At 49.9% G+C, this 141,789-nt stretch overlaps 3 protein-coding genes across 8 annotated transcripts in view; 2 read left to right on the top strand and 1 right to left on the bottom strand.

Annotated features, from left to right (window-relative positions):
- Nucleotides 1–7,153, top strand: part of CHMP7 (charged multivesicular body protein 7) — a 13,889-nt gene extending 6,736 nt beyond the window's left edge. For 3 of the 5 annotated variants that reach the window (XM_036889022.2, XM_036889020.2, XM_036889023.2), the window contains exons 3-10: nucleotides 2,625–2,810; nucleotides 2,924–3,057; nucleotides 3,855–3,903; nucleotides 4,152–4,271; nucleotides 4,537–4,635; nucleotides 4,797–4,857; nucleotides 5,351–5,518; nucleotides 6,658–7,153. In XM_036889022.2, the coding sequence (XP_036744917.1) occupies nucleotides 2,625–2,810; nucleotides 2,924–3,057; nucleotides 3,855–3,903; nucleotides 4,152–4,271; nucleotides 4,537–4,635; nucleotides 4,797–4,857; nucleotides 5,351–5,518; nucleotides 6,658–6,815 (975 nt within the window). In that variant the 3' untranslated portion in view covers nucleotides 6,816–7,153. Of the gene's footprint in view, nucleotides 1–2,624; nucleotides 2,811–2,923; nucleotides 3,058–3,854; nucleotides 3,904–4,151; nucleotides 4,272–4,536; nucleotides 4,636–4,796; nucleotides 4,858–5,350; nucleotides 5,519–5,749 lie in introns of all 5 variants that reach the window. The other 2 variants (XM_036889021.2, XM_036889024.2) reach the window with 2 other exon arrangements.
- A 31,992-nt stretch (nucleotides 7,154–39,145) lies between these two features.
- On the top strand, nucleotides 39,146–48,020 carry R3HCC1 (R3H domain and coiled-coil containing 1). The gene is made up of 8 exons (XM_036888860.2): nucleotides 39,146–39,268; nucleotides 40,826–40,953; nucleotides 41,349–41,486; nucleotides 42,195–42,795; nucleotides 43,736–43,908; nucleotides 45,104–45,174; nucleotides 46,574–46,669; nucleotides 47,706–48,020. The coding sequence occupies exons 1-8, from the start codon at nucleotides 39,176–39,178 to the stop codon at nucleotides 47,840–47,842; spliced, it is 1,437 nt and encodes a 478-aa protein (XP_036744755.2). The 5' UTR covers nucleotides 39,146–39,175; the 3' UTR covers nucleotides 47,843–48,020.
- A 957-nt stretch (nucleotides 48,021–48,977) lies between these two features.
- LOXL2 (lysyl oxidase like 2) lies at nucleotides 48,978–135,520 on the bottom strand. 2 transcript variants are annotated; one of them, XM_036888859.2, is made up of 15 exons: nucleotides 135,373–135,507; nucleotides 110,338–110,437; nucleotides 109,155–109,568; nucleotides 103,144–103,319; nucleotides 88,599–88,810; nucleotides 81,495–81,717; nucleotides 77,926–78,109; nucleotides 71,370–71,521; nucleotides 66,048–66,215; nucleotides 64,012–64,177; nucleotides 60,067–60,310; nucleotides 54,727–54,842; nucleotides 53,471–53,607; nucleotides 50,577–50,688; nucleotides 48,978–49,922 (listed from the first exon to the last, which is right to left on the bottom strand). In XM_036888859.2, the coding sequence occupies exons 3-15, from the start codon at nucleotides 109,507–109,509 to the stop codon at nucleotides 49,843–49,845; spliced, it is 2,325 nt and encodes a 774-aa protein (XP_036744754.1). In that variant the 5' UTR covers nucleotides 109,510–109,568; nucleotides 110,338–110,437; nucleotides 135,373–135,507; the 3' UTR covers nucleotides 48,978–49,842. The 2 variants fall into 2 exon arrangements, with proteins under 2 accessions (XP_036744754.1, XP_036744753.1); XM_036888858.2 differs by lacking the exon at nucleotides 110,338–110,437 and having other exon boundaries at nucleotides 135,373–135,520.
- Nucleotides 135,521–141,789: the final 6,269 nt, after the last annotated feature.

The following is a 141,789-nucleotide window of genomic DNA, read 5'->3' as shown; positions in this document are numbered from 1 at the left end:
CATAGTGAATAAGTTCTTACATGGTGAACAGTACAAGGGCAGTCATCACAGAAACCTTTGGTTTTGCTCATACATTATGAACTATAAACAGGCAGTTCAAATATGAATACTCATTTGATTTTTATACTTGATTTATATGTGAATACCACATTTCTCTCTTTATTATTATTATTTTTAATAAAATGCTGAAGTGGTAGGTAGATACAAGATAAAGGTAGAAAACATAATTTAGTGTTGTAAGAGAGCAAATGTAGATGATCAAGTGTGTGCCTGTAGACTATGTGTTAATCCAAGCTAGACAAGGCAATAAAACATCCACATCGTTGCCTTATTTTAAGAAACTGCCACAGCCACCCCAACCTTCAGCAGTCACCACCCTGATCAGTCAGCCACCGTCAGCATTGAGGGGAGACCTTTCACCAGCCAAAGGTTATGACTTGCCGGAAGCTCAGATGATGGTTAGCCTTTTTTAGTAATCAGGTATTTTTTAACTAAGGTTTGTACATTGATTTTGTAGACATAATGCTAGTGCACACTTACTTAATAGACTGCAGTATAATGTAAACATAACTTTTATATGGACTGGGAAACCAAAACACTCATTTGTCTTGCTTTATTGTGATATATTCTTTATTATGGTGATCTGGCCCCACAATATCTCTGAGGTCTGCCTATAAAGCATCTAGCTCTGCAGGAGCATAGTATTGTGACATTTATGTCCAGTTTGTGTCACTAAACAGAACACTGAACACTTAATCTCATTTGGTGACATCTGTTTTCAAATATGTGGTAATGTCACTGTTTTCTGCTGGGATGGAGACTTGTTTTTTTTTTTTTACAAAACAAAGCCTACTTCTGAGGTAAATTGATTTTCCCAAGTCTAGACACAGAAAACTTCCAGTAACTTTTTATTTGAAAAAAAAAACCCAGAAAGTAAAAATTGCCTGAAGATTTTGCTATTTAAAAAAAATATTATACAAAGAAAAAGAAAGTTTTCTTTGTGTTCATCCCATTTCTGTCTGTGGATATGTTCCCTTCCCAATTGTGTATGGTGTATGTGTTTACAAACATCTTTGCTTATTAACCTTGTCCTACACTATTACATTGCTTTCCATTAACCTTGTCCCACACTATTATATTGCTTTCCTTTTATTTTCTTATTAGCATTTAGTGCTTTTTATTATCTGTCTCTTCTACCAGAAGAGAGAAGTTCTGTGGGCCCTAGGGCCTTGGGAATTGTGCCTGGTACATAGTAGAGAATCAGTAAATATTTAATGAATAAAGAAATGAATATACACATACTTACATAGATATGTATAAACACACACTCCATTTTTTCCCTGAAATGGAGTCTTATTTTACCTGTTGTTCTGTAGCCTGCTTGTTTTTCTTTACATTTTAATATGTCATGAACATATCCTCTGTACCCTACATAATATAGGTCTATGTCATTCTTTTGGATGGCTGCATAATGCTCCATAGGTAAGCTACAATTCATGCAATCATTGCCACATAGACATTTGTCATTCCAATTTCTTTCTATTACAAAAAAAATACTTCTTTGTACATCTTGTATATATATCAGTGTACTTCAAATTTTATTTTTATGGAATTGATTTATAGAAATGCATATGTACATTCTAAATTTTTATAGATATTGCCAAATTACTTTTCAAAAGTTTGTACTTATTTAGACTTTCATCAAGACTACATTAAAATGTCCAGACTTCCCACATGCTTGCTGGCACTGCATAATGTCAGTCTTTTAAATTTTGACAATTTGATGAACAAAAACGATAACTTCCGATTTGTGACTTGAGCATCTTTTCGCCTGTATGCTGGCTATGCTGTCACCTTCTATGAATTGCCTGTTGATATTCTTTGCCTGTTTTTATATTGGATTGTTAACCTCTTGTATTAGTTTATAGGAGCTCTTTGTGTTTTAGAGAGAGAGATATGTATAATATGTTTAGTATTTAGGATGTAAGGATTGTTTCCCAGTCTCTTGTTTGCTTTTCATTTTATTTATGATGTCTTTTACCACAGAGAAGTTTTCATATTTCTATAGTCAGATCTCTCATTTTCCTTTATGGCTACCAAATTTCTCGTCTTGATTAGGGGTATCCTGTACTTCAAGGTTAATCAGATTTTTAAAAATATTTTCTTTGAGAAGGGAATCAGAGGTCATCTCATGTGCCTTCTTCAGTCTGTAAGAGGGACACCAAGGACCAGGGAGACTGACTAGCCCAGGGTCTCTCAGGCTGGGCTGAAAACCAGGCCACTGCTCTCGTCTATGGCCATTCCACCGCACTGCACCAACTCGTTCTTCCCTTGGGGAACCATGGGCCAGGACACGCAGAAACATGAAGTCCCAGGAGGGAGTGCAAGCAGAGCCAGCTCCCAGGATATCATGCACCTCCCTTCATCCTTACTCACCAAACTTCCTGCAGGGTGTGAAAACACACAAATCCCTTTCCCCTTCCCAAAGCCTCTGCTTTAGGGAAGACGTGCTCAGGGATCCGCTCCTGCCTTATGTGATTGTGGTTTGGAAGCACAGGACCTGGGCTCACTAGGTTCCATGGGCTGTGGTCAGTGCTTGTAAGCACATTTTGCCGTCCCCGCAGGAGAAGGCTGAGGAGGTGTATCGTCTGTACCAGAACTCCCCACTGTCCTCCCACCCTGTGGTGGCCCTGTCGGAGCTGAGCACCCTCTGCGGAGGCTCCTGTCCGGATGAGAGGACCTTCTACCTGGTGTTACTGCAGCTGCAGAAGGAGAAGAGAGTCACAGTCCTCGAGCAGAATGGGGAAAAGGTATGACTCACCAATGACTTACTGAGCATCACTGACAGGCTCCCAGCAGTCCTGCCTGGGGGGGTTCTCAGCATTTCTGGTAGGGGCAGCAGCAATTTGTCCCTGTCTCTCAGATTGTGAAGTTCGCCCGGGGCCCACATGCCAAAGTCTCTCCTGTCAACGACGTCGATGTTGGGGTGTACCAGCTGATGCAGAGTGAACAGCTGCTCTCGCGCAAGGTGGAGTCCTTATCCCAGGAAGCAGAGAGGTAACGACCCCTGACCAGCACCCCGCCCCCGCCCCCACTGGCCCTCAGCCAGCAAAGCTTTGGTGTGTGTAGGCTCTTTAAAAAAAAGGTTACTGTTTTACTAATTATAAAAGTACTAATTGCTCAGTGCAGCAATCGTGGAAGCACAGAATATCACAAAGGAGAAAAGAATCTAATTCCTCCCCAGAGATATGACTGTCACCATTTATTTATGCTCTTCCATACTGGTATCTATTTAACCAGTGTTCCTGAGCCCAGCCTTGTCTCAGGGACTTGGGGATACAGTAGAGAACAAGACAAGTCTGCTTTCCCGGGGTGCTTTTGGGGGGACTCCGCCTGTTCCCTTTGGATGACTATACAAGGCACATGAACACTTCTCCAAAAAGTAGGACATACAGACTTTGACTTAAAAATGGACTTGTTTGCTCCATCTTACAGTGGGAGAAACCCTCCATTGTCAGAAGGCCCGGGGACTTGTCCAAGGTCATTGTTGGTCTTAGGGATTGATTCCTGGCTCCTGGCTCCCCAGACAGGAGTCTGTCGTAAAGTGCCTGTGGGCAGGTCCTCTCTCCCTGTGGGTGGGAACAGCTTTTCCCGGTGAGTTTGCCGCAAGGCCCCGGCTTACATCTCAGCTCACTGCAGGAGTTCGGCTGTGGGCTCTCAGGCACCCTTCTCACCCTTGGATGCAATGGATTTGATCTTCAGTCTCAAAAGCACCTTAACCAAGTGCTACTGTTGGGGACTCTTCAGGACCCTGCTGTGGGGCAGTCACTGTGATCTGTCCCTCTGTTTGACAGGTGTAAAGAAGAGGCCCGCCGGGCATGCCGAGCAGGAAAGAAACAGCTGGTGAGTTTTCCCTTTTTCCCTTCCAGCTGTGTACCTGTGCCCAGGGCTGGCAGTGAGAAGTGCCCCAGCAGTTCAGAGAGGAGCTGGGAATCATGGGGACCAGCCTGCAGGTGGCCCTGGCACCACAGCTTCCTTTACAAACGAGAAGGAAAGAGGCCTGGCATGGTCCTACCATCTGGGAAGGGCTCTTGCCTCAGGCCCTTTGGCCTGCCCCATCTGAGCCTGACCACATCTCCCTCCCACCCCAGGCGCTGAGGTCCCTCAAGGCCAAGCAACGGACGGAGAAGCGCATTGAGGCCCTGCATGCCAAGCTGGACACTGTGCAAGGCATCCTGGACCGGATCTATGCCTCGCAGACGGACCAGATGGTAGCTGTCGCCCTCTGCTCCAGTGCTCGGCTGGTCCCTCCGGCACACACTTCTCTCCTGCACTGGGGCTTTGCTGTTCAGATGAGGCCTGGGTTCTTTCACAATACGGTTGGGATTGCATTTGCCTCTCCTGTTGGGAAGTTCTGCCCTCAGTGGACATGGGATGAATTAAAAAAACCCACATTTGCTCTTTGGAAATGAAACAATAGTGTGTGCATTTTGCCCGGTGTTCTTCACCTGTGCTGATAACTTGCTTTCTCTTCAGGTTTTCAATGCCTACCAGGCGGGCGTAGGAGCGCTCAGGCTCTCCATGAAGGATGTCACCGTGGAGAAGGCGGAGAGCCTTGTGGATCAGATCCAGGAGGTACGGGAGGGGCCATGGCGGGACACTCACGAAGGAGGCGCGGAGCACTGCGGGACTTGTCCTTCCTCTTTTCCCAAACTAGACTCTTTACCCGATGACTGTGAGGAAGCTTCCCCAGAGGCACCGTTCAGAGTTCGGGGCCTTGTGCTTTTGTCTTACAGCTGTGTGACACCCAGGACGAAGTTTCTCAGACTCTGGCTGGCGGGGTAGCCAATGGCTTAGGTGAGTTGACAGGTGTCGCTTCCTGCCTGCCTGCCTGCCTGTCCAGAGGAGACTTGGCCTCTTGGGCTCTGATGGCTGGATGAGGGGCGTGCTCTCCCCAGTGCCAGGCCTCTCTCTGGGCTGATCCATGGGCGTAGTTAGAAGGAACTGCCATTTCCTCCGTGACAGGCTGTATTAGTGACCCGTCTGTGCTCCAGCGTTCTCACTTGCTGGGCACTTGGCTAGAAGATCCTTCTTCAGGGGTCAGGAGATGCAGGCTTAGTCCCCTGATGTTAGCAAAATATACCTCCTTAATGGCTTAGCTCTCGTATAGAAAAGGAGTATTTGCTTGAAGAACCCCTCTGCCTCCCAACTCAAGATTTTTTTAACCCGCGAGGAGGCTGGGGGACTTCCGTGAACAGGAGCTGGCTTTGCTGTCTTCAGCCCTGGACTCATTGATGCATTTCCCCCTCGGTTTGATACGATATGTCCTCAGGCCGTCTCTTCCTTCCAGATTTTGACAGTGAGGAGCTGGAGAAGGAATTGGACATCCTTCTTCAGGACACCACCAAAGAACCCCTGGACCTGCCTGAGAGGCATCATACCGATGAAGTGTCTGGCCACAGGGTCTCAGATGCCGAACTTGAAGCTGAACTTGAAAAACTGTCTTTATCAGAGGGAGGTATGGAGCTGTATTCCCAGGGATGCTGGTGGGCATGGGGCCCCCCCGGCTGACAGTGGCCAGGCACAGGGCTGCTAAGTCCCAGCCCAGGTTTCCCATTTGCCAGGGCACCAAAGCGCAGAAGGGGAGTCATGGGCTCATTACTTATGTTAAGACTCAGTCCCTTAAATGGCAGGGTGCTTCCATCCAACAGATCTGCCCAGGGTAGTATTCAGTCATCTCTTCTTGCAGGTTTGGTCCCAAGCAGTAAATCTCCAAAAAGGCAGTTGGAACCGACACTCTAAAGCCATCATAGGACCCTCGAGGGAAGGACCCTCATGTGAAAGAGAGACTAAACTTGTGTGTGTACATAGTTATTTAAATGAGAAGCTCTCAGAATTTGTTGGGGATGAGGAGGAAGGAGAACTACTCTGATTTATCTGGATACAGCCACTTACTACAGGACAATAGGATTCCGGGAGGCGTGCTCCCAAGGCCTGCTCCCAGCCGGTGCCGTGGACCTGCCTTCTCACCTTTAGTGCCACCGTTTGTCCAGTTCTGTGTGTGACCTGTCGTCTCTCATAGCCTGCAGTTCTTGCCATTGGCTCAGTTAGGTTTGTCTTCACCCACCAGCTTTGTTCCAGCCAACAAAGGTGGAAAATTTGCCAAATCAAACAGTGTCCTCTCCCCCCATGTCCACTGTGTTGTAGAGGAACCGACTCTGAGGTCAGCTGAACGACTTGTTCCGGTTTTCCTCTGTCTCCAGTGGTACTGAGAAGAACGAGAACCACACAGCTGCCGCTTTATGGAGATACATACAGTGTAAACAATTTTTCTCGGGGGTCATTTGTCACATTCTCCAGGTGTTCCAAAAGAGATGTTATCCCCACAGGGCTCAGCGCCATGACAGTTGGAGGATGCGGTGTCTCTTCCATTTCATGCAGAGAAAGAGAATGCTGACTGGAGAAAGGGTTATTCTTGGTCTTTGAACTTGATGGGGAGAAGCCCAGGTGGCTGCGGGGCCCCAAGTGTCCAAACCCCATGTGCACATCTCCGCCTGGCCCCCTCCACGGAGTAATGTAAACGTGTCAGAACCAGCCACACAACAACACACCTCCCCTTGAGCCTGGCACCCAACAGGTTCTTTGTTTGAATTTCAGAAGCACTTACTTTGGAGCCCACTGCTCGGGGCGGGGCATCTGAGCCAGGATGTGCAATAGAAGCAGAAGATTGTGGCCTCCGTCATGCCTGCTGTGTGCTTCCCCGGCCCTGCTCTGCGCCTGCCCCCGCTTCCCAGAGTTCCCTCTTCCTCCTTTGAAGAGTTGGGGAGGATGGTGCAGGGGGCAGACGGGAGACGGTCTGAATGCTCTGGAAACGGAGAAGGGAGATGACAGCCGCACTGCCACTCTGCTGCCGCCGAACAGGTGTTCCTGCCTGGCGCCCTTCGCCCTGGCCCTCCTGCTTGAGGTGCTGTGGAGCAGACGGCAAGAATTTGCTCCAGGCCAGGAGCACGGATCACTGTTCAACAAATTTCTCTCCTACTTGACCTTGGTAAATTGACATGTTGGGGGTGAAGAGAAACAATCACTATTTTTTCTTTTTTATCTGGTAAATAATTAAAAGAAAAAAACACGAATGCTGGTTCTTGACTCTTAAGATTGTGTACAGTTTCTTGCCCCCCCGTGTTGCCCCACCCCCACCCCCACAACTTGCACGTGTGGGTTCTCTCACCGAAGGCCACTGGAGGCTGTGTAACTTCATAGTGTGAGTCCCCAGCCGCAGGAACGCTGCTCGGTGTGAGCGCTCGCGCACCAGCGCCGTTCTGGGGAGGGTGTTTTTCCAATGGCCGCCTTGGCTCTCAGAGCATATGTCGTCTTGTTCTTTTCCATTGCCTGTTCTCTATAAATAACCCACCTTCCTCTGCCTGTGGGATCCTTGCATGTTTCAGTCCGGCACCAGTATTTACCCAGTGCCGGCTACATGCCCGGTGCTTACCACACCGTGTGGAGCTGGGCCCGCGGCCAGCGCAGGCTGAGAACAGGCTGAGAACAGTCTGCCGCAGCGCTCGGCCTGCAGCCCCGGCTAAGCCAGCGAGAGGAGTTGGGAGCAAGCCCAGAGTGGAAACGGGTTCAGTAGGTCAGGTTCTCTGAGGGGTGTGTAGGGAACCCCAGCTGAATAAGTGCCCTGGACTTGGTGAGCCTCTTAGCTGGTGTCCTGTTACTCTTTCTCTTGCTGGCCTGGGCTGCTAAAGAGACCACCTTTAAATGTTTCGGCCCGGTTCCTTGCTGTGCTACAGGAAATTCAAAGGAGAGGCTGAGTCTGGCTTGGACAGAGTGAGAATCCGGAGGGCCGTCGGGTGGCACGTGTTCACTGTGCGGCCCCCATGGGGCTGTCTTGCGTCAGGAAGCCGTCCTGAAGGAATGGACTTGGTTTAAGGGAACTGGTGAGTTTTACACGTGGCAGCACATCAGACCCAGATGAACGGGCTCATATACTGTCCTGTTGAAAGTGGCGTACCCTCCAGGATAAGGCTAAAGAGTGAAGGGTATTTAGGGGATGAACTCCAAGTTGGCAGGCCCAGGGGGGCTTCACTGAAGTAATGTCAGCTAAGCTCTCATTTCCCTGGATTGTTTCCTTGGGGATTCAAATTTTGTAAAGCAATCTACAAGTTTTAAAGTAGCATCCATGATTCCACTGAGATCAAGTAGTGAGAAAATGCAGCATATCAGGTAGAGAGGCTGGTTCTGGTGGAATTAGGAAACCGGGTTCCTAATTGAAGCATTTTATGATTTCTCCACTAGTTGGATGGCTTTGGAAAGACCCCTCTCCTTTCTCAGCTACAAGGTAAGCAGCCAAGAATCCTGAAACTGATAGTCCTAGTGTCCTTCCATACGGTCAGCTTCTCCCTTCTCAAGTTCCTGCTGCCCCGTGACGGAAGCCACAACTCCAAGCCTGGACAAGTGGCTGCAGAGTCTCAGTCACTGCGGGCTGGAGACAGCGATGCAGCGTGAGGTGTGTGGGGGGCAGGGCTGGGGGGAGAGGAAGGGTGTGCGCTTGGGGAGAGGGGAGGAAGTGCGGAAAGCTCGGCCTCAGAATCTCCCGGGCCTCCCCGAAAGGGGCGCCTCCGCAGATCCCTGGGACCTGCATGGGCCCTGAGGTGGTCACTGAGGGTCGGGGGCGGGCTAGCTGCACTGCTTCATCACCGTCTGCCCGGGGGCTGAGTCCAGGGCTGGGCGGACCCCCGGAAGAGGTCTTGATACTCTGGTTCGGTCGGCTGGCAATGGAATCGAGGCAATCGGAAGGTGAGAGCTGCCGAAGCCGTTAGACAAGCGAGGCCGCTGAGAGAGCTGCCGACTCACAAGGAACCCAGTGACGTCTGTCGGGGCAGCATAGGATCCCTCTTCTCTTTTGAAGCATTTTATGATTTCTCCACCAATGTCTTACATTTATTCAAGTTGCAGCTACTCTTTGGCAAAAGTGTGGTTTCTTCTCTCGCCCTGCATACACACAAAACACAATCACTGGCGCCCCGAAGCTGAGAACTGGAGGAGCCTCAGCAAGCAGAGGCAAAGCCTCCGTTTTACAGATGAGAACACTGATTGCCCGAGGTCACGGTGCCGGCAGGGGAATTCCGGTTTGCTGGCTTCTGGCCCGGTATTCTCTGTTACAACGGGCTGCTCTTTAAAGCGGACTCTCAAAACCACACCACTCCGACAGTGTTTGCGGTGGTCGGTGGATGGTGTGCGTCAGTGATTTGGGTTGGCTGAGCAGCTCCCTCTGGTCCTCGGTGCTGCAATTACAGGCTTCTATGGGTCAAAAACTGCCTCTTGGGATACCAGCCGGCCAGTTTCCAGCTTTTAGGGAAAGTAAGCACAGTCTTCACACTGAACCTTTTTGGCTTGCATTTTGTAGCAAGTGCATCCGTTGTGCAGGAAAACATCCCAGCCATGGGCTGCATACCACTTCCTTAGGACCCTCAAAAGATAACCAGTGATGTGATTAGGGGACTCAGTACCCCCCAGAGCACATCATGAACTGCAGCACGGATCAGACTTCAGCGAGTGGATTTCTATCCCTCTGCATGGTACAATGGAGGCTGGCTTACTGGGTTGCCACATAATAGGCTAGCCTAGGATAATAGGAACTTTATTTTATACAAATATATATTTATATATTATAAATATTTTGTGTTGTATTCCAAATTATACATGTTGGAAGAGAATTTAACTATTCAAAACTAACATGGTGGAGTTCTCAACCCAGGAAAGTGAAAGATTAACAGATCCAAATGAGTGTGCCTATTGTGTAGGAGCTAATAAATCAGTGGAAGAAAGAAGTTTTAGACAGGGTCCCTGCCTTCCAGGTACTTCAAAGCCAGAGAAAGAGTGTCTTGGTTGATTTGGGCTACGATAACAAAATACCACATACTGGGTAGCTTATAAATAACAGACAATTATTTCTTGCAGTTCTGGAAGCTGGCAGTCTGAGATCGGAGTGCTAGCACGGTCTTATTCTGGTGAGAGTCCTCATCTGGGTTGCAGACGGCTGCTTAGAGGCTGTCTCGTGTCTCATGAGGGTGCTAATCCCATTCGTGAGGGCTCCACTCTTACTACCTGATTACCTCCCAAAGGCCCCGCCTCCTAATATCATTACACCGGGGCTTGGGATTTTGGCATATGAATTTTGGGGTCACAAACATTCAGAGCATAACAAGGGTAATTCCAGGATGTTAGCACAACGAAGGGTTAGAGCAGCACTAAGCATTTGCTGAGCCGTGGTGGGATGGGCCAGGGACAGAATGCCCCATCTTAGTCTCCAACTCCTATTTTAATGCATCAACAACAAACACGAACAACAGCTGACATTCATTGGGTACCTGCTGTCTGCCGGATGTGACATGCTGTGGGCTGGGTTCTCCAGAAGCAGGCCTGGACACTGACTTTGGAGTCCCCATCTGGGAAGAGAAAGGGAGGAAGCAGGTAGAGAGGGGAAGAAGTCAGTTTGCAACGCAGGCCCCAGAAAGTCTCGGCCACTCTGGTGGGGAATTTTAAAGCAAGGCAGAGATGACCAGGCTGTTGCCCATCCCCAAACTCCTCCCTCAGTTATCAGGGACCCCTGGAAGGGGGGTGACCTCAGTAGAGTGGCTCTGTGGCCAGGGCAGCCCCTGAAGGAACAGCTGACGGCTGGACGGCTGGTTGCCGGCCACATTCCCTGCAGATGGGCAGCAGGTCCTTGAGGGGAAGCCTGGGTGTGCATCTCCGTGACTGCCAGGCTGTGCCAAGCTCTTTGAATACATTTAATCCTTCCAATGACATGGGTACTGCTGTTTCACAAACAAGTTAACGGAGGCTTAGAAGTGGTAAATGATTTGTCCATGGCTACCAGTGGATGACTGTGATATTGTGACTTGTGATAAGACATTGGTCTTCATCCCTGCTTCTGGCACAGAGCTCCTAAAACCCTTGGAATTTATAACAAATTCCTTTCAACCACACCTGAATTTATGTTCATGCAGTGATTTTGGAAAGCACCTATGGAAGGGGGCTGATTGCCAGGAAACAACCATGTGATCAGAGGGTTAGAACTTCCACTCCACCCTTCCCTCCCCCTACCACCCACAGGCCCATGCACATGACCTCCAGAAGATCCCGAGAGGCTGGAGACTGAATGCAGTCACCCTTGGCCAGTGATGTAATCAATCATGCCTCTGCAATGACACCTCGGTAAAAACCCAGAAGGACAGGTTTCAGAGAGTTTCCAGGCTGGGGAAACAACGCTTCCACATGCCACCATGCCAGGCCCCAAGCTCCACAAGGACAGAAGCGCCTTTGTTCAGACCTTGCCCTGTATGTGTCTTCATCTGGCTATTGATTTGTGTCCTTTAATATCCTTGGTAATAAACCAGTAGCTAGTGAGTAGATGGGTTTCCTGAATTCTGTGAGCAGCAGAGCAAATGATTGGAATCCAAAGATGGGGTCATGGGAACCTCTGATTTATAGCAGTGGGTCAGAAGCCCAGGTATTTGACATTTGAGATTCACTGGACTTGAGACTGGCCTCTGAAACAGTGTCGGGTAGGGGGTCAGGCCTGTGGGACTGCATCTTTACCCTGTGGGGTCTGATGCCATCTGGGTAAACTGAGTTTAAGTACGGGACACCTGGCTGGTATCCCAGAATTGCTTGATGGCATGGGAGTCCCTCCTCAACATCCCCACACAGTGGAATGGGGTGTAGAACCCCTTCTAACACAAAGGGGTTTTAGCCAGGTGAATCTAACTTTGCATTTTTCCTTTACTTTTCCTCTTTTTCTATTCTTCCCAGTTGGGGCAAGGGTTGGCTGTCACTCTGATCACCTCAGCAGATTGATGAAGCTCATACACATACTTGCCTCTTGTCAACTGACTGCAGCTTTTCTGCAGTTTCATATGCATGATTCCCTTTGATTCTGAGAAGACTGGAAAGGAAACTTCCAAAACTGAATTTGTTTTTGTTTTTCTGTTTACCGTGTGCACTTACTAGAGCTCCTTGGGTACCAGGCCCTTAAAAGAAGGGATCCAAATCTCAGCTGTCTCTACCGGTTTCCAGGATTGGAAGGGAGCTGCTAGCATCATCTCGGTCACTAATGTGAAGACGCAGGGGAACCGGCGCCTCTCTTTACTGCCACCTGCTAATTCTCGGCCACTAACTCTGCAGACAGGCCTCTCTGGCCTCAGGCTCCCCCAAACTCCTCCTGGCCTCAAAAACACCACTGTAGCAGGAGCACATTTCTTCTGATCCTTCCGCCTCCAGAGAGAGGCCGTGTGTTGAGGGAAGAGGTGATCCTTCTAGAAGGGAAGGCTGCCAGGCTGGAGTCAGGTTCAGAGTTGGCTGCGGGCCCTAACTCTGCCCACCACACGGGAGGCTGGGGGACAGAGGGAGGGGACTCGGAGGGGGTGCGAGGTTCCCCAGGGGCTCTGACGAGCGGGAGGTCTCACCCTAGCGACAGCCCACTCAGGGTCCCGCGGGCGGCTTTCCAGGCGCCCTGAGGGAAGGAAGTGAAGGACTTGGGGAAGCAGAGGGGCGGGTGGTGGAAGCCGGGCCACAGGGCTTTCCACAGGGGCGAGCCCAGGGTGCCAGGCGTGGGAGCCGTCGGGGTAGAGTCTCTGGATGGCTCCTCGGTGACAGGCAGCAGGCAGGACAGAAGGTGCGCCCACCTTCAGATCCCCGCTCTCCCCACGCCTTCTCCAGCCTATGTGTGCCCGCCCAGGCTCTCCGTGTGCCCACACACGTCCAGGCGCAGACGCTGGGCCCTGAGCCACTGCTTGGGGCCCCTTCTGGCGCCTTCTTCTGACGCTGGGAGAGGCCGGGGAGGCACTGACGGAAGCCTCCTGCTCCTGGATAAAATCTGGGACACCATATTCCCTCTGCTGTGCGGGGACCTGCCGTCTCCTCCAGCAGTGGGATCCTGCCAGGGGCACCGCTGGCACAGGGAGGAGGACCCTGCAGGAAGGCAGAGGGCTTTTTAGGGAGCAGACTGGTGCCTCCATCCTAACTTCACCGCCTGGCCCTTGCCCCTGGCTCCTCTGCATGCATGTCACCTGTCACCTGCACCTGCTGAGAAGTGTCTTACTGTGTGCTTCCGTCCTGCGTTCCCAAGGCCCCAGGGGCCTCAGTTTCTTCCCGGTAGTCTTGGATCTCCTGGTGGCTCTGCTGGTGGTGCCTTGGAAAGTGACAGCCCATGAAGCAGGCTAGGGGCCCTTTGGGGTTCTTTGTGACACCTGGGTGGCCTTTGACATCATGTGGTCCTCTGTCTCCACCCTCCTGCTCCTGTGCCTCATCAGCCTGGAGCACCGTCTGGCTACCGCCAGCCCCTTCTACTCCCAGCAGCACCTGAGCCCCAGGGCTGCTCTGGGGGCCATTCCCATGGCCTGGTTGCTGCCAGTTCTCATTTCTTTCATCCCTGTCCCGCTGCTCTGGCATCAGGCACGGGGGACAGGTGGCACAGGGGGCAGGTGGCACAGGGCGAAGCCCAGCCCAACAGTACAGAGTCCCCTGTCTGGGTTCACAGATGCAGCCCTAGCCTCAGCCACGCCTGTGTGCTGGCCTCCTCATTGGCCAGCTTCTTATGCACATCACTGATAGTCGCATCCACCATCCCATCTGCAGTTCTGTGCTGGAGCTGCTGGGTGCCCCTGGCTGTAGGGCACCCATGGAGCCTTCATCAGCATCTGTCCTGACCCACCCCCAGCACTTTCTGCAAAGAGACCAAGGTGCTAAGACCTTATTTATCATCATGGGGGACTTTGTGTGCTGCGGGCCTCTACTCTTCATTCTCAACTGCTTGATGCCCTCCTGCCCTGCTGCCAGGCCTGGCCCCACCTGTGTCAGGGAGGCAGACACCTTCAGCATCTTTGGGTGGTGTGCCCGGGCTCACAGCCCTCAATCCTGTGGTGTATGCATTTAACAGGGAGTTCCACCAGGCTTTTGTCTCACTTCTGAACTGGGGCTGTTGCCCCAGGTCCTCTGCTGTGGGGGGGACAGTCATCTTCAGCAGTGAGCTGGTGTCCTGCTGCAGGGACGCGAGCTGCCTGAAGAAAAGGCTGCTGTGCCTCCTGTAGAGGTGTCCGTCCTGTACCCAGCTGCCCTGGTCTAGAGGGTGAGACGGCAGTGAGCCTGGAGGAGGGTCCCTGTTGAGAGGGCATTGTCCCTGGAGAAGGCTGCCTCCTAACCTCTTGCACACCCTTGCTGGAGCAGGAGGTTAGGAGGGGAGCCATGGACCTGGCGTGTGGAGCCCAGGAGGCTAGAAGCAGAGGAACTAAGAGATGCAGGTTGTGGTTGCCTCTGCTGTGTGGGGGATACCCTTGTGGGATCTGTGGGGCACTTTGGTGTCCTGTTTCTGGAGTCTGATAACCACAGGATGTCTCTGGGTTTTCCCTTTTGCAGCTGTAAACAATTCTTCCCATCCTGTGGCATCAGGGCAGCCCTTGTCCCAGAGCCCTGTTGGACAAGGCATCGAGCTCTGAAACAAAAATATCTTTTCTGATTCCTTACTCCTTGAATGGAGTCAAAGTCTTTTATGCCACAACCAAAGCCTATGCTTTTCATATTCTTGGAGAGGCAACACACTGCATTAAATTTCCACTGTGGGGTGAATGACTGAAGACAGAGAGAGCAGACAGGTGACTTGCAGGGGAGGGTCTGGGGTGTAAGGGGACAGGGTGGCACAGCCTGTGGATGGGGCGTTGACAGCAAACTTCATAACTTGGCCAGGAACTTGCTTTGCCCACCAGGCCTTTTCTTCCTCTGTTGCTGGGGGAACAATGGTCTGTGAGCTGAGTTTACCCCTGGGCATTGGTGGTGGCAATGGTGGCGGTGCTGATGGATATGTATATTGACAAAAATGGAGTGACTACTGACAATGAGAATGAACTAAAATAGAGTCAGGAGCCATAAGGAAATAGGGTCAATGCTCTCCTTTTTTCTGAGACAACTGTTCTCAGAATTATGTTAAACTTTGTATTCTGGACAAACATTTCCTGCCTCCAATAAAGTGGACTTTTTGCCTAGTGAACAGCCTTAGCAACCAGTTATGTAAAGCGACCTGCAGGTGACCCAACCATAGTTCTTTCAGAACAACTTACGGAAGCCCCCTCAGATTTCCCCTTTTTTCCTTTAAAAACCCTATGCTCTTTCCCCTCTTGGGAGCATCCTTCCTCCCAAATCTGTGTTCCTGGACTGCAATCTGTAGGACTCCAAAGAAATGCCACTGTTTCATAGCTTTGCCTTTTTTTTTTGGTGGACATGGAGTTGGCGGTCATGGGGGTGGTGGGGATGGTGATGACAGTATTGGCAGGGACCGGTGGTGATGGTAGTAATGATGGTTAGGGTGATAGCTGCAGTGGTGATGGTAGTGGTGGTAATGATGGTGGTTGTGGTGATGATGGTGGTGATGGTGGTGGTGGTGACGAGGGTGGCTGGTTGGCGGTCGCAGTGGGAGTGGCAGTGGAGACGATGGCAGTGGTGATGGGGAAGGAGGCTGGGGAGGCTGCACGGAGGGGTGGAGCCACCTCAGGAAGGCTTGATAGTCAGACCTTCAGGGCCAATTGGCCTCAGATGCCAGAGTTCCGAGATGAGGATCAGAAGGGCAGTCGGTTTCCCAAAGTCACCGTGTGAGTGAGGGACAGGTGACAGACAATTCAGGAACCTGGTGCTGTGATTCATGATGCTATTAGAGCCATCTGGACCAAAGGCATCCCAGCACCCCACAGTGTGTCCCTGCCCAGTGGGCATGGTTCCCAGACAGCTGCTGGCACCCTGCCCACATAGCATGGCACTGCAGAAGCTAGTCTTGAAGCTAACTTGGCTAAGCCATAATTCTTGGTTCCTCAACATACAGTTTAGTTGGCAGTTAGCCAACTAGTCCCCTGGGGGCCTTGAGGGAGTGAGTCAGCAAGCAGGTAGGTTTTGAGGAAGTGAGAGGAGAGGACTCCAGCACACGAGATGCTATGGCAAGAGGTTTTGCAGTGGGTGCTGGTGGACTTAGAGCACCAGAGAGGTGGGTGGAAATCACATTCAGAGACATCTGCATCTGGATTAACTTTCCCAGCATCCAGTGGGAGCAGGCTGAGAGCCTCCGGAGCCAGGCTGGACAGTTGGGGACCATGCTCAGCCAGGTCCCACAGACACCAAGTTAGCATCGTGACATCCTTCCCTTCCCTATGGGCTAGAGGTTGGGCAAGCAGGATGGAGGGGCCCTTGACACTTTTGACTACGCATTGTTTTGGATGGTGGAGAAAAGATGGTAAGACTTAGGGCTGACAGCTGGACCTGTGATTTTGTGGCCACAGACCCTGGGTCCAGGGCCAGAGGAGGTCAGGAGAGCCTTAAATCTGGCTCTTTCAGAGTCGGAGCTCCCAAAATGCCTCACCTGCACAGCAGAGACACCCAGGGGTCCACTCCATTAGCCTTTACATGCTGGGTGCTTTATGGATTAATCTCATTATGGATTAATTCATCATTGATTGACTCATTGGGGCCAGCACTATTATGATCTGCATTTCATAGATGAAAAAATCAAAATGGATATGGTTAAGCCATTTGCCCAAGCAAGTAGCCATGCCAGTATTCAAGCAGAGAGGTGGTCCGTAGTACTCGCCCTCATAACCGCTATGCTATGCTGGGATAATGGGAGAAGGGAGGGTTTGGGGGCCGAATGGCTACATTTTTTTGGCTCTTTTAAGACCTGCTTCCTTCTTACATGTTTATGAAGGTATTTCCTGTTCCTGTGCTAAATACAGATGTGTGTGTCTGCAGTATGACTTGTCTGTTTTTCCCTGGGCAGAGCTTGTGGTCACAGTGGTGGACCGGTGTTTGAGCTGCCCTCCTTCTCACTCAGGGACCACTGTGGGCTGGCTTTCTGTGTGCACAGGGATGGGCCAGTGAGACCCAGTGCAGCCAGGAAACAAGAGATCCGCATTCTGCTCCTTTGCCCCCTGGAGGTGTGATGTAAGGGAAGGTGGGTAGTTCTGAGGATCTTTTTCTTTGTGAAGATGAGATCTGAGAGAAGGACTATTTCACTTCAGCCTGCCTCAGAAGGGAGTCATTGATGACTGCAAAGAAATGGGAGCTGTGTAAATGCTTTTTGAAATTATCAAGTGCTACCCTGATGAAGGGTACCCTGAAGGTGAGGATCTCCAGGCTGCCCCCTCTGGAGTCGGGGTCACTGTCCACAGCGGCTGGGCCATTGCCTTACGAAACTCCAGTCTCCAACACACCAGGCCTGTTGGCCCTGTTGGCACCTGCCCGCTGTGGCCTGCCCCTGCCCTGCTGGGCTCTGTGAGCTGGGCTCTGGACACAGGCTGGGGGCACGTTGAGCTGGGGCCTAGTAGAGTTGCCAGCAGTGAGGAGGGGGCACAGGGCTCTCCTGTGCAGATGACTCAGGCCACTTGAGGGTCTGGGGCATCTTGAGCAATCAGCCTGGCTTGGTCATAGCAGCCATCAGCCCAGGCTGGCTGGCCCTGGGTAGGGGATAGTGTTGAGGGAGTCTGGGAGACAAACTCTTTTGTAGTGGAAGGAGATCACAAGGGGGCATCCTGGATGGCAGGAGACTTGGCTTTGGGGGCATCTGGAGGTGCCTATCTGCCTTCCCTGCATCCCAGTGCGCCTGCCGCTCCCTGCAGCACACGCTGTGTGACCCAGGGGGCTGGTGGTGAGGAAGAGCCCCAGTGGGACTGGGCTGGGGCCTGAGACAGAGAAGACAAAGCCCAGAGGGCTGCAGGAGGCTTGGAGTCCAAGCCTCCCACGCCTGGCTCTGGCTGCACCTCTGCGCACTGGCCCCAGGTGCCCAGTCCTCACCTAGCCTGTTCCCTGTGTCCCGTCTGCCTGCCTGGCTGGGCTCAGAACCTAGTTTGTTACCTGGCTGCAGAAACTGCTTAAGGCCCGGTCTCTTGCCTAGACAAAAAGCATCTTGGGGCAGGCAGTGTGCTTGACGCTTGTTACCTGAGAAAAGGAAGAGAAACCAAGAAAGAGCAAAGACTTTTTATTTGGGGTGTCAGAATTGCGGTTTGGGGAGCAGATCCCAGTCACCAGGAAAGTGTTCTGCTAGAAAGGTTGAAAGCAAAGGAATTTTATGAGGAAAAGGAAGTGGGGGACAATTACATGAGTGAAGAAAAGAAAAATAGTCATCTTTGGGTGTTGACAAGCTAAGCGACTCCAGGTTATGCATTGACTACCGAGTCTATCTTCAGAAAGTCCACAACCATCAGGCTTGTCATTAGGATGTCCATTCTCCTGCTGGTCACTCCCACAATTGCTTAAGACAATTGCCATTTTGCACGGTCCAAAGATTTTGGTCAGGTTCAAACTAAGGTAAGTCAAGCAGTTTCTTTACAGTGGCCTCTCTGGCTTTAAAAATGGCTCCAGCCATGCCAGTTTTTCACATTTCCCTCTTTTGATCTAGATCTTTCTCTGGAAGCATCGCTGATCAATCATTGGAAACTGTTGCTGATTGATTTATTGGAAGCACTGCTGATCAGCCATCGAGCATCCTTGATCCCTCCGGGCCATGAAGGCTCATTCCTGGTGTGCCACATCCTATGAAGGAGAAAGAGAGTGTTCCTTTGGGAGTCACAGCGGGGCAGCCAGAACGCCAAAGCAGTTACTGGCAAGTTCCTTAAGGCCAAAGGTCTTTCGCAGTTTCTGGAGCTTCCTCATGTGACGTGTCATAGCCTTAGAAATCACTTCAAAATGCTGAGTGACCACCCTTGGGCAGTGTCTTTATAACATCGAGATACACAGAGGAGACAAAGTTTTGCAATGACAAAATGCCAATAATACTAAACAAAGCGCGGAGTCCAAATCGAAGGCTTGTTCTGAGCCAGGAAGCAATTCCTGAGGGCAGCCAGCTAAGCAGATCCAAGGACCATGGGGTGTCCATGGGCACCGCTTTTAACCACCTGGTTTGTGCCCAGATTTTGTCATTTTGTTTTTACTTCACCAGAGGTGTTCACCCAAGTATGACAAGAGGCATCTGTCATAGAACAAACCCCACGGTTTTCAGTTAGGAGGCAATCAAGAGCAATTCTATTATCTAATACAACTCGTGCAAGGAGCCCAAAGATGTTTTATTGTTTTTGCTGCAATTTTTGTGACAGATTTAGCAATAACTCTCAGGGTTGTCCCAACAGCTTTGCTGGGTTGACACCACCAGGTATTGAACACCCTTGACTGTATGGGGCCAGTGTCACACTTCTGTGACACCGTGAAGTAAATGTAAAGGTGATGCCCCCCTGCTGAGTTTCTGAAATAGGAGTAAGCAATGATCCAATTGCACAATGACCTCTAATTTGATAAGGATTTAAACAGTGTGTTTCCTAAAGGTCTTCTTGCCGGATACAAGTGAAAATACACCCAAAGGGAGCACAAACTATGGAGTCCTAATACACCGTAGTTCAATCAATAACGTGAGTGTGTTTTAGTAGGCCAATTAACATCAGAAAGGAAATACAGAATAGCAGCATTTAAAAATATATTTAAAAATCTGGGGCATGTCAGAAATATTCAAGATCACAATCTTGCCAGTATTGTAAAACAGGCATAATATGAAAAGGAGTGAGAGCTGAGTCAAAATAATGTTTATGAGTATACAGGCCTGGTCTGCAGTCGGGAATTAAGATGTTGTAAGTAAGATGCCGTCTGCTTCATTTTCTTAGTTTGATTCATCAGTCTCTGGCATGTGTATAGAGCCAGATGTCAGGTGGAGCCTTCTTTAGCTGCGAGATGTGTACCCAAGGCCCGAGTCCCTGAAGTGTGGTTGCTCTCTGGGTAGTGAGGACTGGGTATAGCTTCTTGCAGGGAAATTCAAGGGCAGTCTTTGTTCTCACTAATTTCAAATCAGACGGGTGGGAGCCAACTGGAAGCATTAGGTTGGGGTCCTAGCCAGATGTATGAGGCCACTAGAAGATTTTAAGATCCAGCCTAGCTTACAGGTGTACACCAAAACTTCAGAGATGATTAGAGGGCTACTAGCTAAGATAGGCAATGGTGTAGACAGAACTTCTTTCTCTACAGTCATCCCCATTTTTAAAGCAAAGATAGTAACAGCAAAACTGATTTGCTTAAGTTTGGCCTAATTATTTATATAAAGGCCTAATCATTTATATAAAGAGTAATGATTCGCTATATAAACTATTTTTAAGATTGCTGTGTTGGAACCTTGAAAACAATGTATTATATTAGGCCAGTTTTTCCAAGCATTTCCTTCCTTAAATGTTGGCTGGTCATATATGAGTCCACATGTGTATCTTTCAAACATGATATTTTAGCCAAATCCTTTGCAAGTTAACTGATTTTTTTTTTAAATCATGTCCTGTGGTAAGGAGAACAGATTCTCACTGAATTTATGTAAATAACTAATGATGCTGTCCAAATTCTGGGGGGATCAAGCAGGGAGAAAAAGATAAACGTTTTACCTTTGTTTACAAAGGTGTAACTTACTAAATTGTTGGCAGCTTAAAAGAAAAGATTTTCTTAAATCTGGAGAAACAAAGATTAAAAAAAACAGTAATATTTCACAGAGTCATACAAAATTAGTCATATTCATCCTGTGTAATTAATAGTTGTTCTGCTTGAGTCCAGTGTTTCCACTAGTTTTGTTGGCCTTGCCTGGTCATTGACAGTGATCATTTTAAGAAGTATGAAGGTTCTCTTTAAGACGTATGTAACTTGCTCAGTGAAGTGGTTGCTGGAGATTGTGGAAGGTACCCCAAATGGGAAAACCATTTTAAAATAACAAGAACATTTTGATAACCCATGTAAGCTGGCAGTTGAACAAAACTGAGCTGCAGGTGTTTAAGAAGTCCAGAGGCAGGAGGTCTGAGGCCTCTGTGGACCAACTTAGTTCCCCTTAAAAGCACTAAGGCAGGTGAAGGAATGCAGAAACCAAGCAGCCATCTGGGGCTTCCCATAGCCCAGACTATTCATTTAATTTACGGCCATTGTTTACCCATCTTAATTTCTCTGATTCAGGAGCCAACTGTTGCCATGTTATAAGGACATCAGCATGGCAAAAGCCTGGTAATGAGAGGCTTTTTGTTTTTGGTAGAAGCAGAGTGGACTTTACCCACGTATGGCAAAGTCTTCATGGATTTATTATCTATTGTTAAAGATTGAATGAGAGTACACTGCAACGGAGGTGACAAGAAAACTTATTTTGGGGACAGGGTATTTTAAGACAATAACGAGAGAAGTATTAAAAGGTTTTAAAATACTACATATTAAATTACTGAAAGTATTAAAACTTGATTAAATAGGATCACAGGTGACTGTGGAACAATTCTTATTCATTTAGCCAAAGTGGCCATTAAAGAGCACAACAAACACAGAAAGGTAAGAAGCCCTACCTCTCTCAATATTGAAAAGACTCAGTTGTTGTTGAGTTTTTTTCCTGAGTAATCAAAGACCTGATAAAGACAAAACATAGAATATTTTGTTTTTAGACAGATTACATAAAAGAAAAATCTTTGTTTATAATTTCATATTAAAAGGAGACCAACAATCTAAGCAAACTTTGTCCTTTTAATGAAGAAAAGAAAAAACAAATCTGAATTTTACACCAATTTAACTTTTTAAAAATTTATTTATTATTATTTTATTTTTATTTTTTTTATTAAGGTATGATTGATATACACTCTTATGAAGGTTTCACATGAAAAAACAATGTGGTTACTACATTTACCCATATTTATCAAGTCCCCACCCATACCCCAGTGCAGTCACTGTCCATCAGTGCAGCAAGATGCCACAGATCCACTATGTGCCTTCTCTGGGATACACTGTTCTCCCCGTGATCCCCCACACCATGTGTACTAAACATGATACCCCTCAGTCCCCTTCTCCCTCCCTCCCCACCCGCCCTCCCCCACCCTTCCTCCCCTTTGGCAGCCACCTGTTCATTCTTGGAGTCTCTGAGGCTGCTGCCACTTTGTTCCTTCAGTTTTGCCTCATTGTTATACTCCACAAATGAGGGAAATCATTTGGCATTTGTCTTTCTCCGCCTGGCTTATTTCACTGAGCATAATGTCCTCCAACTCCATCCATGTTGTTGCAAATGGTAGGATTTGTTTCTTTCTTATGGCTGAATAGTATTCCATTGAGTATATGTACCACCTCTTCTTTATACATTCATCTACTGATGGACACTTAGGTTGCTTCCATATCTTGGCTACTGTAAAAAGTGCTGCAATGAACATAGGGGTGCATATGTCTTTTTGAATCTGAGAAGTTGTATTCTTTGGGTATATTCCAAGGAGTGGGATTCTGGAGTCAAATGGTATTTCTATTTTGAGTTTTTTGAGGAATCTCCATATTGCTTTCCACAATGGTTGAATTAGCTTACATTCCCACCAGCAGTGCAGGAGGGTTCCCCTTTCTCCACATCCTCGCCAACATTTGTTGCTGTTTGTCTTTTGGATGGTGTCTACCCTTACTGGTGTGAGGTGATATCTCATTGTGGTTTTAATTTGCATTTCCCTGATGATTAGTGATGTGGAGCATCTTTTCATGTGTCTGTTGTCCATCTGTATTTCCTCTTTGGAGAACCGTCTCTTCATATCCTCTGTCCATTTGTTAATCGGGTTATTTGCTCTTTGGGTGCTGAGGTGTGTAAGTTCTTTATATTTTGGATGTTAACCCCTTGTCAGATTTGTCATTTACAAATATATTCTCCCATACTGTAGGATGCCTTTTTGTTTTGTTGATGATGTCCTTTGCCATACAAAAACTTTTTAGTTTGATGTAGTCCCATGAGTTCATTCTTGCTTTTGTTTCCCTTGCTCGAGGAGATGCGTTCAGGAAGAAGTTGCTCATGCTTATATTCAAGAGATGTTTGCCTATGTTGTCTTCTAAGAGTTTTATGGTTTCATGACTTACATTCAAGTCTTTAATCCATTTCAAGTTTACTTTTGTGTATGGGGTTAAACAATAATCCAGTTTCATTTACACCAATTTAACTTTGATGTTAAAAATCATTTTTAAGTAGATTAATTTCAATCTTAGCCAGCTTGATCCCACATTAATATTCATTTGTAAAGATTTCTTTTCCATGAACCTTCTACAGCTTTCTTTGTATATTTAGATTTTTTCCTAAGTTTTCACTCTTTAAATAACCAACTTCATTTTAGGAAAAAGAAATTTTTTTTCCCTTAACAAAAATGTGTTTCCATTCCTCATACTTTCTTGTACTGAAAGCACATATCATTTTTTTTCTTGCATATGAGATGTTTCCCTTATTATTTCTAGAAGCTTCTAAAATTACATTATGAGAATTCTTAACTTCTAGAAACCTTAATTAAAAAATAAATAGTTGTGAAAACATGTTTACTAACAGACCCAAATTGATCTTTAGTTTGTCTGTAATACAGAAACCCAAAATAGATAAACCTATGTGCAGTAATTAATGTTTAATATTTTATCTTATTTGGAAATGATCTAGATATTCAGTGAATTTAACTTAACTCATCACTTGGCAGAACTTCAGTGTCAGGTTACCAAAATATTTTGGAAACTTTTTAAGTAAAAGTTTCATTATACCAAGTCATTGTTGACAGTTTTGTAACAAGAGATAACATAAGCTTATTTTTAGTAAACTAGGGAGAATAAAAGTTTTACCTTTAATACTGATACTTCAAAAGACACATCTCTAAGTTGAACAGACAAATTTAAATAAGTTTTAATACAAATTTTTTTTCAGGTCATGGGAACTTGAAAAACATTTGAGTTAGTTTTCATACTTCTGAGAGTTTTAGAATGCCCAATCCTTACTTGTCTTTAAACCAACTAACTGTACTCAATTAAATGTTGACAGTCTTGCATCTAAGACAAACATGACCATACAGACAGATGCAGACAGAGGCTTTGGAAAGTAGTTTCAGGCTTTTTCCCCCTAAATTTCAAAGGAATTTCCCCCCTTTTTGTGCTCTTTCTGATAAGAATTACTTCCCGGAAGTTTGTTCTTTAAAGGGATTGTCCAGACAGAAGTTAACATTTTTTGTCTCAAAGACACACGGACAAACCTCTAATGTAGCCATAGGGGAGGCTCTGAATGTCAGGTTTCAGTTTGGCCAATTAAAAAAAAAAATTACTATTGATACTTAAAAAAAATTATTTTAAGTATCTTGTCAGTTTCATCCAGGACAAACAGTGAATATCTTTGGCAGTATTGAGTAATCGCCCCTTGGGTGTAAGAGGTCCAGAGAGGGTGCCAAGGACAGTACCTTCCCGGGATCCAGAGGCATTCCCAAGGACAGACTGGGAAAGAATGGACAACCCGTGCATCCCAAACAGGCAGACAAAATGAGGCAAGCAGGGAGGGACTAGCTATTTCTCTGGAACCTGCAGGTCTGGATTGCCTCCAGCTCCAAATGGTCCACATGCCAAAGTGGGGAGACTTGCTCTGAGGCCCCTCAGTCATGCCTCAGAAACCTTAAAGAAGCTTCACAATTTTCTAAGTTGAAGTTAAGTTGAATTTTCTATGTGTTATCCCACTATTTCCCCAAAAGCACTTCCCCCACTTTGGGAGACAGAATCTCAAGAAAACAGCAGCCTAAGAGGTAAATAAGGACTGTAGGGACCAGAAAGAACCAGTGGAGGTCTTCTACAGGCCCCAGCTGCAAAGGAAGAGGTAAGGATTTAGAAACGGTCGTAGGAATTAGATATTCCCACCATTGGTAGCATTTCTGTCCTCTCGGGAAGGGGAAAGAGAGGCTGGTGGGGTAAAACCTGACAGTGTCAGTTGCTCCCAGGTCTGCAAGAGCTCATGTCAGCTCATTGCCAGTAAGAAGATCTATTTTCCCTAGGATGTCAGAAGTAATGGGACAACTCTTTTTTTGTCCCCGAAGTTGCTCTGCCTCATAAGCATTCATTCCCCAGTTGCTGGTGTCCTTACAGGGGAAGCGTTAATAGGCTGCTTGGACTGATTTGGTCCTTTAAGTTTATGGCCATCCCTCTTCCATTGTCCAGGTCTGTTGCAGTAATGACAAACACCTTTAACAGGAGAATTTCTGGGCATTTCTAACTGTTGTAGTTGGAGGTTCATGATTGGGGCAATTTGGCCTCACAGGGCCATAGCTTGGGCTGCTTGCTTTTTTGCTTCTCGCTCTATAAGTCGAGATAACTGATCAGCCCAATTAAGTAGACTATGAGGCTCCAGAGTGGCCCAGTTAAAATGCTGTCTTTAACGGAAGTATTGAGCTCATCCTCTAACCCATTCACAAAGGTGGACGTCAGTAGAAGCGAGGTTTCATTTTCAGGTTCGTCAATATCAGAGTGTTGTTTAAAAGTTCTTTTCAATCTGTCCTAATAATCAAAGAGATTCATTTGGCTGTTAAGTACATTGTTGAATGTTACTCGAATCTATAATCTTTGGAAAAGTCTCAGGGATGTTTTTATGGAAATATTTAGCTGGCATATAAGCTTCTGTTTTATCTGTAGCTTTCTGCTTAGAAAAAATCATCAAAAGCCTTTGTCCAGTCTGCTTTTCCCATCCATTCCCTTGCATGACCCTCATTTACAGGCATGTGGATAAGACGATAAAGGTCAGAATATCCCAGGTTAAGGGCTCCATCCTACAAGACTGCCCTCCACCCCCAACTCCAGACGCCAGTCACAAGCCCCAAGCAGTTCTCTGTGCTTCTGACCCACTGGCTACAGATTGGAGGCTCCCACGACCTTCCCCTTAGGTTTGATTAATTTGCTAGAGTGGCTCACAGAGCTCAGGAGAACACTTACGTTTGCCAGTTTAACAAAGGATACCGTAAAGGTTACAAGTTAACAGCCAGATGAAGAGAGACACAGGGCAAGGCCCCAAAGAAAGGAGCTTCTATTCTCGTGGAGCTGGGGGCCTGGCTTGGTGGCCCGTGGAGGTGTTCTGGTTCCCCAAGCATAGAAGCTCTCTCCGACCAAGAAGCAGGGCCCAACAGAGCAGAGCAGGTAGAGCAGAGCGAGAACAGGGACAGCGAGCTCTTCTCCTGGGTTTTGTGAGGGTTTCATTGCACGGTCATGACTGAGTGAATTATTGGCCATTGGCTGATTCAGGCTCCAGGCCCTGCCCTTGGGTGGGGGTCCAAAAGTCTGTCATTAACATGACAAGACACCCATTTCACCTTTAAGACACTGTACTGTTTTCAGGAACTGTGGATGAAGACCAAATACACCTGGGTAATATATATTTGGTCATCTGAATGACAAAATATGTATATCTTACAACTCATTATATCACAGACATCGTACCTTTGCCCCTCAACTAACAAGTGAGTGATGCCGGCTCCAGGATTCAGTGTTATTCAGACCCTTGGGGAGTCTCCGCATTGCCAGCAAGACAGCAGGCAGCAATACCCTAAATGTCTGTCTACAAAAATGCCTAGAAATGCTCAGTAATATTTAACAAATATATGCATTTAAATGCTTATCTAGTTATAGTATTGGACAAATGAAAAAATATATTGATACTGTTAGAAAACAGTTTTCTTAGTATAAAAGTATATATATATATATAAAATATATACATATATGTGTAACATATAAATAAAGAATGGGAGGGAAAGGGGGAGAGTTTGTTGGTTTGCTGGTATTGGGCTGAAATTAAGGAATCAGTATGGACTTATATTTGACAGAAACAAAAAACTCTTAGTTCTGTCTATTGAAAAAGGCTTGTAATGGTCAGAGTTCTCCAAAGACACGGAACTGGTAGGAGATATATTTATTTCAGTCTGTCTATCTATCTGTCTGTCTAAAGAGATGTATTATGAGGAATTGGCATACACAATTATGGAAAATGAGATGTCTCATGATCTGCCCTCTGAAGCTGGAGACTCAGACCTGAGAACTGGAAAGCCAATGATGAGATCAGCATGATTTAGATATAAAAACCTGACAAGTATATTACTAAAAATGAGGTTAGGAGCGGTTTATTCCAAAGATACAAGAGATGTTTGAGACTTGCACATGGATCAGTTCAATTCACCACATGGAACAGAGAAACCAGGAGAAAAAAACATGTAATTAATCTTGACAGATTAGGAAAAGCATTTAATAAAACTCAACACTCATTCTTGATTAAGGAAAAGAACTTCCTTAGCAAGCCAAGAATAAAGGATAGTTTTCAAAGCTCTGATAAAGTTATCAGCTATAAAACATTACCAGGGGCATCCTATGTGGTGGTGAAATATTGTAAGCTTTCCTGTTGGTATGATGTTTATTTGACTTAGCACTGGAAGTTCTGGCTGGTTCATCAGGGCAAGCAAGGAAAACAAAACGTGTGAGGATCAGGAAGAGAGAAAGCTGTCTTTATCCATAGGTGGTACAGTTGTATACAGTAAATATGAAGAGTCTATAGACAAAGTACTTGAGAGAAAAAGTGTTTTTAGCTTAGCAAGGACACTGGACAGAAGCTCAATATTCAAAAAGTTAACTAGATTTCTAAATATTAGCAACAAATACAAAATAAAATAAACTTTAAAGATATTATCTACAACAGCCCCAAAATATCAAATGCCTGGAAAAAGCCTGACAAAAGATGTTGACTACCTCTTCACCAGAGTTTCTCAACCTTTGCAGTATTGACACTTCGGAATGGATAATGAGTTGTTGTGGAGGTACATTAGTCAGCCTGGGCTGCTGTTAAAAAAAAAAAAAAAAAAAGCCACACAGACTGAGTCACTTAAACAACATAAATTTATTTCTCACAGTTCTGGAGGCTGGGATGTCCAAGACCAGTTTCTGGAAAAGGCTCTACTCCTGGCGTACAGATGGCCACGTTTCCCTGTATCCTCACATGAAGGAGTGAGCAAGATCTGGTGTCTCTTCTTATAAGGGCACCGGCCCTCTCTGGTCGGGTGCCCACCCTTATGACATCATTTAACTTTTATCAACTGTTCAGACTCCAACTGCAGTCACACTGAGGTTTATGGCTTCAACATATGAATTTTGGGAGACACAAATATTGAATCCATAGCAAGGGGGTTTGGATTCCGATGTTTACGATGTTTAGAAGTATCCCTGGCCTCTGTGCCCTAGATTGCAATAGAATTCTCCAACCCCCAGTGTGACCAAAAATTTCCCCAACTTTGCCTCCTAGGCAGTGGGGGAGGGTGGGAGATTGGAGAAAGGATGCAAAATCATCCCTAATTAAGAGCCACTGGTCTGCACTGAAAACTAGAACATATTAAAGAGAAAAAATTTAAAACCCTTACATAAATGAGAAAAATATGCTATGTTCCTAGACTGGAAGATTTACAACTGTGAAAATGTCTGTTCAGTCTTCTAAATTCAGTGAAAACCCAGTCAAAATCCCAGCAGGGTTCGTGAGTGGGTGTGTATGTGTTTGCGTGCTTGCATGTGTGCATGTGAATTAAAAAACAAACTCTAAAGCTTATACAGAAATACAAAGGGTCAAGAGTAGCAAAGCCGCTGTGAAGAAGGTGAGTAAAGCTAGAGGACACACTTTGCTACATGGATGCTATCCTATCCTTCAATTTTTAAAAAAGTGATAACTACTGAAAGAATAGGTAATGAACGAGCAACTTTTAAACCATTAGCATTTAAGCCACCAAGGAGAACTTATTCTACTAGAAGACAGGAAAACATTAAAATGGAAACACAAAAAAATCTTGGTCAATAAAAGTACAAAATACAGATGGTAAAAATCAGTGAAAAGATATCAGTAATCACAAAAAGTGTAAATGAATTGAACCTGCCAGAAAAAAGATATTGCCAGATTTTTTCAAAATAACAAAAGTCTCTTCTCAACTGTTTGCAAAGGATCAACTTAAAAATAAGGACACACACATTTTAAAAGATGTTGGTGCATCCCTTTTAATAACAAAATAGACTTTATGGTAAAAACATACTATTAGAGTTGAAGATAGTCATTACTCAATAATAACAGGAAACATTTACCAGGAAGATATGTCTTCTCTACATTTATATTCACCTAATAATAGAGTTTCACAGCATGTAAGTTAGAAATGAAATTACAAAGAAAAATCAGAAAATCACAATTACAGTGATAAATTTTCACACATTGCATTCTAATAGTGTGAGATCAGCTCACATCAAGCAAAACAACAGTTAGAAGGATGTGGAAGATCTGAACACAAGAATTAGCATGCTTGATGTATTGGAAATATCTTAAATTTTGTACCTAATGATTAGAGACTATTCACTTTTTTAAGTATACATAGAATATTTGAAAAAGTTGGTCATATACTAGGATACAAAGCAGGTCTCAAAAAATACTAAAAGATGGGTATCATATTGTCCATATTCTCTGATCATGATGCAATTAAGCCAGATAGCAATGGGATACCTTAAACAAAACATACATTTTCACATTGCAAAACACTTTTAAATAACTCATGAGGCAGCATCTTGCTTGAGGGTTTCAGCCCCGGGCAAATTCACTATGGATTCAGTGAGACTGAGAAATGACAATGGAACTTCTTGGGGTAAAAGGGTTCATACCTGGCCTTATTCTCCTGGTGGTAGGCTGAGCACTAGAATCACTCTGCGTCCAACAGTCTGCAGGTCTGCAATCCTCCTTTGTCTCTGCCTCTGCTCAGAGCACTGGGCAGAGCTCTTTATACAGTGACCCAGTCAATAATAGCTCATTGCCTACAGGTGTGGAAGCAGTCGCCTAGCAGCAGGCCAGTTACATCATCAAGTAGTTTAGGATCAGGTGAGGATCCTGGCTGTAGGAACTTCCATTTTCCCCACAGTCGGAGAGTAAATTATATTGGCAGTTAGAAAATATGTAGTCATATGGGTCTCCTGGCTGACCCTGAACCCCCAAGAAATGCCCCAGCACCAGTATCTTTGTTCACGCTGTTTTCTCTTCATAGTAAAATTCATGTGAAGCAGCTGAAGAGATACTTAGGGGGAAACTTATATCTGTACATACTATTATTGAAAAATGAAGAGAAAAAAGACTGAAAATCAATGAGCCATAAAGATCTTAGCAAACCTATCAGTACAGTATCTTTAAAAAATAATTGATAATATGGTTGAATGTTGCAACCATAATGTTCCTCATGTGAAACCTTCATAAGGTTGTATATCAATGATACCATAATACAAACAAACTCCTGCTTGCCAAGCTTGCTTTCTTTTCATTTTTAAAGGGTGATTTACTATTAGAAAGTCTCCTGACATCATTTACCACCAAGCTACCAAATATATTATGTAGGTTATCACAGAGCTGAACAGCCAGGTGTCCAGGTGTCAATTAAGAGCCAAACCAGCAGAAAAAGTCAGGCCTTCATTTACTTACTGAAATAATACACGTGAGAGGCTATACAAGAAAGGATGCTGGCTCCCCGAAGTTCTATTTTCCTTTTCCTGAATGAAATGGCTCTGAGCAAAGGTTACATGAATCAGTGACATGGGGAGGTGATAGTCTGGCTGCCCAGGGAGCCCTGAACAAAAGCTCTTGCTGTTTTATGGACCTGGGGCCAGGGGGAAGGAGGAAGCAAGGGCTAAAGGCAGAGGCATCCAAGCAGTGTCTCAGCTGATGCTTCCTTCCCTGTGGAGGCTGCCAGCCTAGGAGCAGATTCTGCAGATATAGGTAAAAGTTGGCCAGTGGAGGGGGCAGGGGGCTGACCTTGACTACAGCACCTTCCAGACTGTAACGCATGGGTTATGCTCCAAGTCTCGTGTGGGGAGGGCAGCTTCCCGCCGTGAGGGTGTCAGGCAAAGCCTTTATAATTGCTTATGGTCAGGCCTGAAAGATCACACGTCGGATTTCAGCCAGACTCCTCCCAGGGTGTAACCATGTGGGCATCTGGCTGAAGGGCTGAAATTCGGTTCAAGCTTTGCTGCCAAACTCCCTGGCATGGAGCTGTGTCCACCCGGTGAAAGAAGCATTTTTCCCTCATTCACAAAAAAGCCCACCATATGGGCTATTGATGGCCCTGCTGTCAAGTATAGTGTCTTACAAAGTCTTCAGTAGATGCAGAAGACTCGTGGGATAACATTCAACACTAATTTATGATTTAATAAAGTGAATACACTAGAGCTAGAGGGAAATTACCTTGACCTAATTCAGTGTGTGCCTGTGTCTAAATTTCCTCTTCTTGTAAAGACACCAGCCATGTTGGATCTGGTCCTACCCTACTGACCTCATTTTAACTTAATCACCTTTTTTAAACGCCCTGTCTCCCATCTAGGCATATTCTGAGGCCCTGGGGGTTAGTACTTCAACAATGAATCTGGAGGGACACAACTCAGCCCATGACAGAGAGTTTGACTCTGTGTAGTGACAGGATGTGATGTCAGAGAGGCCAGGTTCCAGTTGCACATGGAGATGGGTTCCGAAAGGCTTAGGTTCCCAAAGGGTTAGGAAGGGGAGAGATCAAGGATGACTGATGCACGGTGGCCTTGAACAGGTGGGTGGACAGTGCTGCCATTAACTGGATGCTGAAAGCTGGGGAGGACTAACCCGGAAGCTGGACCCAGGAGAGATCCCTGAGGCATTCCAGCCTTTACAAAGTGAGTGGGAGAAATGGAGCCTAAAATGAAGCTGAAATTAAGCTAGTGAGGAAGGAGGATGCCAGAAACCGGTAGTATCTTGGAAACTGGAAGAGAAGAGCCACCATCAGGTTCTGTTGACCCTATTATTTCATCTCTCTGAGACTCCTGATTCCCACCCTGAAGTTGGGTCCACCCTGACCCCACTCCAGTGAGAACCGGCGGAGGATGCCCCCCTCTTCGGGGGGCTGTCTGCAGATAAAGATGATAATAAAAACCCAGCCTGCTTTGTATTATCACCACATGCTGACGATTCCAAACAACATGGGTGATAAATACTTCTCTCTGAAAACATAATTTATTGGTCTATATTCTAAGTAATTGCTGTGGTGATGTAAGCTTCAAATGGCACATTGTTTTTTCCTTATCCTTGAACTCATGGTTGCACCGTGGTCTGCCACACATTCGTTTTGAAAGTTCTTAATGGTTCAGAATCATTAAAGCTCATTTTAGGTGCGGTTCATGCCTTCAACCCTTATGATAATACCTATTCCTGCGTTTAAACAGGAGATTCCAAATCAGCCAGGATAGCTTAGTAATTGTAAATACAGAAGAAACAGAGCATGAGTTACAGTAATTATGTTATTTTAATGATGACCTCCTGGAGTTTTACGTGTGTTTAAAATTTAAGTATTGAAACGGTGAAAATTAAAAATCTTAAAATCTTAAAATGGTCAAAGAGTATAAATTGTATGGTACAATACTTTTGTTTGGAAAATGCATATTTTTGTTCATGAATGAAATATTTTGCTGTATTTGAATATCTTTACATTGAAATGCATTCTTTTAAAAAAGTGTTCATTGTTGTTAAGCTAAATAACAAATCAAGACAATAATGATTATTACTGATTACTTTGTGATTGTTAACAAAAATAAATTTTTAGTGTAGAGGAGGAAGATGTTTAAAAAAAAATAACCCATTCCCCAGGTGTCAAATATGCTAGTCATCAAGCTAAAATATTTAGTATTTAACCTTTGAATATAAACATGTAAGAGATTTCTAGCTCCTAGAGTGGTTTCTAACCTTTCAGCTTGAGAACTTGGTGAGGAAAAAAGAAAATCAGTTTCTTTTGGCCAATGATGCCACGCTGAGGAAAATTCCAGATGGAACATGGCATTCTTCATGTTAAATCAACTAATGGCTCTGTATTTTCACAGAAATGGCTCATTTGTGGTGTTTTTATTTTATTTATTTATTTTATTATTATTTAAAAATCTTTTTAAATTAAGGTATTATTGATATACACTCTTACGAAGGTTTCACATGAAAACACAATATGGTTCTACATTCACCCATATTATCAAGTCCCCACCCCTACCCCAATGCAGTCACTGTCCATCCGTGGTGTTTTTATTTTACTGGATTTCCTTGAATGTTTTTCAAAGCCACAAAAAGTAGCAATTTCCTAATACTTCTCTCTGGAGCCCATAAAGGGGCTTTAGGAAGTGCAAGGGAGAGCTGGGCTCCCGGCTTGAACAGAACAGGTCACATTTACACATGAGTCCAGATGTTAGGGGCTGAATGGTGTCTGCTCAAATTCCTATGTTGCAGGCCTAAGCAATACCTCAGAATGTGACAGTATTTAGATACAGGGCCTTTAATGTGGCGATTAAGTTAAAATGAGGTCATTAGGGTGGGCTCTGTTCCAGTATGGCTGGTGTCCTTATAAGAAGAGGAAATCTGGACACTCAGATTTCTGGACACCCAGGGAGAGGGACAACCACGTGAAGAGGAAGGAGGAGGCTGGCCATCCATCTGCAAGCCAAGGAGAGAGGCCTCAGAGGAAACAAGCCCTGCCGGCCCCCTGATCTTAGACTTCCAGCCTCCAGAACTACGAGAAAGTGAAGTTCTCTGGTTGAAGCCTCCCAGGCTGAAGTACCTTGTTCTGGCAGCCCTAGCAGACTAACACATCAGGGTGCCACTGGTTTGAGCCGAGGGTCCCACAGCTAAAAACTGTTGGGAAGTTCCTGGAATAGAGGACGGAACACAAGCTTTGGGACCACTCAACAGGACTTGATTCCCAGCATTGCTGTTTAGTAGCAAATCAGTCGTGGGCCATTGCTGAAAGACGGGAGCCCAATTTTATGTCTGTAAAATGGGGGCGATGACTGCTACTCCACAGGTTTGCAATGGAGATGACCAGGGTAATACACGGAAAGAGCCAGGCCCACGGTAAGAGCCCAGTAAATGAGGATGCTGAGCGAAGCATTCCCCAGCACCACAGTCAAGATATAGAACACAAGGATTCTTCTCATAATTCTTTTCAGCTGTACGCACCTCCTCTCCCCTCCATATATCTCCCTCATACCTCCTGTTCCTAAGCCCTTTAACTACTAATCTAATTTATTCTTCTAAAATTTTGTCTCAAAAAAGGTTATATAAATGGATTAGACTAAGTAACTTTTTAGGACTGGATTTTTTTTTTTTTTTTAGATAATTATTTTTTATTGAACGGTAGTTGACACACAGTATTACATTAGTTTCAGGTGTACAACACAGTGATTCAACATTTATATACATGATAATTCTAGGTACCAGCTATCACCATACCAAGTTGTTACAATATCTTGACTATATTCCTTATGCTATACATTACATCCTGGTTACTTATTTATTTTACAGTTGGAAGTGTGTACTTTTTTTTTTTTTGTGAGGGCATCTCTCATATTTATTGATCAAATGGTTGTTAACAACAATAAAATTCTCTATAGGGGAGTCAATGCTCAATGCACAATCATTAATCTACCCCAAGCCTAATTTTTGTCAGTCTCCAATCTTCTGAAGCATAACGAACAAGTTCTTACATGGAGAACAAATTCTTACATAATGAATAAGTTACATGGTGAACAGTACAAGGGCAGTCATCACAGAAACCTTCGGTTTTGCTCATGCATTATGAACTCTAAACAGTCAGTTCAAATATGAATACTCATTTGGTTTTTATACTTGATTTATATGTGGATACCACATTTCTCTCTTTATTTTATTATTTTTAATAAAATGCTGAAGTGGTAGGTAGATACAAGATAAAGGTAGAAAACATAGTTTAGTGTTGTAAGAGAGCAAATGTAGATGATCAGGTGTGTGCCTGTAGACTATGTGTTAATCCAAGCTAGACCAGGGCAATAAAACATCCACGTATGCAGAAGATTTCTCTCAGAACAGGGGGGGTGAGGTTCTAAGCCTCACCTCTGTTGATCCCCAATTTCTCACCTGATGGCCCCCCTGCGACTGTGCCTGTCTTAGGTTGTTCCTCCCTTGAGGAATCTTACCCGTCTCTGGCTAACCAGTCATCTTCCGGGGCCATACAGGGAAATGTGAAGTTGGTAAGTGAGAGAGAAGCCTTATTGTTTGAAAAAGTTAGCTTTTTACTTCTTTGCATATTTATGCCCTGTGGCTTCTATGCCCAGCATTTGTCTTGAGGTATCTTTACCACTTGGAAGAATTATGATACTCGGTAAATTTGATATGAGGCACGAATTCTATTTAAGGGTTGTAATTAGGAAGGAAGAAGAAAAGCTATAGAAGTAGCAGACGGAAGAAAACATGGGAAGATTGGTTATTTCTTTGACATATCTTCTTGTAGAGTAACTTCAGCATGTATAGGTTTTAAACTACTAATTAAATTGCGCACACACATTAACATAATAGGAGTAGAGTTACATAACCAAAGCATACCTGTAATTACCAGCCATCTCCAGTGAAACCAAGAAAACCAGTTAGGCACCTTAGGCATTTGTGAAAACTTATCTATGATATGGTGGATATTGTAGGACTGGATTTTTTTCATGAAATTGTCAAATGTAAGTGTGTAAAGTTGTTCAGTGGATTTTCTTATACTTTCAATGTCTCTAATGATAGCCCCTGTTTCATTCCTGATAGGTAATTTGTATTTTCTCTTGTTTTCATGTCAGGTTTATCATTTTATTGATCTTTTCAAAGAATCAGCTATTTGTGGTATTGATTTTCTCTACTGTTTCTCTGTTTTCAATTTCATTGATGTCTATTCTTGTTCTATATTTTCTTCCTCTCTACTTTCTTTAGGTTTATTTCACTTTTCTTTCCTTTTTGATTTGGGACTTTCCATTTTTTCCTAATGTACACATCTAGTGCTATCAATTTCCCTCTCAACACTGCTTACATCTGCTCCACAAATTTTGATATGTCCTATTCATTTTCACCCTGCTTAATGTATTTTTTTATTTCCCTCAGGATTTCCTGGATAACCCATGGATTACTTAGAAATACGTTGTTTAGTTTCCAAATGGTTGGAGATCTTCCTGCTATCTTTCTATTACTTAACTCTAGTTTGATTCCATTGTGGTCAGAGAACCTACTCTGTATGACTTCAGTTCCTTTAAATTTGCTGAGGTTCGTTCTGCAGTCTAGGGTATCGTATGTTTTGTGGGTACTTGAGAAGACAGTGTGCTCTGCTCTTGTTGGGTAGAGTGTTCTATGTGTGTCCATTAGATCCTGTTGATCTAAAAGGGGCTGTTGAGTTCTCCTATATCCTCACTGATTTTCTGTCTAGTTGTTCCATTGTTGAGACAGAGAGATGTCAAAGTCTCTAACTATAACTGGATTTAGTTATTTCTCCTTTCAGTTAAATGAGTGTTTGCTCTAAATATTTTGCAGTTGTTCTGTTTTGTGCTTACACATTTAGAACTGACCCTTTTATCATTATATAATGTCTCTGTCTCAAGTAATTTTCTTTGCTCTGAAATCTACCCTATCTGAAATGAATTTAGCCACACCTACTTTCCTTTGATTAATGTTGGCATGATAATCTTTTTCCATCATTTTATTTTCAACCTGCCTATATTTTTGTATTTGAAGTAAGTGCCTTTCAGACAGCATATAGCTGAATCATGTTTTTGCACTGACTTTGACAATCTCTTTTAATTCATATACTTAGATCATGTACATTTACATAACTATTGATATATTAGGGTCTGTTATTTTATTCTTTTGTTTTCTGCTTGTTCTCTCTGTTTTACATTTGTTATTTTTTTCCTGTATTCCTGTGGGTTGCTTGAATATTTTTTAGAATTCCATTTTGATTTATCTGTAGCATTTAAAAAATATCTCTCTTTATATAGCTTAAAAAAGCTGCTCTAAAAAGTGATTGCTCTAGGTATTACATATCATAGTACTCTGGTGGTGTCCTTTTACCAATTTGAGTAAATATAGAAACCTTACCTCCCTTTACGTCCTTGTACCTCCTCCATTTATGATATAATCATCTTAAATATTTCCTCTACATACATTTAGAACCACATCAAGTAGTGCTATATTTTTTTAACCATCAAACAAAATTTTGAAGATTTAAGAGGAAAATAATTTTGCTTACTGTATACTTTTTTTCCTTCCTAATGTTCTAAAATTCTTTATTGTTTTTTTTCTGTTTAGAGAACTTATTTTAGCCATTCTTTTAGGCTAGGTGTCCTGGCAACAAATTCTCTTCATATCCCTTCATCTGAGATTGAGTTCTTCATCTGTGACATATATTTTCACTGGAGTTAGCATTCTGGGTTGACGGTCCTTTTCTTTGAGCACTAGGAAAATGTGCCACTTCTTTCTGTCCTTCTGGTGTCTGATAAGAAATCTACTGTCATTCAAATAATCTTTCTCCTATAAGTAAGGTAGGTTTTTTTTTTAACTTGTTGCTTTAAAATTATTTTCTTTGTCTTTAGTTCTCAGAAGTTTAATAATAATGTGTCTTGGCATGGATATTTTTGGTTTTATTCTGTTTTTTACTTTTTGAATCCATTTGTTTATGTTTCTTTCTAAAGTTTGGGAAGTTTTCAGCCATTATTTTATTGAAAACTTTTTCCACCTCATCCTTTCTCTTTCTGGGACACTGATAAAATGAATATTAAATCTTTTTGTTATGGTCCCACAGATCCCTTAATTTTCTTTATTTTTGTTTTCACTCTATTTTCTTTCTGTTGTTCAGATTGGGTAATTTTTATTGTTCCATCTTCTGATTCATGGATTCTTTCCTTTTACCCCTCCATTCTGCTACTGAGTTTTTTATATTGGTTGTTGTACTTTTCAATTCTCAAATTTCCTTTTGGTCCTTCTTTATATCTCCTATGCCCTTGCTGAGGCTTTTTTTTTCTTTTTTTTTCATTTAGTTCAAGTGTGTTCATAATTGTTTGTTGAAGCATTTCTATCATGGCTACTTTAAAGTCTTTGTCAGGTGATTTAGCATTACTGACATCTGGGTGCTTGTATCAATTGACTGTCTCTTTTTCATTGAGTCTGAGATCTTCCTAGTTCTTGGTATCACAAGTTATTTTTTATTGAATCCTGGATGTCTTGAGTGTGTTATAAGATTCTGGATCTTATTTATATCTGTTTTAGCTCTCTCTCTCTGAAATCATTCCAGCAAGAATGGGCCATTCCAGCAGGGATGTGGGGAGGCATTGCATATTACTGTCTGGTGGGGGTTAAAATCCAGGTTCCCCACTTGTCCTCCATTGATACCCCAGGTGTGGACTTCTCATTACAACTGGGTAGGGGTAGGAATTGTGGCTTCCCATTAGGCCTCTGTGGATACTTTCCTGCCTTGGAGGGGTAAAAGAGCCTTGCTGTTCCCCATGTGGCCTCCACTGACACCATGGGGGCACAGGGGCTTCTTGATGTCTGGGTGGTGATGAAAATCCTCCTGTCTGTGAGACTGCCTCTGACATCACTCCAGTGGGGAGGGAGAGGGGGAAGGTGCCTTTTTACTGCTGGGTAGGGTGGAAATCACTTTCTCCAGTGGTCTCTACTGACACTGCTAGCAGGGGCCAGGGTTCACTAATGCCTGGAGGGCATGAAAGTCCCAGCTCCCTGCTGGGCCTCCTCTGACCTGGTCTTGGTGGGAAGGTTGTGGCACTTTATTACAACCTCATGAGGGTGACAGTCTAGGCTCATGTTTAGCCTTTGCTGATGTGGGCGGGGCTAGTGTTTGGCAGAGGTACAGCAGTTATTGCCTCAGAGTATTCTGTCATGCTAGCCTGCCCTTTGGCTTTTGTCAACTTTGTTTTTGTCTTTTTGCCTGTGTTTGTTGGGGTTTCTGGGTTGTTGGCTTCTTCAAGCTCCAAATCTGGGAATTTGAGTCATAAAGAAAACCTGGAAATTTACCACTGTGTTGTTCCTTGGATCCCAAGTCCCTAGCTGGTCTGCCTTCTTCTCTCTACCTTTCAGAGACTCCTTATGCTTGTTTTCTATATAATGTCAAGGGGTTTTAGTTATATTGGCAGAAAGACTAAGGAAAGTGTGTTTACTCCATATTCCCAGGAAGTCCTGATTTCCTTATTATGCACATGAAGTGGGTGCCCCAGCAGGGGATGATGCAGGCTCTTCCTCTCTGCTGTTACACAATTCTTGTTGAACTTAAAATATTGTAAATCCTGTTCTGTTTAATATTATAATTCTGTTTACAAACTTAGTCAAATACACTTACATCTGCCCATTTTAAATTATAAGTCAGAGATCCATTTCACCTTTTAAATTGGAACCACTTAATGTGTTAGATTCTCTAATATGCCAGAACTATGTAAACATTACAAGGACCTTCAATAACAAACCTAACTGGATATTCTTACACTTAACCTTAAACACGAAGAGAACACTATGGCAACAGGAGACTCAGATGGGACTGTGTGCAGCCCCGTGTCTCCTGCGTTCAGTCCTTTCAGAATCTTCCAATCATACCTCCTGTTTGGGGTAAGATTCTACAGCACATACCTAACATGCTTCTCCAACTGTTTGGATTCATCTAGTTTATTTAATTCCTGATTTCTGTATCTGGCTACCAGCTGAGGCATCAAAACAATTCTCATGACTTTCTAAAGATGGAAAATCTTAATCTTGTAGTGTTTAGGAGCATGGGTGTGACAGTCAGGCTAGATCTGGATTTAAGTGAGTTCTAACTCTGCCCTTAGTAGCAGGGTGCCCTTGGCTAAACCTCAGTTTACCCCCTATGCGCAGGATAACAATCTCCATCCCAAAGGGCTGCTGTAAAGATTTAATGAGTGCAGTTTACATGGCAAGCTTTATGTAAATTGCAGTGATTTTCATTTTTGTAAGCCTTTACTTGGAGTTACTGGTGTGCTTTCAGCACCACTGACTCTAGATTTTACTGCTTCTGTGATGAACATGATCGTCTCTTTTCTTCTTCCTGTGGTTCTGACAGTCTTCTTTCATCTCAGTCTGTTGGCTTGTCCATTGTGACGGGGAAATCAGGCTTTCTTTGATTTCTTTGGGAATATAAAACAATTAACTGAAATTGTCTTCTCTTTTCTCAAGAGAATCTTCCAGTATACTCTTATCCTTCACCTTTTCTCTGCTATGCTCCTTTTCTTATTTTTTGCCATAGAAATTCTGCATATCCTCTGTGCTGCTTTTTGTTCTGAATGGGGCCTCTTCTGTTTGTCCCAAAGCCATTTGTCATTTGTCCCAAAGCAGCGTGGATTGATGTGCTCACAGCGGACCTGTCAGGACTTCAGAAGCTCCTTTCACCACCTGGCCAGAAAGGAGATTTGTGACTGGGCTCCCTGAGTTCCCTCTGCTCTTGGTTTTGCCTTTATTCTATGTGCTTTCTAGTCTTCAAAAACTATCTGCAGTTTTTGTAAATGTGATAGAATACCACCATCTCTTTTAAATACTCTGGGGAAAATGGCAAGAGAACAAAATACGTCTTGATTTTTCTCCATTTTTCTGTTCCCAGGCCTCTTCTCCAGCCCACCTTTCAGGTAGACTCTCCCCTGACTTTGCCCATATCCTGGAGCGCCCCTTCAGGCTGTCCCCCCCTCCACACACCACAGCGCCCCACTCTTTCTGCGATGCCTCCTCCGGGCAGCGCGGTGGCGCTGTGGCCCTGCGGAGGCCGGCAGTTCTGGGGCGCCCAAGGGCGCGCTGGTTTCGGGGTCCCTCCGAGAGGTGGCGGCGGGCTAACGCGGTGAGTGCGGCGTGCGGGCCCGAGGTCGGGTCGCCCGCTGCCGCCCGGCCCCGAACCCTCCGGCCTCTGGCTCCCGGGCCGCCGGCGCCACCCGCGCCCGTTGAGCGGCCCACGTAGAGCGCCGCAGCGCGTTCCCTGCAGCACCCGGCCCAGCAGACCCTCCTCGGCCACTCCGCTGGCTGCGCGGGGACCCTGACCGCCCCTCCCCGTCTCGGGGCCTGGCGCCTCACTTGTCAGGGGGGGAGACCGTGGCCGCAACGACCTGCGGGGTGCGGGTGGGCCGGGGTCTGTGCCCTGACCCCCGCCGTGTCCTCTGCCCGCAGGCTCTCCCACCTGTCACCCTGGCCCTTCTCTGCTTGGACGGCGTCTTCCTCTCCTCAGCCGAGAATGACTTCGTTCTCCGGGTCCAGGAGGAGCTGGACCGCTTCCTGCTGCAGAAGCAGCCATCAAAGTAAGCGGGAGGGAGGCGGCGGCGGCCGCTGCCCTGCTGCGGGGTCAGGGCGGGGCTCGCCCGGGGCCGCCCGTGCCGCCTCCCCAGTGGTGCACCCGAGGGCACTGGTTTGCAGCTGGCTCTGACCTTGGCCGTCCGTTTAAAATTCTGCTCTCTGGCCTCTCCCAGCTGCATCTTTCCCGGGTAATTTTGAGCATCACCCCAACACTGAAGGGGCCTAGCCCAGGAATGGGGATGAGACCAGTCGCGCTCTGTGATAACCTCTGTGCCCCTGCCTGTCACAGTTGGCTTGGGACCCGAGGGGTCAGAAGGAGCCGAGTGTACTGCTACCTTTAGACTGGGCGTGGTCCGGTGGGCGTGGCTCCCGCCCAGCACTCCTTTTGGTCTCTCCCCAGGGTACTTCTTTTCCCCCCACTTTCCAGTCGCCTTCGGTACCTGATCCATAGGACGGCCGAGAATTTTGATCTTCTGAGCAGCTTCTCTGTTGGGGAGGGCTGGAGGAGGAGGACCGTCATCTGCCACCTGGACATCAGGTGTGTATTCTACAGCCCTCGCGGCCCCGAGGTGTTCCTTGCAGGTGGTGGGTGAGCTGGCCCACCCCAGGAGGGTAGAGCTTGTCAGGAACCAGGGCTGGGAGCCCCCAGGCCGCTGCGTCTATCTCCAGGCTAACCTGCTTACAGTCAGTGATGCATTCTGCTTCCCTAGTGGAGCAGATGTGTATTTTTTGGAATTCAGTTAGCAAATTCAGCTATACACGTGGGGCCAAAAGAGAGGAGGGGAGCCATAGCAGTTTAAGCAGTGAGGGTGTCTGCCCAACATTCCTTTCACTGAGCTTGTTCCCTGAAGAGGCCGTGGAATATGGGAACCACAGCTGAGCCTTCGCTTGTCTGTGTTTCCAGGTACATCTCACAGGATCTTATCACAATGTCCATGATCCTAGTGTTTAAAGTGGTATATTTTTCTAGTAACATGGTTCCTAAATGCAAGTACTTACCTGCCCTGATGTGTAACCAGAGCTTCAGCGATCCTTCCGTTGGTTTATAACATTGGCAGGCGAGCTGGCAGCTTGGGGCTCGCTCAGGGATGGCATTCAGCCCCCACTGTGGTGCTTTCCTGAGGGTCGTCTGGCTTTGCTTTTTGGCTAAGGCCAATGTGAGAGTGTAATGCCGACCGGCAGGTAGCTCCAGTAACCCGTTCCTCAGGGCCCACACTGTTCCGATCGCCTCCTGCTCCTGCTCCAGGTCACCCAGTACAGACGGACTCTCGGCCACCTGCCGCCCTCCCGCCTCCCACTCTAGCAAGTACCGAGGTCCTCGGCCCACCTCAAACCAGGGAGCAGCTGCTGGCGTCCCAGGGGCGCGGGCCGGCCGGTGGCATCGTGGACGCAAACCGGACCAGGTGTTGTATGTTCCCCGGGTGCTGCGCAGGCAAGAAGAACGGGCGCCACCCCCTGCCCCAGGGCTCCAGGGAGACGCTCCAGCTGATAAGGTCCTGGAAGAAACTGGAGATGTTGGTGCCGGGGACCCCGACTCTGATCAGGAACTCCCTGTGTTAGTGACTCAGGCAACGGAGGACCTAATGGGCCCGGGCCAAGGTTGTGAAAATGAGCAGCTGCCGGACCCAGTTGACCCTGAGCCCCCAAGGCCTGAGAGCCACTCAGGGACAGGAGACAGGCTGGAGAAGGCCGCACAGCCTGGGGCCGGTCTGCAGCCGGGCCTGGAAGGAGGGGATGGGAGTGCGCTGGAGCAGAGCCTGGCAGCCGAGGAGGAGGAGGAGGGAGAGGTGGAAGAGGAGGGGCCTGGCAGCTGCTCCGAGGACGAGTACAGCGAGCTGCTGCAGGAGGTGATGAGGCTCTTAAGCCCGGAAAAGGGAGGGCGGAAATGAGGTGGGTGTAGTTGTGGGTGGCTGGGGACCAAGGGTCATGGTGCAAGGGGCGGGGGATGTGCTGGCCGAGCAGCGCTGGAGGTTGGGGGATAAGGGTCCCTTAGCAGAGGTTGGGGAGGAGCACAGGACCGACACAGCTGAGCTGTGGGAGGCCCAGGGTATGGCATCAGTGTGTGACTTTGCGACCCAGCTCAACCTAGGAGCTGTTTGACTGTGGGTCGGTCACTTTGCCTTTCTAAGTCTCAGTTTTCTCATCTGAAAGGAGATAATGATACATACTAGCCAAGGTCACACAGAGCGTGTATGTGGAATGCCTTCGCAAAGGACTGTGGATGTTGGTCATGATAGTTGTTCTGCCTGAAGCGCTGACAAGTCTCAGTTCCTTGGAACTGTGTCTGCCCCTGAGACTGGCTGTGATGTTCAGCTGGGAGGGTGGGCATCTTTTATTGCTGTTCTATAGATGAGGGATGACGTCCAGAAACATTTGCTTAATATCACATCATTGATAAGGGAAGGACAGATCCTAGACTTGCCCAGCTCTGCCTCTTACTCTGCAGCTTTAGGCAGAATTACTTCTTTGATTTGCAGGGTCCCCATCTGTAAACTGCGTATCTATATAGCTTTCAGGAGTCCGTGAAATATAATGTGGTCAGTCACCCACTGGGGACTCCTTGAAAGTCAGCTCCTTCCCCTAAAATGCACGCTTCTCCATCTTATAGCTCAGTCTCTGCCATCGTGCCGCCTTTTGCAGGCCCCTGCCAGGTGGGCCCCTGTCAGCAGCTCCCTGGTGCCCTCCTCCCTTCTGACCTAGAAGCCTCTCTGCATGTCCTTTTGAAAGCAGCTGTTTGGAGCCCTGGGAGTCAGAGCTCCCCTTGCTGAAGGGTCTGATCTCTCCCAGATCACAGACAACCTGACTGAGAAGGAGATTCAGGTAGAGAAGGTCCACGTGGACACAGCCTCCTTCACCGACTTGCTGCCTGGAGAGAAGGATTTTGCCCACGTGGTGGAGATCTATGACTTTGAGTCAGCACTCAAGACTGAGGACCTGCTGGCAGCATTTTCCGAGTTCCAGTGAGTGCTGGCAGGCTTCAGGGAGGCAGGGGGAGAGGGTGCTTCCCCCTGGGGAGGAGCTGGGACATCCCTTTGTTGTTGGGGACACTTGCCTGCCGCTCCCTGGTGCCCAGTGATCTAGAAGAAAGGCAGCAAGTGGCTGCAGTTGCTCTCCTGGGCATTGCAGCCTGCCGGTCGTGAGTGTGTGCAAGAGGACTTGCTGGTTATAGGCACATTCCAGAGACCCTAGACCTGGTCCTGCCCCCTGCACGCCCACAGGCCTGCCAGGACTGGTGGGGCCCTCCATCTAGATGCAGGGCACAGGCAGCCCACTGCCTCGCGTGCTCCACATCCCAGCCTCCCTGTCAGCCAACAGACAGGGCCGTCTCCATGTGGGAACTGTTTCTGGGTGAGGCGGGCCTGTGCTCGCAGTGGTGGGGTGGCGATGGGACCCAAAGGGATATATTGAGAGGGAAGACTTCTCCTGTTTTCCCAGGTTCCTTAGCTGCAACTCTGTCTTTTCTCCTTTTCTCTCTTTTTATGCTCATTTTCCTCTCTCATTCGCCTTCTCTTTTCCTATTTAGGCTTTTAAAAACCCCTTTCTTCGTGGCCCCTTTCTGACTGCTTCCCAGAGAGCCCTCTGTCCTTGTGACCTCAGTGGAGGAAGGCTCAAGGGGCAGCTTGGTGGGGCACAAGGGGCTCCTCTGCTCTGACCTCTGGGTGTGGCCTAACTGGGGCTGCCGGTGACGTCCTTGGCCAGTATGTCAGTGCCTGGAGAGGAGCCACAGGGCCAGAGCTGCTGTGGCCTCTCATGGGCCCCACACTCGGTGGCACTTTCCTGAGCACTTATCAGGAGCGGTGACATTGACAGGCTTCTTTTAGGTCCTGTCTCCCCACCACACTGATCCCTGTGCCTCCAGCCTGGGGCCCCACACCCTGGCCTGGCTCTAGCTGCCAGCAGGAGCCCCCCTTACCCTGGGCGCTCTGCTCCTCGAGACTTTGAGTCCTGGCTTCTCCGGTCTAGCCAGCAGGGACCCACCTGACCGGCGGGGGTGAGACCATGTGGTCTTCCCAGAAAGCCTGCGGCAAGCGGTGTCTCCTTCCTGGAGCAGAAGGGAACTAGAGCATTCGAGGCTTGGAGGTGTGATTCCTTTAGCAGAAAGGGTTTTTGCCCATTTGTTTTCATTACTGATCTCTCTCCTCTCCCACGGCACAGAGAGAAGGGGTTCAAGATTCAGTGGGTGGATGACACACACGCACTTGGCGTCTTTCCCTGCCTGGCCTCAGGTAAGGTGGCTTCCCAGTCGGCTCAGCCATTTCTCTGGTCACCTTCGAGAAGGGAAGGAGCATTGGTTTCCCTACAGGGAGGATCACCTGTGTCCAGGGAGAAGGCTAAGCTGAGCGAGGGGCCTGGCAGGGCCCACTCCCAGCCCGCCTCGTCTGAAAGTCCAGGGGAGCGGAGCGGGCTTGGGGCCGGGACATTCCCGCCTTCTCCTGTTCGCCTTAGGACAGGGCCTTCAGCTCAGAGGTTTCAGACTCAGGTGACCTGTACATGCCCCAGGCGAAGCCCAAGGGACTTCCATCTATTAAGTGAAAACATAAGAAAGTGCTGTTCTTCTAAGTCAAAGCATTCAAATACTGGCAACTTCGGGTGGTTCCAACAGACCCATTCTTACTGAGTTCTCATTACAGCCTTGAGAAATAGGGCCGAGTACCTCTATTTAGCAGATGGAGACTGGGGTTCCCAGAATGCCAGTGGTCCTGTTCAAGGTCACACAGCCTCTCAGCATCAAAGCTGGGCGCCAGCCTCCTGACTGTGACCTAGAGCTCGTCTCTCCCTCTTGGCCACTCCCCGAAGCTGCCCACCTTGGGGGTTACAAGGAGTAGCCCTCTGCTCCCCCTGTCTTGGCTTCTCAGAACCCTGGGCTTCTGAACACCAGAGCTGGGGGAGGCCACAGCTGGTGCGGGCCCAGTGCTCAGAAGACCCTGAGGATTCAGGGTAGGCAGTCGTGTTTAGGGAGCAGAGGGCCTGGGCTCAGGGGGGGCTGCAATCCCAGAGAGGGAGTCGACTGAAAAGGAGGCAGTGGGGGAGGCCCGGAGGCCTCTGGTGGGCCGGGAGGAGTGAGCGCTGGGCCAGGCGTGGCTGTGGCTGCCCTCTGGGCTCTGCCGGGCCTGTGCCACGGGCAGGTCACATCCTGGCCTCTGCTTCCTCAGCTGTGAAAGGGGGGGTTGCCCCTGTAGCCCTCCCTGCGCCCACGTGCTGTGTCTCTAAGTAGCCCGAGTTCTCTATGACCCAGCACAAGTCGGGCAGTGAGGGCACGTGCCCTCGAGGGGGTCTGAGTTGGGGAAAGGGCTGAGTTTGTTTTAAGCTCCTGGGCTTTAGTAAGTGGGACCCCACCTCTCCTAATGTCAGAATCATAGCCTTACTAGGGCGGCTTATGGGCCGTGGCTCCTGCACAGACCTTCCATCTGGGAGGGCAGGTGGCCCCCGTCCAGGCCTGTGGGGCTCAAGGTGAGCAGCTGGTGGTTCCCTCTTGCCCAGCCAGGGTGATGTCAGGCGGCCTGTCCCTGAGCTTTAAGTGGGGGCACAAAGCAGCTGCATCACTTTCGGGTGATGTGTATTCCTGGGCCCCACGGGGGCCTTGCCAGCAGGAGGGGATGGCTTCCATCTGTTTTCTTTCCATAGCTGCTGAAGCCCTGGCCAAGGATTTCTCAGTGCTCAAGATCCGTCCTCTCACGCAGGGAACCAAGCAGTCAAAGCTCAAAGCCTTGCAGAGGCCAAGTAAGAGAGCCAGTTGTGCTTGGATGGGAGGCTGTGCAGAGCATTTGGGCGAGGTGGGCGGGTGGGCCTGCCCTTTCCTCTGACCCCTGCCCTGCCCTTCCCTTCCCTCCTATTCATTCCCCCTGAGCTCTCTGCTTTAGGACCCCTGGGCACAATGCCAGTGGGGGGGCTCCTTCCATGTCCTGAGGGCCTGGGGGTGCCTAGGGAAGGAGGCGTATGGGAGCTGTCTGCCAGCTGCTCTGTCCCAGCCTGTCGTGTTCACGCCTCTTCTGGGTGTTGTTCAGGGGAAACCTCAGTCTTTTCTGTAGGGCTGCGGAAACCAAATTTTGCAGTGGGGTTAAAAGAGCTCTGGCTCTGGAGTCAGCCCTGGGTGTGGTCCTGGCTGTCACTTAAGGTGACCTGAATCAAGTCACCTAATGTGTGCGAGATGGTTTCTTTCTCTGTAAAATAAGCAGATGGTACAGAGTAGATTGGGTGTGAATACGGGAGCCTGCCCACCTGCTGGGGTGAGCGGCACACAGGGGGGCCAAACAAACAGTGGCTCCTCCCCTTTCCTCCTCCGCCTCTGGAAAGCACCGTGGTGCTTTCAGAGGCCAGTTTTCTCTGGCTGCAAAGCAGTGGCCAGCAAAACTGGCCCAGTAGAGGCCTGCTGAGGCCCTCCATGCTCTGGGATCATGTGGCCTTTGTCCCAGACTTCTTAGGAACAATAGGTATCCTGTCACGCCAAGAGCTCCAGGTCTCCCATCCTGACTTGATTTCCCTCCAAAAGGGCCCTACAAATACGAAATATGATAGGATCAACCACCTCACACACTCCTTTCCCATAGGGATGGAGAAAGGGGGTGCAGAGGGGCAGGATTAAGTCACCCCCCCGGGGACATGGAGCCCCAGGCAGGGCCCCCCTCACTAGCATCTGCCACGCTGTGGGCCCAGTAGGCCTTGGAGGCTGGCTAAGGTGGCCTCCAGGGCTGCTGTGTCCCTGGAAGGAGGAGCAGCCATAGTCTTGAGTCCCCGCCCCATGGGACTTTCCTTTTAGAGCTCCTGCGTCTGGTGAAGGAGAGACCGCAGACAAACACAGCAGTGGCCCGGAGGCTGGTGGCCCAGGCCCTGGGGCTCCAGCACAGAAAGAAAGAGCGGCCTACCTCGGAGGCGCCTACCTCCCTGAGGCCCTGAGAGGCCCAGCAAGCCTGGATTGGCAGCCCCAGAGCTCAGCTGCTGTCCCAACAGCCCAGGCTTTCACGGACACCAGGACAGCCCTGCGCTAGCATTGGAGGGTCACCATGGGGCGTGGTGGGCTATAGATTGGTCTGGTTTCACCTGCTAAGAAAAAATAAAAACTTAGAAGTTGTTATGTGATTGCCTCAAAATGTGGTCTGCCATGAGACACTAGGGGGTCCTGTTCACCTCCCATTTTTGACCTGGGGCTGTGAAGACAGCAGTCACTCAAGCCGAGTGTGGAAGATCCCAGCTGCGCCTCAAAGGCATTTCTGCAGAGAGCCTGCCCAGTGTAGGAGGGTCGGTCGCATCTGCTGTGTGACATCTGCGCAGTCTCCCTCTAACAAGTCCGGTATCTGGTGCTGAGGGCCCCCACCCTTTGGACTGGTTACCCGTTGGTGTGGTCACAAAAGGGATCCTTGCAGAAATGAACATGAACCAAGCCGAGAGGTGAGATCTGGAATGCCCACTGAGTCGGCCTCCCTCACAGAGGCAGGTCCAAGGGCCTCGCGGAGACAAGGTCTCGGGTCAGTCGCTGTTCTTCTGGTTCAGGTTCGGGTAGAGTCAGCACCGAGGGGCCACCTGGCTCTGGGAGGTCTCTTGGACCCCTCTGATTTGCTGGGCTGTAGAACACTCTTGTCAGGGTGGGTGCCCCAGGCGCCACCCACCCTGCACTGAACCCCCGTTCACTGACCGGGCACCGCCCTCAGCACCCCCCTCAGGCTCTGTGCCCTGAGAAGCCCCGCAAGGCAGACACTTTAAATCGAGATGTCCCATCTGGTCCTAACACGACTGCTGCACCTCCTGACAAATTTCACTAAAAAACAAGTTTAAGGGTGTAAGGTGTGACTTCTATTCTTGTTAATTTCTATGGTCTCCTCAGACTGCTGCCCTCAGGGCAGGGGTGGCCCCTCGTGGCATGCTGTGTATGGAAGGAGGCCCCCTGTGGTGGTGCTGGGCCTGAGGGGGCTCCGGAGTCCATCCCCCCCCCCGCCAGAAGTGAGCTCAGGAGTATGCGAAGCTCCCTTACTGCCTAATAAACACGGGGACCCTGCTGCTCCGGCTGGTGCAGAGGCCGAGGAAACACAAACGGTATCATAAACCTTTTATTCAAAGTTTCAAGTATGTGTAAGTGTCTGTGATGACACCTGGCATTCAGTGAATGTCCTCATCAGCCGGGACCCTGCTGATAGCACCGCTGGGCCAGTCAGTTGCCCAGAGCTGGAACAGGACGATGACTCACTTACACAGGTGGGCTGGTGCTTTAGTTTGAGCTCTACCTTCCAAGGCCTAGATGCTCAATATTAAATGCCACTAAATTGCTTTTTGATTCAAAGTCGTGAAAATATAATAACGGAATCTTAAAAAGTAAGAGGACTTAGGGGTGAGGGTGAGGGAGGGGGTGGCGCCCCAACTCTGAGCTCATCTAATCGGAGTGCATGGCAGCATATGTGACCATGATAGAGGCAGTTTGTTTAATTGGGGGAGAGGTCTGGATGTTCAAGTTGGCTGGAAACCACGTAAGAGGAGAAAGGGGACTCAGCCTGGCCTCCTGGGGTGGATCAGCTCACACCGCCCACGCGTAACGGAGGGAGGGCTGGCCCTGAATCATCTGTGGTGAGCTGACCAAGGTGGGGTCAGACTCGGGGCGGACCTTGGTGTGGTTGGACCAGCCGACGGTAGATGACCTGCGTGCCTGGCGTCCCGGACAAGAAGGCTCTTGGTGCTGCTCCCACAGCCCTGCCGACAAGCCCATCCCCCGAGGCCTCCCCAGGCCTCAAACGTCGGGGAGCCGCCCCCAGCAAATGGCGGGAACCCCCCTCTCCTGAGCTTGGGCGCGGCGGCGGGGGGTTGAGCCGGTGCAGACTGGGCTGGGCGAGCGGGAGTGTGGCATCGGTCAGGCTGCAGCTGTTGGGAAGACGAGCGGTGGCCCGGAGGCAGGAGGTGACCTGGCTGCTTTACCGCGTGGAGAGCTGGTTATTTATGAGTCCACTGAAGTGTTCAAACTTTTTTTCCGTCTCTTCACTGAAGGAACCACCTGAGGGTCAGGCATCAGGGAGAGAGAGTTTGGTAAACCAGAGAGCCCCCCTCCACTGGGTGGCCTGCTGGGGCCCCCTCTGTGCGATGCCCCCAGGGCAGCCCTGGGTTCTGTTTCTATCTGGCCAGGCATGTGTCAGGTGCTGTGTCAAAGCGGAGCGTAGACGTGGCTGAGAACAGCCGGAGCATTTCCCTTTCACTGTCACCAAGGGTGAGGGCCGTGGCTTCTCCTGCAGACGAGAACGCTGTGCTTCCCATTTCTTCCCCAGCTTAGGTGGTGCAAGGGAAAGTTTCTTTACTGGTGACCAGAAGTGAGCGGCTGACTAGCCTCTAGCTCTGACAGAGGAAGAGGATACACAGAACCCACAAACTGCTGATGCACACATTTCTGAGGTCACGTGCATCATGAGGTAGTGGCCCCAGCTCCAGCCCGGTTCTCTGCTGCCCTCTCCTTGGCCAGAGCTGGCTGTGAGAACCCGGCCTGCGTCCAGGCCTCGTGTGTCTACAGCGCCCTCCCTGTGTGTGGAAATGGGAGGCTGGCTCTGTTCCCCGAGCTCGTTACCCAAGTTAGGAAGCCACGCTGGTTCCTGGAGAAAGCAGGATGGCTGTTGCCTGTGTCCTGGCAGGCCTGGTGGGGGCAGCCCGAGGGCCTTACCTACGTGGCAGTTGTACATCCAGATGCGGTGGCCGTCGTACCGGGTCCTGCACTTCATGATGTTGTTGGTGTAGTCCGACTCTGCGACCTCGTAGTTGGGGTTAATGACCACCTGGGGGGGAGGCAGTTCAGGGGGACAGCTGAGTGCTGCCTTGGCCACCCTCCTGACCCCAGGCCCGGGGCCCTGCCCCAGATCTGGGGCAACCTCCCAGAAGGGAGAAGGCAGGTGCTCTGCTCCAAGAGCAGCCGGGGGCAGGACTGGCCAGAGATGAGGTCAGGGAGGCAGAGAAGCACAGCCTGGAGGCCTGAGACCTCCGTGCACTTCTGACTGTCTGTCTCACACACCCCTCCCCAGTTCAAAAGGGGTTACCCTCTCTTCAGTGCCCTGGGCAGCTTGAGGTTGATGGGGGCAGGACTCGAGGCCTGGCAGGGGTGGGGGTGGGCGCACAGAACAGGCTGTGTGTAGGAACTGGGGGGATCCTGGGAGCAGGACATGCTGAGACAGGAGGGGACAGAAAGGCGCTGTGGGAGGCAGGGGCAGGGGGATCCTGGGCGGGAGTCTGGGAGGTGTGACTTTGGACGTGTCCCTTCTCTCTGGGCCTTCATATTACTCCAGGTGATCCCCAAGCACTGCTGGTCCAGGATTCCTGTCACACCTTCCTCTGCATGGCGCTAGCTAAGGGGGGCAGTCCAAAGGAGCAGGGGTAGGAGGGAGCATCATTTTGAGGGGGCTTCTCCCGGCAGCCAGAAAGAAGACGTTTGGGGTGAGGACCCCGGAAGGTGAGAAAGGGGAGGGAAAGGAGGGGAAGAGAGAAAAGCTGCTTCCTGGGGCAGGGGTGAAGGTAGGGAGGTAACAAAGCCAAGTTTGGAAGGGCTGTGGCCCTGGGGCAAGGGGGTGATGGGGGCAGAGGCATCCTGCCCGTCAGGGCACATCTCTAGGTGTGGGGCCTCCAGGACCTTCCCTGCACAGGAGCCTTTGGTGAAGAGGTCATTCTGGGGGACCCTGTCTCTCCAGATGAGGTGGGTAACTATCCCACTCCAGGGAACTTAAATTCTTTGATTTCTTTTCTACTCAGCAACTTTCGCTGCCCCCTGCCCCCAGCCCATGAACACCTCATCGTGTGCCAACCAGCTCCGCACTGTGGCTCGGGCAGCTCCTTGCCACGAAAGCTGCACTCCCAGGGTGCCTGCAGGCGTCCCTGCAGTGGGGCTCCCAGGGCCAGCTGGGGGCAGCGGGGCCTGAAATGGGACCGGGCTCCACAATCCCATCTCTTCCTCATCTTCTGTGGTTCTAAATCTCACGAGGATTTGTGGGAAGCAGCTTTAGTTGCTTAGATAAAAGATCTGCTGTGAATCCAGGAAATGGCGAGAGCAAGATAAAGGCCGGCCACGAGCCCTCCTCGGCCTCTGCGCGCAGGCCCCTCTGCTTGGAGCCCAGGCCCTGCTCGCCGGCTCTCCCACCCTGGGCAGCATCCCAGATGTCTGCACTCGGGCCCACGTGGGAACAGAGAGGCCAGTGAATACCGGGCCAGGGCTGTCACACATCTAAAGCTCTATGTCCCAAGGGAAATACTCTTTGACGCTAAGCAGATGCACTAACTTGCCCCTAATGGGTTAATTTGCTGATTGTGTGGGATGGAGAACACAGAGGTAAAGAGAGATGACATGACCTGGGTCTGCCTGGCTGTAAAACAGGGGGAATACTAATGCCCTGCCCTGGGGGATGACTCCAGCCTAGTAGACAGGGCCTGGGCGCCGTCAATCTGCCTAAGCCACAGTCACTAAATAGATGGTATTTGTCAGAATACACCGATGGTACACATTCACCCAGCAAAGTGAGTGCAAAACTGACATATAAGGCACCTTACAGTGTACGTGCTCAGGGACACAGATATTTGTTTTTTTAAATAAAGAGCACTCTGCTCTTTGGTTGGGCCTCTCCAAGTCTGAGGTTCTGGGCCTGTGGGTGGAAAAGTGCTTGACTGTCTGATTTCCAGCCTCTGGAATTGCCCAGGGAAGCTTTCAAAGCCCTTCTGCGGGCTTCTCTGCAGGTGTTGGTTCTTCCCAGGGCTGTCTGCAGGGTGGGGGTCCATAGCTAGGCTCTGGGCTGGCTGAATGCCCCCTTCAGAAAGATTTCAAGGCAGAATGACACATTTCTGGTCATCCACTTTGCCACCCAACAGGGCATGCTTGACAGCAAGAAGGGTAGAGATGTGGGGAAAAGGGGAGTGAGAAACAGAGTCTTTGCAGGCCCGAGTGCGCCTGTGTCCCAGAAGGGGTGACACCGGGAGCACAGTACCCCAGGCTCCCCCACCACAGGACCCTGGCTGGAGCATGCAGCTGTCTGCAGGATGGCGGTAGCACTGTCTCCTCTGCAGCCCTGCAGCCCCTCTTAATGAGGTCAACATTTCTGGGAGAGGCATGTCCCAACCCTTATGAGCAAATGGCACTTTATGAGACGGCTTTCAGCCTTGACAGCACAGACCAAGCCAGGGTAAAGGGCACAAGGAAAGACAGGGACGGAGGTGGGAGTGCAGCTCCCATGGACACAAAGGTGTAGGCTGCCTTAGAGCCTGTGCAACAAATTCCCTGCCTGAGGACCAAATCCAGCTGCAGATGCATTTCGATTTGCAAGCACAAGGCGGCAATGGAATTGAGGAGGGAGGTCTCTGGAGGCCTGAGGTTCCCCACAGGCCTTTAGGCCACACAACCTAGGTTACCTGATGGGCCGGGATGGCATCTAGGTGCAGGACTCCTGCACTCTAGGCAGCCTGGTCTCCATGCATGTGTTCTGTGTTTGGGCACCAATAGGGAGGAGGCTGCCTCCCTCCTGACTGGGGAAAAGTCCCCTCCTCCCATTAGTGGGGCCTGGACCGCCTTCCCGCACCCCTCACCTGAAACAGGTAGTCCCCAGGGGGCACGTCGGTGATGTCCACCCACTGGCAGTCGATGTCATGACGGTACATGTCCCAGCAGCCCATGGTGATGCCCTGCTCGCCGAAGTTGGCACACTCGTAATTCTTCTGGATGTCTGCAGGCAGGGACAGAGGCAAGCCCGGTCGCCATGCACCCAGCCCCTGGCCTGCACCCTCCCTCTGCCCTCTGTGCCACGCTACCCCCACAGGTCCCCAACAGCCATGCTGGGTGGTGATGTCCCCAGATCCCTCACATAGCAAGTACCTTCCTGCCTTAAAGCTCTGCTTCCCCTGGGCTCCCCTCCCCACTGTCTGGGATTCTGACCTGCTCTCACTTCGGTGGAATCCCTCGCTTGATTCTCCTGCCCGCATCCCATCCTGCCCTTTAGGCCCAGCCAAAGTTCCCTCCTCCATGAAGTCTTCTCTGGCCACTCGGATCCACCCTGGCCTTTTTGGGAAATCATCATTATCCTGGGAATGAAATGCATGCTTATCTGGGGAAGCTCTACGGCTCGTTGTTGAGCTTCATGTGGGGAATATCCTGTCTCTCTCCAGAGAATCAGCACGTGGATGCCGTCTCTGGTCTGGTTCATCTCTCTGAGCCCTCCCGGGTAGCTGGTTGTCTGGCACATGGCAGGTGCTCAGAACCCATTCGCAGTGTAATTTCGTGGCGCGTCAGGAGCAGGCCACATCAGTAACTGACTAACGAACGTGTGTTCATTGAGATTCCCCGTGTCTAGGCACCACTCTAAGCACTGAGGATCCCGAGAAAATCAATGTGTCTCCCCTTGAGGGACGGCAGGTGCACACACAGGTGATGACGGTGCAGGTGAGGCGGCCTGGCGGAGTGACAGAGCTGCCTCTGCTGGGGAGCTGAGGGGATCTGGGGCCTCAGAGGGTCGCTGAGCTTCCACTTGAAGGGTAATGCCTATGGGGCATGGGCACTTGGCATTAGCACACACAGTGGGAGGGGACTGTGTGCCAGGTCTGGGCTGTACCAAGGACAATGTGGACCATGCAGTGCCTGCCAGCGTAACGGGGGAATCCAGGTGCCTTTGTAGCTAGGCCTTGCCCAGGTGCCCAGGACCACACCATGGCCCTGGAAGGCCCTGAGCAGAGACAGGTCACATGGAGTCAGCAGTGGCCAGGCAGCTGAGTGCAGCCTCAGGCCCGGACTCAGGACAGGTGGGAGCATTTGAGCCCTTCTGAAGCCTCCTACCCCCCCACAAACATACCTCCTTCGCATTCCGTGTCCTCCAAGCAGAAGCTGGCTTTGTGGCCCTCTGCCACCTTGGTACCGTTGAGGTTCAGGAGGTCATAGTGGGTGAACACTTCCATGCTGTGGTAGTGCCTGGGGTGAGAGAGGGGCCTGGACATCAGCCTCTGGAGCACCTGCACCTGGGGACACCTCAAGTAGTGTGGTGAAAGGGGGGACCGGTGAAAGAGGCCTGGGTGATGGGGCAAGAGGCCAGGGAGGGTGGAAACAGAAGCCACCAGGCGGCTGGCTCACTTCCCTGGGCCTGCATCCTTGCAGCAGCTAAATGGGAATCACAGCGTATGAGAGGCAGGAGGTGCCGTGGGAGTTAGTAGATAAATGGAGGCACACAGGACCTGGCAGGTAACAAGCTCAATGAATAAGATATTTTTTGTAAGTGATTCCATAACCCCCCTGAGCACACAGGGGCCTTACAGCCCATTCCTATTTGGTACTTTCTTTGGAAAATAAAAGCTACTCTCCTATGTCCTTTGAAAACTTTTCAAAGTGGAAAAGTGGGAGAGAGGAAAAGAGAACAGAGGGGTTGGGCATGCAGAGTAAGAGGGCAGGAGGGGTGGGAAGAGCAGGTGTTATGGGTGGCTGTGCCCTGAGCAGGACCTGCAGGTACCCCAGGACAGTGACAGCTTGCAGGAGGCTGGCCTGGGGGGCAGGTGCTCGGCCCACCCTCACCCTCAGCTGGGAGGTGAGCAGCAGAAGTCTGTGTTCCTGGCCTTCGGCAAATAAAAAGGAGGGGGAAAGATGGCCCCCAGGCTCCGTGGGAAGGAGAGCGAGTCATTGGGGAGAGGAGTCAGGGGCATCCCCTGGGCTCTAGAAGGGGGAGATGGGGGAAAGGGGGGAGAGGGGGGAGAGGGGGGAGAGGGCTCGTGCCTTCTCTTCAGCTGGAAGGAATTGGGAACAGATGCAGATTCTTGGAAAGTGACGTGTGTGGTTCAGAATAAACGTGGGGACATGGCTGCTAAGCGCTGCCCTAGGCCTCTGCTGGCCAGGGCCAGGCTAAGCTGCAGGCTGTGCACACAGATGTGTGCGACTGTTTGCACACATAGTCCATCATTACAGGAACATATGGAGAATGGGGAAAACCGAAGAATGAGGTACCAAGGCTGCAGCCAGAACCACTGGCTTGGTTTCTGGGACCTGAGTTTCCTGCTCTGGAAGGAGCCAGTGAGCACCTGGCCCACTGTCAGGGTGCCTGAGGACCCAGCGGGAGGGGTTGCAGAGATGCTCAGCCGGGGGCTTGGGACGGGGGAGCACACTGTGCCTACGGGCTCTCTCATGAGCACGCCACTCCCGGGGGAGCAGGAGCAGCGCCTGCTGCTGTCGCGCCGTTACTCCTGGGCAGCCCTTCTGCGCCCCCGCAGCCCCTGCGCTCGGCCTCAGCTCCCTGTGTGGCACATGGGCAGCAGAGGACCGAGGGGAGAGGGGACTGATGGGATGGGCTTTCCGAGAGGAAATTAGAGGCTCCTTCCCCCTGTGTTTGCTCATGCTAAAAATAATGTCAGAAATTCCTAAACTGGGCTTTTCCCAGGTCACTCATGTTTCCGGGTAAAACGATGCTGAGCTGGGGGCCCTCTGAGAACTTTGACAAGGACGCATTTTGTAGCAGTTGAAGTGACGACTTTGAAAGAGTCTATTTAGGCTTCTTGAAGGAGCAAGATGAGACATGAGGTCTGACTCACTGCCTAGAACATGTCTGCATCTTTCAGAGAGGGGCTTCTGTTCCCATGTTTACCGGCCGCCAAGAGTGAGGAGAAACGGGTTTATGTTCCGTTGTCTAAACAAAACTCAGACGGAGCCCACAGACAGGCTGTTGTGAGGCTGCCTCCTCCGCTGTTTCCTGCAGGCTTGATTTAAGGGTCTCCCCGAGCACTGAGCACACCAGGAGTGAGCAGCCGCCATGGGCCTCCCCACTCTGCTGGCTCCGTCCTGAGCCCGTGTGCTGTACCCGTGGGACATGTGTGGACACCACCCCCGGAGCACGTCTCCCTCCCTGCTGGCTGCTGAGGAGCCCAAGGGCACCCCAGGAAATGCGGAATAGAATGCCAGGAAGGCGGGTGGTGAGGGCATATGCTTCCTCTTTCCAGGCTGAGGTGCTCCAACCCCTGGAAGTCTAAGAGGGGGCCTGATCCATGGGCAGAGATAGGGAACTCTGACTTGGAAAGAAATTCTAGGACTCTGAGAGAATACGCTGACACTGGGCAGTGGTCACCGTGATCTGGATAAAAGGCAGGAGGCTTGGGACTGTAAGACTCCAGCACTCAGAATTCTAAGATGTGGTAGTAGTCAAAGAAGTCGACTGGGTGAATATGTGGAAGACAGACAAAACTAGTTCAGAGAAAGACAGGAGGTTTTGGGGGTATTCTGCGCTATGCTAGGCTGCTGAGAGCCCGAATAAAACTTTCAGCCAGAAAATCAGAATACACTGTAGAGAGGTTTCCACTCTGCATGCTTTCCCACACCAGCTGCATGGCCCCTGGTGCCTCCGAAATGGCCAGAGCTGGCCAGGGCTCAGCTGCGGTGGGGACAGCGCTCCTGCCCCACCTCAGGGAGTACTGGGGGGTGTTCCCGTCTTAGCAGGTGTGGCCACAAAGGGTGCGGGCCCTCTGCTAGCTCCAGCCTGCCCTCCCCATGTGCTAGGCAGCCTCCCAGCAGGAAAAAAGTTGCACAGATGTGCTGAGGGGCTGCAGTTGGCTCACAAGGCTGCATCCTGTCTGCGGGGCTCTGGCCCAACACGGGGGCTCCTCTGGGCGTGGGGAAGGTGGGCCAGAGAGCATGGAAACCTCCCCTCTGTAGCAGGACCAGCCCTGACCCAGAGGCTGGCCCTTTGACTGGCAGAGTTGTTCTGTGCCCCACTTTTTCTGCACCTGTCAGCACTGTGACTCTGTGCCAGTAAGCAGGGGGGCCCGGCTCCTTGGGCATAAGCAACAGAAAGGGGACCTCATTAAGGTCGCCAGCCAAGGGCACAATGCATAGGAAAGAGAACCACTCCGGGCATTTCCCTCCAAGTCTGGCTGACCGGGGAACTCCTAAGGGGTCAGTCTTTGTGCCATCCTAGGGCTTTTTAAGAACATCCCTCTGCTCCTCACTGTGGCATCAGTTAAATTAGGATTGATAGTTCCCCATTCACACTAATTTGACAAGGGTTCTTAATTTTGAATCCACAGGTGGGCTTTAGAGTGTCTGTAAATCTGCTGAAATAGGATGTTAAACTTTCTAGAGGTAGTTTTTTTGAACAGAGGAAGGGCCAGCTTTTATCAGACTCCTAAGGGGCCCCAACAGAGGTTCTGGGCAGGAGTCCTGTGGAAAGGTCCTCCCACAGAGCCTAGAGGGGTTCCTGGAGCTCTGGAGGCCAGGGGGCCCTCTTACACTGCCTGGGGTCTTAAGGTCATAGGTCCTCAGGAATGGACCCAGTGGGGGTCCTGAGGGATGTATGCTTAGCCAGCTTGCTTTCCTCCAGCGCTTCGTCCCGAACCATTGGTTGGAACATCTGTAAGCAAAGAGACAAAACTGACTCCAGGAAAAGCAGGGTGCGCCAGGGTGGGGGTGTGGGGATCAGAGCCCCTGGGGCTCCAGATCAGAAGAAACACTCCCATGTTGCCATGTGTGTTCTTAGAGGATAGGCCATTCCCTGGAGGGCAAGCATATTTCACACAGACTCCCACCATGTAGACTGGGTGGACTGCATATGTGGGACAGAGACACAATTATGTTCTACTTATAGACACGAAGACAGTGTCAGCCCCCACACGCCCAGGGCGCCCACCCGCGTGTTCTCAAGGGACATGAGCACTGATATAATCATGGTTTTCATTTTCCTCCTTGGCTTCCACCCTGCAGAAGATCTGTGCGCTTCTACATGAAGACAGATAATAACTGTTAAGGAAAATCAGCACCTTAAATTCTATCCTAACTTTTCTTTTGAAATGGGTTGAACAACCCCTTTCCAAATCGGATTTGAATGTGACTAGGCCAGAAGTTACGACAGGAAAAAGCAGCCAAAGACAGATTTTGCATGAAGGTTCAGCAGAGGGCATGGGAAGAGTGATGAGTTTGGGGTCAGACAGGCCCGAGTCAGGATCCTTGCCCTGCTTCCTGTGCTATTTCAGGCATGTATGTGAACATCGAGCCTGCATTTGGAGGTAAACCTCCATTTCTTACCCATGAAAATGAGGGTTCCATGTGCCTGGCACTTAGAAGGGGGTCAGTAAATGCGAGTTCTTGTGCCCCTAACAGTGAACACCACATTTAACTGGAAGGAGATCAGCGAGGCTGGGGCTTCTCGGACTTTGAGGCGCACACAGCCACCTGATGACCTTGTTAAAGGGCTTCTGACGTGAAGGTCTGATGCAGCTACTGCCGGCCCACAGACCTGTCCTGGAGAGGCAGCGGCCCAGCGCAGAAGCTGTTGTACAGGTGGGATTCTGAGAGCAGAGAAGGCCGTTCACCGGGCCAGAGTCCGCGGGCCCACAGGGGCACTGTTCTCACGGTAGATGGCGGGGCCTCCCCACTTCATTTTCAAAAGGGTGCTCGCTTTTGCTCCCCCCAGCTGCCCAGCTCAGGTCTCAGCAGGGGAACCTGAACATGCTGGAGCGGTGTGTTCTGGGTTAGAATAAGAATCGAGGTAAAGGGGAAAAAGAAGGAAAGGCAGGGAGATGGATGGGGTGACTTCTGTTGGCTCCAACTAGGACTGGCTCTAGGATTTCACTCTGTTCTTGTCCAGATTTATAGCACTGGGATCAGATCCTGAGACTGAGGGCTGGCAGGGACATCAGAGGTCCCGGGTGATGTGGCCCAGCTGGCCTGACGTCACGCAGCTGGTTAGAGGCACAGTTGGGTTGAGAGACCAGGTCTCGTGACTCCGGGCCTAGAACTCTTGTCACCACAACCACTGTCTTCCTAGAGATATTTCTAACATATGCTGGTATTTAAATAGATTTCTAAATGAATTCAGTGTCCAACAATTGCAGGACCCGCACACCTTGCAGAATGTAATACACTGTAGCCAGGCTGTAGACGCTTGACCACTGATGGGAGGTCCACGAAGGGGCCCTGAGTACTGACAACAAAGTTTGTTTCCTGACGTTAGAGGCAAGAAGGAGAAAGCACTGGGGAAGAGGAGGTGGGCCAGGCAACAGGGATCGGAGAGTAGCTTCAGTAAATGAGGAGGGCTAGTGTGGCAGACCTGACTCCCTCCAACTTAGGAAAATCCTGCCCCCTTGGACCACGCAGTCTCTCGTCTCTGAGTGACCCTGTGATTCTGAGTCTCATCTGGGGCCTGGTGGCGATAGGAGGGAGGGCTTACCTATGGCAGTCATGCCAGATCCACGCATGGCGGCCATTCTTGGGCCGGAAGTCGGACTGGCCGTTGTTGTGGATCTGGGAGGAGAAGCGCAGGAGGCGCCGATAGCCCGTGGTGGGGTTAGTCTGGGCGGCCGAGGCCGAGAGGCAGTTCTCCTCCATGGCGCACTGCAGCATGAACATGGGCCGGTCCTCCAGGTAGGTGCTCTGCTGGACGATCTCCGCGTTGAGAACCAGGTCGGGGGCAGCTGCGGAGGGCAGACGCGGTGGTCACACGAGACAAGGGATCCTCACTCCTTCCCAAGAGCTTTACTTCCGATTCCTGGGCTGGAACAACCCCTGTCCCTGCCCAGCACTTCTGAAACTGGCTTATGGTCTCCCCTTGCAAGGTCCCTTTCCTTAAAGAACAGCCCCCATTTCCTCTGCCCCTTCTCTGAGGGTCCTCTTGCGCATCTCTGTAGTTATCAGTAGACAGGCAAGATGCTGACAATTGTGCATTCTGGGTGATGGGTATATGAGGGCTCATTATATTATTCTCTCTACTTTGAGTGGCTTGAGATTTTCCATAATAAAAGCAAACAATAATGATGGGATTGTGCTGTTCTGAGAGAGAACACTGTAAATGCCTTGGTCAGAGTCTTCTGGGAATGAATGATACAATGTATTATCCAACATGTGTTGGAGTATCTTGTGTAGATTTATAGTCTGCTAAAACTGTTTCCTTTATAATACATTTTGACAATTTCTTTGTTAATAAATATCCTTTACAACATTCATTTCTTGGCTACATAATATTTAATTCATAATCCTATCCCGTATTTTTAGATACATTGGTTGCTTGGAATTTTTCACAGTTTAAGATAAAAGCTGTGATAAACATCCTGTACTATTCTATGTATGTAACTTTAGTGATTTCTTTAGAATATATTTCTGTAAGTGAAACTGCTGGGAGGGAGTCCTGCAATTCTTAGGCTCTGATACATATCGCCAAATCCTAACGTGTATTGCCTTTTTAACGGGCTCTTCCAGTTTCCACACACTATTGCTCTGTGTTTGGCCCCAGGTGCCTCTTTTAAAACAAAGTTGATTCACTCAATTAGCACATTGTACATAGCATGTGCTGAAAACTATCACCAATGGCTACAATCTATGTTTACTAAACAACTGTATTAGGAGGTTTAGCTTCTTTATAAAGAATTAACTGTACATTTCCCTGTAAGAGATTCTGTTGAACATTTCTAAGTACATGTCAATCCACAAAAATGCTGCAAATGAATTATTTACAAGATCCACCCATCTTTTATTTTCTGACAAGTTGTAAATATCCGAAGTGGGTGCTCTGCGCGCTTTGCTCCCCTCGGGTTCCCCGGAGCATGGCACGCTCCCTGCCTGTTTCAGCCTCTAGAGAGCAAATCCCGCTGCGGGGATCGGGTGTGGAACGGAAGGCAGTGGAAGGGGCACACCGAGGGGATGGGGTAGGGAGCGGAAGTCGTAAATCTGAAGGCTGCCGTTTGCTGAGCAATATTTCTTCTGGCTGGGCACACGCCAGGAGGCAGCACTGTGGGCACTGAGTGTTCTGGGCGCACCTTTATTGGGGGGTGTCGTGAGTCTCTCAGCCATTGTCTGTATGAGGTGACAGACCCCTTCTTACCTCTGAGCTGACCAAGGGGGTCTCCATCAGGTCCTCCTCCTTCTGAGAGGAGGCAGCCCTACCTCCAGCTCGGGAATCAACATAACGTGGGCTGCGCTCAGCTGGTCGCCTGGAAGCTACATCCTTGGCACCTGCCGTGCAATGAGGCCTTGGCCTCCCTAACATCCAGGACACCTAGCAGAATTCACCTGAGGTCTGCATTCACCCCCCCATCCGCCATGCCTTATGATTGCTGTACTAGCTCTCTGGACAGTGCTAAGCAAGGCAGAGCTGTACGGCCAGCACAGCAGTACCTGCCAGGCCCGAGGTGTGCGGGACCAAAGCCCGTGTGGTCGCGACACTGCGGAGGAGTGGGCGTGGGCCGCACGTGCCTTGTGCAAGGTCCCGCAGTCACTGACATGCTGCAGGCAGCTTGGACGAGGCTGAGAAGGAGGGAGGGGTGAGTGGGAGACCAGCGTTGACTTGGCTCCAGGGAGGGGCGCAGTGGCCGTGGGGGTCCCAGGGAGAAGTAACACAGTAGGAAATGTCATCGGCGGTGACAGTGGGTAGAAGTAGGTAGAGGGAACTAAGAAAACGTGGAAAGGTAAAAACTGAAATGGACTGAACATGGAGGGGTGAGGAGAAAAGAGAGATGAAGGAGGACGCGCAGACTGCGGGTGTAACGGGCTGGCTGAGAAACGGCCATCACGAAGGGCCGCCTGAAGGAGATGGCTTCCCTCTCTGAGCACTCTGAGCCCCGGTAAGCCAGATCAGCCGGGAACTGTGATGCCGGCCCAAACGGCTCTCACCCCTCCTGCAGACACGCTCTGAGTGATGCCCTCAGTCTAACCGGAGGGGTTCTCTGAGCAATGGCCCCATGAAACTCACTTTTGGGCTGCCATATGGGATGTGGTGACTTCCACCCTCATAATGAGAAATCCCCTTTGACCTCAGTACCTAGAGCAGTGGGCTTCTCTTGGCACCTGGGTTTGTTTCTATTTCATGAATACAAATGACCAGGTTTCCCTCTTTCCTTTGCTGCCAGGAAGCTCAGGGTGAAATTTATAATCACCCCATAGTAAATGCATAGGCTCTATAGTATATAATTTTTATTAACCTTCCTCTTGGTTCCATTTTGAGCTGCTACATTTTTCCAACACCCACTTTTCGTTCATCTGCTTTTATGTCATGGTACCTTGAATTCTTTTTGTATTATCTTCATTTCCCCTTGAGAAAGATGGTATATTACAAATATAAATAAACTAATAGGCAAAGAAATGGTCCCTGACTGCTTCTCTCTGTTTGAATGCGCTTCCCTTGGGGGGCTGGTAAGGTCGTGTTCCCTCCTCTCAGACAGGGTGCAGTAGCTTAGGACAGCTGCCCAGAGAGACTCACACTGGAGGGGAGGCTGCCTTACACGGGTTCATGGGAGAATCAAACTGACTGAGCTCAGGTTTCATCTTCTCCCTCGTGCTCCTTGATGGTAAATGACAGCGCATCCCTGTTGATTAAGCACTTGCATATATTCATCATCACATTCAATTCCAGTTTCTAGGAAAATCAACAACTGTAGATCCTAGTGGTTAACTAACTTTGCCAAGATCAGCCAGTAAGTGGCAGGTGGGTCTGGTCTCAAGTTCTCCAGCCAGATCCTGGGCCTGTCCCACCTCCCGGACTCACGAGGGAGAAGGCTGTGTGGTTTTACAAGGCCAGGAGTGGGGCCCAGCAGGCCCCAAGGCTGTCTGCCAGTCCTCTCTCTCGGGGGAGCTGGGTCATTCTAAATCCTGGCAGGGGTTTCCTCTTCCATATTTTCAATTTCTCTAGGACCCCCAGGGAGTCACCAGGAAGCTAAATGGCCCCCAGGGTGTGAAAGCAGGAAAGGAGCAGGCTGACACTGATGCATGCTGGCACCTGGCATGTGTCCCATGTTTCACTAACCTCAGAAACCTCCTCTGAGGAAGGTGTTATCTTCCTCATCAACAGGTACGAACATCAGTTCTCAGTTACATGCTTCACCCAAGGTCACTTAGAGATTTGAGAGCCTGGCTCCCAGGCTCCCAAGTCCCTCCCTCCTGCTTTCCCTTCCACTCCATCACCGGGCAGTGCTCCAGGTGGCAGGTGGAGGAGGGAGTTCCTCCTGTCCTCACTCTAACCACTTAACAAAAATTCATCTCTGCTTCCTCTCTTGGCTGGCTCACGGAAGAGGCCCCAGAACCTCACCAGGAATAGCCACTGGGACGTCAATAACCTGCTTCCAGGAGCAGCCTGGAGCCTGGCAGGAGGGTGGGAGGGTGGGATGTGACCCCCAGGAACTCTCACTTTCTGAGCAGGCGACTCCGGCCCCGTACTGCACCGCGCCCTGGGGACAGGCCACGTCCTCCCCGTCGTGCCGGCAGTGTGCCAGGGACAGCTCCGTTCCCGAGCACTTCACACCACTCATGACCACTTTGTTGGTGTAGATGTTCCCATGCCAATACCAGGTCTCCTGGACGAATCAACGAAAGAAATGGCTGGTATGTCACCTTGAATTGCCACTTTATCGTATTCTATCAACTCTCAGCATCACAAAAATTCCAAGGCTTTATGATCCCATTTTTCAGATGGAGACAGCCGAGGCACAAAAAGTCACTTACCCAATTCATGCCATTTGTCGGTGGCAGAGTTAATGATGTTTGGATTCTGCCACTCTCCCCCTTGGGAAAGCATAGCTGAGATTTTGGTCATATAACTGTTCAGTGCTGTGTGTCAGGAATAGCAGGTCCTTGCAACTGATAAACTATGCACTCCTTCACCCTGAGCCCAGGGCAGACATTACTAATCAATCATAGCACCCTTTAAGATTGATACGCTCTCAGAACCCTTCTCAACACAGCACACCAGGAAGGGACTACCAGTTGATCAGAATCAGCAGGAGAGAAGAAATCTATGCACATATGTTCAACAATTTGATATTCATGCATCCTACTGGTTCTGTTTCTCTGGAGAACCTGACCTTCCATCCCCTCCTCCTCTTGAGAGAGAACTGGGTCGTAGAGAAGGGACAGGGCTTGTAATCAGTGGTGGACCTGGGACTGATGTCAGGTCCATGCCCATTTCAGGACCTCAGCCAAGGCCTAGATGTCTTAGGAGTGAGCTGACAGGGGACAGATAGTACTATTCTGCCAGTAAGCACAGTTTCTCCACTCTCCTTGGAGAGCTAGAGAGCACCTGCTTGTCATAAGCAGTATAAGCAGAGACACTACATGGCCCTGGGAAGCCTGGCTCCCAAAGGCCATGGGCGGCAGAATCAGAGGCCTGTCCCTCCTGGATGCCTGGATGCTGGTATGAGGAGTCCCAGGGCAGCATCTGCTCAGGACCCAGCACCTGCCCTGGACCTGGCCCGCCTGCAGTAGGCAGTCAGGCTCGGGGAGGCTGCCAGAGTTGTCCCGTGTCTCTCCCTAAGAAACCCCCACCCCAAGCAGGTCCACCCGGGCACAGGAGCTGAGTCAGGGTTGGCACAGCATGACGAGGGGCTCCAGCCATTTTCCTATTCTGTGAGAAGCTTAAGGAAAGTGTTTAGAGCCCAGATTCCGAGGACCTGGGACTATACACAGGGAGGGAAACTGAGGCACGGGATGGTGGCTGCTTTGCCCCAGATCATTATGCAGCAGGCTGGCGGGGGTGCAGCCGGGGGCAGACCCTGGGCCTCCTCTCTCCTGCTCCTCCTCCCCAGCCTCTTTTTGACAAGGTGCCCTCACAGAATAGGGTTCAAAGGTGGAGATTTGGGAAGCCAAAGTGCTTTCTTGTCTTTCCTCTGCTGCCTTTCGGTCGGGGCAGGAGCTGCGCTGACTTGGCTGAGTGTCTCTGAGGAAGGGAGGCAGGTGCAACTGATGCGACAAGGGCCCAGGATGAGGCATGGCAGTGAGGAGGTTCTGGGGAGAGGAGGCGTGGGAATGGACACCAGCCGGGCAGCCAGCCAGAGCACCCCAAGGGAGTGAGCTAAGGTGTTGAGCCTTGGGCAGGGAGGACACCACTGTCCCGGGAAACTGCGTGGCTTCCCTCTGTATGAACACATTGGGATGCCCTGGGGCCAGCCCTGGGCTCAGCTGGCGTGAATCCCAGCATGCAGAGCTGCGTGGACCCTGGAAAGCGAGTCCAGCCCTTACTCTGTCGTGGGACACAAGCCAGAGGGGGCATGACCTGCCCGAGGCCTCAGGGCTGGGAAGAGCAGACTGAGACCAGGACGGTGCCTGCCCCCCTGGCCAGGGCCTTTCACTCCGCACCTCTGGGAAGCTGGGGAAGGTCATGCGAGAAGGGGCTGACTGGAGATGGACGGGATCAGACTGGATGGAGGGCCCTGAGGCCGGACCTCTCACCTGGAAGGCGTTGCTGGCGAACCCCAGGCCCAGCTGCCGGCAGACCACCATGGCCTCCACAATGCCCCAGTTCTCGCCACACACGGTCCCCCACACGAGGGACCCGTTCCTCTCCACCAGCACCTCCACCCGGCCCTCGTAGGGGTTTCGGCCCCCGTTCAGGCGCAGCTGTGGACAGAAAGGAGGGCATGGTCACCAGGAGGGCATGGAGGGAAGCTGCCACACCATATTGCCATCTGTCCCCGTTCCCCAGGCCAGGGCGTCCTGCCTGCTCACAGTCAGCTTCAACAGCATGGCAAGAGCCTACAGTGTGCCGGCATTGTGCCCCATGGCCTCATGTGTTCGGGCCCCACCCACAGGCATCCTGGGCCCCAGAAGCCTATGCTTCTGAACCCTACTGACCCCACTGTTGCCCTAGCAGAATCTGCCCCTGCCCCCTGATGACCCCAGGAGGCTACCAGCAGGGCTGCTCCTAGAGTCAGACTCTTGGGAAGAGGTGTCAAGGGGCCTTAAAATGTCAGAATCCCCCGAGGCTCCTTCCTGGGACCCTTCCTCCTCCTAGACCCTCTGCTCAGCTGGTTCCAGCTCCTGATCTCATCTCCTCCCTGGGCCCCCGGGCCCTACCCCACAATGTCCTCTCCACCTAGAAGTCTCCTCTGAGACTCTGAGCACCACCTGCCTATTTGACAGTTCCACTTGGCACCGTGGAGACCCCAGACTGAAACCTGTCATCCTTTCTTTCTCCACCGAGCCTGTGCTCTGTCTCCACCTGTTCCCTGTCTCAGCTGGAGGCACTGCCATCCTTTCCAGGGGCAGCAAACTTCTCTAAAGGGCCAGGTGGTAAATATTTTAGGCTGTCACCTGTCACCCCTCCTTAGAACATGCCCCGGCTTCCCCTTGCTCCGCCCATCCCCTCTCCAGCCTCACTGCACGTCTTTCTCATCCTTGGTGTCCCACCTCTTGGCACATGGGCCTTTGCTCAGTTTCCATGACTACTAGCTTTTCTGACCATGTCACCCGTAAGCCACACATCTCCCATCAAAGCCCACTGGTGCCCTTTGGCCTGCCTGATCCCTGTCCATCTTCCCAATTCCACGCGCAATGACACTTCCCTCCCATTGCAGTCGGTGCCTACATAGACACTCCATTGTTCCCTAGATGTCTCTTTCTTAGCCTTTATGACAATTATAATTAAGCTAATTTAACAATCTGTTGCACACCTGTCTCCTGTACTGGAATATAAGCTCCCAGGCAGAGGTGCGTTGGTGTGGTTTCCTGTGTGATTAATATCTAAGATACCACCTCACAAATGTTAGGTACTCCACACCATTTTTGGAATGAATGAATGCATGGTTAGTCTTACAGCATAAAAGCATGGGACAACTTATCTGACCTCAAACTGGGAGATCTGGAGTTTGGGGAAGGTTTCTGAAAATGCATCCCTTAATCCAAACACCTCACCCTCCTCCCTTCCCATGCCTAGCAAGTCATTCCTTTGGGATAAGGCAAGACACCTCTGGGAATCCTCAGCACACTGGGCCGTTTAGGCCTTAGCAACAGCACAAACTCTATGGACTTAGGGGCTGGAAGGGTCAGTGAGGTCAGGCAGCAAACACTCAAGCCAAGGGCAGCCAAGATACAGTGTACACCTCTCTGGGCCTGGTGTTCTGAGGCATTCAGTCCACTGGGGGCACACTGACCCCTGAGGAGGCTTAGGACACTCACTAAGGCATGTAGTTTAGTGCCTCGTGAAACCACCTCAGGTGGCCTCTGAGCAAGAAGCAGTCTGCCAGCCCCAAGTCACACCCCCTCCTCACTCTCCTGGTCCCCCGAGTTTCCAGACTCCTGGCTCAAGGCCTGAGGACACTGACCAAGCAGATAGCAAGCAGGAGCTGTGACAGAGACTGCAGGCCTTGCACCCGGGCCTGAGGGTGAGCCTGCTAACACCCTGAGCCCCGACTTGGGGAGCGTGAAGTAAGCTTCCCTTCTTTGGGGGGTTCAGATCCTCTCCCCTTCCCCTGGGCATAGACTCCTGGCTCCCACTACCAAGCCTCTCAGAGCTGAAGGTGGGCACAGGAGGTGCACCCTGGGAAGGTGGAAGCCAAGGCATGAAGAGCAGCAGTTTAATTGAGTTTATTATTGTTTCTGAGTTCCCATGGACTGCACCCTGCCTCACTGACTGCCCCGGGCACAGAGGGATCCCTCCCCCCTCTCCCCACTCCCCAGCTGTGGCCTCCCCAAACACTTCATTTGGTCACCCGTAGGTCAATGAAAGGTGGGGCTGGAGGCAGCCCCATTTACACTCTTTCCTGCTACCTAGGGCTGTGGGGCTCCCAAGTGTAAGACTCCATGTGAAGGCTTCTAACTCTAAGGCTTCCTTTGGGAGGGTGCAGGGCCCTCTCCCTTACCCACCTCTGCCTATGCAGCCCTCCCCAGAGCTGACTGGCCATGTGGCAGTGTCCCTGCCCTACCTCCTGAAGCCCACAGGAGTCTCAGAGGCTCTGGCTGAGGAGCATGGAGCACGCTGACCCTGTGGTGGCAGGTGGCGAGCTGAGGCCTCTCCCGGAAACACTTCCGGAGGCTCCAAGCACCTGCTGTGGCTCTCCAAGGCCGGCCAGGTCTGAAAAGCCTGTGTGTGGGGCCATGGCTGCACTGCTCTAAAGGAATCCAGGCACTTCAAGATGCACTGGGGCCTTTTCCTGTTTTCTAGAGAAGACTGGAGGGTGCAAGAGAGGCCCGCCGTGAAGTTCTAACATAGGCCAGGACACGGTTCCCATTCACAGGGGCCCTTCCTGGGCACCTGGAAATTGCCTGGCTGGCCAGCTGAAGGTGCTCTGACATCACTAGCATCCAGGGAAGCCCAAGAGGCCTTGGTGGAGCCAGGAGCCTCTGGCCCTCACCCTCTCCACCTCATCACCCAGTGCGGATGCCAGGGGAGGTCGTCCTGCTGAAATTTTCTTAAAACAACCCAGGCATTTCCTTCTTCCTTTTCCTTTGGTTCTTGAAGGCAGCAATATGGGGTCCGGAAGAGGCAGTGATGTGCAGGCAGCTAAATTCTTCTGAGCATGAATGGGAAGCAAAGTTCCTCTAGCCCGCTGGAGGGCTGCACTTTGTTTTGATAAAGTGGTTGGCCTGTCCCACACCTATTTTTGGAGATGAGGGGACAGGAAGCGAGGTGCACAACCCAGGCACTTTCCAACATACATTCCACACATGGCCTTGGTCCTGTTGCCAGGCCAGGCCAGACCCTCAGTTCAGAGGTGAGCAGGAGGCCAGCAAGGGGGCTGAAGCCCCTGGGAAGGTTAGCTGACCTGGGAAACCCACCTTCCATCCCCTTGGACCCTTGTCTTGGCACCTCTCCCCCAGTGAAAGACATGAGCTTTGTTGGGCCTGGGCAGACTGACCACCCAGTCCGAGCCTGAGGCCTTCCCGCCATTTAACAGAGAAGTCTGTTTCCAAGTGAGCCCGTGACGGGGGTGGAATGGAAACTAGGAACCGTCTCTCTCAGCTCCTTATTTTCAGAGGAGGAGACGGAAGCCTCGAAGAGATTAATTAATGACTCAGTGAGCTGTTGTCATGAACTGGGGCATGGCAGAATTTTCACCAGTGAGACTGTACTTCAGGAGGTCCTTAAGGTTAAATGACGCCTAAGGGTCAACCCTGAGCCAATAGGATTGCAGTCTATATACGGAGAGAGAGAGGCACCAGGGATGTGTGCACAGAAGGTAGGCCACGTGAGGGCACAGGGAGAAAGCAACCCTCCAGCACCTTGATCTTGGACTTCCAGCACCCCAAACTGTGAGAAAGTCTGTGTCATTTTGTTAGGGCAGCCCGAGCAGACTGACAGAGTGACAAAACTAGGGACTGTTCTGTCCAGTGCCGTTGCCAGCACCCTTGGGAGCCCCAGGCCAGGCCACGTGGAAGCCTGGCCCACAGCAGTGGTGAGGCGGGGGCAGCCCCAGGAGGTTCTTTTACAGGAACGCTCCCTAGTCCCCCCAAGGCCAGCCAGCAGGAGCCCCGGGTGTAAGTCTCTGCCACGCTGATGCCTGCGCTGGGGGTCAGCCCTGGGAGTCTGCAAGGCCCCTGGAAGGCTGAGGGCTGTCTGTGCTGGGGGCATGGTGCCTCCCTTGGCATCCCCAGGCACACGGCCTGGCCCAGCTCTACTGATAAAACACTTGAGGAAGACTTCACTTTGTCTGGCTGAGGTCTTTCATTTGGGTTGAAAACCCCATTCCACCCGACTCCAATCTGCCCGGAGTGAATGGTGCCTGGGACCACCCTGGGACTCATGCGCGTCACCTTTTACAGCTCTGCTATGGCTAGCTGGGAACGCCGCTGGGCAATCAGAGATGGCGAGCCTTCCCTGCAGCCGCGGGGCCCCTCTCCCTGCTCACCCACAGCAAACGCACAGCTTGGCTGTGCACTGCTGGGCTCACATCTGTGGCCTGTTGGGCAGTAACTGCACGAGACGTGTTGTGGCTGAGCAGCTCAGTAGTGCCTTTGGCCAGCGCGTCAAGGTCAAGAACCGCTGTCAGAGCAGGAGTCTGACTGGGGAACTCATTCTGATGTGTCCACATTGGCTCATTTTTAAATAAGCCCTCAAGCTCTTCCAGTGTGCCAGCCCTGGGCCAGATGGTGCACACGACGTGAGCAAATCCGTGGTGGACTGGGGAGCAACAACTAGGGTTTCCTGGCCCTTCTGTAGGATTGGCTAGGCCTCCCAGCAGAGGAATTCATCCTGTTGGTTTGCCCACCCAAGCAGGAGACACAGTGTAGGTTTTAGAGAGCCCATCCCAGGGAGGGGAGGGCGTGTTTCTGGTGCAAAGCTATTAAGGTGCCCTGTTCTCTTCCTCTGGTAACCAAAATACAGTCTTCTGTCCCCAAATCCTGTGTGTACTGTGCTTACACCTGTGTGACTTAGAGCTGTCAGTGTGGTTCCTCTGGGCCCCCAGGAAGGGCCTAGGCCAAGGGCATCATGGGGGCTATTGCCCTTGAGTCTCTTACAGGAAGGACAGAGCTGCAGTCACGCCACAGGAAGGGTGAGGCACCAAGCGGAGGCCAATGTCTGCCCCTAAGGACGATGGTGCTCATACATATGGGTTCTCGTCTGGCACATTTAAAGACTGCTAGGTGACAATGCCATCAATGGTGACAATGCCATCAATATTGACAGCAGAGCCGGAGCCCCCTCAGAGCTCATCATCAGAGCACCCTAATACCACCTGTTCGGAACCTTCAGTGGGAGGCCCCCTGGTCCACACTTTCTGGGGTCTCTGTGACCAACACAGAACACAGTCCCCTCGAGGTAGCCAGCCTGCTCACCTTTTTCTGGAAGCCCATGGCAGGGATGTTACACCTCACACCAGCATCTTCCTCATGGTTGCAGCCCTGAGACTCGGCATTGAATTTGCAGTCTATGAGGGACTTCTCATTCCCGGCGCACTCAATTTCGTTGAGGTGGATGGGTCCTATCCCTGGGGAAGGAACGTTAACATGCACTATGAAAGCTTCTGAAGGAAAGTTTTTACAATGGGCAAGAAAGTCTCAGACAACAAGAACATGCCTCTCCTAGTTTCAAAACTCTCCTAACTGCCTCCCATAACTAGCTCAACAACCCAGGGCTCTTCTCGGGAAGAGAGTTTACTTCTCCGTAGGAGCATAGAAAATTTGCTGCTAAACTGTTATGTGACCTTGGCCAACTCACTCGGCCTCTCTCAGTATTGGTTTTCTTACTTAAATAAAGAAATCAAACTAGAAGACATCTAAGCTCCCTTCCCATGCGTTTATGAATCTGAAAGGGTGGCTATTGCTGTATAGGCAGGGCCCTTGCAGGAAACGGATGCCACATTCAATCTGGGCGATTGGAAAAGAGTTAGTAAAAAGGGATTTTTAAAATAAAGGCATGGACAGAGTGTCGGGAAATTACAAAATCACAAAGGACAGTCCAGTAAGGCCAGGGCTAACAGCAGTGGGGGAGATACCCCCGGGCCCACAAGGAGTAAAGGGAGGACGCCAATGTGTGGCCCAGGAAAGCAAAAAGGCTGTGGAGGGGCCACCTGAGAAGAGCTCTTACCCTTGCAGGAGGGACAGGAACCTCAGGGACCCCGCAGGGAGATCACAGACCTGGGCTCTTCTCCGTCCCTGCCTCCAGTCTCCCGGCACTGGGCTCCCTGCTAGGCCAACCCAGGCATGCCTCCAGGGGCCAAGGACAACATGAGCAGCAGGAGCGTCTGGGAAGCGGGTGGGAGACACCCCACAGGCGACCTCTGGGGGGCATGCAGGGAGACCATTCTCACAGACACCGGGAGCAGGGGGCTCCCACGGCTGGGGGACGAGTTTCCCAGGCTGACCCACGTCGGCTCAGCTCCCAGAGTCCAGCCCACGCAGAGGGATCAAAGCCCCCTTCTTCCCGGGGCCTCTGGCTGCACTGACTCCTTGCCCTGCCCTCTCTCCTGACCCTCGCCATCCTCCTCTCCTCGCTGGGTCCTATCCCTCAGCACTCAAACACGCACTGAAATCACCTCTTTGTATTGACCCTCCCCTGACCCCACACCTCCCTCTGGCCTGTCCCTTCCTTCCCCTTCAGCGTGAACTCTCGTAGCATTCTCAGGGTTTGTTGTGTCTCCTCCCGTGGCCAGCAGGGGCGTCTGCCCAGCCTGCTCCCCGCCAGCCCTCCCCTTCTCTGGAAGCTGCACCTCCCACAGCTTTGCTCCTGCCGGCGCCCAGGGGCCCCTCTGGTGCCACCTCTCTTTATCCCTGACGAGCAATCCCCCAGCACATTCTGTTCACTCTGCACAAACTGGGGTGCTTTTCCTTTCTGCCACCACATTTGCACAATCCTGTCATCTCCCATTTGGGAGAATGCAATAGCCTCTAGTCCCTGTCCCGCTTGCTTCGTCCAAAATACTTGCCACACTGCAACCCAAGAGACTTTTTAAGTGCATATTGAACCATGTCACCTTCAGTCTTAAACCCCTGTGATGGCTTCTCACTGTACTTAAGGGGACCCCCAGTCCCCAGATGGCCTACTAGGCCCCGTGTGAGCTGGCCGCCCCTGAGCCTTTTGGCTCTGCCTGCTCCTCCCACCGCAGCCACACGGCTCCTCTGGCTGCTGGCTGAGCCGGTGTCTCCCTGGGCCTGGTGTCTTCCCCCGCTCCTCTCCAGCTTACTCCTGCTCACCCTCCAGGACCTGGCTTGCATGCTGCTTCCTTAGAGAAGCGTCCTGACGCTCCTGTGGGTGGGTCCCCATGAAGCCTCCCATGGGCACTCGGCTTCACGTTCTCAGGCAGCTCTCTGTCCAGTGTCTGCTTCCCCACTGGGCTGGAGGCCCCAGGAAAGCAGGTGCCACATCTGTGTTCCTTTTGCAGCCAGCGTCCGGCAAATAGGAGGCGCTACAGATACTGTCGGCCTGGATGCTGTTGACTCCACTGAGCCCCGTAGTATGTCAGCCTCCTGGCCGGTGTTGGGGTCTCACAGATGAATAAGGCAGGGCCCTGCCATGAAGAGCTCACAGTTTTGGGGGAAGCAGACACTTAGATGAAGACCTGTGATATAATGTGACTGATAAAGATGATAAAACAACTGATAAAGATGGAGGTGACCACCCGTGCTTTGGAGCTCAAAGGTGGGGGGTCCTTGGCTCTGTTGGGGACGTATCTGGAGACCCTTGTATCTAAGCTCATGGAGGCCAAAATTAACTTGTAGGAGCAATCCGTGTTGGTAGGTAAGAGCCAGGTTTCCATTTCCTTGCAAATTCATTAATGATGAAGTTCCTAATACCTTGGAATTTTATAAAACTTATAAACACATCAGTGACTATATAGAGCTGGAAGAATCCAAGGATTCAGAGTGGAAAGGCTGTGATAAAATACAGGTAGTATACAGAGCCCGTGAAGCAGGCAGGGGCCACAGCTCCTGGGTTAAGGTGGGCACAGAAATGGGCAGCGACCATGCACTTGGATAGCCAGTTAGACCAGGGGCTTGTTTGATGACTGTGGAGGTGAGGGTGGCAGGGGGGGTGGTACCTCGGATGTACTGAGCACTCACCACGGGCTGTGTTCTGTCCTAGGCACACTGCTTATATGAATCCATTTGGCCATCACAGTGACCCAATAAAATGGGGAAACTGGGGACCAAGGCTAAGTAACTGGCTGGTGGGATCTGGGACTCAAAACAGGCAGCCTGACCCCACAGCATGACCTGGCTAAGTTTCTGAAGCTCAGTCAGGAAAGAAGAGAAAACCCCATGTTGGGAAGGAGCTGAGCATTCAGAAGCTCCTAAGTTCTCCTTCATCGAGGGCTGCCTGCTCTGTCTCCTGCCTCCTGAACACCTGCTCCTTTCTGCCAATGGAAGTAGAGGCCTGCCTTCAAGGAACACCTCAAATCCTCTATCCTCCATGCCTCATCTCAGAACGGCTTCACCCTCGTCTGCGGCATTTGCTTTCTACCCTTCTTGCACAGGAGGCAGTGAGCTGGGCCATCAGCCTGAGACTGAACTGGGCCTGGGTCTCCCTGGGAAGAGATGGAAGCTCTCTGAGCTCCACGTTCCTCAGCTGTAATAGGCAATCACATCTATCTTGCAGGGTTGGGGCGTATGACGCATGAGTGAGACAAAGTATGTCAACACACCAGGGACTCAGTAAATGGAAATGCTATGACCAGTGTTACCTCTTAATTCCATCACTTTTTTGTTAGCGTTACTTCCTTTCCCCACTGACATGAGCTCCTGGAGAGCAGAAACCATTACTGTGAGTGTTTGTGGAAAAAGTGAATTCCCCATCCCAGGATCCAGCACAAGCTGTGGTCAGGGACTGCTCTTGGGTCACCAGCTATAGGCCTGGACAAGAGAGGAACAGTCCACACTATAGCCCGACACACTGTGGCCTCCACCTAACAACTGGTTAGTCTCATTCTGACCTAACTTATGCAAACTTATGTGGTTCTCTCACACATCTGGGGGTGAGCCCCCAGGGGAAGAGCCACTTTCCTAAAGCATGAACATTCATGGCACCCCACAGTGCACAGAGATGGGAGAACCAGTGTTTCTCACCCCCTTCCCCACGCCATCCAGTTCTGCAGGGGGCAGGCAGGGAGGGAGATGTCACCGGAGTACCCAGCTAAGCATTCCCTGCGGGCTTCAGGCTCCTTTTGTTGACCTGGGTCTGACCCTCTACATCCTGACCCCCAGCATCCCCTTACTCCTGGGTACTGGACTGTCCCCTGAATTGCTCTTCCTCATAGTGCTGTCCCACCTCCAACCAACCTCTTGGAGCAGCGATGGGCTCTGGACCCACACCTCACTCTGCAGGGACACTGGGACTTTTCAGAGCTCAGTGGAATCAAATAGGACATAGCATAGGGCTTGCATGTTGCAAAGGTAAGCCTTGTTTCCAGAAAATTCTATTTCAGCTTTACATGTGTGACATGATCCATCACATGTATTTCTGACTGGGCATTTCAGACCAAAGTGTTATAAAGCCACTGCTCTAGAGCTGCCTTGTCCCATATGCAGCCACTGGTCATGCTGAGTGCTTGGAGTGTGGCCAGTCCAGACTGAGAAGTGCTGTGAAGGACAAAACATGTCCTGGAATTCAAAGATTTAGTACACAGAATGTGAACTTTCTCATTAGTAGTATTTATATTGTTAACATGTTGAAATCATAGTATTTTTTATATAATGGGTTAAGGAAAATATTTAAAATTAACTTGATCTGTTTCTTCTAATTCATTTCTTTTTTTTTTATGTGACTACTAAAAAATTTAAACTTACATATATAGCTCACATTGTATTTCCCCTGGATAGGGCAGATCTAGCTGTTGAAATTTCTTTACCAAGTGCTTGCTCAGCTGGCCCTACTTATGCAACTGGAAGGCATCCATCCATTAATTCATTCATTCATTCTTCATAAAATGGATATGCCCAGAGCTCTGTGAGCGGGCACACGCTCAGCAGTCAGGACACAGAGATAAACAATGCAGGCCCTCCCCTCACACAGCACTCAGGCTTGGGAAGAGGAGGGTATGTAAACTGATGGCTGGAGTCCAGATGTGTGCAGGGGACCCCAACACAGACTGCAGCACCTGCCTCTGCCTGAACATCCACCCTGGTGGTAAGAGCAGGTATCAGAGAATCACAGGGGGCTACAGCCAGACAGAATGTCCGACGTGAGTCCAGTGACAAGTCTGAAGCCCAAAAGGTTGTTCAGGGTCACCAAGCAAGTAGGTAGCTTGGCCGGGACTGGGCCTCTGATTGCCCTTACACTACCCTCCCTGTGGCGGGGCTTCACTTGGTCCACCAGCCAGAGCCAGGACTGAGGATGACGCTGTCTGCTCTGTGGCTTGACGGTGAATGTGGACTTTTCCCTTTCTGCATACTCGAGCTGAGCTGCCTTGCATGGCAGAAGGTAATAAATCATCCAGTGGGCCTTTCAAGGACAACATCAAAAAAGCCAAATGTGTCTTTCTCTCAGAGTTCTGCAGGCCCTTGGAAACACTGGCTGCTCTGGCAGTGAAATAATTAGGTCACACAGCACACACCCATGATAAACGGAAAGTTCATGTCACCAGTCCTTGTTTATTCTCGGAATGAGTGGTTGCTGTGCTGTAGGCCTTGGGAGAGCACACGCCAGCACATCAGCCGATCTGTAAAATGGACTGGGAATATTCGAGACGAAGGGAGCCCCGAAGAGCCACCCAGCACCAGGGCAGGAGGATTACCATGTGGCATAAGTGAGGTTGCCAGGTGGCACGATGTGGCACTGAAGTCCACCCCGGACCCTCCAGCTTCAATACATGCACAGGAAGTTTGCTGGAACTAGAGAATGGGGGGAGGGGTATCTTCTGAGTGTGAACAGGACTGGGCCAAGGTGGGAATAAAAGGAGAAGCCCCACTCAGTCAGGTGAGAAGACTTGGGATTCAGTCTTTCCTGCCACTATCGGGGGACTTCAGGCTTGTTCCCGAGCCTCCAATCCCCAGTCTGTTGCCCCAGATCACCTGAGCTCCTCACCTGCAGCCACCCTGCTGCCTCTCTACCCCCTCCCAACCACGTGTCCCGTCTGTTCGGTGCTGGGAAGCTCCCAGGCCGCGACTGATTCCCTCGTTCAGCCCACAGTTCTCTGGGGGAGGGCTGGGAACTAACTGGGCTGCAGGGGCTGCTGGGGGGGAAGCCTCCTCCGGCTGAAGGGCCAGGACTTGCCAGGTCATTGGTCTTCACAGGGCTCGTCGGGAGGAGAGGCTATCTATTGTGTTGTCATGGCATGTTTACAACATGCTCTCAACGGGCAACCTGCTTAGAAGCCTCCTATACTTTAGTTCTTTGCTCAAATGAAAGATTTGTTCAGGACACTTAATAAAAACCAGGCCCTTCTTGTTAGCATCTCATGACATCCGGAGGGGGGCATCCTGTTCGCAATCTCTGGTGGCAGGGAGGGAATTGCTGCGGTGCTGCACCAGAGCGGAAAAGTGAGAAGACATTGGGATTCTCTTGTGCCCGGGGTGGTCCACAGCCTGATGAATTCTCAGGCTCTCTCTGGGAGGAGGTGCCCGTGAGTTCTAGCTTTCTCAGGGGCCAGTGGGGAGCAGGGAGTCAGGGGTTGAGAGACTGCATTAGAGCATTTATGGCTGCTAATATGTTGTCTCATCTTGGTCACTGACTCCCTTCTCTGGGCCTCAGTTTCCAAACCTGTAAAATGGGAACTCAGTGTTCCCTAAGGCCCTCCAGCTCTGACTGCCTGCTGAGAGGCCAGGGATTCACTGGCAGCGCAGCAGCTGCCGGATGCAGGAGGCAAAGCAAGAAGAGCTTGGGAAGCACAAGCCCGGGCTGGGCTCCCCATGTCATGCTGTCCCTGAAAAGGCCGCAGAATGTCCTCCCATTCCTTACCTTGCCCCAGCCTGGAGCCAGCGATGGCCTCTTTGGCACTCCCAAACCCCAGCTCTCTGCAAACCACGCTGGCAGACACCAGGTCCCACTTGTCGTCACAGATGGTCCCCCATTCACCATTCTTGAGCACCTCCACGCGGCCCTCTCCGATGTTGGCGCCGCCTCTCAACCGCACCAGGGGTTGCTGCAGAGACACGTGGTGCTGCTGAGTACAGATGCTGACGCACGTTCGGCAAGCAGTCACTGCCCACTCCCTTCCTCTCCTGGCCACCCCTCCACTCCAGGGACCCAGGCTGCAAGCTGGAACCGTGCTTGACCTGACTGAGCTCCGTGTGCCTGTCAGCTCTACTGCAAGCTCCTTTTGCTGTCCTCTTGTGGAGCTTTTGTCCTGGACCCCTGGGGACCCTCATTAGCTTCTCACCCCAACCCATGCTTGGCTCAAGGACCTTACCATCAGCACTTCCTTCCATCCCTTTACTCCAGAACCTCAAGCTTTAGAGCTGCAGAAAGAAGCTCCTGCCCCCAAGTCTGTACATTCCAGATGGATTGTGATTCTATCTTGCTATAGCCGAGCCCTGAGGGAGACTCCAGGTCACTATACAGATGTACTGCGAAGACCCTGCTCTGCATGCAGCTGAGAGACAGGAGAGGCAGGAAGGGGCCCTAACCTGGAAGGCTGTGACTTAACAAGGGAACGGGAAGCCTCACACTGGTTAAGACTGACATCTGTCCTGGAGCTGGGCTGGTACCCAGCCACCACTCCTGCTCCTGCCACCCCGGATTCTACTCCAAGTCCAAATCAGTCCAACTCTTCATAAGGTGCAGCCCCACCAGCTATGCAGAGAGGGTGGGTGGTTCACAGTGTGTGTACTCCTAATTGTTCAATGACAGCCTGGGAGCCTTAATCACCTTACAGGGTTTATTTGATTGCACAGGTGAAAGACCCACTCACCACCAGCATCTTGACCCTACTGGATCACATCTCATAAGATGGGCGCCGGGTCACTTGACTCCATCTACCCACATACTCTGGTTTGCATCAGTTACTGGGCATGCATGCAGAGAGTGCGTGCGTGCGTGCGTGTGTGTGTGCATATCTGCATTGGGGTGGGGGACTCAGAGGGCTTCAAGGCTCTGAGTTAGTTCGACATTCATTTGAATCAGCACAGAGGGAGTGAGCGGTGACTGTAGCCGTTCTACGTATGTTGGATCTGACCTGAGCCATTGCTCTACTCTGGCCTAGACAGTCCTCGGCTCACAGCTCCTTTCACGCCACACTGATGTGCCAGCCAGGGAGGCCTGGTTGGGAGCAATGCATTTCAGGCTCTTGTGTGCACCAGCAGCCCATAGGGCCAAGGTGCCAAATAAGAACCTGTGTCTCCAACCTCCGGCTGAAGTTCCCGCTCAGCCACATCCCTCTCTCCCCCCAGCTGTGCCTTGTGGCAGGGTGGGGTGCTGCCAGCACCTGATTTATAGACCACAGGGACTTCTCTAACCTTGGCAGCCCGGAGAAGAAGAAAAGAGGGATGGGGTGGGTGTAAAATGCCCATTACCTTCAGGCTCCTCTTTTCTAGCCTTAGATAACAAAATAAACAAACTGCTGGCCCCAGCCCCTGTTTGCTGTGAAAGTTCAGCCTCTCCCTTCCCCCATTTCCCTTCCCAAGCTGTCCAGCTGCATGCCAGGGCCCCTTCCTACGGAGTGGACCATCTACAGACTAAACTGAATGGAGGCAGAGCACCAAAGAGCCTCACCCCAGCTGGCAGTGGCCACGCAATCAGCCAGCCAGGGAGGGAAGGAAGAGACCAAAGGAAAATGTGATGTAAGGCTTGCTGCTCTCTCCCTCTCTCTCTCTTTTTTAAATTAATTTGGTTTGAACTTGATTCCTTTGCTTTAAACTACACAGTAAGAGGAATTCCAAAACAGTAGGACTTGGTATTCTGGATGACACATGAGGAGAGCTCCAAGGCTCAGGCTGTGGTTAGAGAGAGGATGTGGCTGTCCAATCACGTGCAGGGGACAAGTGAGGGTATGGAGGGGTGGCAGGGCCTGGCACTGTGCTGGTGGGTCAGTGTCACCGGGCTGCACACATGTGACATTTGGTCGGATCTGTGCACTGTGGAGGCCCCTGTGGGAACTGGGGCAGGGCCAGCTGTCTGCCAGGAGTGCCAGGAGGGCTCGCCAAGGAGTCCTGCACTCTGCTTGATGATGGGCTCACAGCACTCACTTCACTCCTTTTAAGGCTTTTTCTTACCCCCAGCTTGGTAGTGGGCGGGTGCTGGGGGGAGCACCCAGTGTCGTTTATCTGGCCCCTGTCCTGGTTTCCTTTTCCCATTGGATGAGTGTCATCCCCCCCTTTCCAAGAGCAGGTCTTTAGATGTTGATGGGGGAGGGAGATTGGAGAGGGCAGAGGGGAAAGCTGGGCGGGGCTGGGGGAGGGGAGGAGACCAGAATGAGCTGCCCTGGTTTGGGGCCGGGCAGTCACCCTGTCCCGCTGCCTGGATCTGGCTGCTGTGCCACCTGCCTCCATCCCAGCCTTTCTCCCGCCTCTTGCCCCTGAGGTGCTCAGAGCTGCCTTGGAACTCGCCTGCCCAGGTGACTGATCACTAAGCCCTGAGGGTTCATCTGGCACAGGGAATCGTCCCCAGTAAATGACCAACCACCTGTCCTACTCCTGCCGCGCTTCCTCCCACATGCTATTCCCACCCACCAATTTCTGGAACATGCAAATCACAGAGACCCCCTAATGGATATATGAGAAAAGGAGGGAAGGACAAAGAAGCCTTTTAAAGTTTTTTGAGGAAAGATAGAATGGTGCACTTTCTCTCTTCCAGAGGCCGCGTCAAGTCTGCCGTGGCCGACTTGTTCTAAGAGACACGCCGGTTGAGATGGGGGTGTTAGTCTTTGTGAGCAGATTTGCACTGGAGTCTCTTGAATACACCCCCAAGCACTCACAGGCACACACAGGTGCCACTGACTCACCTATGTATAATGTGACTCACTGGTGCAGATGACATAGACATGGTAATGGCAAGTTTTCATTTTCTATCTTGGTGAAAGCTTTTTAAAATTTTTATCCTTTCTGTTGCTGAATAAGCCAAACCATGTCTGGAAACATTTGGAGCTGATTTCACATGCATTGGAAAGTACATCACATTTCCCACAATTCTGGGATGCTCTCCTCCCCCAGGAACTGTCAGAGCACAGGGTGCCACCGGCCACCACTGGGTCAGCAGACAGCACGAGGAACCTGTGGCAGCCACTGGTGGGGCACTCACCGCTGCCTGGCATTGGTCCTCCGGAGGCATCTGTCTGCTCAGAGTAAAGTAGCAATGGTGGAGGGGACAGGCCAGGGGCTGGTGATTTGGGGCAGGGGTCAGCTGCTTGTCGCATTACAGAGGTGGCATACCCAGGTGAGGCTAGCCCTGATGGGTGTCCCTCCATCATCTTGCCCTCCAGGAAAGTCTGAGCCAGGCCAGCTGTCCTCACTGTCCCCTGGGGGTTCCTGGGGGCTCTCCTAACCACCACCTGGCCAGGCGACAAGAGGCCACACCTTTTGCCCCATCCTTACCTCTGGCTTGTAAGCTTTCCGGAATCTTGAGGGTCCATCAGGGCTGAAGACAGGGCCAGGCACACAACTCACCACAGCCGGCAGCCCATTCTCACAGGTGACATTCTTCATGGGGTCCAGGGACACCTGAGTGCCCAGCTTGCAGCTGGAGATGTGGGCCTCCGTGCCTGTGCAGTCCATGGAGAATGGCCAATAGCGCTGCTTCTTCCGGGCAGCGAACATCCTGCAGAGGTGAGGGGGCAGGTGACTGGGACACCATGGCACCCTGCCTTATACCTTCCACAACTAGGCACGGGCACTAGGCCGGCCGCTGGGCTGGCTGCTGAGGATCTGGTGGTGGGATAGATGGACACGGTCCCTCTCCTGGAGCTGAGCTCTGCTTCATGGTCAGGCTCTGCACACATGCGCACACGCAGGCACTGACCTCCTTGGCTGTCCCAGGCGCCACGCTGGGTATGCACAGCAGGACTGGAAGGGTGGGTGTGCCCTCCTGCCCCCAAGCAGCTATGTTCTAGGAGAGAAGGGACTAACTCAGTGTGGTGATGTCATACTAAAGCCTATAAACACAAATGCAAAGAGGGGTCTAAAAGAGACAGGACCTCTGGTCCCAGGAAACCCTCAGTCCCAGGCAAATGGGGAAACTGGGAGAGCTGGTCACCTGATCTCTTCAGATAATTTCAACACAGTTTGTTGTTTGCTGCCTTAATTTCCCTTTGTCAATGAGCCGTACAAGTTGAATGTGAAACTGTCTCCTAGTGATCTATAAGACTAAAGGTAAATATAACAAGAAGCAATGAAAACAGTCCTTTACCCCATTGGCTGAACCAAAGGATAATGTGCCTGGTAATGGCAACGAAAGTCACCACTCATCAAATCTTCACCCAGGAACCAGTGAGGCTGAAGCTGTCTCCACCCACCACATCCCAGGGAAGCTCTTGGACTGTGTCGTGTGTAAAGTGCCCTTTTGTATATATTTGTGGAGGGCAGAATATGACTCAATGTGATTCGAAGTGTTTTCTAAAATAATAACTGACCAATAAGTAATGAACTGGTTAACAGAAAGGCTCAGTTTCCCTGTCTCCAAATTAGAAGTAGCCATGGAATCTACTTTACAAGATTGTCAATAAAGTTAAATGAGTTAATAGTTGTAAAGCACTTAAAACAGTGCCAGCACATAGGAAGGGCTATGTAAGTGTTTCTAACATACGGGAACATGACCTGTACTGGTTAAAGGAAAAACGCAGGGGCCAGGCATGAGGGATGGCTTCAAGGGAGACAAGGGTTTGAACAGAACCTTGACCAATGTGGGATTTGAAGAGCAGGAGGGCAGGGAAGCCACGCTGTCCTCTCATGCGGTCCCAGCTCTGTGGGGTCCGTGTGCTTGTCCCTGCCTGCCAGAACCCAGGGGGATGCCAGAGAGAGCCCACAGCACAACGGCCAGCTGCCCCCGGAGGTGAAGCACAGACCTGTCCCTGCTGGTCTAGCAGGACTGGAAGTTTGTGCTTCGTCTGAGAGTGAATGGGACGTGAACACAGAGGCAGGAACACCCTACAGATACTGCCAGTGTCTTTTCTTAACCACCAATTGGTTATAATAACAACTGGTAATAATCTGTGGGAGCAGTGACACAGAATCTTTGAGAAAAAGACCGTCCTGGGAAATTCAGGCTGTGCGCTCAACACAACTACAGCCCAGAGCAGGGAACTACACGGACACTGCACGGACCGTTAGCAAGTCCGAGGAGCCCCGCCCTCCCCACTTCCTGGACGGCACCTGCACTGGGGAACACAACCTCTAGCTTGTTCCCCTTGACACTGCCCTCAGACTGGAGAACACCCTTGGGGGCACAGCTTGCTCCCCAGGACCCCCTGCATCAGGCGACAGAAAGCCCTCCGGGGATATCAGCTACACAGGATCGGTCAGATTTCACTGGCTTGGAAAATCCTTTTGTTTCCATCTCTCAAGAAACACTACCCTGTCCCAGGAGCAGATGTACTGAGCTCTTAATATAGAGCGAGCCCCGCAGCAGACACAGGGCGGCTCCTGCCTCCCCCAGGCAGCCCTGCCTCAGCTCACAGGAATGCCCGGTGACACTCTGCAGGCCAGCGGCCCACCCCCGCCCCCAGGATCCAGTCCCCTGCCAGACAGGCCCCAGGGGGTGCGGCTGTGGGGTGCAGGGGAGGATGGGTGGACGGCCCACTCTTGGCCTGGTGACTGGACGGTGAGTTGAGCTGAGAGACAGCCCTTGGCCAAGTGGGAAGCCTGCGTGAGAAGGGTGTCCAGGCCTATGGCCGGGCAGCAGTGAGAACCCTGAGCTGGACCGATTCAACTCAAAAGGAGAAATCCCTCCTAGGCTCTCCCCTAGATTTTTTAGGGACTCCGCCAGCTACTGAGTATGTCTATTCTAATTACACATTCCAGAGCTGGGAAGTAACCACAGAACGGGCTCAGGGACCTACTGGGCCTGCTGTGAGCTGACCTGAGCTGAAACCCCACTGCCTGCCTGACCTGCATACACCCCCTGTTCTGACTGGAGGGCACAGCGACGTTTGCATCTCCTGAAGGTGTCAGCTTGGAGCCCGTGTCCAGTACTGCCCAAAAGTTCTGGTTATTTCCTTCCCCCCATGCAGTTATCTGGTAAAAGATCACAGGCCCCTTCGAGGATGGCTGCAAGAATGGTGGACTGTAAAGTTTTGGCCGTGTACCTGGGTCCTTCCTCAAAGAGATCCGGCCTCCCCCTCATCTAAGGGGTTCTGGGTCTGTAAATTGACTCAAGTCTGGGAATTGAATGAGGGCCACAGCTCTCTGATTTTGTAATTCAAGTTAGACTTTTGATTTCTTGACCTAGAACCTTTCTCCTTACGCAGACCAAGGAAGAATGTAGCAGGCTTCTATCCCTCTGACTTCTAGGAGCCCCGTGGTGAGCTCAATGCCAGAGGTGTTCAGGAATCAGACTGTTCTGATGGGAGCTTTGCTCTGCCACGCCCACCTTGTCTCTGGCAGTTGAGGCCTGTCACTGGGCCCCTCCACTCTGGGATCCAGTTACGGCCACTGCATTTAGTTTCCTAGCCTGCAACAGGTCCCACCAGGAGGTCTGGCCTACAGACAGAAGCTGTCAGGGAGCTCTTAAGGATGCCTGTGCTCCTCTCAGCAAATTTCTCCCTCACAGCAGTGGTTAAAGTGTGTTCACCCGGGGTGGGTGAGTAGGTCGTCAGTGACAAGTCCCCTCCAGCATTCCCATCTCCCTGTTAGGCAGAAGGATACATATGAGCAGGGTGGAGAGAGAATAAGGCCGGTAAAGCCCACTTAAAGGGGCTCACAGACTTAACCAGATGAAACTAGGGAGCCAGAAAAAACTGTTAAGGAGTTAATCACCTGAAGCTCTGAGGGCCAGGAGTAACTTGGAATATCCAGATGTTCCCCAGATAAAGAAAAGTATCCGAGCACATAGCCCATGTCGTTGTAGATCCTGCCATTCATTGTAAGATTTACTTTGGCCTGCCAAAAGGCCCAGCATATTCTTTAACTTAACGTATATGCTGTTTTTCCCTCCTCCTCCAGCAACCAATCAACTAATTTGCCACCTGGGCAGGAGACGAGCAGCATGATTAATTTTCCAAACAAGCCCAGGTATAAACAGCATAGTAAAAACAGGGAAGATTCCATTTTAGAGCTAAGATTGCATTTTAAAAGTCAGATAGTTAAGAAGTAAGATTCTTAACATATTCTTTAGCAAACAGACAGTAATTCACCCCCCTTGGGAGCAGGGCAGGCGATCTTGATATGTTCCCAGAGGAAAGCTGCTGTCCTGGGGACGAACCAGATCAGAAAATTTCTTGGGTTGAGATAATTTTTCAGAATTACCTGGAGGACTGATAATAGAAGAGACACAATGTCTCTCATCAAAGATACACATCTTGAGACCACTTACAAGTCCACATTCCTAGCCCTTTGTCACATTCCTGAAAATTCCTTAAAAGGCAGAACCCCCAATTTTTCAGTGTGAGAACACCCATGCTTTCGCTCTAAGTGAGTAACCTTAAACTTTTTCTCAACCTTTCAGGGTGCGCCTCCTCTCTGAGGACGCCCACACACTCTCTCTCTTTAAGTGCATACCTTTAAATAAAACTTTTACTCTGCTTCCCTACTGTGTCTCTGCCCTTCAGTTTTGGTTGCGGCCGGGACGAGAACCGAGGAAAATAAACAACCGCCCCTGAACATCCTGAAGCCTTTGAATCCCTTCCTCTCCATGGAAGCAGGGAGACCAGGAGTTCCATGTCACTCAGCGTGGGCCACCTTTTGGTCCATGTTTCAGCCGACCAACCAAACTGGTAGAGCTCTTCCTAACTCCCAAGATGCAACATTAGATGCCAAACCTGCACTTAGTGAGCTTGAATCAAAAAGTCAGTATCAATATTGGGATTCTGCTTTAAGAAAAAAATGACTACAAAATGCTCCTGGCCCAGGGGATGGGGGCCCAAAACTTCAGTGTCAATAACTTCAAGGCACACACATGGCTCGCCCTGCCCCACACCCCACAACACATTAATCAGCTCACAGCAAAGCGGGGAGTCCCTGCCTCCACTCTTAGGTGAGTGTGGGTGCAGTGGCCGCTAGGGGACAGGCGGGAACCCCCTGGGCTCCTCTGACTTGCAGGGGCTGTAATGAGGAGCTGCAGAGCTGCGGTCCTGTCCTTGGAGGTATCTGAGGCCTGTGTGGCCACCAGAGGTTGGCAGAGGGAGCCAGGGTGGAGAGGCCTCGGGTGCCTCCCAGGTGAATTGCCGAGGCTGCAAAGCTGCTTCTGTGTCTGGTGGATGCTTGGAGATTACTAACCCCACCCCAGAGAGAATTACTTTGAGAACAGTTTCCTTCCTAGAGTGAAGGGCCTCCCTGGAAGGCCACTTCCCTTGCCTCAGGGGTGTGATGTCAGCAACAGCAGGGACAGGCTTAGGCAGGGTGAGAGGGAGAAGGGAAGATGGTCCTGGAGGCCTCAGATCCAGGGACCATGCAGGGTGCGGCCCTCGCTCAGCTCCAAGCCCTCTGGGGCCTTCAACCACTGACACAGGCTCGCAGACACCCTGTCCCCAGGCCAGCCCAGCCCCAGCTCCGGACTTAACAGCAAGCCCTGCAATAGGGCCTGTGATGTTAGCCTCCAGGGCGGGCAGAGCTGGAGCAGGTCTGAAGGTCAGGAGGCAGTGGGGAGAGCTCTCCCTGGGGCAGACCTGGGCACACCTATGGGTACTGGCAGGAGTGGGCTCTGACCCCTGAGTCCACTACCCTCAGGCCTAGGTCTCCCCCACGCAGACTGAAAGCTTAGGAGGGTGATCGCTGAGGCCACCCACGGCCTGGGAGTCCCCGTGCAGGCACAGAAACTCTGCCCAGCGCGTCTCTCTCTTTTGGGGCCCAACTCTCAGCGGATCGCAGAGACTCATAAAAACTCAGAGACAAACCGAGAAGGTTCTATATTTGCCCTCCAGCACCTTCAAACCATCGCCAGCAAGGAGGAGCTGGTTTCCAGAGGCGTCTGCTCATAATCTCCCATGTCAGCTGAGAACACCACCACCACCAACAGCCTCAGTGTCCCCAGACGTCAAAGCATTTTCCTGCCCCCCATCTGAAAGAGCAGAGCCACAGTCACAGCAGTGGGAGGGCAGGGGGCAGGCTTCAAGCCCAGAACCGAGGAGGGCCTGGGGCCCAGCTGCCCAAATGTCTGAGATCTCACCTCAAAAGTAGGAGAAGGACTCTGAGTATCTGTAGCTGGGAAGATGGCTTTCAAATGCCATCTGAGCATGTCATGCACTACCTGGCCTCGGGTACCCCCTCCTGTGCTGCACAGGACGGGTGGCAGCCTTCTCATCCCAGGACTGCGCTCACACCTGCCCCAGGTCAGACTGGGGGCTCTGGCGGGGCCAGCCAGGTAGGCAGCCTGTCTGGGGAGCGCATGTGCTCTCCTTGGCTCCGGCTGCCTGGGCGAGTGTCTCCAGGGCAGGAGCTGGCCAGCTGGCGGGGGTTCTCCAAAGTATTCACAAGACAGAGACAGCCCTGCACCCCCACCCATGCCCTGTGCACACAGGGAGGTCTGGGCCATGTCTCGGGGGCCAGGGTGGGGAACACCACTCCGATCGCCCCCAGGGCATCGTCAGCCCACCCCTGGGCAGCTCTGCTGCCAGCACTCACCTGGGGTGGACGGGCCTCTGAGCAAAGGTGGCCAGGCCACGCCCAGGGAGGGACGCAGCCTGCCCTGGGCTGGCATCTGCAGGCGGAGCTGCAGCCAGAAGCCTTGTCCCCTGACTTTGAAGCCACCTCTCTCCCGGCTTACCCGGTAGCTGGAGACCCGCGGATCCTAATCTGCCACTTCCTCGTCCTCACACTGCCCTCTGACTTAATTTCCTCAACTCTGAAATAGACCCCTACTTCCCAGCGTGTGAGGAGTCGATGACTAAGACCAGAGACTGGCACATTATAACCAGAGGGTTGTTACCATTACTAAGACCCCACTCCCACCCAGCAGACCCTCATGACCAGAGCATCATGGGGCCAAGATCCCTTCACTAGACACCTTTTGGGGAAAATTACTGTCTTGTTATTATCTACTCCTGTCCTCCTGGGAGACACTTTGGAAGCCATAACAGCATTATAAGGGTTCACGGGGGCTGCTGGAACTGACTCGCATCGATCAGTTTCTCAATTTCCTAACAGTTGCTGCAGGTCCCTGGTTTCTCACAATACCCATTTGCTGAGGAGAAGTCTCCTTAGGCTGGTGTTACCCTTGCCCAGCCCGGTGTGCCCTTGCTCAGCCCACAGGTCCCCGAGCTGGCTGTCGGCTGGGAGGGGTGGGCTTCCCGGGGCCAGCAGCTCGCCATGCCTCACTGCGGCCACAGCCCTTTCATGCCACCCTGGCCCTCCCTTGGGGTCTGTCTGCCCCAGGAGCCCGAGACCCTCAGCGGTAAGGCCTGCTGGTGATGGCTGGCTTGCTGGCGGGACACGGGCCCAGCCACACCTGACAGCAGGTGGGCCTTGCCTCTGCCCAGGGGTCCTCCCACCAACTCTTTAATGAGGCAGGTGAGAGCCCAGGAGACTGCACGCCGCGTGCAGCTCGCTTACTTGTACACTTTGGTGTTGTACGTCTTCTCCCCGGGGAAGCCGAACATGCCGCAGACCACGCGGGAGTTCTTGGCCGTCCAGTGCTTGTCACAGATCTGCTTCCAGGTCTTGCCGTCCTTCACCTCCACGTAGCCCTCCGTCACGGGGGCGCGCTTGCGGTAGGCAGAGAGGATGGCTCGGACCCGGATGTCCTCCACCTGGATGTTCAGGTTCTGGGAAGGACGACGCAGGGAAGAACAGGGGTTACTTTCTGGTCTGGCCACGGAGAGGCGACTGAAGGCCAGACACTCTGCCAGCCTGCAGGGGCCGGGGAGCCAAAGGAGACGTGGGGGACCCCAGCAGCTCCTCCCACGTCCTGCAAAAGGCCAGAAGAGCAGAAGTCAGCATCCTCCTCCTGCAGGGGTCTCGAAATAAGAGCAGAAGAATGAATCTTTTTTAAAAATTTAATGTCCTTTACTAAAAATAACTTGGATTTTGCATTTTATTCCAAAGCATGCGTGTGTGTGTGTGTGTGTGTGTGCATTCCCACTAATCTTTCAGTAAAACTGAAGTTTCAGGCAAATGAACCTCAGATATCCGTCTTATACACTAAATATCTCACACCCTGAGTGAGAAAATCTCAGGAAAGGAGGGGTGGGGTTGGAGAGGAGAAGCGAGGGGAGGAGGTGTGTGCAGGGAGCCAGGGCTGCCTAGCGGGGAGGGAGGGAGGGAGGGATGGACGCAATCCTTTGGCTGTGGCAGGGAAAGATTCCGAATGCCCCATCCACGTGTCTTGGTGCCACGGGTCCTGTGACCTGAATGGAGGCTGTAAAGGATCTAGGGTCCAAGCAGGCAAACGTAATACCGCCCCCGGCAGCTTTTCTTTGGCAGATTCCAAATTGATGCTCTTGTAAAGCCCCCTCCACACTGTCCCCCCATCTTTCTGTGGGACTGAGGGAGAGGAAGGACCCCAACAGGAGGAAGGGACTGGGGGAGTGGGCTTTGCTCCCCAATTCCCTGACACCAAGTGGCCATGGCCCTGCCCCACGCCTACACCCCAGTCCCAGAGATTTGGTAGGAGGACAGGGGGCCTCAAGAGGCCAATCCAGATGAGAGGACTGGGGTGCTAGCCCAGAGTGATATTAATACCTTTGTGATTTTCCGAGGCTCACCCACGCTGCCTCCAACACTGTGGGAGCCCCTCCTGAATCTCTCACTTGCAGCCCCTCCTCCTTCCGCCCCTGCCCTGTGGGGGTCACCACCAGCTCCTGCAAGGCTCCCTGAGCCCCTGCCCCCATCTCCCTCTCCATCCACCCGCTACAGGACAGTCACCAGAGAGCTCTTTCTAAAGCACAGAGTAATCTTGTCCCTTGACTGACTACTTTTGCCTGTGTAGTAATGCCCAAATTACTTAGCAAGGGGCCCACGGCCCATCATGACTGCTTCTACCTCTGCTCTGGCCCTCTCGCCGACCTGGCCCCAAATCTATGCTCAGGTAACTGTAATATAATGTAACAGCTACCATGCAAGTCTGGCAGTAAGTGTTTTCTGTGCATTCTCTCACTTAATTCTCAAACAATAGAATGAGGTGCCTAGCTCTTGTCACCCCTGTTTTCCAGTTGAGGAAATTGGTTTACTCCAATTATTTCCCCAGGAAGATGGAATGCAGTGTGAGTAGCTCTCTGAGCTGGGGCAGGGATGGGGAGCTGGCTGGGCAAGGGTGCTGGCAGAGAGAAACATGGCGACCTGAGTTCCCGAGCCCCTGTCCAGCCAGGATGCAAATGAGCCATGGGGTTGAACAGGACCATTATTTGGGTGCCCAGGGATCCGTGTCTCCTCACCACTGGCTTCTGGGTGCAAAGCCAGGCTCAGCTTCCCCAGCCCTGCAAGGCAGTGGAAAGTGGGGCTGAGTGAGGGCATTTGGCCCTGGCTGGCTGCTTTCCATGCAGAGGAAGGAAAGCTGCCAGGGGCAAGATTACGTTTGCCAGCTTGGATCCTGGATCCTTTACAGACACCATTCAGGCCACAGGACCTGTGCCACCAAGACACGTGGACAGGGACATGCCAAGAAAGGGGATAAGTCCTAAACTGCCTGTGGGCCAGCCCCCTCTCTCATCTTCCCACCTCAGGAGGCCAGACTGGCATCCCAGTAATGCGTAATGCCCAGAGGACAGTTACTGCTGTGGGATCAGCCCTGTGGCTTCTCAGTGCAGATAGGCTGGGACAACTTTACTAAATTCACAAGTCCTTCCCCACCCCCACTGCCACCACCTCCCCACCTGCCATGGGGCAGCAGTGCGGGCTTGCTAAGGGGACAGGCAAAATGTGGACGTCAGCATCCAGGCTGCCACAGGAGGAAGAAGGCCCGGCGGAGGGAGCACAGCAGACCCTGGACCCCTGTCTTCATGCAGGATGGCCTCCCCTCAGTGGAAGCATGACTGGTGGGGAAGCCAGGAGGGCTCAAGGAGGAGGGACATGGGGCTTGGAGAAGGGAAAGCATAGAACCATGTGTTATTGTCCTTTTTCTTTCACCAACTGTGTGCATGTGTGTGCATGCATGTGTCTGTGCATGATGGTGTGTGTGTCTGTGCATCTAGATACGTGAGAGTGTGCCTTGCTGTGTGTGTCTGTGTGCCTGATGGTATGTACCAGGGTTGTGTGTGCAGCGTGTAGGCCTCTGCATGTGTGGAGTATGTGTCTATTTGAGCACCTGTGTGGTGGAAAGGACCAGAGGGCCCTGCTCCCTTCAGAGCCTCAGGGGAGCAGTCAGGATTGACTTTACATTCGTTGTTCCTCCTCCTCTTCTCCCTCCGTGGAGCCAACTCCTTCCCATTCTGCAGGGCCCAAATTCACATTCATTCGTTCATTCAACAAAATAATCTCTCCCTTCCATGGATCTCGATAGGCTTCTGCCCTCGCCCCAAGCACAGGCCCTGTTCCTTGTCTGAAGAACAGTGACGGCAAGGGCCCTCATCTACCCAGCACCAACCAACTCATTGCACTCAGGCTCCATGCGCAGAACCCTAGGGCCATTCTCTCGCTCAATTCCCATTACGACCCACGAGAAGGCTAAGGGTATATACACCCTTGTTACAGGTGGAAAATGAGAAAACAGCAAGGTTTTGAACTCCAGGTTCACACAACCAATAAGTAGATAAACAAGGGTCAAAAACCAAGTTCCAACTCCCTAGTCCATGCTCCAGGCTCACAACCACAGGTCTAGAGGATCCTTGCCCTCTGGCCCATGCCCTCTCCACTGCCTGGTATGAAGTTAGTCCACTTGGGGCAGGGCCTGGGGCTCAGCCTTCTGGGTGGTCCCCTCAGGGGCTGCACATCTGAAGTCCACCCTGCACGCTGCACCCGATGCTGCCCGGAGGAGATGTGAGTTAGGCAGGGCAGACGTGAGGGAGAGCTGCCTTGCAGCTGCTCCTTTGCTCAGGCGGGGGGCTGGCGGGGAAACCCTCTGTGGCACACATTCAGGGCTCACTGCTAGTTAACGAGCTTACACAGGCTGCTCAGAGACCTCTGTGTAGGAAAACACACATATAAACACATAACTTCCCTCCTTACTTCACTGCTGTGGAATTCCTTTCAAAACCACAAATGTTAGGGTTTTTTTTCCCCAGAAGTTCAACTCGAAAAGATAAGATTTGAGACTCTAAAACATACATACAAAATTTTCTTTTCTAACAAAGGGCTCTCTAGACTTTCTAGTTTTCATTAAGCCCAGTAAGTAGCCCAGAAGCTGGTAACACATCTGGCACATTTTAAAAGTCAAATTAAAGTCTAAATTCTGTCGCTCTTGCCAGAGATAATAGTTCACCCGGCTCTCCGAAAGGCTTCCCTGTAAAGAACTCCCAGAACCTTCTGGACTTGTCATCCCCAGGGAGGGCCTGAGCCCTGGGAGTAATTGCCACCTCCAAAAGGGGAAGTCAAGGTGCAGCGAGGCCGGGGCCTGCCCTGTTCAGCAAGGGGGCCAGTGAAAAGGGACCTGGAGGAGAAGGGGCACTCGGTGTGACTCCCAGCTTGAGCCCCAGGGACAGTTCCCTTCTGCAGCATCTGTGAATGACTTGCAAATTCCACAGTGTGACAGTCTGGGGCTGTGGCCAATGAGGAAAAATCACCAATTTTGAAAGTCCAGTTGGAGATTGCATCAGGGAAAGACACAGGGGCAGGCAAGGCAAGGAAGCAAGCAAGCCTCCAAAAAAGCACCTCACAACCTGTCTGAAAGCTCAGCCTGGGTGCAGAGAAGCCCACCCGAGGGGGCGTGTTTGCAAGGGCCAGCTCTCACCCCATCATCCCCCTTCCCTCCACTCTAGAAGCCATCATTTAGTGGCCTGCCCACTGGAGAAGTCAGCTCAGGAGTGTCATGGGGTAGGAAGATGTCTCCACGATGGGGAAACATCCCAGAATGCCATCAGCCCAACCAGAAAGCACACCTGGTTCATTCTGCCCAACCTCTGCTCGCTTGGCAAGCGCCTTCCCTCTCCTGCTAAGGGTCCTGTATCCAGTACCAAAGCCCTCAGCTTTCATCATTTGGCCATTTCGAAAGAAGGGTCTTCCAGATAGAGATCCATTTTCCCAGCTGTCAGCGTGGCACCTCGAACCACAACCCATGATACCCCGTCTTTCCTCCCTGCACACAGCCAGTCTCCCACCCTTCCAGCGGGAAGGCTACACTCCTCCCCGCCTTTTGCACACCCTTCCTCACCTCTCACAGTCTGCCCAGCAATGCTGCCTCTATCCATCCAACACCTTCTCGGCTCCCACTTCTACTTTCCAATCAGGTAGTGAGCATGGTGGGTGTGAAAGGAGGGCATGTCGCGTGGGGTCTGCGTATCTCCCCAGTCCGGGCAATCACTGGCTGGGCCACCTTGACCACTGTGTATGCATGTGTCTTGTTCCAAACCTTCCTGTGGCTCCCCCAGGCTGTAGGCTCCTGGTCAAGAGCCTTGCAGATTGATCCCTCACATCTCCCCTGCCTTCCAGTCATGAGCTTCTCCCACAGCCATGCTGACCTCAGTCTCCTAACCCCCTCATGGGACCTCCCTGCAATTGTCTCTTCTTCCTCTCTACTTCTCAAAATGCTACTGACTTCAGGGTCAACTTCATTAATTCGTTCAAAAAATGTTTATTGAGTGCTACCACATCCCAGGCACTGTACGAGGCCCTGGGACACAGGGGACAACCAGATAGGCAAGCCTCATGTGGTCACCAATGACAGGAGAGAAGAGAAAGCACCACCTCCTCCAGGAAGCACCCTGTCCAGCCCCACCAGAGATTTGATTTCTCCTTCATTCCTCTAGCATTCACTTTCTGAGCCACTCATTTAGTCCTGGACCTGGAGTGACTGTCTTGTACTATTATTTCTCTCTCCATGTGTCTCATCAGATTGTGAATCTCTCAAGGGTAGAACTACGTCTTATTCATTTTTGCCTTACCCATGACTCCTAGTGCTGGGCATGACACATAGGGTCATTTTTGGAATAAACCAATAATTTTTAAAAATCCAATTACAGGAATTCGGCTAAGCTAGAAACATTGGGCTTCCAAGCCAAAAATTTAAGAAAGGCTCTCTTTATTCTTTGTTTAATGCAAAATAAACAACCAGACAGCACACTCACCTCTCTAATTTATAATATAAGCACTACTTGTGTGACTTGTGGATGGGCAAGGAAAATGTCTACACTGTATCCATGCCTTCTCTTGTCAGCTGAGCTATTTAATACCCTCCCTTTTCCCCTTGAAATCTGATGCTAAGAAATAGTTACTGAACTCACTTAAAAGCAGATCTGACCCTCAGCACACATTTACATGGTTAGCTAAGCGGGTACTGTCTGTAAACAGCATAAAGCATGTTGCAGTAGACAAGTCTGGCTACACTGTAATTACCCCCTTTTGGTGAGAAAATCAGGAATTCACAGTGTAAGAAGCTGCCAGTGACATTCCCTGGCCAGTGACTTCCAACTGGGTCAGACGGAGGAAAGGGAAGAAGGGAGACAGTTCAGGGATTTCTGTTCCTCATCTTGAGGCCATGGAGACCAGTGGGGTGGGGGTGGCCTGGAGAGCTGAGGTCATTCCGAGCTACCAGAGGAAAAAGTTGGCACTCTGTCTACGCCCTCCTCTTATAAATCAAGAGCCTTGCAAGACTGCTGGAAAATCGAAGGCTCTGTGTTTCATTTTCCAACCTGGGGTAGGTGACAGAGGCTGCTTCTCTGGAGAACAGGCAAGCTCTACTGTCTGCAGGAAGCTGGCGGGACACCTGTTTCGGCCATCAGTCCCTCTGACCCAGCAGGGGAGCTGGAGCCACAGACCAGGCAAGTCCTTGGCCAGACCAGGCCATCCACCCACTCTCGGGTGGGGTACCTGATGCTTCTCGTGGTAATCATCACCATGGTAACAAAGCAATGACTTGTGAAACTGTCCTTCACCACTACTGGACTGTAAGCTCCAGGAGCATCCTCCGCCAGACGCCTGCCCTCCCCTGCCCAATGTCCCTTCTATCAGCCCTGGCCTGCTATTCCTCATCACTCCCAGTGTGTGCACAGGGCTGCCCGCCAGGCCTCCCTTCCCTCAGGGAAGAACAGAATCCAAAGCCGGGGGTCAAAATAGGGACCAGCAAGATCCAACTGACTGGTGCTGGCTCGGAGGAGCTGTTAAGGGGACCATTCATTACTCCCTAGTGTCCCCTTCAATGAGGGGAACCAGACCCTAAAGGGGGCTAGTTTCTAGGATGACCTCTTCCCCATCACCACCAAAACTAGGAATATTTGATCATTCCCATCCACAGACTCACAAAACTTTACCATCCCACAGCCTCAAAAAAAAAAATCCCTCAATCTCTTTATTCCCAGTGCCTGGCAGAGTGCCTGGGGTGCAATTAAAATGAATGACTGAGCAGATACAGCCCCCAGCTGCCTTAGCAACAGACTTCATAGGATGGGGTCAGGGGGGGCTTCTTGGCATTGACGCCTCTGGCATGGCTAAGGTGGGGCAGATGAACCAGTTGGGCCCATTGCAGAGCCAAACCAGACACCCCCAGCCCAATCCATTCATATCAGCAGACTGCCCTGCAGAGCGGATCCCCCAGCCAGCGCAGAGGGAGGCTTCCTTCCACCTACTGCTGCCATATAGCATCCCTGCCAATGATGTCTCTCCACTCATCTCTCCCTTTCCAAAGTGCCATGCAATTTACCATCCAGTCTACACTGTTCAAAGCCTGGGTGCATACTGCCCATTCATTTATTTCATCTAAATGAGTTATTATGATGCTACCTATTCATCTATTTCATCTAACAAGTAAGTACAGTTGACTTTTGAACAACACAGGTTTGAGCTGCATAGGACCACTATAAAGACAGATTTTTTTCAATAAATATGTAAGAAACATTTTTGGAGATTTGCGGCAATTTGAAAAAAACATTTTCTTCTCTCTAGCTTATTTTGTTGCAAGAACACAATATAAAATATATATAACAGACAAAACATGTGTTCATTGACTGTTTATGTTATCAGTAAGCATAATGTAACATTCTGGTCAACAGCAGGCTATCAGTAGTAACATCTGGGAGGGGAAATCAAAAGTTATATGTAGATTTTTGACAGTACAGGGGATCAGCATTATAGCCCCTCTGTTATTCAAGGTCAGCTGTATAAGATTACTTGTCCATTTATTTTATCTCACAAATAATTACAATGATATTATACTTTTCAAAGAGTTACAGGAACAATACCCGGCCAGGAATCAGTTTCCCAGAGTTGCCAAGATGTGCACAATTTCAAGTATTTGTTTCCATCAGCCATATAAATGCCCCTTTGTTTTTCAGATGCTGTGCTCTAATTTTAGGTGGGAAAATAAGTCACCTCAGAACTAATTCTGTTGTGTCCCTTGTGGTTACTGGCAAGCCCTGACCACATAGAGACTCCCAGTAGATAGAATCATGGACTGTTAGCACTGGACAGAATCTTATACATCGTCTGGTCCAAGCTCACTGTGAGCTGGGAGACAACACCCAGGACAGGTACCTCTGATGGCCCGACTTGACAAGTTCAGCCCATTTCAGTAAGACCGAGGATTCAAAGGCTCTGGGCTGCCACAGTAGCTATTTACTTCCTTGCTGAAATGGCTGGCACAAACTGCCCACTTGCTACCATTTGCCCTCCTGCCACAGAGGGAGGTCACCAGCTATCCTGTGGCTGTTGGGGAAGCAGGGCTATTTGTAGGCTTGGAAGAGACCACCAGCTCTAAAACTGCACAGGGATGAAAACAGGCTCCCTTTCTCTCCTAATCACCCAGTGCAAACTACTATGCCCCCTCTCTAGCTGGGCATGGGGCATGGAGGAACTGCCGGCTGGAAAGGGCTCAGACCTTTCTAGATTAATTACTCTCCTTTGGACCCCAGACCTCTTGCCTTGGAGCCTCCTGGATGCTGGTGAGATAAGGCTGCTGTTGACAGGAAAACCTAGAAGCACTTGGCAGCTGACTGTGACTAATAAAAACCTGGTTCCTGGAATTGAAAAAATTTGCAACAACCTCAGTGTCTGTGGTTAAGAGGAGAAGAAAGAGCTTTTTCAGGTCTCAGCTCCTTTCCAGAAGGATGTGAAAGAGGAGTGGGTAGGGGTACCAGATCCTCCTGGCTCTGTCCTCCTGGCCCCTCTGTTGGGCCTTCCTCCTGGGCTACCTGCTGTCACAGAGGAGAAACTGAGGCTTGGGGGCCACTTGAAGGAGTGGCCATATATAAATCTCACAGGGTGGGGACTTGTAATTAGTTCTGGTAACCTAATTGCTTTTGCAAAAGAGCCTTTAAAAAAATGAGTGGGGGAAGAAGTGGGGAGGAAAAGAAAAGGAAGAGACCTGTCTGTTCTGACCTAAGAGCACGTGGCCCCAGCCATCAGCCTGTCTGTGAGCACATGACTTAGCAATGTGCAACACTGCTGGTGGAGAGAGGTTTGCACAGAAGAGCATCTGGATTTGTACTCTCTTCTTATCTAATGCTTTTTCCAACTTGTCCACCAGCCACAGACAGGAAACGAAGCCTCTCAATTTGAGAGCTTCTGAAATCCTACGAAGTTTGATTGGGGCCCTGTTTTCTAGGTTTAAAAAAGATCTATTTGCTCGAAACTAACAATATTTCACATTTTATCATTTGTTCCTGCTTACCTCTTTTTAAGAAGCTTTTGAGGACTAGCTTAAGACTCATCTTCCAAATGCTGCTTTATAGCGAGGTGTTTTGCACTACCTGAGAAGGGTCAGTCCTTCAGGACATACAGCTGCAAGTCTCAGGCTCCACTGAGTCTGGAAGTCAGGGGTCCTGCCTTTAACTCTGGGATCTCAAACTGAGGCTGCACAGTGAGATGTGACAGTAGAGCCTCCATCAGCGAAGCAGAGACCTAAGAGGCTGCCTGGTTAATTTTGTGGATGAAATGAGCCAAGGCTGGGGAAGGGCTGGCACGGCTGACATTCTGTAGCACTTTATTGTCTGCAGAGGACTTTCACAGAAATCACCTGATTGATTTTCCCCTGCAGAATATTCTAAACTGCCTTGTAAATGACTAGTGCCTGCTGTGTCATTCTAATGGAGAAACCATTGCACTCTGGATTACAGACTGTCATAGCCGGAAGGGGCTGATTTCAAACCACCGTTTTTTCAAAAGAGAATGGATTCGCTCAGTGTTCTGGCTGCTGGCCACCAGGTAACTCAGGGTCCAAGACTGTGAACTCTCCCTTGGTGGGGCCATTCATATGAGGAAGCTAACTTTTTCCCTTCTTTAAAAGGGAATTTATAAAGTGTCGAGGAGCCCCCAGGAATGCTCCAAGCAGATGTTGAAGGCGTCCCTGGGAAGACAGTTAGCTCATCGAGTGAAATTCCACCAGCCAGACCCCTGGGCTTAGTGACTCATGCCTCTGGCATCCCAGAGTGGGATGAACTTGGTCTAGACTATGCACAGTTTTTCCTCCATCTCTGCTTGGGGAATTCCAGTGTGCTCCAGAGAAGGCACAAGTCTGTGAGGGTCATCTCTAATGGCCTGTGATCTGTCCCCAATTTCCAGGAGGCAATGAGGGTGGGTGTTACTGAGCCTTGCCACACCCCTGCAGAGTAGGGATGGGAAGAGGGGGGATGTCCTCCTCACAGTCATTTAGCCAGTCATCCACACCTGGGGTCACAAGACATGGAGAAAGCTTAAACTAACGCTTTACTTTGACCACACCCCACTCTTAGCCACTTTTGAATTTATGGGCCCAAATGGGTGGGGGGAGGTTGAGGGACAGCTTCAGCTCTCACACTCTGCTGTGGAAGAGTGAGGGCAAAATGTCTGCTCCTGTTTTCAAGGCCAAGGTCATGAGGGGCCAGCCAGAGAAGAGGCAGGGAGAGAGCCCACACTCACAGCACACACACTAGCCACCAGCATTGCTCCCCTTGGGTATGTGTGTGTGACATGGGTGACAAATATGCACACAATGGTGGACACTGCCAATAGCCAGCTGTGGGCACCCAGGTGCGTTTTCATATGTGCAGAGTACCATAAGTCTTACTAGAACGTGGCAGTCACCTCGTCCTGCTTCCTTTGCAGTGCAGCTGTCTGGCTGCTGATTCCTGGCAGGAGGTCATCGGGTTCCCACCTGAACGGCTCCGTGATAGGAGCTCACCACTAACCGGGTGGCCCATCCATGGCTCCGTGATAGAAGCTCACTACTAACCGGGTGGCCCATCCACTGCGGGGCAGCCCTTAGTGTTAGAGTTTTCACACTGAGCTGAAATCTACATCCCTTTGCCTTCTCATTCATCTTAGCTCTGGGAGTTAGAATCAATCACGGGCATCTTTTGCACAGTAGCACTTCAAGTATTTGAGGAGAACCAACAGGTCTCCCCCGTCTTCCTTCGTGACACAGTGTCTTCCTTTCCCTGTATTATATGGTTTCCAGACCTGTCATTGCCCCACTGGCCTTTCCTCTGGGGAACCGAGTTAAGAGATGGCCTCCAAATGAACCCTTCCTTCCACAGTTCTTGGTCCAAACTGCAGAGTTTAGGGCAAGAATTCTATAGGTGCATCGGTTTACATTCACTTTTTTAGCAGCCACATCATACCTTTGGCTTATACTGAGCTTTAACTCAAACCAAACTTTTATTTTTCCCATGAACCTTGACATAGGACCTTCTATTCCTCCCTAATATGATACAGTGGGGCCTGTTATTTCACCCTACTGAGGTTTCTGCAAATCTCATTCCATACTATGATATTCCAGCAGCCCCTCCTGGTTTCGTGTCTCCTGGGAATTGTATCAGTGCACAGGTTAACTCCATGCAAGTTTCTGATACACGATGGAGCAGCAGGAGGGCAGCCCTGGGAGATGCTGCAGGGCACCGTCCGCTGTGCTCACACTGGTTAGTCAGCAGCTCTTCTGGGTGTCACTGGCCTGCACACTGTGACCCCACCTAACTGCATGTCTACCACACCTACAGCTCTTCCTTCTATCCACACTTATGGGGGACATCTCTTTAGCCAAGAGGAAGGACTACATGACTTCAGCTGCTGACACAGGCTAATACACCAGGCAGCTCAGAGAGACACCTCAGCATCCCACAAATACCCCTGTAGGTGGTCTGGGTGGCTCTCTACCCTTCAGGCCAGCTCTGCTGGTAATCCTGAGCTTCAGCCACGGAATCTTGGAGGGAAGAATCTTCTGGAAACTCAAAGATTCTCCCAGACACCCTGACATCTAGGCCCTTTCATGACCTACATTCTGCCGACTCCAGAGGGAAGAAGTCACAGGGAGCTGCTCGTCAGCTGAAAGTTTGCCAGCACCTGTGGCTGGCTGAGAAAGCTCCTAGTCTGGCTCATAGTAACCAGTCTGATTTGTCTGACAGCAACAGGGGGCCTTGAAAATGCAAGGCATGGAAGGCTGAGGAAGTCATCTGGCCCCTCAAACTGGACACTCCCCTGAGGCAGACCTCTCTGGGAGACTGCAAATTCATGTGGGGGTCCAGGCTCCTTGCCTTTAAATGACCTCTGGTTTTCCCAAGGCACATGCATGTTGTCCTCTCAGGTTATAAAGGCTGGAGGAACAGGTCCATGTGTTCTCTCCCTAAGGATGTCCCAGACCATGATGTGTGTGCAAGAGGCAGCCAGCAAGTGCCTGGAATAAAGATAGGCACTTCGCTTCCCTGTCAGGGATACTCAGCTCTTCCAGAATAAGAAAGTACTTTCTGCCATATCTTTTCGGTAATTTCTTTGCCTAGTCCACACAACTGGAAAAAGGTTCTGCTTTTTCCATGAACCACCTTACATGCGCCTCCCCTGCTCAGCATCAGAACTGCCCATAGACGTATTCAGTAAAGCCATCTCTGTTTCAGTGTCATCACTCAGTCCTTGTCCCAGAAGCATTTTTTCTAGTGTCAGATCAGTCCTCTCATTTTCCCAACCTAAAACGCCCTGAAATTCTGGCCCACCTTTCTTTTGAGCCTTCAGTAACTTTTTTATGCCCAGAGCCTGGATCTTTGCTTGACAATCCACATGTATTATCCTGAGGTTCTAAGATAAACAGAGGCCCATTAAAGATGCTATAATTAAGCTGATTGTCCTATTAGTCAGGGCAATGCTATGAAGGAATGACTGTTTCTGTGTGCTTCTTACCACTATTTATTTTTATATTATATCCTGGGAGATTCTCATCTACAGGGATAGTGGTTTTTGGTTTGTATCCCTGGGATGGAGACAATTTGGGAGCTGGAGATAGTGCTCCCATTAGGTAGCTAACATTATTTTTACTGGATACAATGGAAAATTAGATAGGCCCCTGCCTTCTGGGAGCCTCCAATCTCATTGGAAAGGTGAGATATAAGTAGGTGCAAATTATTCCATATGAGGTTATAAGAGTGGATATGGAAAGTGCGAAACTGGATCAGGCAAGCCTACCCTCCAAATCACAGACTTCGTGGTAAAGCAAAGTTGTCTGCAGTAACTGGAACACTAAAGTACATCAGCTCTCTAGCAATCTCTTCTAGTTAGGCCAAATAAGACAGCACAGTTTGAGGAGGGTTGGCTGGCAGTGGTCTGATCCTGCCAGCTGAGAGAAGGCTGGAAATCCTTCTGTGCACCACGAAGCAGGCTCAGACACGTCCCCAGCACGCTCAGTGTCCTCTAGGAACATATGAGCAGACAGCAGGCCAGCATGAGTCATGAGAGGAAAATGTAAAGACCACAATCTCGGTAGAACTTCCTCTGGAGCCCAAATAGGGCAACTTCAAGTCACCGTCCTCCGGCGTCAGTCGTAGGCTCAGCTGAAAGCTGCAGCACGGTGAAAACTACTTGGCCTGCATTCCCGGCAGACCCCCACAGTCCGTTGGGGGTGACATCCAACATGTCGCTTGGGGAAGGAGTCCTGGCTGCCTAATCCTCCTGCACTAAAGCCCCACATACCCTATAGAGACAAGTAGTGCATAAATGTTGTTGATTTTGTTGTTTGAGTGGAGAATTTGTTGAAAAGCTAAATCTGAAATTTTGTCATTAACTTAGAAGAAGGGTCACAAGCCCTTTGTCACTCCTGAATGCTGACTTGGGCCAGGCTGGCAAAGTCAGAATCATCAGAAAGAGCTTTAAAAAGTAGTCTGGTCTTTTGGGAGATTCTGACTTAGTAGGCCTGGGACGAGGCCTCGGCACTTGAGTTTTTAAAGAGATTCTGATTCCTAGCTAGATTTGGGAACAACTGCCCTTTGGGAGCCAGCCTCTGAAGTGGTCTCCACTGATCTCCGCCTTCTGAATCCACGCCCTGGGACAACCTCCTCCCACAGTGCATATGGTTGGTCCATGTGACCAACAGCAGGAATGACGGTGACTCACTTCCATGATTGGGTTATGAAGACGATGGCTTCCATGCTTCGCTCCCTCTGGAGAAAGACAACCGCGATGTCTTAAAGACACTTAGGCAGCCTACAGAGGGTAGTGTGGGGAGGTCAGAGGGCTCCAGCTGACAGCCAGAAAGAAACAAAAGCCTGCCAACAAACACATGAGTCAACCTGGGAGAGGATCCCTCAGCCCCAGAGTGGCTGCCCCCTCATGAGAGACTCAGACAACCAACCGGCTGAGCCCCTCCTGACCCCCAGAGACCATGCGGGATAATACATATGTATTGCTTAAAGCTGTAAAATCTGGGGGTATTTTGTTACACAGCAATTGAAAATGAATGCATTTCCCCAGCCTGAGGGGTGCTCTCCGAATATAGCCCAGAAGGCCTTTCATGCCCCCCTTCCTAGCTTCAGTTCACACCACTCCGAGGTTCACATTTCAGTCTTGGACAGCACCACTGAGCCCGGGTCACACCTCCACGCCTCTGTGCCTTTACCCAAGCTGCTCTGTGGGTCTGGAGTGCCCTTGCCCTCCCCTGTTCCCCCACGATGGTATCCTCTTCTCCAGAAATCCTCTCCTCCACTGCCCCCACCCAAAATCAGGTTGGTCTGGGACCCCTCCATAGTGCTTACACACTTCTTGGAGTCAGTAGGCCAGGAGTGAGTTTCATGGAAGAAGGAAAACACTTACATGAAAGAAACATCAAGAACACACGACTTGCCTCTATGTGGTTGACCAACGAATTGTCAAATTTGAACCCAGGAATCCTTTTGTCACTGCACACCACACCCACGTCTTCTGAGTGCTTGCAGTCGGTGACACCCCAGCCGTTGGAGGAGCAGGCTGCAAGGGTCGCCTCTTTGCCAGTGCAGTGGACATTGTCCAACCAGATGGGCCCTGAAGGAGGCAAAGAGAGAAACCAAGCGCTATGTCAAAATAGGTTTGTGTGTTTGGGGGCGCCGATGTTAGACATAGGAAGAGAATTTTGCTCTAATTTTGGCAGCTGTGTGTAGTCATCAATTGATTTTTCCTAAGTCAAAGTATTGTGTATCGTTCATATAGTTACGATTCTCTTGCCAGAGTAGGCAGCTGATGTGTCATCTAGGGACACGGCAGACTGAACACGATTTGAACAGAAGTCAGATTTGAGCCTGGATGTCACACTGTACGGGGGAAAGAGCAGACTGGATACTAAGCTGGGCTTGAATTCTGGCTCAGCCACTTAGCTGTATGACCTTGGTCAAAGCCTCTTTATCTCCTCAGAAAAGCTGGGGTACTCATGACACGAGCTGTGTGCAGATTGCAGATGTTACACGGCCCTTGTCTGGGTTAGTGTTGGCCCATAGAGACTCAAAAATGGCAACGACAATGGCAGAGATTATTTTAGTTATACTGACTGTGGCACAAGCCAGACTCGCCTTGCATCCTCAGCAAACGCTGAACTCTGACCCCTCAGGGAGCACCTAAGCTACCCTGCAACTCAGGGTTTGGTATTTTTAAGGCATTTTCACATCCATTACTTCCCTGACTTCCCCATACCACAGGGAAGAGGACCAGGAAGCATCACCGCTTCCACTTCACGGATGCAGAGCTCTGGCGCAGACAGGACACCTCATTCTGCAGGACCACCCCACAGAGCCGCCTTCTCACATTTCAGAAGTCAGGTGAAGGCAGAGCTTGGTTGCAGCTAGGCAGTCTGCCTGGAGGCCCTGTGGAATTCTGCTCACCTCCTGTGCCTTTCCCTGATTTGCACTAAGTTGAGTACTCAGTGTGCCAAGTGCCAGAAGCTTCATTAAAATTAGATACCACCTCACACCTGTTAGGGTGGCCACTATCCAAAAAAGCAGAAAGTAACAAGTGTTGGTGACAATGTGGAGACACGGGAATGCTTGTACACTGCTGGTGGGGATATGAAATGAAGCAGCTGCTATGGAAACCAGTATGGCAGTTCTTGAAGAAGTTAACAAGAGATCTACCACACAATCCAGCAATTCCCACTTCTGGGCATACAGTCAAAAGAACTTAAGCCAGGGTGTCAAAGAGATATTTGCACCCCTAAGTGCATTACAATGCTATTCACGATAGCCAAAAAGTGGAAGCAACCCAAGGGCTCCCTGACAAGTTGTGGTCTATACATACACTGGAATATTATTCAGCCTTAAAAAGGAAGGAAATTCAGACACATGCTGCAACATGGATGAACCTTGAGTTCATTATGCTCAGCGAAATAAGTCACAAAAAGACAAAAACCGTGATTCCTCTTACATGAGGTTCTTAGAGTAATCAACTTCAGAGACAGAGACAGAGAGTAGAATGGGGTTGCCAGGGGCTGCAGGAGGGGGAAGGGGAGTGGTTGTTTCCTGGGAACAGAGCTTCAGTCTGAGAATATGAAGAAGGGTCTGGAGGTGGGCTGCACCACAGTGTGAATGTACACTACTACCAAACTGTACGTGGAAAAATGGTTAAGACGGCGTATTTTATGTTACGGGTATTTTACCACAATTAAAGATGGTTTAAAGGTTAAACTGCTGGAGGGCTTTCAAATGGTGATCTCTATAAACACCACTACAAAATCAAACCTCTCATTTTTCTCCTGGTTCCATGAAGGGCTCTCTAGTATAGTGGAGTCAGATAACCTGGGTTCAAATTCTCTCTGCCTTGGGCTTGGGCATGAAATGACTTGGCCAGCTAGTTAACCCAGGCTGTTTCCCATTTCTAAAGTGAGAGCACTGACACCCAGCAAACAGGTCACCGTGGAGATTCAATAAGATAATGCAATTGCTTAGTACATGTTCCACCTCCTTCTCCCTCCTCCTTCCACTAAGTCAGAGAAGCAATGTTGTTTCCATGGAGCAAGGAAGAAGCAGATAAAAACATTCCCATTGTAGAGACGTGAAAATCAAGGAGAATCTGGGACTCTCCAAGGTTGGGGAGGATGTGGGGCCGGTCTGCTGATTCCGAGGCCCTGGTGAACATGCCCACTGTGAAGGCAGTCAGGGCTCAAATGAGAGCAACTGCCTCAGACGCATTGTGGGGAACAAAGGGCTTATTGAAAACATCTGGACTGAGGTTTGCCAACTGATTTCGCAATTTGGCTGTGTTTCCAAGCCGTCAAGCTCCACTGAAACATATGCTCCCTAATCGATGCTGTTTCAACAACAAACCAGTGTTTGGCTCGCGAAGTACTAGCAACGGAAAAGACCCTCTGCCCCTGAAGTGGGGCCTCTTTTTTAGAACGTTTTACAGCAAAGTTGCCAAAGAGAGAGAGATGAAAGGAAGCAGAACCCTTATTCCTTCTGCAATGAGAGAAAAGGCCCTTGCAGAGGGATGGGAAGCAGGACAGCGCTGGCTAAAGGAACCCTGAAGAGCCGGAAAACAGATCCTACAGGGCCACTTTACGTTTTGATAAGGAACATGTGAAATTAGCACCTGGCGCACAAATGGGAGCTAATGTGCCCAAGAGCTGCTTTCTGAAGTGGATTCCAGTCACCCACCCCGATAGCCCTGCCCTCTACATAGTGCCATGGGTTATTTTTTCTTAGATGGTGGAAACATAAGTTTCTATTCCTCCCAAAATAGCATCACCATGCATGGTGTACTTATTTGGCCTGATTTCATGACAATTTTTTTTTTCTATATGTTCAATGCCTACCAACTAGACTGTCCTGATTCCAAAGCACCCAGCTTCTGGTTCTGATTTTGGAATGTAGGGTGGTTCTGGGTAGAGTTCAACAAGTGCCTTCTCAGAGCTGTTAGGAAAGTGGCCCATGGGACACAGATGGGATCCAAATTTTGGACACAAAAAGCCAGTCATTCAGAAGCACAACTTCATTTTACTCTTTCCACTCACTTACTCTATGAACTTCTCCTGCTGAAAGGAGGAGAGTTTAAATAAATTACCAGACCATTTGGAAGATAAAGATCATAAATGAAATTCTGTTTGAATGCCAGAACATTCCTCTGGGCTGCTGAGGCAATGGAAATTGTTCAAGTTAGGATCTTCCTTAGGTTCAGGTTGCTGTGAGCCCCATCCAGAGAGTAAGGAATGGGGAAGCTGCCCTTCTAGAACCTTCTAAAGGGGCCCATGGTTTTCTTGAACTCAGAGATGCTTTGGGAGAGGAGGTCTGTTGACAGGCCAGGCTGGAAAACCTGGGGTGTGTGTGGGGTGCTCTCCCAGGCTTCATCACTACAGCCCAAGCCACAGAGCCTCAGACTTTATCATCCAGACTGCGTGCGCTCCAGGAGGGGCATCCTCAGGGCATCCACAGAGTGCACGTGGGTTAGACCCTGCTGCAACACATGCCAATGCACTGGTCACTTCCTCTGGTCACTATGCCAAGTTCTGCTTGCCAACTGCTTTTAATATTCTCCCAAATCAAAACGAGTAGGCAGCGAATATTTTCTGAGTGACCACCATGTATCCAGTGCTACAAATCATAAACCCATGCTGATGAAATTTATTTGTGATCATATATATTTTAAAAACCTCTCATGATGTAAACCAAGTGCCAGTTTATATAGACAGCATAATCCTTAAGGTCCTGGAGATATGACAGTTTAAAATTGTTTTAGCATCTGTTTCTCCCTCTCTTTCTTGGACACTTTTCCCTTCCTAAGTCTTGACAGTTTTAACATCTACACAGATGACCCTCCCTGTCCTTCTGACCTCTTGGTCACTATAGCCCCTCTCTCCAATGACCTTCCTCCATCCTGGGCCGGCTGCTCTCCCATGGCCACAGCTTAGATCTTGCCATCACCAGTGATCACACCTCCTCCCCATCTCCATTTCAACTCCTCTGCTGTGCACCCCCATGCCCTCCCCATTTTCCTAGCACACTGCTTCACAGACTGTAATCGCAACCTGCAACCCAGGGACCCTAGCAGCTTCCCACAGACCTTTCTACTTAGGCAGCCTGGGCTCCATGGCCCACTGTCTTAATCGCTTCCTCGCACACTCCCTCTACCCCCTTGAAGTCCCCTCCACCCTGCCTCCAACCCCATTCATCATCCTTGGATGACAAAGTCTGAGCCAGTAACCCACCCCTGCAGCCACCCTGTGCCCGCTCCTGGGCAGGTAAACACGGGATGGGGAAAAACCACACTCACATTATCTGCTAACAGGTAAACTTTAAGTTTGGGTAGAAATAAAAGAAGGTTGTCCCTGGAAAAACCCCACAGTCACTGGAAAGTATTTATTATAAAATAATTAGGCTTTGAGAGCCTGGAATAGAAAATACAGATCTGATGTAAGCCCTGGATCATTCAGCTAGCAGAATAATTGCAGAAGTGGGAAAATGAAGTGTCCAGAGTCTGTGTAAAAAGACAAGAGGTGGGCTTTAGTGCAGCCGTTTGCTGACGCATCTTCGCTGCTCTTACTCTCCTCACTGCTAAGGAACCCGACTCAGCCTGGGAGACCATTTACTCCAGGGGCAGGCTCTTGATCCGGTTACTCTAACAGGACATACTCAACTGCACGGAGGTGAGGCATGTATGAGATGGGATTTCCTTTGTTTAACAATTTCTAGAATAATAGAAAGCAAGGGTTGGAGGAGACCCCAACAATGATCTATTTCAATGGCTCTGAAACCTGGTTATGTATATAATTACCTGGGAGGCTTCCAAAGCTACAGAGTCCTAACTCCATCTCAGACTTTGACCGAGAATGTCATGATTTAAGCCCCCGCAGGGGATCTTATCCCGTCAGTGTGGCACTAATCCACCAGTCCAGGATGAGAGTGTGGGCACCTCGGCTTCAGTCCAGCAGTCAGACACATGTAGAGGCCAGCACAGCAGCTCAGCTGGGAGAGGAGCTGCCCTTCTTTTACCAATCCTCTTCGCACCCGGGTTTTTTTTTTTTAATTCTGCAGCCTTTGCTAATTTAACTTGGTTTAGCTACTTTCCCACTTCTCTGCTTTCCTACTTATCTTCTTCACCCTTATCTACTTTTCTATTGAAGACCACAGACTATGAGAGTTTCAGAAGTTCTTGGGGAGCTGGGGAAACTGAGGCCAGAAAGGGTAAGTGTGTTCCAATGGAGCATACGGTCAGTTAGGTCTGGTTAGCAGAGCACCAGGATGAGCTCTAGCTTCTGGGCTCCAACACCTGCCTCCCTCAAAGCTCCTACCAAAACAAAAAACCAAAAAAACTTTTTAATATATTGACTTGGACTTAACAGAGGAGGAAAGAATAGGCCGACCAGAGCAACTGTGCTCACAGGATGGCCAAGCCCAAAGCAGCGTGTTAGTTTAGTTTAGAAGCGTGTACCCACACGGGGCAGGACGTGGGGGGAGTCAGGGAGCCCTAGCCTATGGGCAGCCTTTGTGAGAAAGAGCAAAAGGCACTTCCAGGGGGCGACTGGGAGAACGGCGCCCCCTGTCCTGGTTGATGTGGCCCCCAGGCAGGGCACGTGGCTGGGAAAGGTAAGCACAGACTGACTTCAGCCCCTAACTAGGGTCACTAACCCGTGGGGTTTGCCCAGGATGAGGCATTTCCCAGGATGCCAGACTTAGTGCTAAAAGCAGGAAAGTCCCAGGCAGAGCAGGATGGGTGGTCACTGCACCCCTCCCAGAACCCCACTGCTCCCACCTTCCAGCACAGGCACAGGAGGCTGCCCACGTGGAGTATTACCAGGAATTCATACTTGACTGTAGGGGCAGCTTCCTTTACCGCACTTAGGCCGTTCCCGGGGCTGCCAGGACACCACACTCGGTTCCAAAGCACAGAGCCTTTTACCTTCCCCTTTGCCGTAGGAGGAGCTGGCGGTCCATGACTTGGCCTCCACGTAGCCCAGCTCCCGGCAGACGACGTGCGCGGCGTGGATGGAGAAGTCGTCGTCGCACACGGTCCCCCACTCGCCCTTGTAGTACACCTCCACGCGCCCCTCGCTGTGCTTCCTCTTCTGCCCCGCCAGGCGCAGCTGGATCTTGGCGACGTCGGAGGGCGCCCTAGGCCGGCTGTAGTCGGGGGCGGGCTGCTGGAAGTACTCGGGATAGTGGGGCCAGCTCTCGTACTGCGCCAGGATCACCGAGGGAAGAAGGGCGAGCACAGCCAGACGGCCGCACAGGCGGGCGCCTCCCCGCCTCGCCATCCCTGGCCTCTGGCTGGAGGGGCTGATGGGGCCGGTGACAGGCGACACGCAGGCGTTCCCTGGAGGAGGCGAGAGATGCAGGTAACAGCTGCAGAGCGGCAGGGGCTTCACTTGCCTTTGTTGGGTGTTAGAGCTCTTCCCATTCTAGACGCCCATCTCCTCTCTCACCCCCCTCCCCGCTTGCACTTCAGCCAGACAGGTTTACGACTTCCTACCTCTCTAGCCCACCCATCTTCCCGTATCTCTGAAATGTTTCTTTTCAGTAGGGTTCCTGGCAGGAAGCAGCACACTCAAACTTAATTTGAGCAGAGTTTTTTGAACGGCTATCTCTGGAGAGGTGAGCAGAGTTCACAGAACGAATGCAGGCCTGCCTACGACCCAGGGCCGGGAGGAAAGCCGTCTCCAAGCCATGCCAGGCTCGAGGGCCAGGCAGGGCGCGGGAGCCGCAGAGCTGTGGCTTCAGTGAAGGGTCTTGGAGCCCAACCACAGCAACAGGCGCAAGGGATAAATACCTGGCCCCATCCTCCTCAGTCTTCCAACTGCTTTCTAGTGCCTCCAGTTGGGCAAACCCAACTGAAACCAAGCCTGTTGGTGGAGTCTGTATGGGTTGGCATCCAGGCTGCAGGATGGTGCAGAGGGAGGGCAGCAGGGGGAGAGGGCAGGCCGAGGGCACCTGCACACTGCTCCTCTTCCCCACCTCTGTACCTCTCCCTCTGGGGCCCAGCTCAGATCCCACCTCCTTTGCAAATCATCCTCACTGAAGCTGCCTGCAGGGTTCTCTGCTCCCAGGCCTCCTTGGGAGGCTCATTATCTAGCTAGCCTTCTCACCTTTCCCAGAAGCTGCCACGTCCCCAAGGAGGTTACAGACGTCCTAGGGCAGGATTTGTATCTCACTCTTTGGCACCTCCAGAGTAAATGCTGTAGGCTCCTGGGCATGCTTATGGAATGAGAAGCCGAGTTGGTTCCAGGGACTGAGCCCTTGGTGAAAGGTGGGACTCGAGTGCTGCACTGAGAGGTCGGGCACTCCCCTGCAAGATGTCTTTCCTCCCTCGACCTGGATGGACATGGCCTCTTCCAGGTGCTGAGAATAACACGAGGAGGCTTGGTGGCTCTATCTCTACTTGCTCACCAGCTGCTCTCCTTTCTGTCCACACATCCTATGGCTCTGCTTTCAGGCTCTCAGCCTTCAGACCCGCCAGCATGCTGTCCACCCACACCCCCGATCTCATTATGTCCTGCCCTCTGCATGACTGAGGAGGTCAGTGGCAAAGCCCCCTGAAAAGCTTTTTCGCAGGCCTGCCCTCAGCTGAACTGTGGGTTCTGCAAACAGCAGCCACAGAGAGCAGTCCTGAGCCGCATTTGTCACATTTGGAGAAGCCAAGGATGCCCTGGTAACAATTCCATCCCCTCTCATAGTTTCTGTCCCTGAGAGGTACAGGGGGCTGGGACCAGCCTGCTCTTTGCACAGAGAGGAGGCATGAAGCTCTCTGTGGTAAACAGGAGAATGGTTGTGTGGCCCGTCACCAGGCAAGGGTGGTCTGAACAGCAGAATTGGGGGAGCATAGACTCAAGCCAGATAGTCTGGGTTTGAGTTCTCATTCTGATAATACAGCTGGGCGACACTGGGCAAACTACTTAGCTTCTCTGTGTTTCCTACCTATAAAATAGGGATGATTACATTTAGCTCACAGAATTGTTATGAAGATTGAATGAATGGCACATAACAGATACTACATTTGCTAAATAAAAACGTTAAATTTTCAAGAATGTGGTCATTATACCCAGGAGGAGCCTACCTCCAAAAATTCTAGATGAGGTCATAAAACAAGAGATAAATACTTAGCTCATGTGCCTTGGTGCTCCCATAATTCAGAGAGGAAGGCACTACGGGTGTGTTTCATGGAAGAAGTAGACTGAATGTGAGGCCCTGAAAACAAGACCAGGACCTGATGGGGGAAGCTAACGGTAGCTAATGGGAGGCACGATACATTCTGTTTTAACCAGGTACAGAGGGGGTGGTTAATCGTATCCCTCAGCTCATGGTACATCACCATCAAGGGAGGACCAGATACCTGCCCCAGAGCTTCCCAGGATGGGTGGTCTTATCTGGAGAGAGGCAGTTCCCTGTTGGGATGCCCAGGCAGTGCCAGTCCCCCATGATACCTGCCAGGGCAGAGGGGACAGTGTTCAGGGGACAGCCAGGGCTGAGGACTTTTGAAGGCCCTCCAGTTTCCCTGGAGATCCAACCACCTTCATCCTGTAACTCACAAACGGGGGGAGAGAGCTGTGGGGTTCCTGCAATGATGTCCTTCAGACCACAGCGTGACACACTAGTGACATGGCTCTGAAGGCCCCAGCACTCCTGGGCCCTGGCCATGCTTCATTCCCGTCACAGCACGTCTGCATCCATGAGCTCATCTGTTCCTCACTGGAACCTGGTGTGGGTGAAGGAGGCAGGGAATGGGATTCTTATTCTGTCAGAGAGAACACCAAGAGCCAGAGAGGACGAAGGACTTCACAGGCACTGCAGTTAGTGCAGGCAGGGCCAGAACAAGTCACTCCTAAGCCAGCAAAACGTCAGCGATCCATCAGCATGTATAAATGATGTCCGAACTCCACCTGGTACAGAGAAGCCTTCCCACCCATACATTCTTAGCTGCTGTCCCTGCCCTCACTCCGTCCCCTCACAGGTCACCCATCTGATCATCTATACCTGGGTTAAGTTTTCCATCTCAATCAGTGTGCCTCCATCCCCACCCTATCTCCTTCCCTCCAAAGAAATATGTCACAGTCCTTTCCATTCTTCAAGAAAACCTTCCCAGGTGTCCCTCATCAGAATGAAGGTCTTCTCTGATTCCCTTTAAAATAGCACTTTGTGTGCGCATTACACCATTATCACGCCAGACTCCAGAAAGAAGCCAGCTCTTGTCATTTCCACAGAGTATCATGTGTTTCTGACTGTGGCCAACTACCTTGTACTAGATAAACATTCCTGCCAAGAACAACTGGAAAAGGTAGATAAAATACTAGGAACATGTATTTGAGGATACCAGAGAGCTGTGGAGGCAGCAATGGCTCAGGAGCCGAGACTCCCGAGAGATGGGCAGTGTGGGATGTGAGCCTGGCAGCTGCGTCTGCTTTTCCCCTTAAGGCACAGGCTGATTCCAAGGCCGCGGCCGACAGAAGCTAAGCAAAGCTCTAGGCAGCCTCCCAGGACTGAGCAGACAAAAACTGGAGTTCAGGACCTGCCGAAGAGGAAGGGCCCTGTCAAAGACCTTGTCTTGCCAGTGGGTTTCGGCCCCTGAGAAGTTCACTATGGATTCAGTGAGACTGAAAAATGACAATGGAAAGTTCTTGGGATAGAAGGGTTTATACCCAACTGTATTCCCACGGTGGCAGGTCAATCACTAGAATCCCATCCACTCAGAGCCAGTGTGCATGCAGCAAGCCTGTCTCTACCTCTGGGCCTCTCCACGCCTGCAGCCGTCTCAGTCTCTGTCCTGGGCCCTGCCACCACTCCAGCCTCTGCTCTCCTGCAGCCATGCAGCCCCACAGCCTTGCAGCCGTCTAAAGCACTGGCGGAGCTCTTACAGAGTCAGTAACAATGTATTGCCCACACGTGTGTAGTGTGGGCACTACATGCCTCCCTCCCCCAGGGCCAGGTGAGAATCCTTCACTTTCTCCACAGACCCCCACCAAGGCCTTCAGGTGGGAGTCTCTGAAGGGTTAACTTCTAAAAGTCAGGGCACAGAGTTATGTTCTACATAATTGGAATTCCAACAATGTTACAAAGGTCTAACTCCACATAATTGGAATTCCAAAGGAGAGAGAAAGGATGTGTGGAAGAAATATTTGAAGAGATAATAGCCAAGAAATAGATGAAACTGATGAAAAATATCAAGCCCAAGCAGTATAGTTTACAAAGAAAACCACACCTGGGCACATAAAATCCAACCTGGAAAAATGTGAGACAAAGAGAAATATTAACAGTAGCCAGAGTATAAAAAGAGTATTACTTTCAAAGAAGCAACAATAAAACAGCTGGACAAGCTAACAAAGAAAATAATCACATGACATTTTCCAAGAGATGAAAAAAATAAGTCAACCTAGACTTCTGTACCCACTGGGGAGAATGAAGGTGAAATGAGGGCATTTCAGACAAACAAGAGAGAGAATTTGTCATCAGAAGAGCCACCAAACAGAAATACTAAAGGAAGCTCTTTAGGCCAAAGGAAAAATAATCCTAAATCTTAGTATGGAGAAGCAGGAAGGAATGATTGTTAAGGAAGGAGAAGCTATGTGATTAAATCTATATGAAGAGCAACTGTGTAAAACAGTTATGTCTTGTGGGGTTTCAAATAAAATACATAACAACAATAGCACAAAATGCAGAGGGGTATTATAGGGAAAGGGTTGCAAGTTTTTTGCATTACCTGCAAAGTAGTGTAAGTATTACTTTCTATTAGACTGTAGCAAGCCTTAACAGTCTTAGCCAGATGCATGTTGTAATCTTTACAGTAATCACCATAAGAATAGTAAAAAAAAAAAAAAAAAAAGAACAAGCAGTGTACTAAAGGGAGGAAATGAGGGAATTAATTTTTAAAAATATCTCATTACTGCAGAAGTAAAGTAATGAAGCAGAGAAATAGAACAGTTGTCACAAATGGAAGAAGTAGTAAAATACAACAGTATTTACACTGGATGAAATAAAGACGCCAGTGAAAGACAAAGATTGTCAGAATGGATTTAACCAAACAATACTACTTCATATTTCTTATAGGAGACACACATATTTTAAGTACAGGGATGGAAAAAGGTATACCGTGCACAAATTAACCAAAAAAAGGAAAAGCTGGTACAAGTCAGACAAAGTCAACTTCCAGACAAGAAGCATTACTGGAGACAAAAAGAAAATTTTGTTAAGATGAAAGAGTCAAATCCACTGATACTACTTCTCAATTTGCATAATAGGCCCAATCTGTATAAAGTGACAGAACAGGAAAAAGTTGGCAAATCTGCAATTATAGTGGGAAGTTTTACGCCCCTTTTGTCAGAAGAAGTGGACAAAAAAATCCTTGTACTGAATATATGAATGACAAGTGTGACCTAACTGAGAAGTTGCCATCAACTGTACTCAACAACTACAGAAGACAGATGGGCTTAAAGCCTACAAGCAGGATTTACCCAGACAGACCCTGAGTTGGGTCATAAAGCAAGTCACACCACATTCAAAGAAATGTTGCCTGACTATGGTAGAATTAAGCTATAAACCAATAACAAAATAAGAACTAGAATATCTCCCAATATTTAAAAATGATGTAAAAGAAAAAAATACATTGCTATTAACTTACACATAGGTCACAGTAACAACTCGATTTGTTCATTCAACAAACATTTCTTAAGATCCTGGTAAATGGGAGGCTTCCTGACAGCAAAGCAATGTTTTCTTTCTGTGGTGCTGATCAGCATTAACATGACATTGATGGTGTCGCTACATTGCTGTTTGCCCACAGGAAGTCAGTGAATGGTCATGGATTGAACCACTTGAGCCTGGATGGCCTGACTTTGAATTCAGGAAGGTCTTTTGTTCTTCTGTAATGCTTCTTTCTATATCCTCATTTTACAGGAATTTAAGACAGAAAGTCCATGACTTGCCAAAGGTCACAAAGAATGACAGTGCTAAAACCAGTATGAAGCTAACATAATAGAGTGTCTCCTAAATGCGGCACTGTGCATCAATCATGACATTTTATTTTCGGTATTTCTGCTCTTTTGACATCTGGGATGTTGCTGTCCCTGGAGAGAGGCTACCTTTCCCTGGGCTAAGAATTCTTAGAGATGATAAAAGATTCACCTACTTTTCATATGCAAGCCAACAAATCCAGAGCCAGACCCTCCCAACCACCTCCTTTATCAAGATCTCACACTCTGGGCCAGTTCCCTCTGCCCTCATGACAGCAGGGCCAGGTACCAGACTATTAGAGTCAGCCTCTGTACCCCAGGGTGAGCTGGAATTATGCAACCAACCAATCCAAACCTACTTAGCCTTCTTACTCCACTTCACCTATTCCCTCCTGTGAAGGTCACAATAAAGGCTCCGCCCCCGGCTTCCCATGCCCCCTCAGCCCCTGACCAACTCTGCTGTTTTCCCATATGGCTCTGCATGGCATACGATGCCTCTTGTTTCTAGGGACCTGGGGGCTTAAACTTCTTTCTTCATGACAGTCATTTCCATGTCTACGTCTTACCATACCTGCTCCAAACAAAACCCAGTTACATTTTAAAACACACCATTCTCAACATTCTACCGCGTTAATTCGCTTAATGAGGTAAACACATTATCCTCAGGAGGAAAATGAGGCACAGAGTGGTTTGACAAGTTGACTGAGGTTGCACCAGTGTTGAGCGGCAACCCAGGATCTGCTCGAGGGCAGCAGGCTGACCTGGGCTGTGTCCTTCACCGCTATGCTCTGTGGCCCATAGCTGCTTATCCCAGTCTAGCGCTTGCCTACCACCCCCAAGCTCTCCTCACACGAGAGCTGCAAAGGCCTCCGGGTCATCTATTCATCTCAGAAATGGAAAAAATACGTGGTGCTGCAATTTTTTAAAAGAAATATTTACCTCTGGGTTTGCATATCTATAAACCGCTCCACCCGTCTTCTTAGATTCTCCAATCTGGGGGACTGGCCAGAGTTCAACTCCTAAATCTGTTCTAGAAAAGTGCTCCTGGATTTTTTGCTTCTTTTGTGGGCCCTTCTCCTACTCCCTGCTCTGGGGGATTGTAAAATATTAGACCCAGATGCTACTCTCTTTTAAAAATAGCTTTTCTGGGCTTTTTTCCCCCTTATTGCAAAAGTTATACTAGCTGGTGGCAGAAATCTGGAGAAAGCATACAAATAAAAAACAATTTGCAGCACCACCATTGGAGGTATATTACCAACAGTGTGTCGTGTATATTCCTTCCAGCCTTTTTTCTGTACATACACATTTCCTTTTAAAACTGTAATCATTTTCTACAGTTTTGCAAACTTTTTCACACTTAACAGTACTTTGCAAACATTATGCCTTATTGACTATTATAGTAAAAGATTTTTATCATACAGTATTCAATCCTATACACTGTAAGATTGAATAATCTTATCACTAAATTTTTTACTGTTCCTTAGCTAAAACTTTCCAGTCGTGGGATATATTCCTAAAAGTAAAATTGGTGGGTCAAAGGGCTGGTAAAAAAAATCAACGCTTTTGCAAAACTGTATTAACTGCCCTCCAGAAAGACTGTCAATTTACACATCAGCCACTATATGTTTCCCCACAACCTCAAAAATTCTGGTTGTGACGTTTTCAAATCTTTCTCCATCTGGTAAGCAACAAAGTGTAGCATTTTGTTTTAACTAGCACTTCTGCTATAGTGAGGTTAACCTTTTCTCCCCCACTCCCAGCTTTTTGGCCACTTGTATTTCTTTTTGGGGGGATGGGGAGGTTATCTCTTTATTTTACTTTTTTATCACTTTTTCTAGTGAATGTTCCTCTTTCCCTTACTGCTTTCTAAGATGCATTTTTTCTCATTGGCAGCCATCCACCCCTCAGGAAGGAAAACCGCCGGTAGAAGCCCACGTCCAAAGCGGAGCTTGGGTGCATGGAGAGCAAAGGCCCGGCGTCTCCCGTCCTCTCCGCCAGCCGCCCTGTTGCCGCCTCTGCCTCCGCCGTCAGACCAGAGGCCCTGCCCGGAGCTGGGGCTCAATCCCGCCGCGGCGGGAGGCGCGCCGGGAATTCATCCAGAGTGGCCCCTGGTTACGACTATAGCCCGCGCCTGGGCCGCTGCGCCGCGACGACCCGGCTAACACCGAGCACCCCCGGGGGCTGAGCGGAGCAGAGGCGGCCGGAAGGTCATCGGCCAGCCTCGCGGCTGGGGACGCGCGCCCCGAGCGGGCGGACGCCGGAGCCCCGCGGGAGCCGCCCCCGCGCTCTGCGTCCCGCGAAGTCACGCGAGACTTTTCCGGCCAACCAGGGGCCCCGGCCCGGACGCCCTCGGGCTGATGCGGACGTGCGAGCTCGCGGGGTTCCGGGTGGTGAGGCACCCGGGCGGGGAGCGCTCCCCGACTCGGCGGCCTCGGCCAACCGGCCTCGCGGCAGCCGCGCTAGCTCCGCGCCCCGGCCGGCTGCCCGCCGCTGACCCCGCGGGCCTGGCTGCGAGCGGGCTGGGAGGGCCTGGTTGTGCCGCGCCCCTTGGGGACGAACGTCCCCCATCTGCTCACATTTCTCACGTGCAGCGGCTGCTGTTTGATGAACCGGGAGTCGCCCGAGCCGCTAGGCCCAATGCCTGGCTCGTAGCGAGCGCTTATTAACATTGGGTTGGACTGGGCAGGATAGTTCAGAGTAGACCCCAACTAATTCCTGGGCGAAGGAGACCCTGCAAACCGCAGGCCCTGCTGATGGGGGACAACAGCCACAGATTTATTTCTGAACAGCAGAGACCCCACAAAGGCGCTGGCAAAAAGCACCAGGCAGCCCGCTGGGGCTCTAGCCTAGAAAATCATTTCCCCTTCTTAAGATTTTTTTCTCTGTTAAATGAACTCGTGGATTCCGACCTGTGATCAACGTATGATCTAATGTAAACAGTGGCAAAGCAGAAGAAAGCTCGATTACCTCATCCTCACTTTTCCCTGAGAGGTGGGAGCCCCACCGCGGCCCAGGCCTGTCTCCCCAGTCCCAGCTTTACCATATAAAGCAATTACTGGGATCTGCCTAAATTCCAGTTTAGCTGTGAATCTCCAGTTGTGAGAATTCAGAGGAGACGGGGTGGTAGGCTGTAGCCAAGCTTCAAACAAAAACAACTCCCTTTGCCTTTTGCCATTACTATATAGTGTTGTTTTACACACATGTTCCTTCCAGAAAGGAACATTAGAGCAGGTGAGAAATGTCGTTTTTCATTGAACAATTGCAGGGTTTTTCACGAGTTTGGTAGCCTCTACAATGAAAGCGCCCTCTCTGCATTGATCCTTCCAGGGAATGTGATAAATAAGGACTGGATGCAGAAAACCATGTCTTCCTTTTCTGCATGAACAGAGGGACAGTCTATATGACTTCCTAGTTATATGACTCATTTCCTTTCAGTTAATAGTCTTTACAGATGTGCTGTGTAAATGAAAAGTAATACTGTTAACACTTACTGAGTATTTAACTGAGCTATTATATAACCATATGGAGCTAGGTGCTCTGGGAGAGATGTGACATGGGAGGCGCTCACATTGTGGGAGTGGGCCTATCACCCCATCTAGAATGTAAATTGTCCTTACTCATCTCCATTGTCTCCTGCATTAGTCCTATCTCTCTTCCTGGAATGGAAGTATTACAAGAAGAGAATTTGCTCAAGCATTAAATCAGTGGGTCCAGACTATGGGCATGTCTGTTTGAGTGAGAGCAAAATCAGAGAAGGTTACAGCCACGAAGACCACACAGAGCCTTTTGAAAGGAGGAGGGCCATGCCCAGGGTCACATAGTTAAGGGAGAAAGGACAGAGAACACAATTTCTATCTCTGGTTCCCAATCTGAGACTCGTCCCCGCTAAGCACAAAGGTCAGTAGAAGCTATGGGAGGAGGATGGCCTTGAGTGGGTTAGGAAAGTGGCTTGGGACAAGAAAAGGCGGAGAAATTTGGACTAAAGCAGTGGATGTGATTAAAGCAGTAGTTGTGGAAATAAGCAACTAATGCAGGGACAGGAAGGAAGTGTTTGGAACACAGTATTTGAAAGGTGCTAGGAAAGAAAGGTGGATGGGAAGAACTTCAGAGTAGGAGGGGAATTCAGAGTCAGTCCATCTCATTTCACTTTACAGATAAAAGAGATGTAGACTAAGAATTTAATGGATTGGCCCATGGTGCCAAGTATTTGGCAGAGCCTAGTCTTGACCATGGTATCCTGGCTTCCTATTCTATCCCTTATACTAGGCTGCCTCCCCCTGACCCTGTCTGTTCTCATTTTGTGTCTTGGCCAGGCACTAAGTTTCTGGCTGAAGTCAGCTTGCAGAGGATGTGGAAGCATTGTGCTGGGCACCAAGAGGCAGCCAGGGGCCAGGACAAGAGCTCAGGCTCTCAGTCTCTTACATTGTCTTAATGAATCCCTGCCACTCCAGGCCCCTAGGTCCTCATCTGTCATGAGGAGGGTGGGCTAGGACAGGGCAGGAAGCAGATACCCACTTGCATGTCAAATTCAACCAGCTGCTGGTGGCTACTAAGGGTGCTGAGTGGCATCAAGACTCAAGAGGCAAAGAGAGTTCTGGCACAGATTGGTGATGAGTGCCATGGGACTGGGCATTTGCCCTCTTAGGCACTGGATGAATGATCTTAAGAACTTTTCTGGTTCCAAGATTTTATAACTCCACTGAAGTCCTAAAAGTTCTCAGTGAGAATACCTGTGTCCCCCTGCCTCTCTGGTCTGCCTTTCTAAGGGCTAATCCCTCCTTCTCTGAACCCCAGTCCTGAGTCGGCCACTACATCTCGGAAATGCTTCCTCCTGGACCTCTCATGACTACCAGCCAATGCTTGGCTGCAGAGCACATTCCAAATACATGCTTTGTGACCCCGTCCAGGTGTGTCTTCTCTGCTCCAGGCCTGCTCCATCCATACTGGCTGATCTGATCTGATGGTCATCTGATACCTTATGTACCTCTCCATGCTGGTTCTAAAACAAGCTCTATTCTTCCATCACAGGTCAAAGGGCTATTAAAGTGAAGCTTATGGATGGGGCCTTTGGCTTCCTCATCTTGCATTGAGTGGGTCCTCTTGCCTACGGGCTCCCTGGTTCCCTGGAGAGGCCATGTTTGGCATCTTGGAATCAAAACACAAGGGTCTGAATCCTGTCTTCGCCATAGCCAAGCTCTCTTGATTTGGGACCAATTTACTTTTACAGTCTGGATTTCCTCTTCTGATGATGGCGATAACCTTCCTTACGGGTGTGTATGTGTGTGTGATGATTAAATGAGATAACCTGAAATCCTAGCACACAGCATAGACTCAGTCACATTTTTTCTTCTTTCCTCCTGCCAACTCACCACCCCTGACTGTGGGCTCTGTGTCGTTCGTACTCAGTTGGTATTCAGTAAACATTTATTGAGTGAATAAAGATAAATTCTTATTCAAATCTTCACACCCTATTAAAACTGCCTTTTTCTTCTACAGGAAAAGTGAGTTGGTAAATTCATTCCTTATACATTTATGGTATTAAGGAATTTAACACATTAATGAATCAATTAGCTACTTTCCTAAGGATAGTGCACTTTTACATCTTAGGGAGGAACTCCAAGTTATGAATTCTGACAATTGGATTTTGCATATTGTGCCATGTTGGCGGTAAGGGCAATAGGGTTGTTTGTGAGTAGGTGCACCTCCCCGGGCCCTTCAGATTAGCTGACACAGGTGCCTGTTTACCTCTGAGATCCTCTCTGTGCGGTAAAGGTAGCAGGCAGATGTTGGAGTAATTTATGGAGAATGAAGATCCCCTGGCTCCTAAAATCTTACCCCAGAATGCTTGTCTCTAGAAGGTCATGGGCTGTGAGGCTGGCCCTCGGAGGGGCAAAGTGAGGCATGCTCCCAGCACATCCCAGCTGATTTCCTAGGAATGGCCAACTCGCTGCACACACCTATTTGCCCACAGAGAAACAGCCCCTAGGAATATTATTCAGTCATAAGAAGAAAACAAATCCTACCATTTGCAACAACATGGGTGGAGCTAGAGGCTATTATGCTAAGTGAAATAAGCCAGGCAGAGAAAGACAAATACCAAATGATTTCCCTCATTTGTGGAGTATAGCAATGAAGCAAAACTGAAGGAACAAAACAGCAACAGACTCACAGACTCCAAGAAGGGACTAGCATTTACCAAAGGGGAGAGGTGGGGAGGGAGGGAGAAGGGGATTGAGGAGCATTATGATTGGCACACATGGTGTGTGTGGGGTCACAGAGAAGAAGAGTAGTGACTCTGTGGCATCTGACTACGCTGATGGACAGTGACTGCAATGGGGCATGGGGGGGAACTTGATAATATGGGTGGCTGTAGTAACCACACTATTTTTCATGTGAAACCCTTACAAGAGTATATATCAATGATATTTAAAAAAAAAAAGAAAGAAAGAAACAGCCCCTAGCCTCTACTGGACACTGACGCCTGGAGGGCACATCAAGGCCTGCGGCAGTGAGCTGGTCTCACTCAGAGCAGAGAGCAGGGTGCCTGCAAACGTCTGCAAGGACCACAGGAAACATGATGCCCCAAGACCTGGCCACTTCTGCCCTCTCCGCTTACCTCCCAAAACGCCTGTAACTGTACTCAGGGAGCTACAGAGGGCTGGGCATCGTCTGCTGCTCTGAGTGTGCCAGGCAGCATTCCCTCTCTGAGGCCATTTCCCAACAGATGCCGGCATCAGGAAGGCAGAAGGCAGGCCTTGGGGCAGCTCAGGAGTCTCCTCCCTCAGCATAACAGGACCTTAGAAGGTGCTCAGAGGCCAATGCGCTTTGCCTTTGGGGGCTAGGAATTTTATCTGGCAAGGACTGTGGTGAGCAATTGCTCAGCAGCACACCCTCAGCGGCCCCCGGTGGATGTAGACTTTCTTATTTTCTGCCTGTTCTGTGTATTCCACCCCTTGTGCTAAAAGGATGACCTCTTCTTTTATACTGCAACCTGGATACCACGTGGGTTGGAGCTGAGGATGGGATTCTGTTAAAGACAAAGTTGGATTTAAAAAAACAAACCCTATATTGATTGATTGCTCATTCTGTATCAATTACCATGTGAAAAGTGATTTACAGATATGAACTCATTTAATCCTCTATCTAGACTAGTCTACCTACTTCCCAACAGAAACCTAATGTAAGCCACATATGTAGTTTAAACACTTCTGGAAGCCACATTAAAAAAGTAAAATGAAAGAGGTGAAACTAAAGTTAATGATACATTTTAGTTAACCCAGCATATCCCAAATATTCTCACTGTAATATGCAGTCAGTATAAACATGACTGATGAGATACTTTGCATTCTTTTCTTGTACTAAGTCTTTGAAATCTGGTATGTACTTTATACTCACAGAGCATCTCAATTCAGACCAGCACATTTCAAGTGCTCAGTGGGCCATGTGGTGGTGGCTGCCCAGTCCCAAGCAACCCTCTCAGAAAAGTGCTATCAGCATCCCTATTTCCCCAAGGAAAACATGAGGGACAGAAAGACTTTGTGATTTTCCTACAGTCACACAGCTAAAAAGTGATCAAGGTGGGATTTGTACCACAGCTGGTACCTTTATTCCCTAATCATTCTTGTCCCTGTTGCTGAGACAAGCACATTCCAGTGTACCTGGCATTGCCCATGGACCAGTTTGCTTGAGAAGGTTGCTTTGGGTTAAAGGATTTGAGCTTGCTAGGTAATGTACCATGATCCAAAGGTTTAAAACCAAAAGCAAAGAAAGGCTTGAATTTTAATTTGAGTAAAACAAAACAAAAGGAAGAAAATCAAACAGAAGTGTGCTGCATCTCCTGCCTCTTGTGGCAACTAATCATAAACAGATATGGTAAATTCTCCCTCTTCCCTTCTGGGCATTCGGTGATATTTGGATGGATGGAAAACATACTTCTCTTCTTCACACCTGCTTTATCAGTTCTTGGTCACAGGTTTTTATTTCACTAAAGACATCAAAAAGCCTGGTGGAGACACCTGTCCGATACCACAGTTGGAGTTTTTAGACAACAGAAGATCTATTCACAGCACTCACCTTTGAGGACCTCCATGGTCATGGACAGCCCAAGAGGAGTCTACGCCAGTGAGGGTACATCAGCACCCATCATGGAAATTCCAGGATATACTTTAACTGCCAGACAAGCCCACTGGGGCCGCAGGACATTTCTGCAGCTCATTCACACATACACCAAGCTCAGGTTTCCCAGCCCCTCTCCGGGCACGCAGAGAAATAAGAGAAAGGCCTGCTTTGGAGTTAACCTCACCCGAGGAAGTCTAGGAACTGTTGCAGCAGATGGTCTTAATTATTCAGACAGTTCAGCTCGGAAGTGGGTCGTCCTCAGGGTCAAGGCAAGATACCCAAGGACTGCAGTGTTTGACGAACTCGAGTAAGAGCCAGTGCATGCCGGAAGAAAGTTGGCTGTGCCTGCGGCTTATTTGCAAGTAGTACATTCTCTCTCTCAATATTTTCTTACTGGGCTCTTGGCTAAATGGTTGATGACATTCTTACATTCAATTCGGTCCAGTCCATTTATGGATACATCATTCACACAGCTGATTCTAGTACAAGCTTTGCTGACAAGAGGTACTGTGCCCCCAGCAGTCTGGGAGAGACAGGGAGAGAATCCCTTCACAATACTGGGATTCCAGGTCCCTGGAATATCTGACAAACATAAGCCAGAATTGGCTCAACGTCCCCAAGGGCTGTGAGCGCCCCTTGCCTGCAGGGACCCACACAGCCTGCACATTCTTCTCCAAGCAGGTCGGGCTGGACATGCTGCCACCTCTCCATAGGCAGTCAGTGGCATGGGCCAGTGGTTTGCACTTACACAGACCTGGGTTTAAACCTCATTTCTCCTGTACATTAGCTCTGTGACCTCAAGCACACAGGTCTAAGTCTCAGTACTCATCGGTAAAATGGAAACAATATATACTTAAGAGCAACTTTGTTAAGGGAAAAACAAGAAACACTTTTCAAGACTGTTAAAAAAAACAAAGATTATGTCTCTTATGTTCCCGACCCATAGTAGGTGGTCAAAAAATATCAGGTAAAATATTTTGGTTCAAACAGGTGCTGTCTGTTAGATTTGGGTCAGGCTGTTCAAGTGTCAACTGCAGGATGCTCAGCTGTAATGCAGTGGGTTCTATTTAATTTTGATCTTCAGGTTTCCCCAAGTGTTATTTGGGGACCTGGGAACTCCCAGGGACGAGGTTAGGCAGTTCCTCCTGAAACCTGAAACCAGCTCTTGCAACAACTTACTTGAAAACTAGAAATATACGGTGGCTCCAAAGAATACACAATATTGGGAAAAAACTTACTATCTAAATAAAAAGGTGCCTTCACATGTGCTGTATAAACTAGGTTGGTGCTAAATTGTGCCAAGTTCAATGGGGGAGTGGGTTCCAGGGAGTTTTCAGTATCCACAAATCAGACTTTCAAGCAGGGCTTAAGTCAGCCAGTGGATGCTTCCCGGTCTTGCTGGGAGTTGGGGCTGAGGGCTTGGTCAGAGGGAGAAAAAGAGTTCCTTAACCCGGATCTTGCTCAGTTTTCTCAGTTGATCATAAACAGTGCTACTCCAGTTGTCTGGGAAGCATCATTCTGTGAAGGACACCTTTAGCTCCAAAGCAACTGTCACCCCAGGAACTTTCTAGTACATTCTAGAAACACTGATTTCTATAATTCCAGGAGTGGCATTGTACTGGAAATGGGGATGAATATTCAAAAATATTTTACTTAGTTTTGACCCAACAGGGCTCCAAAAGGAAAAGGAGTTAACGTAAACCTGGAACATCCAGGGTCCTTTTCTTAGGCTACTATGTTGACAGCAGGATCATCCGGCCTAGAAGGAATGTGAAGGGCCTACTCCAAAAAAAACTTGACTCTCAAGATTTCCGTGGGGCTACTCAAATGTTTTTCTTCCCCCAAAAACAATCCCATGTGAAACATTTCATCATCCACCTGAAAAAAGGCATTCTTTGTTGCAGAATCTGCCTTCTTAGCAACATTTTCTGAGATGTCGAGTGGCTATTGACTTTCCTAGTGCATGCTTAGCAATGTGACAAACCGTGGCCCCTTACCAATACCTTTATGGCACTTGAGTGTGCCCATATGTGACCAACTGCTGTGTGATCAGTAACAAAGGCGTGCACAGAAAAGGGGGTAAACAAATTATAAAAATTATTCACTATCTGCACATAATGCATTTAGTGCATTTGGCAAAAAGCATGGCTGTCACACAAGCTAATCCTCTTAACTGTGTCCCCTTCCCCTCCCCCAACACAGCTCTCTGGGGCACAGGGCCCTCCTAAAGTAGGCCCCACTCTGCCAAGCTTTGCAGTGACTGGTTCTGCCGCTTGGGAGGCCCCTGGTAAGTAGGGAAATGATTCATTCCTCCCAGCACTTGCTCCACATCTTGGGCTCTGTAGGTCCCAGAATGGGCCTGCCTGCCCCAGTGGGAAGTGTCCCATAAGCAACCATGCCACCCCCAGCCAGAAGGAGCAGCCCAAGGTGTAAACAGCACGTGCTTAGTGTCCTTGAAACTGGGTAGTGGGGACCTCAGGCGAATTCTTTCACCCAGACAGAATGCTCTGTGACGTCTCTGCCTGATGTCAGCATGCAGATCTGGGGTCAGGGTGGGGGCCGCCCCCTCCATCAGACCCTCCCCTCCAGGGACTCCTGCTCTACCAGGAGTGATGAATGGTCCTCATTCATGGCTCAGAGGGCACTGAGGAGAGGCCCCCCCACTGTGGTCCGGATGCTGCTCCTGCCCCACATGAAACACATTCCCTTGTAGAGGAAGGCTGTCTTGGGTGAAGGGGTGTGCTCAGGGAATGAGGGAAGCGGGTGGGGGATGAGGGGTCCTTCTGAACCACCTCAGACAAGAATGCGGACTTGGACACCAGGCTTGGCCAGAGCTGGTCCATTTGGCCCCTGGCCAAAATTCCAGGGGAATCCTGTCTATTTCTGTCTAGTTCAGTCCTATTTCCTTCCACAGTGCTGAACTGTTCAGAACACAGTGAAATGGTAAGAAGGTAGGCATGTGGAAGCTGCATTTTTTCAGCCTCCAGAAAGAGGCCTTTGTCAGGAATAATTCGTTGTGAATGACTGGGGTTCGCCACAGCCCATCTCTGGCTCTGCACCAGGCTGTTTCTAGGGGATGCTGAAAGTACAACTTCAGACACTTTAAAATGTGCTTACTGGAGACTCTCAGACTGAATCAGAAAGTGAAAGCCAAATACTAAGTGTCCATAAGAGACACATCTTATCTGTACAGCATAGCCCACAAAGGGGCAGGGAAAACCCAACTGGTTCTGCTGCCGGAAGGCCATCCTGTTGCAGCGGCAGAGGACATGGCGTGACTACATGCCAATTAACGCTAATTAAGAGAATATGGTGGTTCAGATTCAAATCTGCCTTCTGCTGATAGAGAGGGGTCTTAGGGTCTTAGTGGTTACATAAGAAGTATCAAAGAATAGACTCATAAATAGGATGGACTGGTGGCTGCCATTGGGGGCATGGGTGAAGTAGTGAAGGGGGAGTAATTAGTGAGAATGTTTCATGTCTTGGTCGGGGTGATGGTTACACGAGTGGATATGCATGTCAAAGTTCATCAAGCTTTGATGCTAAGATTTGTGCATTTTATTGCATGTACCTCAATATAAAATAAAAATAAATTTAAAAAAATAGCACTGATGGTCAAAAAATTAAAAAAAAAAAGGATGGCCCAAGTTACTGGTGGGAGAAAAAGAAAAGTATCAGGGGCTCAGAACAGTGTCCAGCTCACAGCAGTGATCAGTACTCAATGAATGGTGACTATTATGATTATAAAATCAGCAACAACCCAGAAAAATTCCAGGAGGGGTGTCCTGTCACCTACGGGCCACACCACTTGGGTAGCAGGTTTTAACCATCCTCCCACCTCTGGCCCCACACACTCCAGACACAGTTTCCCAGAGATGACAATCAGTAGCTAAAATGGTTTGGACTTCTGCTTGTCACTTTGAAGGAGATATTAAAGTCCGTAGAAGGCAGACAGGGGAGAACAGAAGCCAGGGCCAGAACAGAGTGCCAACTTGGTAAGCAATCTGATCATTGCAAACACGTCATGTTCCCAGGGGAGGAAATGTAGTTAAGGATGGAGCCCACGGTGTGCAAATTCCTAGGGGTGGTGGTGCTGAGGTTTGGTCCTGGGCACAGATACTAGGTAGGGAGGGGCTCAGACAGGTAGCAAAGAGCAGCGTGCTTGGGTAGGCAGTGGAGGGGGCCTTGGGCTGGAGGGGTTGTACATACTAGTTTTTCTAAGAGATGGCCCCTTAGAAGTGGCCAAGAAGGCACCTCCTGAGCTCAGTCCTAAGTGAAGCTTCCCAACACCTCTCCCATCAGACTCCCCTCATGCCTCAGGTAGGACTCTTCAAGGCAGGACTCACTCTTGGCTTTGTACACCTGTGTCTCCAGAAGCTTCTAGGCCAAGCTCTCATCCAAGTGATGCAACCTGGGTCAACTGTCAAATCTTCAGGCCTGAGCCCCTCAGATGAGAACTTAACCCCACAGGGTCCAGCAAAGGAAGGAGCAGCTGGTTCAGAGACCACAGCCACACCTCAGGCTTGTTGGAAATGTCTGCTGCCCAGGGAGGGAAGCAGGAGAGCTGTTCTCAAGTTTGTTAAGAGCCTGTGATCTGGATTCTGCTGTCCACAGAAGCACTGGCTCCCTTCCAGAAACCCAGTGAGTAATAACAGCAGGCACCAACCGCCACATCACCAAAGCTGGCCAGGCTCGGCTGCACAATGCCAGCTGGTTCTGTGTCACTGGTCATTCCTGGAGGTAATGACATCCACAGAGTAGCCACATATACACTGAGACCTGAAAGGTCTTGCTCTTACTCAGAAGGGCAGATTTTCTTAGCTACCAATGTCATTGGTGCTGATCACAAGTCTTCTCTTGGACTCCTGAAAACAATTTAAATATTCTTTCTGCATCTCCAAGCATGGCATGGCTCCCACTGGCAGCTGTAGGATGCCTCCACTGTCTTTAGCATGACACATGCTGGCTTCAACCCACAACCCTGAGCTCTAGCCACACTGACCTGAGCATATGTGGTTCCCAGAAGACACCTGCTTCCATACTTCTCTGCCTTTGAACTTGCTGTTCCCTGTTCTAGGATGCCGCCTGTCCCTCCTGAACACCTACTAATCTTCAAGAATCCACTCAATGTGTATATTAAAAATTCTGAAGGAATTTACTTAAAGGCCATTAGAACTAATAAAAGAGCTGAGCAAGGTTACAGGATACAAATTCAATATACAAAAATTATCTGTTTCTATATGCTTTCGAAGAACTATCCAGAAATGAAAATAAGAAAATAATTTCACTTACAATAGCATTGAAATGAATAAATAACCAAGAATAAATTTAACAAGGGGATGTAAAATTTATATTCAGAAAACTACAAAACATTGTTTAAGTAAATAAAGAAGATCTAAATAAACAGAAAAACAATCCTATGTTCATAGATTGAGAGACAATATGTTAAGATGAGAATACAAATTGATCTACAGATTCATCACAATCCCTATTGGAATCCCAGCTGACTTCTTCATGGAAATTGACAAACTGATTTTAAAATACAGATGGAATTGTGAGGGACCCAGAGTAGACATGCCAATTCTGAGAAAGGAGAACAAAGCAAAAGGACCCATACTTCACGATTTAAAAACATACTACAAAGCAACAGGTACCAAAACAGTGTGGTATTAGCACAGAGCCAGATGTTAGATCAGTGGAATAGAACTGAGAGTCTGGTAATAAGCTTATATGATCAATTGATTCGGACAAGGACACCAAGGCCATTCAATGGGGAAAGAATAGTCTTTGCAAAAAATGGCATTGGAATAACAAGACAGCCACATATAAAAGAAACAGTCTGGACCCTTACCTCACGCCATTTACAAAAATCAATTCAAAATGGATCAATGAGCTAAATAAAATGAACAGGGTTTCACTGAACTTTAAATTTTAGTGTTTTCCTCTTAATTATTAAAATAGTCCCAATGCATCATGTTTAGCAGAGTGCTCTAGACAGAGTACTTGAATTCAAGGCAGCTTAAATGTGTTTTTAAAAATTATTCTTATAATTGGTTATGGGCATGCTAGAGCAATTCCAGATAACCTAGCGGGTCGTCTTCCTCTGCATTACAACAAGCCTAGATGCACACATTCTTTGGCTATGCGCTAAGGCTGCTGTTGGCACAGGGGGGCACCATGGCATTGTCAGAATAGTATTCTTGCCCTATGATTTGTTTTTAAAAACATACATCAATTAACATATCTTATTTGTTTTTGTGTCTCCTACAGTGACTGGCAGAGTGTCTGGTACATAGAAAGTCAATAATGAATCATTTCAGTTTAGAAGAGATAAAGGGCCTGGTGGGAGGGGAAGGAGAAAGGGAAGGCAGGTGGGAAGGCAGGATATGGCCACGGAATTTTCCACTCAGGGCTCAAAATTCATTCTCCAGCAGAAGCTGGCCAAAGAGAATGGAGTTCTTCAGGTGGGAGTAAATGCCCTTGGTCCAGGGACAACCTGGAAGAATGTGCCTTGGTGGTGATGTCCTAATAGAGCTGTAACTACGAATCTTAAATATGCTGTACTATCTTCCCTGGATGTTTTAAGAAAGAGGTTGCTTAAATATCACAACTAATCTTACGGCCTTCCAGACTACAAATTGTGTTTTTCAAACATCTCTTCCAGACTGCCTCATGGTAAGGAACGCAAACATCCAATCCCAAGACCCTCAGGTGAGTGGAAACAGCTGCATGCAGGCATGAAATATATTTGAAATTTCCTATTTTCCTTTAAGTCCACGCACTCTGGATACATTCTATTCTAAATCTAGATGGTAGTTCAAGGGCATATTCATTTTGTAAAAGTTCATCAAGAGCAGGTATTTGTACACTCACGTCCATGGCAGCATCATTCTCAATAGCCAAAAGGTAGAAGCAGCCCAAGTGTCCGTCAGTGAATAAATGGATAAATAAAATGTGGTGCAGCCAATCACTGGAATATTATTCAGCCTTAAAAAGGAAGGAAATGCTGACACCTGCTACAGTGTGGATGAACCTGGAGACTAATTTGTTAGGTGAAATAAGCAAGTCAAAAAATGATAAATACTGTATAATTCCACTTACTTGAGGTCCCCAGATTCACAGAGACAGAAAGTAGAATGGGGGTTGCCAGGGGCTGGGTGATGGGAGAGTGGGGAGTTAGTGCTTAATGAGGATAGAGTTTCAGTTCTGGAAGATGAAAAACTTCTGAGATGGATGGTGGTGATGGCTGGGCTGCACAACAATGTGAATGCACTTCATGCCACTTGACCTGTGCACTGCAAATGTTTAAGTTGGTGTTATGTTTATGTATATTTTACCACAATAAAAAAAACCCCAAAGTTCTTTCAGGTAGTGCTTAGGATTGGTGCCATTTTACCTCTGTACTCTGTTTTTGGGGTGGGGGTGGGGGATGCAATTACTTTAAAAATGTACTTCACTCAATTTTATACTTGTATTTGTTTTAGAAAAATATTTAGAAAAAGGCCAATCTTACTAGATCTTTGAGTCATGCAGGCACTCTGGGAAGTGGTGCTGTGTTTATTCCAGTGCATCAGTGGTGCCCCAGGACACAGCTGGGGGCAGAAGTTCACGGATCCACGTTCAAGAAGGACAGTATAAAGAACCTGAGCAAATCAAACTGTTCACAAGTCACCGATTTGTTATCTTCTTGTAGGGCATAGGCCTCACAGGCAAGCGGCATTATTTTCTCAGAAGATATTCTTAGCATTATGCTGCTGACACACCAAGGAGGGTGTATGGAGCTGCTGCCCCAGGACATGCACAGGGCCAGCTCTGCCTGCTGGTCTGCCAGAGATTCTGACAATGAAAAAACTAAAGGAAACTGCATCTCCACGCACATATGACATTATAATATAATACTAAAGTTATTCCAAGTGAAGGGATCAAAGAGCCTTGGGCAAGCAGAACTCAGGAGCTGAGAACCGAATCACATCCTCGTTACCTGCTCGGTTTCTTCTCTCTGCATCCGTCCCTGGTGCACACAACTTGCCTGGGCTTACTGTTTTTGCCAAGGGAAGTGCAAAAATTTTTTAAACTCTGGGCAGAAATCTTATCTAACCCATCACCATCATGCATTATCACCTTCCAACAAGTGGCTAGTCCGAACAGGTGGTGCCCACAGACCTCTCAGACACGGGCTGGGGGAGGAGACTGGCCAGCACACCCAGCCAGGTTGTGTTCCCTGCCGAGCACGTGCCGGGCAGGACAGCAGGAGGGTGGCTGGAAGTACTAGGGTGAGAAGGTCTGCAGGCTCGCTTCCACCTAGACGTGGCCGGAGACCGAGGATAAGCAGGGCAGTGCTGGGGATGAGCCTCTGCAGACATCTGCTCGGCTCTCCCTTTCCTGGCCACAACTGCTAGTCTTGCTGGTTCAGTGGGCCCTGAGCAGGGCAGGCTGCGGCCACTTCATCCGAGGCCTCCTCCTGGCCCACCCAGGGTCTGGAGTGCAGGGGGGCCTGGTGACACTGCCGTACAGACTGACCATCCAGGCCTTTCTCCCGAGGGAAAATGGATGACTGTAATTTCAGGCTGTTCTTCTGAACCCAGAAAGCCCCTGGACCGAGGAACTATACCTTCTAATGTCCCAAAACTGTCGAAGGAAGGAAGGAAGGAAGCAACTGCAGCCGCTGTCATGGAATCATCTAGAAGTTCTACCCCACAGAGACAGCCTGTCAGCTAACAGGGAGAGATTTCATGGCTGCTGGAAGATGGTGTGCAAAGTAAATGCTTTGGCCCTTTTGAGTTCCTACAGTTGGATAATGGGGTTGGAGCAACCAGTTTCTCTTTCCCTAAGAGGCTGTTTTATGGAAAGTCTGTTCATTCAATGTCTACTTCAGGGCAATGAATGTAAGAGCAGAAAAGTAGGAGTCTAGAAATAAGAGATTCCACTTTCCCATGCTGCCATCCAAGGAAGAATTCCAATTCATGAGTCTCATTAATAAGATGTAAACAATGGTGTCTTTACACCCATTTCAAAGGGAACACAAGCAGCAAAAATGCTAAAAGTACAAAGTGCTGGTGTTCTGTATCCTCACCAAAGGCAGAATAAACAAAGTTGTCCATAAATGAGAGACTTCAGAGCAAAGCATCTTCTCTGTCATAGAATTTAGGAGCCTCTGACTGAAGATGTCAGCTGCCAACATACTTGGGTGACAATCAAGGAGACGTAATTGTTGTCAGTAATATTTCTTTCTGGGGCCTTTGTCTCTTCCCAGAATTCCAGCTATGATCATACCATCCATCCTACTTTCAGACCCAGGAGCCAGGTGGATGGCGTGTCCTTATTCAGAGAGGGCCACCTGAACCCTTCACAGGGGGACAGTAAGTTGGGAAAGAAACCCAGGCCTCTTGACGTCGCAGTTGATTTCTCAAGTGCCGAATGGCTAGTTAGTAAACATTTACACGGCAATTTCTGATAGCAGGTGTGTGGGCAGTGATAAGCCCAGGAGGAAGCCATGGCCAAGATGAATGAGTCAGACAACAGCTGGTGTTCTGTGAGTGGCACTGAGCAGCTGAAGCACAGCGGCCCAGGCGTGAGGAAGCCAGGTCAGGTCCGGACTCCAGCCAGCCAACAAGCGCCATCTGTGCTGTCCGGACAGCTTATCTGTTTGCCAGCTTCCTCGGCTGGAAAGTGAATTCAGTGTCTACCTCACTCTTTAGAGGGACATTGAAAGAATTAGATGACACAATGCATGGAAACGGGGCTTCAGAGGAACGACATACAAAAGGAACATAAATTATAATAGTCAATAGAACAGGTCAACTTTCCAAAGACATCTTGGAGAAAACTGGGAAAATTTTAAATATAGGTTGGAGATTACATGATAAAGAACTATCTTTTGTTCATTTTCTTAGGTATAATAATGGAATAATGGCTATTTAGTATCTTTAGAGATCACAATGAAATACATAGGGATGAGATGATTTGATGTCTGGTATTTGCTTTAAAATATTTCATGGAAAACAAGAGTGAAGTGGAACAGATAAAGTAAATGTGGCAAAATGTCAGTAACTCTTGAAGCTGGGTGAGAAGTATAAGGGGTCTTCCCCCTACTTTTGTTTAGATTTGAAGTTTTTCAGAATAAAAAATAAATTTTAAATAAGCAATACAGAATTTTCTGGGGCAACGGAAAGCTTCTCCAAGGGTCATCTGTAGGGCTCAGAAAATGTTTCCTTCCCAAGGCCCTTCCCCACTGGTCATCCGGAGTTCAGAGACAAGGACTTGGGAAGAGGCCAGGCAAGGAGCCCAGTTGGAAAGGAAGACAGCTGGATGCAACCTCCTGTCAGCCATGCATCAAAATGTCAGCCATCCTGTAATGTCAAGGGAGTGCTCTGTCTTCAGACCTAGGTTTCTTATCCAGCTTTGCCACTTCACGGCCAAATGACCTTGGACCAAGTCACTTTTTAACACAAAGTCACAGGGAGACAAACAGATGTATGCATGCACACACACAAACACACACACACACACACACTGCTCAATCCCCTGGAGCCCTAAGAGCCACTAGGGGCCCATGGGGTGCATGCACTTTGCTTGATGTTCATTCCAAGGACAGGAACCAGAGACCAGAAAGGGGAACAGGACAAAGGGAGATAGTAATTTAGGTAGGACAGGGTCCAGTGAGCTAATCCTTCATCTGGGAACCGCCAGGGAAATGAACGCCTTGGCCTTAGTCTTAAGCCCCATCGCTGACGTTTAAGTACACAGTACACCATAAATAAATAAATAATTCCACCAAGGGTGACAAGTGGTATTTTGGGGCTCCAGGGCAGACCGGCTGGTGGTGGTACAGGGACCTGGAGTAATGCAAATGGAGTCGAGTCCCCATTCCAACTAACCCAGGAGCCTCGAGTTGCAGCACTTTCTGCTCTGCAAGAAGAAATGATCGGACTGATTTTAAGATTTCTGTAGTTCAAAGATTTTAGGAGACGAAGTTAATTTGGGGCAAGTTTCTGACTTTCATGCATCTCTCTCCTCTCATCAGGACTTGGTGAGCGGCGCAGTCCCCTCACTCCACCCACGCTGGTTTTTTGTGGTCTTTCCCCGGGCAGGGTGGGGGGTGATGGAGGGGAAGGAATCTGCTTGTTTCCTCCAAATCGTTTCTGTCCGCTCCGGTGCTGATTTACAGCCACACCTCGGGCAAGCAGCTACACCAGAAGGTTCCCAGATTTGGGGGGCGGAGGGCCCGGGCTGGGGGAGTGTACTGGCCAAAGCGCCTGCGTAAAAGTTGCACTGGACCAGCATGAGCTCCACTGCGGGGCGATCCTGCACGCACGGCCCGTGGACTCGCCTGCGCTGCTGCTTTCCTACTCCAGGGCCTCTCTGTAATCCCAGCGGGAGAGGCTCCCCGGTCCCTGGACGAGCCGAGGCGCTTGAAGTGAATATCTGGCGTGTGGACCGCGCCTCTCCTCCCACAAGCCTCAGAGAGCTCTGGCGCTCAGGCCCGGCCTGTACCGCAAGCTGGGGAGAGAACCCTGTTCTGTCGCTGAGTGGGGGCCAGGGCTCCCGGGCATAGCCCGGTGGCCCCCACCCCCACCCCGTTCCAGCGCCGTGCGCTCCACAGCCCCAAAGCCACCGCTCTGGGGACACCCCGTGCGCCCTGCGTTTCCCCCGCGCTCCACAGCCTCCGAAGCCAGGATTGCGGGCACGCACACAGCCCCCCGGGGTCCCTGGCCCCACGCTGCTACAATCACCTAAATAACCGAGCGCGCACCCAGCCTCTCCTGGCTCGGTCGGGCCCTCTGCAGGCCCCCGGCAAGTGCGGGACCCAGCGTCCTGCGTCCCGGGGCGCGCCGGCTCAGGCGAGGTGGGACTGGGTGGGTTCACGCGAGTCGGGAGGGGGACCGTTAGCTTGCACGTCGTCGAGCTTTCGGAGCAAGAAGCCCTCGAGCTCTGCGCCCCACCCACCCCCACGCCCTCCGCGGAGAGGCGGCCCCGCGGCGGGCAGAGCCCGGAGAGCCCGCGCGGAGCCCCCGCTTTCCCACGCACGGCTGCGCGAGGCGGAGGCGCAGGCAGCGCACTTACCCGGCCGCAGGGGTCCGCCCTGGCTCGACTGGGCCGGGCTTTCCACAGCGGCCCCTCTCCGCGCACGTCGCCGCTGAGCCCCTTTCCCAAGCAGAGGGGCGAGCCGGGTGGACGGGGCGAGCGCCGCGTACCGGGAGCGTCGGAGTCCCTCCTTTGCGCTTCTCCCGGTACTTTTAACGGGAGTCGGATGGCAAACCCCTCCCCGGACCCACCCCTTTCCCTGAAGGACGCCCCCGTCGCAGGCCGGCCGTCAGCCCCTTTTGTTGTAATCCGAGAGCGGCCACTCCCGAGCCAGAGGGGGCTGTGCCGGGGCGGCGGCGCGCCCGAGGGGCGGCCCTCCTCGGCTCCTCGCGCCCGGTTTCCGAGCCTGGGAAGCCCGGGAGGGGGATTTTCCTCGGGGACTTCCCCTCCCCTGCCCCCGCCAACCCCCGCCTAACTCCCGGAATTTAACCCCAGGGTGTCCTAGCCACCAGCACGGGGGGCCGTGCCTCACCCATCTCCGCACTCAGAGCCCAGCACCGCCTGGCACCTAGTAGACGCTCAGCAAAAACTGGTGATGGAAAGACTTCAGACGCTTTCCTCCACCTCGCCTGTGTTTCTCCTCCATGCTGACAGCAGATTCTGAACGTGGAACCAACGGCCTCCTTTCTTACAGCAGATCACGTCTATGGCCTTCACCAGGCCTTCCTCTCCTCTGCGGGTCAGTTTTCTCCTTTGTAATAAAAGGCTTTGGATTCAGTGACCTCGGAGGTCCTGCCCTGCATGGCAGGCCGGGGATTAACAAGCCCTGCCCTGGGGGGACTGAACGGGACACGGACAAGGGGAACATACTGTGCAGGTGGACATTCCATGCCCTGCTCTGAGGCCCATACTGAGCAAAGCAAGGTAGTCACATGTTGGGGGACCCCTCTGTGCAGATTCCCAGGGATCCTGAAGCAAGAGCAAGGCTTGGCGGGGCAAGAAGTAGCCCGCTGCACAACCGGGCACTGGTCTGGGGGTCTCTGAGCAGGCAGAACCCCAAGGGCACTGTCTGCAGTTGCAGGGGTAGCATTACTGTGGCATCCCCCTCTGGGCTCCTTCCTCAGGGCTCCCCCCCAAGCCACTTCCTCCTTAGAAAACCCAGGAAATCACCTCCCGCTCAGACTTCTGTCCTCACTGCTGGATTTGTAAATCCGCTGGTCTCCAGGACATTTCCCTTGGCCCTCTGGACCTTCCCAGAGCCACAGCTAACCTTGCAAGCCCCAAATGCACAGCCCACCCCAAATCCTGTAAGCTCTGCCAGGAGAAACGGGGTCTTCTCGGGCCCCTCCTCCCTAGCCTGCATGCTGAATCAGGCCCCTGGTTCGGGGGGCAGTGGAAGGGGCGGCAGGAGGGAGGTGGGTGTGCTCCCAGAAGGGCAGCAGGAGCCCCTGTGGTGCGGGAACTTTTCAGAATTTTGACGGTGGGGGGGTGGATGCCAGAACCTATGTGGGAGGTAAAATTGTATAGAACTTAACACAGACATACACAAGTACAAGTAAAACGGGAAATCTGAATAAGATCAGTGGATTGTATCAATGCCACTATCCTGATTGTGATCGAGTCCTTTAATTTTGCACAATGTCACCAAAGTGGGCAAAGTGTACACATGACATCTCTATTATTTCTTACAAGTGCATAATAAACTAAAACTATCAATAAAAATTCCAACTTAAAAAAGTAAAACCGCAGTAGTTCCAGGGCCCTCAGGATGCAGCTGACAGAACATTTCCAGTCTACTATCCCCAGCCCCCTGTTCTCCGCCTGCTGTTCTCCATGCCTGCTGTTTCACAGCGTTGCACACACCACTGCCTGGCTTTGTCTTCCCAGCAGTGCCTGGTTCTTTGACAGCCCACTCAGCTGCCACAGTGGACACCCTGCACGGTGCCTGAAGACAGCAGGCGCTCAATTAATGCCAGTTCAACTGAGCTCTCTCCCCTCCTCTTATCCTTTTCTCTGAGCCCTCCACTTTCAGTCCTGCCCTACCCGGTAAAGCATTAACCAAAAAGGTATAAACTGAAAGGAGTCTAATTCTGTAAACATTGTTTTGCCTGATGGTGAAAAAAAACCAAGCAAACGCCTTGTGGAATATTCAGAAAATATGATAAAGTACAATGAAGAAACTTATCACCCTGGTGTCCTATCACCCAGAGATAAGCATCTAACCTTTCAGAGTATTTCCTTCAGGATGGCTTTAAAACCAAGTTGTAGATACAGTTTCTTTACCTAGGTTTTAAAAACTATATTATTTTTGTGTGTGTGTTTTTCAATGTACCTTTTAATGGTTTTAAACTATTGCAGTGTCTAAAACTACTGTGTTCTATGGTGTCATTTCTCTACTGTTAGAGTTTAAGTTACCAATTTTTTGCTAGTGTAAATTATACCATGACAATTATCGCTGGGAAAGTGTTTAAAGAACATCCCTGCCATGCGATACTGAACCATAAAGTGCTGTCTGGTATCTGCTCTGGCACTGCTGCCGGGCTGCAGGGAGGAGGGCACAGCGCCACTGCAGACTCCCTGTGTGAGCAGAGCTGGGAGCCCACACAGCAGCACAGACAACGCTCTCCTGCCCCCCTGAGCTGCAGGGGCCGCGGGAATTACTTTCTTAGGATACGTTCCCAGGATGGGATGACTTGAGTTCTCTTTTTTTTGGCTTTTGAGCTCTGTTGCCAAAACCCCTTCCTGACAGCCTGGGCATACCACAGGGAGCACAGCCTGGGGCAGCAGAGGCCAGGGGAATGTTCTCTGCAGTCTGTGCTCTCCTGCAGTGTACTGGGCAACGTGGAGATGACAAGACAGACTGACAGAAAGAACAACGAAATAAGGGAGCAGGTGGGTCAGGTGCCATGGAGGAAACTAAGCTAAGCGAGGGGGTAGATGGTGAGGGGAGCCTGGTGTTTCACCCAGGGGAGCCCGTCTGATGGGGTGGCATAGACAGAGGCTCAAGAGGAGTGACCGGCTGTGTGGACATTTGGGGTGGAAGATCCCAGTGTCCTCCCGGCTCCACAGCACTTCACTTATATGCTTCCTGAGCTCTGTATGGCTTTCTGCTTGTGTTAGAGCTGTTCATATATTGTTTATCTCTCCTGGAAGGCTGCGGTAAGCTCCTTGGGCCCAGAAACCGCGAGTCCGCCTTGCGTTGGCCTCTGCAGCCACCTTGTGAGCCAGCAGCGTGCTTGCACACGTCACGGGCCATCAGTTGAACCAAAGACACTAGAAAACCTATAACTCATGATTAAAATCAAAGTAATTGTAGTCAGTACTATTAATAATTACCCATACTAATAAGAATGGAAAGACTAGCAGTTTACATCAGTGGAACTGAAGAAAAGGTTCCAAGCTGCTGCTTGTTAAATTGAAAGGCGAACCAACCAACCACCAAGTACTGGTTCAGCCATCCGGCAAAGTGACTTGTAAATGTCTGTCAAGGGGCGGGGTGCTGGTCTGGCTTGGCCCTGGGCGTGGGGGTGGGGAGTTGTGGTTAAAGGGGTCAGGTTGGTCAAATATGTCACATATGCCAGTGCGTTGGTTACGTATCTTGCAAGCCCTACAAGCTGGCTTTCTCAGACTCGGAAACGTGTAGTGTATCACACCCCTTTTAATGAGTGTGGACACTATAGGAAAGACTGTTTGGGAGAATTCCAGCTTCCTCCAGGAGACAGCGCCCCCTAGTGGTTCACGTCTCGCACAGCGTTGGCCCTCCCACTTCAGGGTCGTCATTAAAACCGTCGAGTTTTACAGAACGTTTGGTTGGACCATCTCCTTTATAGACGTGGAACTAGAGACCCAGAGAGCTGTGTCAGATCATGTTCCCCCCACGAAGGTGAGCAGCAGCACCAAAACCAAATCCAAATGGACGTTTTCTAGCCCCTAGGAGAATAACCACGCTGCTGAGAGCACGTTTGTGTACATCAGGAGGGGTTAGGATTCCCCATCTTTTTTCCAGGAAACATCAGGTTTCATATTTTAAAAGTATCGCCTTCACAACCTATTTCCTAGGATGTATAATCACTCTTTGTCACACACAACGGGCAAAGCTTCACCCATCCCCTTTCTTTTGCCTTTTCTCACTTTATATTAATCATCGTAACGGCATGTTTGTGCAAGGCAGACTTGCAGTTTCAGTGCCCAAGGAGCTATCCTGGTCAGGCTGCAAAACAGGAGCGGTCCTGGGCAATGTCAGGTTGACCTGGGCCCCAATGGGCTGCAAGCACAGAAAGTTATCCCAGTAGCTGCCAGTCAGAGCTCCGGAGAGAAATGACAGGCTAGTCATAGAAAATGGACTTCTCCTTTCTAGACTTAGTTTTATTTTTTGCAGAATGTAAAGGATTGCCGTGCCCTGCTTTCTTCAGGATAGGGTACAGTTTGAGGGGCCTTTCTAACAATCTCCTCAGGGGTGCCGTGTCTGAAATCCTGCCATTAGAAATTCCCCTATGAGAAAAGGTCCTCTATGATAAACTCCTGATACATGCAGCAGTATGGATAAATCTCAAAAACACTGTGCTGAGTCAGAACAAAAAACAAAAATATCCAGCCACAAAAGAGTAACATGTGCACGATTCCACTTATATATGAAACTCTAGAAAAGTCAAAACTAAACTGCAGTGACAAAGCAGATCAGTGGTGGCTTAAGGTAAGCATGGGGTTTGCCTGATAAGGGAATGAGGGGACCTTCTGAGTGATGGAAATGACTGAGGTCTTGATTGTGTTGGTGTTTACTTTGGTATATGCATTTTTCCAAGATCCATGAAACTGAACACTTAAAATGGATGAATTTTATTTTATGAAAGTTATTCCAGAATAAATGTTATTTAAGATGTAGTCCTTTGTCCCCTTGCCCCGTTTCTTTTAAAATGAAAGCAGTTTGAGGAGGGGCAACTTAGGGGAGGTGTAGTTAAGAGAACAGTAGCTGGAGCAGTGCTGCCTGGATTGGAAGCCTGACTCCAACTCTTACCACACACAAACTGAGCAACTCATTTAGATTCTCTGGGCCTCAGTTTCCTCACCTGTAAAGTGCTGAGATACCCACAGAATTCTTGTAAAGCTGACATGAGTTCACACATGAGCACAGTATCTGGCACACAGCCAGGGCCAGCTAGTTTCAAAACAATTCACATGAAGGTGTAAATGTCAGTTTAAATTGACCATATTTTTTCTAGTTACTATTTTTTTTTTTTAGAGCAGTGTTTGGTTCATGGGAAAATTGAGCTGAAAATACAGAGAGCTTCCATATGCCCCACTTCACACAGTACAGTGAGTTTCCCTATAATTAACACTTGGTTAAAGTGGTACATTTGTTACAATCGGGAAACAATATTGATACGTTTTTATTAACTAAAGGCCATAGTTTACATTAGGGTTCACTTTGTATTGTACATTCTATAGATTTTGACAAATGGATAATGACATGTATCTACCATTACAGTATTGTACAGAATAGTTACACTACTCAAAAAATCCTCTGTGATCCATCTATTCATCCTTCCATCTCCACATCCCTTAGCAACCACTGATCCTTTTACTGTCTCCATAGTTTTGCCTCCTTCAGAATGTCATATAGTATGTAACTTTTTCAGAGTAGCTTCTTTCACTTAATAATATGCAGTTAAGTTCCTTCTATATATTTTTATGGCTTGGTAGTTCCCTTTTTATTGCTCAGTAATATTCCATTATATGGATGTACGATCACTTATTTATCCACTCACCTACTAAAAGACATCTTGATTGTTTCCAAGTTTGACAATTATGAATGGAGCTGCTATAAACATGCGTATGCAGGTTTTTGTGTGAACATAAGTTTTCAACTCTTTGGTGTAAATACCAAGGAGCATAACTGCTGGATCAAATGGTAAGAGTATGTTTAGTTTAAGTGGTATATACATACAATGGAATATCATGCAGCCCTAAAAAGAAAAGAAATTCTGGCATAGGCTACAACATGCATAAACTTTGAGGACATTATGCTAACTGAAATAAGCCAGTCATGAAAGACCACTGTGTGATTGCATTTATATGAGGTACTTAGAGTTGCAAAGTCATAGAAACAAAAAGTGGAATGGTGGTTTCCAGGGGCTAGCAGGAGGGGGACTGGGGAGCTATTATTTAATGGGGACAGAATTTTAATTTTACAAGATGAAGGAGATGGAGTATGAAATACCATAGAGAGTTATGGAGATGGAAGGTGGTGGGGATTGCACATTATGAATGTATTTAATACCATTGAACTGTGTACTTAAAAACAATTAAGATGATAATGTTACATGATGTGTATTTTACCACAATAAAAACATGTGTGAAAAGAGTCACATATGCAGAGTAATTGTGGGGAAAAAAAGAATATGTTTAGTTTTGTAAGAAACTGCCAAGCTGTCTTCCAAAGAGGCTGTGCTATTTTGC

This window comes from Manis pentadactyla, chromosome 1 (assembly GCF_030020395.1).
Source record: "Manis pentadactyla isolate mManPen7 chromosome 1, mManPen7.hap1, whole genome shotgun sequence".
Taxonomy (NCBI): domain Eukaryota; kingdom Metazoa; phylum Chordata; class Mammalia; order Pholidota; family Manidae; genus Manis; species Manis pentadactyla.
This window is presented reverse-complemented; position numbering and strand designations above follow the sequence as displayed.

Coding starts and splice junctions, on each gene's coding strand:
- LOXL2 (XM_036888858.2), bottom strand. CDS start 109,509: ATGGCGAGGCGGGGAGGCGCCCGCCTGTGCGGCCGTCTGGCTGTGCTC. Junction 88,811..103,143: donor CGTTGGTCAACCACATAGAG/GCAAGTCGTGTG, acceptor CGTCCTTCCCAG/AACCTGAACATCCAGGTGGA. Junction 66,216..71,369: donor CCATGGGCTTCCAGAAAAAG/GTGAGCAGGCTG, acceptor TTCTGTCCACAG/CTGCGCCTGAACGGGGGCCG.
- R3HCC1 (XM_036888860.2), top strand. CDS start 39,176: ATGGCAACAGGAGACTCAGATGGGACTGTGTGCAGCCCCGTGTCTCCT. Junction 39,269..40,825: donor AATCATACCTCCTGTTTGGG/GTAAGATTCTAC, acceptor CTCTGCCCGCAG/GCTCTCCCACCTGTCACCCT. Junction 40,954..41,348: donor CTGCAGAAGCAGCCATCAAA/GTAAGCGGGAGG, acceptor GTCTCTCCCCAG/GGTACTTCTTTTCCCCCCAC.